At 40.4% G+C, this 144,179-nt stretch overlaps 2 protein-coding genes and 2 long non-coding RNA genes across 20 annotated transcripts; 2 read left to right on the top strand and 2 right to left on the bottom strand.

Moving 5' to 3' along the window:
- Nucleotides 1-12,425: 12,425 nt before the first annotated feature.
- LOC105484560 (DExH-box helicase 9) lies at nucleotides 12,426-61,379 on the bottom strand. 2 transcript variants are annotated; one of them, XM_011746300.3, is made up of 28 exons: nucleotides 61,243-61,379; nucleotides 57,985-58,117; nucleotides 57,285-57,425; nucleotides 47,874-47,985; nucleotides 46,294-46,406; nucleotides 45,543-45,691; nucleotides 43,136-43,182; nucleotides 41,509-41,645; nucleotides 41,109-41,198; nucleotides 40,862-41,023; nucleotides 40,642-40,719; nucleotides 39,588-39,779; nucleotides 32,406-32,547; nucleotides 31,954-32,036; nucleotides 26,712-26,868; nucleotides 24,270-24,370; nucleotides 22,950-23,163; nucleotides 22,672-22,766; nucleotides 22,329-22,402; nucleotides 21,042-21,194; nucleotides 19,804-19,964; nucleotides 18,610-18,721; nucleotides 17,793-17,954; nucleotides 17,571-17,698; nucleotides 16,420-16,649; nucleotides 16,153-16,268; nucleotides 14,974-15,174; nucleotides 12,426-13,332 (listed from the first exon to the last, which is right to left on the bottom strand). In XM_011746300.3, exons 2-28 carry the CDS (start codon nucleotides 58,093-58,095, stop codon nucleotides 12,966-12,968), a joined length of 3,828 nt encoding a protein of 1,275 aa, XP_011744602.1. In that variant the 5' UTR covers nucleotides 58,096-58,117; nucleotides 61,243-61,379; the 3' UTR covers nucleotides 12,426-12,965. The 2 variants fall into 2 exon arrangements, with proteins under 2 accessions (XP_011744602.1, XP_070932793.1); XM_071076692.1 differs by lacking the exons at nucleotides 45,543-45,691; nucleotides 46,294-46,406; nucleotides 47,874-47,985; ... (1 more) ...; nucleotides 57,985-58,117; nucleotides 61,243-61,379 and adding an exon at nucleotides 44,005-44,140.
- Nucleotides 61,380-63,467: 2,088 nt separating this feature from the next.
- On the bottom strand, nucleotides 63,468-109,140 carry LOC105484559 (N-acetylneuraminate pyruvate lyase). Of its 10 annotated transcripts, XM_071076713.1 has the most exons (14): nucleotides 108,714-108,767; nucleotides 107,282-107,376; nucleotides 106,349-106,403; nucleotides 104,205-104,288; nucleotides 94,913-94,986; nucleotides 92,450-92,537; nucleotides 86,840-86,897; nucleotides 84,224-84,299; nucleotides 82,254-82,346; nucleotides 80,367-80,515; nucleotides 80,193-80,239; nucleotides 76,524-76,608; nucleotides 74,129-74,168; nucleotides 63,468-71,259 (listed from the first exon to the last, which is right to left on the bottom strand). In XM_071076713.1, exons 4-14 carry the CDS (start codon nucleotides 104,270-104,272, stop codon nucleotides 71,075-71,077), a joined length of 963 nt encoding a protein of 320 aa, XP_070932814.1. In that variant the 5' UTR covers nucleotides 104,273-104,288; nucleotides 106,349-106,403; nucleotides 107,282-107,376; nucleotides 108,714-108,767; the 3' UTR covers nucleotides 63,468-71,074. The 10 variants fall into 10 exon arrangements, 9 of the variants coding, with proteins under 9 accessions (XP_070932814.1, XP_011744597.1, XP_011744600.1 ...); XM_011746295.3 differs by lacking the exon at nucleotides 107,282-107,376 and having other exon boundaries at nucleotides 108,714-108,802; XM_011746298.3 differs by lacking the exons at nucleotides 106,349-106,403; nucleotides 107,282-107,376; nucleotides 108,714-108,767 and adding an exon at nucleotides 109,017-109,140.
- Nucleotides 109,141-109,264: 124 nt separating this feature from the next.
- On the top strand, nucleotides 109,265-131,624 carry LOC139357865 (uncharacterized). 7 transcript variants are annotated; one of them, XR_011611792.1, is made up of 4 exons: nucleotides 109,265-109,400; nucleotides 112,684-112,774; nucleotides 118,390-118,530; nucleotides 118,795-128,811. It is a non-coding gene; the product is annotated as an uncharacterized lncRNA (long non-coding RNA). The 7 variants fall into 7 exon arrangements; XR_011611793.1 differs by lacking the exon at nucleotides 109,265-109,400 and adding an exon at nucleotides 128,819-131,624 and having other exon boundaries at nucleotides 109,479-112,774; nucleotides 118,795-119,887; XR_011611780.1 differs by lacking the exon at nucleotides 109,265-109,400 and adding an exon at nucleotides 128,819-131,624 and having other exon boundaries at nucleotides 109,479-112,774; nucleotides 118,795-126,441.
- Nucleotides 131,625-140,017: 8,393 nt separating this feature from the next.
- Nucleotides 140,018-143,842, top strand: LOC139357874 (uncharacterized). The gene is made up of 3 exons (XR_011611797.1): nucleotides 140,018-141,483; nucleotides 141,902-142,011; nucleotides 143,383-143,842. It is a non-coding gene; the product is annotated as an uncharacterized lncRNA (long non-coding RNA).
- The last annotated feature ends 337 nt before the right edge of the window (nucleotides 143,843-144,179 follow it).

Raw genomic sequence — 144,179 nt, 5'->3', positions numbered from 1 at the left:
AGATTCACACAATACAAAGTGTACAATTCAATGATATTAGTATATTTTTAGTATATGGTACAGTCATCACTATTTAATCCAGAAACAAATACGGTTTTAAATACTGTTTTCTAATACTCTTCCAATAAAAAGTATTAGGTGTTCTATATAGATAAAAGACAAAATTTAATTTATAGCTAATTCCCAGTAACCAGAATAAGATAATATGTCATACATTAAAATAGGATAGTTTCTTTAAACTCATTCTTGTAGGTATACATTTTAGAAGAAAAAAGTGAAAAAAAGAAAAAATAGGATAGATTCAACAGCAAAAAACAAGGAAATCCAAAATAAGAGAGGTAAACAATACAGAAATGTATTTCTCCCTCATAGTCAAGAAGCACAGAGGTACTCAGTATAGGGCTAAGAGATGTTCCTTGTGGGAACTCATCGTAGGGCTGGGAGGTAGGTATGTAGGTAGATAGGTGTTTTGCGTTGTCAGAAATTCAGGTTTCTTCTATATTGTTTCACGATTATAAGATTACCATGAAAAACCACCATACGATCCAAGACAGCAATTGGTAATCAAGCTTTCATGTCTGGTTTTCAGCCAAGCAGAAGGGAAAGAACCTTTCTTCAAAGTTGCACACATTATTTTGACTTTCATGCTTCTACCTAAAATGTAATTACATGGCTACACTTAGCTGCAAATGAGAAATATAATCTTTACATTGGTTGGTCATGTGGCCTCTAAAATAGAGAGTTGATTTTCTAAGAAACAATGAATGGTCTTTTTCCCAAAGCAGAGCTTATGTTGACTTAAGAATACAAAAAGAAATAAGCACTCAGGCTTAAATACTTAAACTTTCGACTTTTACTTCATGTTATCTGTAACCTAACAAAGGTTATGCTGAATTGCCGTACACAATCATCTTTTGAGGCTGAGAGTTGATCATTTGTGTGTGTGTGTGTGTGAGACGGAGTCTTGCTCTGTTGCCCAGGCTGGAGTGCAGTGGTGCGATCTCGGCTTCCTGCAAGCTCCCCGTCCCAGGTTCACACCATTCTCCAGCCTCAGCCTCCCGAGTAGCTGGGACTACAGGTGCCCGCCACCACCACTCCCGGCTAATTTTTTTGTATTTTTAGTAGAGACAGGGTCTCTCCGTGTTAGCCAGGATGGTCTCGATCTCCTGACTTCATGATTCACCCGCCTCGGCCTCCCAAAGTGCTGGGATTACAGGCGTGAGCCACCGCGCCCGGCTGATCATTTATTTTTAAAAGGGCATGATTGTTCTTCAGTGTTTCATTAAATAGCACTTTTTTAAAAGAGGAAAACCTATAGGCAGTTCCATAGATTTTGTTTATACATAGTCTGTGTACACAAAGACTTGTTAATATAATTCCAGGATTGTCCTTGGGGGCCTTAACAAGAAACATCTTTCTATAATGAATGTAGTGAGTGTTAATGGTGGAGATTTGCCTTTTCCATCCCCTTCCCCCACCTTTCTCAGTTTTTGGCTTCAGAAAGAGTAGGTGATGGGCAAAGTAATATCTTTGAAGGTGTACAATAAAAGCAGTAGCCTTGTGTGAACAAACTTCTTACTCTGGCCATCTACCTCCCTTCTGTTGCTGTCACTGGTTTCTAACCAATTTGTCTTTTCCCAGGCCAACTACAGAATATAGTGATGCTGTTTTTTTTTTTTTTCCTTTCATGATTCTAAAACATACATAAAGCATTTTTAAGATTTTCTAAGAATTTTGATGTTTCATAAAATTATTTTTTTTCCTCTTCTACCTTTCCTCCCGTACCTTTCCCCCCATACCTTATAAATGAAAGACTGAATTTATATATCGTATTAGTTTTCCACTGCAGTCATAATAAGTTACCATAAACTTAGTGGCTTAACACAGATTTATAATCTTACAGTTCTGTAGGTCAAAAATCTGGCATGGGTCTCACTTGGCCAAAATCAAGGTGTTGACAGGCCTGCATTCCTTTTTGGATGCTCTAGGGAAGGATCTGTTTCCTTGTTTGTTTGGGTTGTTGATAGAATTCAGTCCCTTGTAGTTGTAGGATTCAGATCCCTGTTTCCTTGATGGTTGACAGCTGAGTTTCTGGTGGCTGATTGCATTCCTTGGCTCACGGCCTCCACCCATTTTCAAAGCCAGCAACGGTGGATCAAGTGTCTCTCCTCTGAGTCTCTTCTCTATTCTTATGTCTCATCTCCCTGACTCCTTCTTCTGCCTCCCTCTTCCACTTTTAAGGACTCATGTGATTAGATTGACCCTGCCTCGATGATCCAGGATAATCTCACATCTCAAGATTCTTAACTTTATATATATAATTATATATATTTATATATGTTAAAAGTTAAGAATCATATATAAGAACTATATATGATTATATACTAGACAATATAATATATAAAATATATAATTAAATATATAAATAATATATAGTATAATATATACTTATTAAATATTTAAATATGTACCTATTCTTATTCTTATTTAAATATGTATATATTCTTATTATATATTACATATATTTAAATACATATATTTAAAAAATTAAGATTCTTGGCCTGGCACGGTGGCTCACACCTGTAATCCCAGCACTTTGGGAGCCCAGGCAGGTGGATCACCTGAGGTCAGGAGTTCAAGACCAGCCTGGCCAACATGGTGAAACCCCGTCTCTACTAAAAATACAAAAATTAACTGGGTATGGTGGCGTGTGCCTGTAGTCCCAGATACTTGGGAGGCTGAGGCAGGAGAATCGCTTGAACCTGGGAGATGGAGATTGCAGTGAGGCAAGATCGCACCATTGTACTCCAGCCTGGCAACAGAGCGAGACTCCGTCTCAAAAAAAAAAAAATCTTGAGATGTGAGATTATTTATTATATAATAGAGAGATATATTATAATGTACACATAATGTATTATATTAATACAAAAATGTAAAACTGTAAAATGATGTATTTAGTGGTTATTTTTTACATATCAGCATGAAAAATGTTTCACTGTTATGCCTGTTAAGATGAGAAACATTAAACATTTGATTATATAGCCAACTGCTTTGTTACCTTTATCTTAAATTTATTTCTAGGTATGAAAGAAATATGGAATTTCAAAGTGTGAAAATTCCTAAAAGTGCTTCCATTTAAGATAAATCCTAGGGTGACCAATTCATCCCAGTGTGCCCAGGACTTTCCCAGTTTTAGCGCTTCTTCTGTCTTAGAAAAATAGTCCTGGGCCAGTTGAGACATTTGGCAACTCTAGTCAGTTCCCAGGAAGAAAAGATTCTTTTTACATCTTTTTGTTATGTCTTAGATTTATTTTTTTACTCTTTAATTTTGTGTATACATAGTAGGTGTATATATTTATGAGGTACATGAGATAATTTGATACAGCATGTAATGAGTAATAACCACATCACAGTAAATGGGGCACCCATCACCTCAAGCATTTATTCTTGCTTTTTGTTACAAACAATCCAATTATACACTTTTAGTTATCTTTTTAAAAAATTTTATTTCAATCATTTTTGGGAAGCAGGTGGTGTTTGTTTACATGAATAAGTTCTTTAGTTGTGATTTCTGAGATTTTGGTGCACCCAACACCTGAGCAGTGTACATTGCACCCAATGTGTAGTCTTTTATCCCTCACCCCTTCCCATCCTTCCCCCGAGTCCCCAAAGTCCACTATATCATTCTTACACCTTTGTGTCCTCATAGCTTAGCTCCCATTCATAAGTGAGAACATACAATATTTGGTTTTTCCATTCCTGAGTTACTTTATAAGAATAATGGTCTTCAACTCCATCCAGATTGCTGCAAATGCAATTATTTCATTCCTTTTTATGACTGAGTAGTATTCCATAGTATATATATACTACATTTTCTTTATCCACTTGGTTGATGGGCATTTAGGCTGGTCCTGTATTTTTGCAGTTGTGAATTGTGCTGTGATAATCATGCATGTGCAAGTGTCTTTTACATTTAATGATTTCTTTTCCTCTGGGGAGCTACCCAGTAGTGGGATTGCTGAATCAAATGGTAGATCTACTTTTAGTTAAGGAATCTCTATACTGTTTTCCATAGTAGTTGTACTAGTTTACATTCCCACCAGCAGTGTAAAAGTGTTCCCTTTTCACCACATCCATGCAAACATCTATTGTGTTTTGAGTGTTAAATTATGGCCATTCATGCAGGCGTAAGGTGGTATCTCACTGTGGTCTTAATTTGCATTTCCCTGATAATTAGTGATGTTGAGCATTTTTCATATGTTTCTCGGCCATTTATATATCTTTTTAATTTTAAAACTTTTATTATTTTATTATTTTCTGTTTTTGAGATGGAGTCTTGCTCTATTGCCCAGGCTGGAGGGCAGTGGCACGATCTCGGCTCACTGCAACCTCCACCTCTCAGGTTCAAGCCATTCTCCTGCCTCAGCCCCCTGAGTAGCTGGGATTATAGGTGCGCAACCACCACACCCAGCTAGTTTTTGTATTTTTAGTAGAGATGGGGTTTCATCATGTTGGCCAGGCTGGTCTTGAACTCCTGACCTCAGGCGATCCACCCACCTCAGCCTCCCAAAGTGCTGGGATTACAGGCATGAGCCACTGCACCCAGCCTGTATAACTTCTTTTGAGAATTGTCTATTCATGTCCTTAGCCCACTTTTTGATGAGATTTTTTTCTTGCTGATTTGAGTTCCTTGTAGATTCTGGATATTAGACCTAGTTTGCAAATATTTTCTCCCCGTCTGTGGATTGTCTGTTTACTATGCTGATTATTTCTTTTGCTGTGCAGAAGTTTTTTAGTTTAATTAGGTCCCATCTGTTTTTGTTTTTGTTGCATTTGCTTTTGGGTTCTTGGTCATGAACTCTTTGCCTAAGCCAATGTCTAGAAGAGTTTTTCCGATGTTATCTTTTAGAATTTTTATGGTCTCAGGTCTTAGATTTAAGCCTTTGATCTGTCTCGAGTTGATTTTTATATAAGGTAAGAGATGAGGATCCAGTTTCATTCTTCTACATGTGGCTGCCGATTATCCCAGCACCATTTGTTGAATGCAGTGTCCTTTCCCCATTTTATGTTTTTGTTTGCTTTGTCAAAGATCAGTTAGTTGTAAATATTTGGCTTTATTTCTGGGTTCTCTATTCTGTTCCATTGATCTACATGCCTTTTTTTTTTTTTATAACAGTACCATGCTGTTTTGGTAACTGTAGCCTTGTTGTATAGTTTGAGTCAGGTAATATGATGCCTCTAGATTTGTTCTTTTCACTTAGTCTTGCTTTGGCTCTGTGGGCTCTTTTTTGGTTCCATATGAATTTTAGGATTGTTTTTTCTAGTTCTGTGAAGAATGATGATAGTATTTTGATGGGAATTGCATTAAATCTATAGATTGCTTTTGGCAGTATGGTCATTTTCACAATATTAATTCTACCCATCCATGAGCATGGGATATGTTTCTATTTGTTTCTGTCATCGATGATTTCTTTCAGCAGTGTTTGGTAGTCTTCCTTGCAGAGATTTTTCACCTCCTTGGTTAGGTATATTCCTAAGTATTTTATTTTTGCAGCTGTTGTAAAAGTGATTGAGTTCTTGATTTGAGTCTCAGCTGAGTTGTTCTTGGTTTATAGCAGTGCTACTGATTTGCATACATTGATTTTCTATCTTGAAACTTTACTGAGTTCATTTTTCAGATCTAGGAGCTTTTAGGATGAGTCTTACTGCATACCTAGGGTTTTCTAGGTATGTGATCATATCACTGACAGGGACAGTTTGACTTCCTCTCCACTGACTCAGATGCCCTTTCTCTTGTCTGATGCTCTGGCTAGGACACTTTTAGTTTTCTTTAAATGTACAGTAAATTATTGTTGCCTGTAGTTGCCCTGTTGTGCTACCAAATTCTAAATCTTATTCATTCAATCTAACAGTATTTGTGTACCCATTAACCATCCCCACTTTCCTAGCACCCACCACTACCTTTGCTGGCCTTTGGTAACAATTTTTTTTTTTTTTTTTTTGAGACGGAGTCTCGCTCTGCCGCCCAGGCTGGAGTGCAGTGGCCGGATCTCAGCTCACTGCAAGCTCCGCCTCCCGGGTTCACGCCATTCTCCTGCCTCAGCCTCCCGAGTAGTTGGGACTACAGGTGCCCGCCACCGCGCCCGGCTAGTTTTTTGTATTTTTTAGTAGAGACGGGGTTTCACCGTGTTAGCCAGGATGGTCTCGATCTCCTGACCTCGTGATCCGCCCGTCTCGGCCTCCCAAAGTGCTAGGATTACAGGCTTGAGCCACCGCGCCCGGCCTTGGTAACCATTACTTTATCTCCATGAGTTCAGCTGTTTTAATTTCTCTATTCTGATCCATGAGTCTATGTGCCTGTTTTTATGCAAGTATTGTTACAGTGGGTAGCTAGTTGGGTATGAGTGGGGCAGAAGAGAGCTTCGCCCCATTCCCCGCCCCCCCAACCCCCAGCGATACACCAGGAGTGTCAGGCAACCATCAGGTGATGGTCAAATGGTCAACTGTCTCTCTAAACTAATAATTGGTCATAGCCAGTGCCAAGAAAAGGCAGTCTCTTCTAATAAATAGAAAACACCTGAAACTGGTGATCAGCTGCTTCCTGATAAGAGCTCAGGAGTTTGGCAAGTGGGGAGAAGTAACATAAAACCCCAGAAGTATGCCAATGTATAAAACCCCAAGTCAAAAGGTCAAGCCACGCACTTGCCTCTTGAGTCACCTACTTGGCCCTCTTCCAAGTATACTTTCCTTCCCTTTATTCCTGTTATAAAACTTTATTTTTTGGGAGATGGAGTCTCACTCTTGTCACCCAGGCTGGAGTGCAATGGCATGATCTTGGCTCTCTGCAACCTCCACTTCCTGGGTTCAAGCGATTCTCCTGCCTCAGCCTCCTGAGTAGCTGGGACTACAAGTGCCCTCCACCACGTCTGGCCAAATTTTTCTTTTCTTTTCTTTTCTTTTTTTTTTTTTTTGAGACAGAGTTTCACTCTTGTTGCCCAGGCTGGAGTGCAATGGTGCAATCCTGGCTCACCGCAACCTCTGCCTCCTCGGTTCAAGTGATTCTCCTGCCTCAACGTTTCTGAGTAGCTGTAATTACAGGTGTGCACCACCACGCCCCACGAATTTTGTATTTTTAGTAGAGACGGGGTTTCTCCATGTTGGTCAGGCTGGTCTCGAACTCCCGACCTCAGGTGATCCACCCACCTTGGCCTCCCAAAGTGTTGGGATTTACAGGTGTGAGCCACTGCACCCAGCCTTAATTTTTGTATTTTTAGTAGAGACCGAGTTTCATCACATTGGCCAGGCTGGTCTCAAATTCCTGACCTCAGGTGATCCACCTGTTTGAGCCTCCCAAAGTGTTGGGATTATAGGCATGAGCCATCACACCCGGCCCTTGTTATAAGACTTCTTAATAAAACTTTCACTCTTGCTCTAAAACTTGCCTCAGTCTCTCCTTCTGCCTTATGCCCCTCAAATTTTTCCTCTGAGGAGGCAAGAAATGAGGTTGTTGCAGACTCATATGAATTCACTGCCAGTAACATACTTTGGTGTTGTGTGACTCAGATATGTTCTGCTGCTAACAGTACCATGTTGTTTTGGTTCCTGTAGTTCTGCAGTATAATTTGAAGTCAGGTAATGTGATTTCTCCAGTTTTGTTCTTTATGCTCATGATGGCTTTGGCTATTCTGGGTCTTTTGTGGTTCCATTTAAAGTTTAGAATTATTTTTGCTGTTTCTGTGAAGAATGTCATTGGTATTTTGATAGAGAACGCATTGAATCTGTAGATTGCTTTGGGTACTGTGGACGTTTTAACAATACCGATTCTTCCAATCAAAGAACAGGAATATTTTTCCATTTATTGGTGTCCTCTTCAATTTCTTGCATCGGCGTTTTATAGTTTTTATTGTAGAGATCATTCATGTCTTTGGTGAAATTTATTCGTATTTTATTTGTAGCTATTGTAAATTGACTTTCTTGATTTCTTTTTCAGATTGTTTGTTGCTGGCATAGAAATGCTATTAATTTTTGTATGTTGGTTTGTATCTTGCAACTTTACCGAATTTATCTGTTCCAGTAGTTTTTCTGCCGGATTCTTGAGGTTTTTCCAAACATAAGACCATATCATCTGCAAACAAGCATAATTTGACTTTTTCCTTTCCAATTTGGATGCCCTTTATTTCTTTCTTGTCTGATTGCTCTAGTTAGGACTTCCAGTTATGTTGAATAACAATGGTGAAAATGGCATCCTTGTCTTGTTCTAGATCTTAAAGGAAAGTCATTTCCCATTCAGTATGATACTCTAGCTGTGGGTCTGTCATATATGGATTTTATTGTATTGAGGTATGTCCTTCTATACCCAGTTTTTTGAGTGTTTTATTTAAATCATGAAGGGATGGTTGGATTTTAACAAATGTTTTTCAGCATCAATTGAAATTATGATTTTTATCCTTCATTCTGTTGATATGATGTGTCTCATTGGTTGATTTGCATATGTTGAACCATTTTTCAGATGAAGGAAGGAGTCTTTCTAGAAGCCGCAAGCTGTGCTTGGTTTTGGGGGAGGGGTGACGTAACACTCCGTTGGCTGCCCCAGCTGGTGTCTCACTAGTTTGTGTGTACCTCAAATGAACTGGCTGAGAGCCCAGCACACCACCACGACTTGTCCAGTAATTGCAGTCCTTGTGGCCTAGACTGCCTTTCATTTAGGAACCCAGAGCACTTAAGCCTACAGTGGCAGGGCGTGTCAGAAGTCAGGTTCCAACCTCTGGGAAGGACAATTCATCTCTGGCTATAAATATCTAGGTATCAATATACCTAGCCATCTCTGGCTAGGTATAAATGTTTCCTCCAAGGGCATGGGCTAAATTCTTCTTTGCACTGTGATAAAGTAGCACTCAGTTCCAACGCAACGTCTCACATTGTTCCCCCACTGCCAGGCACACAGATTCTGTCTGTGCCATGTGGCCGCTGCCAGGGCAGAGAAAGGGTGATGTAGGCAAGTCAAGACTGTCTTTCCTACCTTCTTCCGTGCCTCTTTCCTCAATATACCTCTTTCCAGGTACTGTGATCGCTCACCTGATTTTTGGTTCTTACAAAGGTGTTTTGTGTGGATCGTTTTCAGTTTGGTGTTCTTGCGGGGAGAAGGTCACTGGAGGTTTCTATTAAGCCATCTTGCTCCACCTCTCCTCATATCTTTTCTTAAAAGCTAAATTATCACTAAAATAGTCTCAGAAATTCAGGTAACCTCGGTTAACTTTGAGATTCAATATTACATTTTCCCCACATGGTCCAGAAATATTTTATACATGTGATAGGACAGTCTGCAAATATGAGTTATACAAATACAACTTTAAAAAACTTCCCTTTTTGTCTTCTAGACAGTAATTCAAGTCTAAGTCTTTCTGGCAAATACAGTAGAATTCAGGAGCTGTTTTCCCAGTCAAAACCAAAATTCGTATCAGTTCCAATAAAATTAGAAATTCCATTTTTGGTTTTCTTTACTATCCTCCTGTCCCAATTCTGTTTCCAGATTCAGAGAGAGGGAAATTGGAATTCAAATACATGCTTGGCTAAAGTTGATGTCTTCTTTCTTGTTGTTTGGGCTGACCCCTAAGTTGGCACAACTATTCATATTGTGATCTGTTCCTATGGCATAGGTGACGTTCAGAGGGTCTGGAGTGTAGCTCCACAGCATAGAAGATCCCATCAAATTGTAGCTGCTTGCTTGAGAACACTGTACCTACACCTTCTGTTAGCACAGAGAGGTCTGCAGCTTGGCTTCCTCAAACTGGCACATCAGCTTTTTCTTCCAGATAACTTTCAAGCTGCCAACCACGGACTAAACAGGTGCAATTCAGGCCACTCTCTTTCCTGTCTGAACTTCTGGAAGGGCAGACTCAGTTGTCACTGCCAGCTCTACTACCGCAAACTCCAGTAGATATGTGCTGTGAGAGAAGGGGTGGTAAGCAGAAACCTTTCTACAAATTTTTTCCTCGAACTCTCCCATCTCCTGAACGGGAACAGTGTGTATTCAAGCTCTCATTTTGGAAGAACTTTCAGTCATTGCACACCTGCTGTGACATTCTTTAACTATTTTGTTCTAAGCAGAATGTAGAGATGACTAAGAAAGGAAATGAAGGCTGGGTGTGGTGGCTAATGCCTGTAATCCCAGCACTTTGGGAGGCCAAGGCAGGTGAATTGTCTGAGGTCCAGAGTTCAAGACCAGCCTGGGCAGGTGAAAACCCGTTTCTACAAAACATAAAAAAAATTAGCTGGGTGTGGTGGTGGCAGGTGCCTGTGGTCCCAGTTACCCACTGCTTAGGAGGCTGAGGTGGGAAGATCGCTTGAGCCTGGGAGGTAGAGGTTGCAAGTGAGCTGAGATTGCGCCACTGCACTCCAGCCTGGGTGACCCTGCCTCAAAACAGAAATTCAACAGTAGTTGATGTCTGAAGGTATTAATATACCACAAAATACTCTATGTAGCCTTCTGCTCTTTTAAGTCTCATCTAAAAAAAGGCATGATTTCTGGACTTTATAATGGATTCTTTGACAAGTGAAGTGGATTCCCACTTACAGCTATGACAAGTACAAATGGCACTTAACCTCCCATGTAAGCAACTAGTGAAACAGCTGCTTTCAGACATTAGGCAACAGGCAATGCAGAACTGTGATCCCCCAATAAGGAAAACAATGAGACAAGTCCATGACTATGTGGAAGCACTTTCTGGGTCACCGCGGAGGGAGAAACTACCAAGCAGAGCACTGCAGTTATGAGACAAACGAGTTTGGGGAGGACAGCTGAAATGTGTGGGGCACACACAGCGGGGAGCTACATATGAAGCTCCTTAGGTCTTCAGCTGAATATGAAAAGATTAGAACTATGCCTTAGTGCTTTTTTTCAACCCTTAGAGAATGCACTGACAACTTTTGGCCATTTTTCAATTTCACATTTCTAATTGAATTTGTTGGAGGAATGAGTACCATTCAAATGAACCATTATTGATTTTATACTAAGGGAGGAGACCATTCCTCATATCATCTTATGCCCAATTTCTGCCTCCAAAGAAAGAAGTAAAAACTAAAAGGCAGAAATGAAATCCACAGGCAGACAGCCTGGCGCCACACCCTGGGCCTAGTAGTTAAAAGACTGACCCCTGACCTAATTGGTTATCTATAGATTACAGACATTGTATAGAAATGCACTGTGAAAATCCCTATCCTGTTTTCTTCTGATCTAATTACCAGTGCATGCAGCCCCCACCTGCTTGCTCAATCAATCATGACCCCCTCACACGCACCCCTAGAGTTGTGAGCCCTTAAAAGGGACAGGAATTGCTCACTCGGGGAGCTCAACTCTTGAGACAGGAGTCTTGCTGATGCCCCGGCTGAAAAAACCCCTTCCTTAAACCCCTTCTTTAACTTGGTGTCAGAGGAGTTTTGTCTGCGGCTCGTCCTGCTACTATACCTTTTATGGGAGTTTTCACAACGTGCACAGGGAGAGAAAGCATGATCCATCGATGGTGCTAGTTCAGTATGGCTAGCTACAGCTGTACAGCAGAAATGAAGGTAGAGCTGGAGTCAGGGGCTAAGAAGGGAGTTTAGCCTCTACCCTGCCGGCAGTAAGAACCATTGGTTTAAGTCAGGAGAGAGGGTATGAAATCAGATTCGTTTGGGAATGTTTACTCTAGCTGTAGTGGAGATTAGATTGAGGCAGGCCTGTAGGCAGGATCAGTTAAGTGGTTGCTGTGGCACTGTATGTCCAAACTAAGACTGAATAGAACAGAGGCAACTGATCTATAAAAGTATATTGAAAGATGTTTTGAGCTGACTAGAGGTGGTGGCTTAAGCAATTAAGCAGCTGAAAACTCCAAAGAAAACGGAGCAGAGAACACAGTACTGTCAGGACATAGGGTAGGTTGGGAGGGGAAGGAGGTCAGTTTGGAAAGCACTGAGATTTTTTTCTGTGGGATATTTAAGCAGAGATACATGTTCAGTATGCAGCTGCTTACATGGCTCAGAAAGGAAATCAAGGTTGGAGATAGACTTGTGTGTCTATAAATAGGTGCCATCAGCTTAACTGCTGAAGGTGATCTACAACATATATGCAGGATAAAGGACTTTGAAAAGGAAACCAAGACAAAAATATAACTTGCCCAAGATCATCCACATGGTGGAGAAAAGAATTAAGACAGACCCAGTTCTGTCTAATCCAATACCTTTGCCCTCTCCCATTGCTCAAATGAGAAATCTGCAAATTCACTGGAAACTCTAAAGTGTTATAAATGTATGAACATGTCTATTAAAGTGGCTTAAGAGTTCTACGGAGTGATTATATTGCTTTTAATTGTCACAGTAGAAACTCACTTAGAAAAGAAAATGCTGGCCTTGGTCTTATTCAAAGACAGAATATGGGAGGAAGCCAAATGTTCAGCCCTAGGTCAAAAGTTTTATTCAGGTTTATGTGGCTTGTACACTTGCCAGTATTTACTTCAAAAGGTAACAATTCCAAGGTGATTTTTCTATTACAAGTAGTATCACTTAGTATACTTTTGAAACATGGTACAACTTCTCTGACATTTAAAATGAACAGATGTAACTGGCATTATAAAATTTTCTAATATATAAGGTCAACAAACTACACGGCAAGTATTCGGTGTAATACTTTATTTTCTACTGTATTAAACGAAAGCCAGGAAAATACCAAGTTATTTAAAGGCAAATCTTTACTCCTTAAAGAAAAAATACAAACTGTGGTATTTTTAAGATAGATCGTTATATTTTACATAATATAAACAAAATCACTAATGCATCTATATGCTTGGTTTCCTTAAACTACAATGAACCACAGAATGGGTGAAAATGCATTTACTTTTTGGTGGCAAATAAACATATTGGAAAAAACACGTAACACATAGCATGCCTTTTTTTCCTTACTGTCTACACACAGGAACTGACATAACCAAGATTTAATAGCCACCACCTCCTCTCCCCTGTCCAAAGTAGCCACCTCCATAGGCCCCCCTACCACCTCCTCGCTGGAATCCCCCAGATCCTCTGTAGCCTCCACTAGGCCCTCTGTAGTCTCCTCCAGAGTTGCCTCTAAAGCCACCTCGGGAAACTCCTCTATAGCCTCCACCAACACCTGCACCATATCCTGCCCGAAAGGAGTTGGGGCTGCCACCATAGCCTCCGCTACCATAGCCTCCGCCACCATAGCCTCCACTGGTATAGCCACCGCCATAGCCTCCACCGCTGTAACTAGAACCTCCCCTTCTATATCCGCTTCCATTGTCGTATCGGGCCATCTTGGGAGGACGTGGACCATCTCCATACCTAGGAAAAGCACAAAACCATCACTTCAGCAAAGCATTCTTATTATTTCCCAACCACTCACCAAATGCACACAGTTAGTTATATTTGAAAATTTAATACATAAAGGGAATGAAGCCAAACGCACAAATCGAAATTGAAACAAAATTGATCTGCTATTCTAAACAGTCATCAATTATATCCATCTGTTTTTCTGAAGTTCTTTCTGGTTCAATCTCAAAGGTTTTGAATTTTGGCAGTATGTCATTACAACTTTAAGAAGTGCTCTTACTCAGGTCAACAACATAGTGTTCCAACAAGGCAAGCATTAGGAGAGGGTTCCTGGAGCTGGCAATAAACTATTTGGTCTTTATCACTAAAAGTTTTCCTGCAATAATTCTGAAATACGATTTTGAAAAATGTATACCTAATTTTGAAAAATTCTATCTACTACTGTAATTTAGGCCACCACATATTCATACATCCTAAACTCTCTTACGTATATCCCTTTCTTTCTAGTTTCTGGACTACTATCCCTCATAGAAACAGATTATATATACAAAGGTTCCTTGCTTACCAGCCCTCCTACCAAAAATAATCTCTCTTCTCCTAAACACCCATGAATACTTAATTTGTTATCTGCCTATGATGCTTACACTGAATTATCCTATACATTTAAGCACCTAGGAGGGCCACAGTAAAGCCTAGTAAGAACACTGTTTCAGGAGGCATGTTGCCTGGGTTTGAATCTGGTTCTATCAGTTATTAGTTGTATGACCTTGAGTCTTATCTGTGCCCGGTTTCCTTATTTATATTGAAGAGAATGAGGATAACCATCTACCCATTTTATAGACAGACCAAATGCAGTAAGTCATTTTTGATGAGGAATTAGAGGTCATTTTTGGATAACTGGAAGGATTTTAGTACAATAGCATATTATAGTATTACTAAAACACTTAAGGTTTTGGGGTGGTATTGTGACCATGTTCTTAAAAGATATGAAGTGTATTGATGTAAAATGTGGTAGTGCCTACTACTTCATCACAAATGATTAAGGAAATGTACAAAACGCTGAAAATTAGTGAATCTAAACAAAGACTATATGGCTAAACATTGTATCACTTTTCTGCCTTTTTGGCAAGTATCAAGTATTTGTAAATAAAAACTCATGGGCAAAGGAAAAAATTTTAAAACCTGAAGCAAATAAAAATTTTAAGAATTAAGATAAATTTCTCATTTCTTTGCTTTAAGATATCCATGCTCTTAGTTGTTTAAGATAAACAAAAACACATACACATTGGATAAAGAAGCAATTTAACATCTCATCAATATTTTTTCTTTAGAGATGCCAAAACAGTACCATGGAAAAAGGGCTATCTGGGCTGTGTCACTTCCCTGTCATGTGACCTACTCTGAACTACGTATGTGTATTTGTAAGATCCTTTTCCAACACTACCAATACGCACTGATGCGGTAGACCAATTACTAACAAAGGGACTAACAAAAGTAAATGACATTTTTGTTCTGAGTTTGTTAGACGGAACTAAACTATCTATATCTAGAATTTTACTTAATAAGGCTTCTATCACTAACTCTAGGAATTCTAGACCTATGAAAGATCTCTCCCCTCTACTTGGTTCAATGAGAAGTTAATATGGTACTCACCGTGTACTGCCAATCATAAGGTTGATACCAGCAGCTGAGGGTCTAGAGATTTGACGGATCATGTTCAGCATACGTTCATTTACAGGGTCCAACTGGCTGATGATAGCAGGTTGTTTGGTTACTTCAACAACAAGAGCCTCCATGGCTGCCCGGAGACCGGTGATACAGGCAGCAGCTTCATGAGATATTTGCAGTTTAATCCTAAAGTGGCAAAAAACATTAAAAGTAAGAGAGGGAGTATATGAAGAAAAAGACCATTATCTCTCAACCTCACACATGGCAAGTTAAAGAATAAATTTAACTTCTTAAGCATTAATATTTTTAAAAACTACTTATAATGGCCCCAAACTTAGGCAAACACAGATATGAAGAGTATTAATAATCAGCACTAACCTCTTAAAATTCACTGCTACTAGCAGGAATCTTAAGCCATAAAGTCTATCAAGCCAAATAAAATACAAAAATATATGTAATATATAATAAACAAAAAAAAGTCCGGCAATATGGATCATTCAGACTTATTATTTTTTGAGACAGAGTCTTGCTCTGTTGCCCAGGCTGGAGTGCAGTGGCATGATCTTGGCTCACTGCAACCTCTGCCTCCCAGGTTCAAGTGATTCTCCTGCCTCAGCCTCCAGAATAGCTGGGACTACAGGTGTGCACTACCACACTGGGCTAGATTTTTTGTATTTTTAGTAGAGACAGGTTTCACCATGTTGTCCAGGCTGATCTCGAACTTCCTGAGCCCAACTCATCTGCGGCACCCAGCCAGATCATCCAGACTTTAAAAGAATGAATTAAGAGACCCAGAATGCTGGCATTTTCTAGGTTTTCAAGAATATGATGGCTGAGCCTACTGGCTATCCATTAAGCTCTATTCCATTTTTGCCCAGTGCTTGCCACTAGTTTTGAATCAATATAGAGAGTATGTGAAAGTGTATTCAAGTTTCACTTAGATTGATTCCATAGTGGTGTGCATAGTGGTTAGACATGGCTCAAATTTCTAATGCATCTGCTTCTACTGGTATCCGTTTAAGTATATAGTATGCAATTAAGTTAGATATAATTAGTATATATTTAAGTTATAATTAGTATATAATTAAGTTAGATTAGCAGCTGAATTCCATCATATTATAATTCTAAGAATTCAGTTTGGAGTTCACAGCGGAAAATCCATACCAGTCATCTACAAGCACGATCTGCCCATCAGATTGGACTTTCTTGGAGGCAAACAGAAGCAACTGCAGGGGGGTGACTAAAGTCATGCCTTTAGCAGAGATGGCTCGAGTTCGAATCTGCAAATGGAGAAAGAGACAGTACAAAATGGTTGACATTCCAACTTCCAAATACCGCCACATACTGTGCTTTCAAAATCAAAATTCATATTCCTAATGATTGTGACGACAATTTCAACTTTCAATGTTAACTTTTGTAGTCTTTTCTTACCTTTTCACCAAATACAAAGAAGGGAGATGGGTACTTCATGTCTTGGCTACTAAAAGGACAATTAACAGATGATTTATGGATAAGTGCATTACGTCCTTCAGTGGTGAGAATCTTTCTCTTTTCCTTGTGATAGCATACATTGGGGTACACACCAAAGGCCAGGAGGGAGATAACAACATCCAAATTATTATCTGGTCCAGTGTTAGTAAACACTTGTGTCAACAAACAATCTGTTAAGAGGAGCAGAGTGAAAAGAAAAATAAGATAATTGGCTGATCTTCACATTACATGCAAACTATTCAAGAAAATTCAGAGAACTGACTCTTCCTCTCTTCACATAACCTGTCTGTAAAACTTTCTCATCTGCTACTCTTCAATAGTTGTTAGTTGTAGAGAAGATGGAATGATAATCTAAGAGGACACCTACTGGAATGAAGGCTGACGTTTTTACCCAGTCTACACTTTATGAGTACTTAGCTACTGACTGGAAAGCATGACAGTCAACCGCTGAAAGCACAGACATATTTTGTTCTAGACAAACGAGTTCTAGCCTTATAACCTCCTAATTGGATAAATTAAAGACAATTTATACCTTGGTGCCTGTTTCATTACTTATAAAATGCATCTCAAGACTCTAGCACATAAAAAGTTTTCCCTTTCTTATAATTCTGAGGAGAAACTAACATTTCAGCTGGCTTATGACAGAAGAGAACCACTCACTACTCTGTTAAGTTATTCCAATCACAGCCGTTAAAAATTTACCATCTTGCCCAACTACCTTCTGTCTCTCAACAGTCTTATCTCTGGTTATGCATTCCAGTTCTCAATGTTTTAGGAAATAATTCTATATTTTAACCTAGTTGGAAAAGAAAAGTACTACAGTTCATCTTTATATTAAAGCCATTTAAAATTTAATGTGGTAGAATTTACTTCAAGTCTAAATGCTAATCAATTACTTTGCAAACCACTATAAGGTTATCAGCAAAGTACTCATTCTGGGAGCTGGACCAGTATCCATGAGAACTAAGAAATAGTTGGGAATATAGAAAAATCATAGGGTCTAAAATTTGAAGCTAAAATACACTTTGCTGTCAATTTGCATGTACTATATAAATGTCACTTTAAAGGTATCTTAAGAATGGGAGTCTTACCTTCTGGAAACCCAGAATTAATCAAAATCTCTTTGAGTTGAACTTTGGCTTCCCAAGTCATTCTTAGTGTAGCCATATTAAGTCTTTTGTGCTCACAAAAACGTATCTCTGCTTCTTCTCCACCCATTCTAAAATAAATCGGTATGAGAAATCATTCTCTAAGACCCGAGAACTAAATACAAATGAGAAACTACAGACAGACCACCCAAATCTTACTCATACCTAGCATCATCCCAGGCTTGGAATACTGATAAAAGGGCTACGTGATCAGAAAATCTGTTTCCAGCAAAATTTCGATGGATATAGCCCAGCCGCTTTCCTTCATTGATGAAAGGCTCTGGAAAGCAGGTAGCAGCAGCAATGGTACAGATAGCATCTCCAACGCTGAAATACACAAAGACAGTTAAATTCAGACTAGATCACAATATTGTTGCCAGCAGCTCAGGTAGTACTGTCGACTGTGAGTTGCAGTCTTTATGGCTATGATTCTACTTTTATTTGCAATGAAATTGGCTTAACAAAGAACTTTACAGCTGCTCTCTTCAGAATCAGAGAGAAAAAAAAAAAAGGTGCGCTGACATTCCAATGGTCACGTACTTACCATAATTATGACCAAGTATATTTTTCCTTTAATATTCTCTCTCTCTTCCCCATCATACCAAATCTCTTTAATCTTCAACATTTTCTGATAAAATAAACCTCTTTTGCTGATGCTGCTCTTTCAAGACCAACTATTAATAACGAGGGACCCTCCCACCCCGGCCTCCCAAAGTGCTAGGATTAAAGGTGTGAGCCACATTGCCTGGCCTGCTTTTTACTTATGAGAAATCAGTGCCCGTTTCCCCGTGTTGGGCCCAGATATCCATCTACTGGAACTGTACATTTTTTTCGTGTTATACTTCTCTCAATATTTAAGTATGTCACTTCCCTTAAGAACATTCAGGATTTTTTTGTCTGAGCCAATACTGCTTTTACAGGGAGAAGAAGATTCAGAAATTATTCTACCACTTAATGAAGAGAAATAAAACAAAGCACTTACTAGAAAATACACCCCATTATCATCATTTTCCCAAAACGAGGCTCAATGGGGAGTTTAGCCAGGATTCGTCCCAAAGGAGTCAACTCATCATTGGCATCTAATGCATCAAGCTCTGTGGGGAGATAGTTTATTGTGAGTAGAAACAAATGAACACTAATTTTAGGCAGACAAAACATTACTTTCTAAATTAAGGTTAAGAGAGTTTAGACTTCCTCTTTTGTCAAGCCACTGCTAGTACCATGTCTATAGTCAACAATTCTCTTTACTCAAAAATAGAACAAAATCAAAATCTGGAGCACTCAACATAAGGAAGGTACAAAACTACATCCTGCAGGTTATAAAAACAAATACAATTCATATTAAGTCTATAAATACAGTATTAACTATAATAGCAGCATAAGTTTCTATATGCCATAAGAAGTCTGACACTCAACTGTTAATGTTTTAGAAAAAAAATAAAATCTGGAGAAAATTCTGAAGTTACATAGCAGATAAATGCTAGATTCAAAATTCAAATTCAGATCTAGCTCCAATGCCCTTAATTTTCACTGCACTATTTTCACTGCTTCTAATAAAACAACTTTAGCAAGAAAACATAAATGTTCCAGGCTGGACGTGGCTCACGCCTGTAATCCCAGTACTTTGGGAGGCTGAGGTGGGTGGATCACTTGAGGTAGGGAGTTTCAGACCAGCCTGGCCAACATGGTGAAACCCCATCCCTACTAAAAATACAAAAATTTGCCAGGTGTGGTGGTGTATGCCTGTAGTCTCAGCTACTCGGGAGGTTGAGGCAGAAGAATGGCCTGAACCTGGGAGGTGGAGGTTGCAGTGAGCTGAGATCACGCCACTGCACTCCAGCCTGGGCAATGGAGCGAGATTCTGTCTCAAAAAAGTTCTAAGAGATTCATATGAAATTCTGTGGGTATCCTAAATTATGTTCTGATCTTTAGTACATAGTTAAGAGATGCCTTTTTAAGTTTTCTTTTGTAAAGTAACACTCACTGTCCCTTTCTTCCCTCTCATTGCTCATTAGAACAGGGACTATATTAAGTACCTAAGGTAAGACTGGAGGCCTTGCTATTATTATCACGGCCCTGTTGACTACATCTTGATTCATTTGTTGTGTTATCTGCCAGGATAAGACAGATGGTATGATTACTATCTGTGTCAAGAAGGTTTGTATTTGTTAAGTACCTCTAAGAGTGTGTTCTGCTTCAATCACAGCATCCAAAGGGGGAGGTTCAATTGCTTTGGCCAGAAATTGGCCAATTCCTCCCAGACGCAGAAGTTTTATGCTAAGAGCAATTTCATGCAATGGTGTTCGGAACATCTCTGGTGTCATGTGGGTTTCAAGTCTGAGAGAAAACAAGCATAAAATAACCATCCTCCTTGTGTATACACAGATGTTAGTTTAATAAACTTTTTTCAGCAAGGTAATCAGGGATAGAGCTGCCCTTTCCTCATCCTTTTATTTTACAATTACCATCGAACCTTTTATCATTCACTATACACACTGTTGACAAAATTTAATCTGGCTGCATAGTGGTTTCTGACCTATCCTCACAGCTTGATGGCCTTTCCAGCTGAGAAGAAAAATGAAAAAATTATCCAAAATCTCGAATGCTATTAGCTCCACCCATGGTCTCTTCAGGCCTTGCCTGTTGACAAACATGGGTTAAAAACGACAACACCACTTTTTGTAGGATAACTCATACTGACATTTCTCTACAACCTCCCACCTTCCTAGTTCATGTAATTTTAGTGCCACTAGAAAGGCTCTTACAGATGTAACTCTTTAAAATCCAAAACTTTTTGACTTCTGACATGACACTTAAAGGAAATGCTCACTAGAGCATTTTGGATTTCATGTTTTCAGATTAGGGATGCCAAACTGGTAAATACAATGCAAATATTACAAATAAATCAAAATCCACTTCTGGTCCCAAGTATTTCAGTTTTAAAAGAGATATCTGACCTGTATAAATTAACAATAGCAAACACTTATTGGGAGATCATGATGTGCCAGACACTGTTCAAAGTATTTTACATTATTAACTCATTTAATTTCTTATACTAATCCTATGGGTTAGTCATTATTTACCATATTCTTTTTACAACTGAGGAAACAAGAGAGATTAAGTAACTTAGTATTGTATAGAATGAGGAAAACTCAGGCTTAAGGAGTAACCACTTAGTGTTATACAACATATTAGACACAAATAATATTAAAATCTAGGTCTCCATATTTCTAATTCTGGCTTATTCTCTATAAATGATTCATGATGAAGATTCTTAAGAAACATTTACACCTGATTCCAACATGGCTGGCAAAACTTAGATCAGCTTAAATTTGCAGGTTTACATAACTGCATGTCTGTCCCTACAGAGAACAGAACAAAAATCCCTTACTAAAGGTCAAGAATTGGTCTTACCTCTCAAAACGAGCTCGGCTGCACAGGTGAAAGCAGAATCCAGGCCGTACTCGGCCAGCTCGCCCTTTCCGCTGCTCAAGGTTTGTTTTTGATGCCCATACTGTAGCATAGTTGGTCATATTGTTGTGAGCAGTGAAGAGTTTCACTTTCTGCCTACATAGGAAAGACTGGTTAATTCTAAGACTCATGTGTATTATCAATAACTATTACATATCCACTAAGTAGTGAATCCTTTCCACTATGTAGTTAAAGTCATGCCTACTTGTGATGTCTATTCATGAATGGCACAAGTAAAAATTATCAATTTGACTGCACACTCCTAGTTGTCAACCTACTGAAACGCAATGTAACATCCACCTGCCACTTACCAGCTGAACTGCCTTGGCCAAACTTTCTACGCCATTACCTACCTTATAAAAGTTTTTTTGTTTTTGTTTTTTGTAAACGTTAAGTAAATTAACAAATGCAAAGCATTTAAATGGAATATGGCACATACACAAAATAAAATAATTATTTAAGTCATCTCTATTCCAAAGTTTAGTGTAACTTTTAGGATATCTATATGTAGTGATGACTGTGTGGTCCTTCTGAACCCCCAAGCAACCTCAGATTCCTTCAATGTTACATACAGAGACAGCTGCCACTAAACTACTGGGACTGGCACAGAATGCTATTTAACATTTCCTAAAACGGATGTTGGCAGCAAATTGTTTTCATTGTCAGGACACACTAAGGAATTATACAGAGAAGTCATGGGGCACAAGTTGGCCAGATATAACCAAGTTTCAACGTTTTTGTCCTTTCAATTGATCAATTACCATGTAATTCCTGTATCTACACAGAATGCCTCCTGGCATATTTTCCAGGTTCATCTCATACCAAAATGAAGACCTTTAATCCATAAAGGAGGGTCCTTCAAGGTAGGATATTTGTCATGTGCTAAACACTGGTTATCTTTATTGATCAAATAGCATGCTATAGTATGTCAGAGATCAATGGAAATACCCAATGGGAAATTAGCGAAACACCAGCAGCCAAGAGCAATGAGAAGTAATCATCAGTTACAGTTTCAAGCTTTGTCACTTTCTACCATAACTGATTTGCAGTAATCAACACAAGTAACTACTCTTAATTATCAATAACCTATAATGCTATATAGATGCACAATAATTTTGGAGATATGAGAACACAGGAGTTTAAAAATAAGGTGTTTTTGATTCTGTTAACTGGTAAGAAGTTTCCAGTTGGTAATACTGGAACAGGCAAATAGGTTTCCCAGTAACTTACTTGCAGGAGTCAATGACATAAACAACATCGTTTATGGTAATGCTTGTTTCAGCAATATTTGTGGACAAAATAACCTGTGAAGAAAGAAAAATTACATTCTTATTACATACTTGAAAGGACTGATTTCCTTATGTAACAAATGACAAGAAAATTACAGAAGTCCTAAAAAGATCACCCAATAACTGATTAATGAACCATCTACTAAGCTCAGAAAGAGAAGACTCCTTTTTTCTTCCTCAATTTAGATGGGTTACAATTTTTTGGTTAGCTCTTTGAAGGCCTGTAACATTTGTTTAGTCTCTACCTCACTTCCAGTCCCATCACTGTAATGTTTAATATTTACCTTGGTTACTCCAACTGGTACTGGATCAAACACTTTGCGCTGTTCCTCTCGAGGAATCTGAGAATGCAGAGGTAGAATCTGATACCGATGGCTTCCTATATAACAATACAGAACAATCAGGGACTAAAAACAGGAGCTGGTTTCAAACAGCTCTCCATTATACATACTTTTATTCAAAGGTAGAGACAACACAAAATTTTGTTTTCACATACTGGCTAAGGCACTAGCAAAACCACTCATTTTCACTCTCAAATACGTGAGAATTCAAAGATTCATACCAAAATGTGGATTCATTTCCAAATGCTTCTGCATAGTATAAATCAAATTCCAGCCAGGCAAAAAAACCAACACAGCTCCAGGAACATTAAGGGTTTCAATGTACTTAAGTAGAGCTTCGATGAGTTCAAAAGGAGTTTCCTTTTCGTTCAATTGAGACATGCTCAACCTTGTTTCTGGACCATATTCATCACCACAGATCAAGTTGCAATTTGCCTGTAAAAAATGGGGAGACATATTTTGGACTGTCTCAGTTACTACAGCTTATGAGATAAGTCTTCTAGATTTCTTCCACTGACTCTAATGACTTATAATGTCATTATTTATTCTAGTTGACTAGTCACACACTATAGAATACAGAAATTTAATTTCCAAAAACACAGAGCTTACATCAATATACCGAACTTTTCTACTAACTAGTACTTCTCACAGGATAGGACTAAAACTGAAGCACAAACTTTTAAATTTGACTCAAACCTCTCATGGAGCCTTCTACCGAGTATATTTCTTTTTTACTATTACTGAAATAATGTGGTATTCTCCAAAAAGTTTACATTAGAATCAATGATAAAACAAGTTGAGAAAGTTGTTACAATTGTTTTTTTCCTGCTAAATTTTCTAATCTGCTGTTCATTTACATCTTCAGATCTTTTGATTAAAAAGATATAATCTTAGGTTTTCTAGCAAATTCTGTATTGCTGGCTGGCTCAGTCTATATTTCCAGATAATTCATTTTTATACTATCATTTGTCCAACTCTCAAACACTACAAAGTAAGTCTTTCCTGTTTCTCCTAGGAAATCCCTCATCGCTCCCTGATTTAATACTCCATCCACCTGATAATGTCATCTCCAGTCTCCTGTAGCTAAAGCTATAGCTGCTGTCTCTTAAACTTTATTGTATATACAGATCACTTGGGGATCTTGTTAAACTGTAGATTCTGATTCAGTAGATCTAGGGTGGGGCACAGGATTCTGCCTTTCTACCAGTTTCCCAGGTGCTGGAGCCTACTGAAAACACTTTGAGTAGCAAAACCTTACACAATAGTGTTGTCTCTAACCATGCCTGGCCTTTTAAACATCGTATTCTTTCTTCTCTTTCTTTTGACCTTTACGCCAGAAATAATTAAACTCGCGATAGAAAATAGCTTGTCACTGAACCGGGAATTTTTTGCAGTAAAATACATCAATTAATCCAAAGGCAGACATTAGAGTTTTTAAAAAAGTTTTCTGTAATGCTAATACACTGCATGTTATATTAACTCATTTTTTCTCTGCATTGACAACTTGCCCATAATGGAAATTCTTCATGAAATTCACTTACATCATCATCCTCACCACCATCATCATCCTTATCCTTCTTCTTCTTGTCTTTTGGTGGAGGAACAAAGTGGGTCATCTGAATGCAGTCTTCCAGAAAATATTCTGCCAGGGACAATCCAGTCAGGTTAAGTACTATCAACTTTCACAATGGGGCAGACTCAAATTCATTTGCTAATTTACAGTTCAAAACTACTTTAATACCCCTCCAGTCTGATTCTTCACAAATGCCAAAAAATTCCAGTAGCAATAACCTTATTTTCCTAATCAAATTCAGTGTTTCCCTCTCTTAGACATTGAAGGAGGGTGAGGTATCTTTTATACATGTTCCCACAGAGTCAGTTGGGGATTCCTCTGTGTATAACATTCAACCAAACGTTTATCTATACACTTCCATTGTGTGGAAGTTATACATGAAATAAGTAACTTCAATACAATATACCATAGTCCATCCTTCCTCTATCAGTAGGCACACACAAAACGGCTTCTAGTTAATCTGAAGAAGGATCTCAATGCAAGAACTGGAAGATCTGTTGATCAATTATGCCCGAGATTCTCAGATGGCCCCAGAATGTCTTTATAATCGAAACATCCTCTATATCCAAGACTCCCAAAGTGCCATTCTCATCACATCATATTTAAGGGCACATCTTATCAATATGACTTACTCCTCATGATGTTAAAACCTGATCACCTGTGGTAGTGCCTGCCAAGTTTCTCCGCCGTAAAGTTACTCATTTTCCCTTCTTCCCACACTGTACTCTTTAGAAGTTATTAAACGCAGCCCGCTCAAGGCTTAGGTAGTTTAGGCCCACTTGTTTGAAAAGTGGGGAGACCATTTACATAAATAATTTAAAATTCTTTTATAAGAGACACTTGTCGCTACTCTTTTTATTAAACCACTTATTTAAATAGCAGTATAGACACATACGTATTTTATATTTTGGTAATCTAATACCATGCTATTTTTTTTCCTCAAACTGTTCCAGCTTTGGCCATTGGGAGCTCTTTCAAGTTGGCTCCTGTGTCTCCTTATCCCCATCATTATGGGCTTTTAGGCACTTCCTTATTTTAAGGGACAAGATGTTCCAGGCTCATTTTTGTATATACTGTTTCATCCTAGCAGCAGCCATTTCTCTGGTTCCTTTAACTGGAGAAGGGCATTAAAAACAAAATCTGGATGTGGGGCATATCCCTATCTATTGGGTGTCACCGCTTCTACTCCCACTCAGCACACAGAGCTAGGAAAAAATGTGTATGTATACTAACACATGTATCCACATCTACCTGTAATTATTTCTGTATCTATCCACTTGTATCTCCATTTAGCTAAACACAGTTCATACCGATCTCTTTGAGTATAATCCAGTACCATATGGTTTGTTCTGGCAATCCCACTTATTCTTCTCTTTCTAGTAGTAAGAAACTGAGCTCCCACCACTTGCCATTCATTTACTTATATGTCAATTCCAGTACACATATTCAGCAGCTTTAGAATTAACCTGCACCCCAGTGAATTACACTGGCTTAGCCATAACATCACTTCATATCTATCTACACTGTTTCTCTCTTATTTTCATGCCCTCAATTAGAATGTGCCATAATTCTTTTTATTCCCCCACAACTACCAGATGACTATCCTAGAAAACTGTGATAACAACTCCTAAAGATAGTAAAGAAGGCTGGGCGCAGTGGCTCTAGACTGTAATCCCAGCACTTTGGGAGGCTGAGGCAGGCTGACCGCCTGAACGCCTGAGTTCATAACTTTGAGACCAGCTTGGGCAACACAGTGAGACCTTGTCTCTACAAAATACACAGAAATTAGCCAGGCGCGGCGGTGTGCACCGGTAGTCCCAGGTACTCAGGAAGCTGAGATGGGAGGACTGGTTGAGTCTGGGAGTCAGAGGTTGCAGTGAGCCACAGCATCACTACACTCCAGTCTGGGCGACAGAGTGAGACCCTGTCTCAGAAAAACAAAAAGATACTAAATAACTCTCACTTATCAGAAATATATAATCTTGATGTAAGTCCCTTAATCTTAATTCAAAATCTAGTTGCTGAGGCTCTAAAAAGGATTCTTAATTTGATCCTGGCTGCGCAAACTTTTAATAGTAATTCCCATAATTACCTATACACCACAGTGATTTCCCTTTGATCATACATTTTAATTTTTAAAAGTTTGGCTTCATAAGTAAAGGCCTGGAAACTTAGTGGATATGCAAACTACTCAAGTAGCAAATGAAACCTGGTCTCATTTCTCAGACTGTACTCACTACTGTATAAAAATTACAGGTAAGAAACTCCTCAAATATGCTATGATACATTTGATACTATAATTTGGTCTGTATTTTAAGTATTCTTTAAATCATACCTCCAATCTCCAGGATTAAGAAAATACAAACCCTACTGTACAAAAGCTGTTCCTATACCGCCCCCACAATATTACCTTGAACTGGGTAAGTCCTCCCATAAACTTCAATGATGGGGCAATTGAAGAAATATTCACAGAACATGCTGGTATCAATAGTAGCGGACATAAGAACAATGCGAACTTCAGGATAAGCCTGAACCACATCACGCAGTACTACCAGAAGGAAGTCAGTCTATTAAAACACAAACAAAATGTTTGAAATTACATTAAGTTTATACAACAAGCTACGCCTGAAAGAGTTATACAGCCACAAGACATCAATTAAATTCAGTTTCTTAGATGGCTCATAGAAGTGCAAGATAAAGGACCACAGTGGGTCCTTTATCAATTTTTAAGATATCGGTAACAATTTTTTTTTTTTTTTTGAGACGGAGTCTCGCTCTGTCGCCCAGGCTGGAGTGCAGTGGCGCCATCTCCACTCACTGCAAGCTCCGCCTCCCAGGTTCAAGCCATTCTCCTGCCTCAGCCTCCCGTATAGCTGAGACTATAGGCGTCCGCCACCGCACCTGGCTAATTTTTGTATTTTAGAAGAGACGGGGTTTCACCGTGTTAGCCAAGATGGTCTCGATCTCCTGACCTCGTGATCCGCCCGTCTCGGCCTCCCAAGGTGCTGGGATTACAGGCGTGAGCCACCGCGCCCAGCCAGCAATTTTTAAGAACAGTTGTAAGCCTAACAGTTGTGGAGATTAGAAATGAGTGCTACTGGCCGGGCTCGGTGGCTCACACCTGTAATCCCAGCATTTTGGGAGGTCAAGGTGGGTGGATCATCTGAGGTCAGGAGTTTGAGACCAGCCTGACCAACATGGAGAAACCCTGTTTCTACTAAAAATACAAAACTAGCCCAGTGTGGTGGCACATGCCTGTAATCCCAGGTACTTGGGAGGTTGAGGCAGGATAATCACTTGAACCCGGGAGGGAGAGGCTGCGGTGAGCCAAGCCATATTGGCCAGGCTGGTCTCAAACTCCTGGCCTCAAGTGATCCATCTGCCTCGGCCAACTGTATTTTTAAATTTTACTTACTTTATGGGAATGCATATTTTATGCTGTGTTGGGATTTCCTTTTTTACATACAACAGCATTGCTAAGAACTTAAGGAGACAATGCTTAACTATTTGTTGTGATCTAGACCTACACTTTCCTATTAGTCCCAACAAGATTATCTCCATGTTTATTAGCCAAATGTTTCCTCTTCTATAAATTGCCTGTATTTTTGCTCATTTTTCTACTAAGTTGTTTAAACTTTTCTTATTGATTTGTAAAAGTTGCTTATATATTCCTATACTAACATATTGGAATCTTCGAGCTTGTGGTTTTCCTTAAAGTATCTTCTAATTAAACAAATGACCTTAATTTTAATATAGAAGAAAACACTGATCTTTTATTTCAAAGTTAGTGCATTTCATGTTTTCAGCAATCCTTTCCGAAGGTTTAAGACTATGCTGCCCAATACAGTGGCATTAATCTGAATTGAGATGTACTCTAAATGTAAAACACATACCAAATTTTGAAGACATCGTATGAAAAAAAGAATGCAAAATATCTCAAATGTAACTTTTAAAATTAACTACGTGTTGTAAATATTTTAGATATTCTGGGTTAAATATGTTTAATTTCACCTTTTTAAACATATTAGAAAAATTTAAATTATGTGGCTTACATATTTCTTTTGGACAGTACTGTCCAGAAGACGCTTATTTATATTTTTGTATTTTCTACTTCAGTGTTTGAAAAACTCACGTCAACATATTTAAAGTTCTCAATCTATATGGAGTTGATTTTTGTACTTAGTTATGAGGTAGGAAACCGATTTCAACTACTTTGAAATAAACATTAGTTTCCAGTTCCATTTACTTAATTGCTTATTCCCTCTCTCACTGATCTGACATGCCACCACCATCTCCTATGTAACATACAACACACAATGTGGTTTTGTGCCCTGCCTTATCCCATTTGTCAACTCATGTACCTCACTGTCTCGATTACTTTAGCTTCAAAACAAGTCTTGTTATCTGGAAGGAAAGATTCTCCATTCTGCTCTTCTTTAGAAGTACTGGCTATTTGGGGCCATAAATCTATCTTTTTAAGTATTTATAATCACCTCATCAAGTTATATGGAAAACCCTGCTGGGATTTTAATTAGAATTGCATTCAAAATGTGAATCAACTTGAAAATAACTGATATGCTATTAAATCCTTCTATATATAAACACGGTCTTTTCTTTTTCAGTGTTCTGTAATAAAACTTATTTTTCTTGTAGAGATCTTGCATGTTTTTGTTGTTTATTCTTAGATACTGAAAACTTTGACTACTGCACTGATATTTTTCTTTAAGTTTTATTCTAGCTATTCGTGTAAGTATAAAAAATACAACTGCCTTTGGTATATTAACCTTTTATCCAGCCATATTGTTAAATTCTATTATTTGTAGTAATTGGCATGTAAGTGCACTTGGGTGTTCTATGTCAGGTGACAGAACTAGGTAAGATCCTTGAAAGAGACTGTGAAAAGCTTCTGCAGGTGGGGCACGGTGGCTCACACCTGTAAATCCCAGCACTTTGGGAGGCCGAGGTAGGCAGATCACCTGAGGTCAGTTCAAGTCCAGCTTGGACATGGTGAAACCCCGTCTCTACTAAAAATACAAAAATTAGCCAGGTGTGGTGGTGGGCGCCTACAATCCAGCTACTCGTAGGCTGAGGCAGAACTGCTTGAACTCGGGGGTGGAGGTTGCAGTGAGCTGAGATGCAGCAACTTTACTCTAGCCTGTGCAGAAGAGGGAAACTCCAAGACAAGACCGGACCAAACCAGGTAAGACTGGTCAGGACTGGACTGAACCAGACCGGACTGGAAATGACCAGACAAGACTGGTCAAGACCAGACCAAACTGGACAGGACTGGACCGGACAAGGTTTCACTGTGAATAGTACACAGACCTCGAGAGACCCATTCACCTCAGCCTCCCAAAGTGCTAGGATTACAGGCGTGAGTCACCGTGCCTGGCCCAGACTGACTTACATCCTAAGTCTTTTAAGCTGACCAAAACCACTTACTGTTTTACAAAAATACCAAGGATAATCCATGACATTATTCCAGTGTTTGGAATAATTTAAACCCTAAGAACACAGCTACATTAACCTATCTATTTGCTTTAGCTTAGTTTTGCCAAAACTCAAGATGTTTAACAACAACAGATAAAAAAGTGAGAGGAGAAATTTTTTTTTTTTTTTGAGACGGAGTCTCGCTCTGTCGCCCAGGCTGGAGTGCAGTGGCCGGATCTCAGCTCACTGCAAGCTCCGCCTCCCGGGTTTACGCCATTCTCCTGCCTCAGCCTCCCGAGTAGCTGGGACTACAGGCGCCCGCCACCTCGCCCGGCTAGTTTTTTGTATTTTTAGTAGAGACGGGGTTTCACCACGTTAGCCAGGATGGTCTCGATCTCCTGACCTCGTGATCCACCCGTCTCGGCCTCCCAAAGTGCCGGGATTACAGGCTTGAGCCACCGAGCCCGGCTGAGAAATTTTTAAGAAATGCTTTGAGGCCAGGAGGGTGGATCACCTGAGGTTAGGAGTTTGAGACCAGCCTGGCCAACATGGTGAAATCCTATCTCTACTAAAAATACAAAAAATTCGCCAGGCCTGGTGGCAGGCACCTGTAATCCCAGCTACTTCAGAGGCTGAGGCAAGGAGAATCGCTTAAACCTGGGAGGCAGAGGTTGCAGCGAGCCGAGATCGCACCATTGCACTCTAGCCTGGGTAATAAGGGTGAGACTCCGCCTCAAAAAAAAAAAAAAAAAAAAAAAAAATTATGTGTTACAGATTATCTATCATAAGATCTAAAATCCAAATCCTTTTATTAACCTTATTTTAAATTTTATTAAATAAAAAGTACATCAAATAATGTCACATTTCAAGCATAACAGTTAAATTTTTTTGACTGTTATGCTTGAAATTGGGAAATTCCCAATCCCTGGACACTACTGATTTGTCACCACAGACCAGATTTGCTTTTTTCTAAAATTTCATATGCATAAAATTATATGGTAAGTATTCTTGTCTCTAGCTTATTTCTTTTAGAATGTTTTAAAATTTATCTATACTGATGGATGATGAATCAGTACTTTATTTCTTTTTATTGCTGAGTACTATTCAATTTTATGACTTGTGATATTATGAAATATATATTTGGTCTTTGACCCCCTTTCCTGGTATATAACTCCCAAAATACTTAGAAACTCTGAGTATTCACAAGTTATGTCTTGTGTTTGCTAATGATTGACTGAACTTACGGCTGATAGCCCCTGGGTAACTTCAGGATGGGGGATGGGAGAAGAAAAAAAAAAAAAAAGAAGAAATGCTTTGAGTCACAGTTGACAGTTTATATAAGCATGCTGCCCATGCACTGAAATCTTTGAAAGACACTATACTACTTGGCTTGGATATTGTTTCATATCACTTAATTGCATAGCAAGTTGATTTTACACAGGTTTTGCCAAGGACCAAAAGAGGGGTTGGAAATAAATTCTAGTTTCTTCCTAATTTTGGCATGATTCTCATTAACATCTGAAAAGATCAGAGCTGAAAGCATCTAAAAAGACTCTTAATTATAGGCTAGGCACAATGGCTCATGCCTGTAATCCCAGCATTTTGGGAGGCTAAGGCAGGTGGATCACCTGAGGTCAGGAGTTCGATACCAGCCTGACCATCATGATGAAACCCTGTCTCTACTGAAAATACAAAAATCGATCAGGCATGGTGTCCCAGCTACTCAGGAGGCTGAGGCAGAATTGCCTGAATGCAGGAGGTGGAGGTTGCTGTGAGCCGAGATCGTGCCACTGCACTGCAGCCTGGGTGACAGAGTGAGAATCTGTCTCAAAAAACAAACAAACAAACAAAAAAAACCATTATAAAATCTGTCATAAACTTCCAATTCAAGGAAAAATGAATCATAAAAATTCCATCAGCTATTTAGTCATAAATCATTAGTTCAATTGCTGAATTATGCCAGCTATTACTGCAGTTATACTTTACGATATAGGTCTTCACCTCCAGAATGCTTTGTGTAAAGTTTAATACGAGGAAAAAAACAAACAAAAAAAAGATTGAAGAATCTCGCTAAAAAAGGATTTTCAACATCTTAGTGATTGAAGTTCATGGTTTTGATAATGATAAAAACGGGGAAAATGGAAAACAAAGCAAAGACATTCTACTGATTTCTGTTAGAAATAGCAGAATTAGTACCTTATTGTACCTCTCAAGTTACTTACATTAATGTCTCTTTCATGTATTTCATCTACAATTACATGACTGATTCCTCGAATGCCTGCTTCTAATTTTCTTAGGAGTACACCTTGAAAAGAAAAACAAGCAACAAACTATAGAAAAGTTCAAAGAAGCAAATCTCTGAACAATTATATTTCAACTAGGATACCACAGCATCATTTTAGAAAACAATCACATTTACACTTAAACTATTAAAAAGTGATAATGTACTATGAAATATAGTTTTCAATGATTTTATGATTTCATTTTCTCTAAGCTACAAGATCTAATGGGTATATCATACTTTCCACGAAGGAAAAAACTGCCAAGTTTCATTTAAACGAGAAATCTGAGACTGGCTCATTACTTCTTTCCAGTCATTCTGTTCTGCTATCAAGTTTTCTTCACTAACACCACAATATGGACCTCAAATGAAAGATCAAAATACATTACTGACCTACAGTACAAAACATTATACTGGCATGAGGACGAGGAAGTATAGACTCAAATCGAACACTGTAGCCACAGCTTTTTCCAGGCTCTTCTCCTCTTTCAAATGCAACTCGCTCTGCCACAGAAACTGCACTGATTCTTCTGGGCTGAGACAGAAAAAAAGTAAAGCGACTTAACAACTACAAAGTTAGATACACTTATTAGCATTTTTGGATTATTGTAGTAATCCAGCTGAATAATTAACAGAAACAATAAATGTACAAAAAATACTATTTGATTCTATGGCAGACTAACTTAAATGTTGTTTTTCATTTTGTATATAAAATGATTCTACAATTTGTCATTGTCTCCAACTCTTAAATAGTATTCAAAGTGATTTTCCAGTAACAGGGCACAGCATACGTAGGGGGGTTTGTTTTTGTAACTGATTGCCACACTAAAAACACAGTTTTAGAAAATTATTTAACTGAGACCTATGGGAATCAGGAAGGTGAACAATTGCCTTCTTGGCCATACGTACTGTGACAACCTTCTGCTCAGTTATTAACTCAGCAAACAAACATTCAATGCACTTTTGCATCAGGTGCCAGAGAAGGTGCTAGAGATAGGAAACTGAAATCACTGTTTTTGATGAGCTCACACAGCAGGAAAAACTGACTGTGTATTGCTATTTCCAACAATCAATCTGCAAGACTCTAAGCGGAATGCTATAGATTAAGTGTTGGACCTTTTTATGAAAACTCTTCTGAAGTGTTCCATGTCTTCTAAGTACAAAAACAATCTTTACTTGGTGGATACTATGAGGACATGCCTAATGTACAGCTACAGAGGTACACGAAGATTTATATACTGCATGCTTTTAAGTTGCCTTGGGTTTGATTCTGTCTAAAAGTTCCTGATGACAGGCTAGATTTCAGTTCCTTGTTTGAGAAAACTTTTTCTGAGTTTCATACTTACTTAAGTACCTATTTGATATCTCATGTTAGGACATGACTAGGAAACCAGAGGCTGATGTAATATTTAATATAAAACATGATTTTAATTTCTATTCTCCTAATACAAGAGTTAATTAGGGTATGAGGCTAGTAACATGTAAAAGTATACTATCACTGGGCTCATATTTATCCTGCCCATAAAGATAGAAGAATGAAAGCTACTTTGTTGAACACACCGTGTAGAATTTTGGTAGCTTTTACCGATCACTATCTTCTTTGTACTAAACAATCCTTTCAATAATCTTATTTAGCAATGGGTAAGGATTTTTCCAGCTATTTCACCATTTTCTTGAATTTCTCTATATTTCATAGAAATTACCAAAGTTCTGAAGGTTCAACTCCTGTAAGTCAGATCAGCTGTTTAAATATCAACACATCAAATATACGCACTTTCATCCAGAGATTTAGTGAGAACAAAATGAGATACACAGTGCTCTGCACCTCAGTTACCCTGAAAAATAGTGTTACATGAAAGTATGGGCTCTGTATCTTTCCATCAAGAGAGTCCTACATACTTGAGTCAAGGAATGTGAAAATGATATTTCACTAAAGGTATAAAATGTAACCACCAAGTTTTCTGTGTACTTTCAAAAAGTTGCTTGCATTCTACAACCTATCATCCCCCTTTTCTACTACTGTCTTTCCTATAGTTTTTCTTCTTTTTTTCTTTTCTAACACTTCCACTAACAGCTGGCTTCCAGAAAGACTTAAAATATTAGGATATTTGACTCTTCTGAGGTGTTGTGTTCACAGGCTACTGGTTCTCAGAGATGGCTTTGCCACCTTGGGGTTATTTTCAAGTCTACGATCCTTGTGGTTTCCAGATTACTCCTAAACTGAATATGCGCAGGAGATGGCCCGTTTCTCAAGCAGTTATCTATTTTAGTTCTTAACTACCCACAAAACACAAACATCTTAAGGCCGGGCGCGGTGGCTCAAGCCTGTAATCCCAGCACTTTGGGAGGCCGAGACGGGCGGATCACGAGGTCAGGAGATCGAGACCATCCTGGCTAACACGGTGAAACCCCGTCTCTACTAAAACATACAAAAAACTAGCCGGGCGAGGTGGCGGGCGCCTGTAGTCCCAGCTACTTGGGAGGCTGAGGCAGGAGAATGGCATAAACCCGGGAGGCGGAGCTTGCAGTGAGCTGAGATCCGGCCACTGCACTCCAGCCTGGGCGACAGAGCGAGACTCCGTCTCAAAAAAAAAAACAAAAAACAAAAAACACAAACATCTTAAATCCCAAGGAAGCCACGATAGAGGTTTTAAATACTAGTACAGGAGGTGCCTGTATTATCACATATTACTAATTACAAGAAGTGCCTGTAAACCATGATCAGAAGCACTTTTTGCTAAATTTGTAAGTATGACTAGAACATTAATTTCAAGACAACTATTCCAACACCAAAGAAATAAATGACCCCGCAATCTTTTTCCCGTATTTTGTATGCTTCTCTGATTTACCAACTTCCAGTTTCCTCAACAGCCCTTGACTTAAACAAAAAACATTTAAAACACATATTAAAAAGAGAAATTTTTCATCTCTTGTTGATTTGACTAGAAATCTGTAATTTTTCTTGAGGGGAGTGTGGCAAAATGCTTAAAAGTTAAAATATGCATACCCTCTGACCCAACAATTCTATGTCTAGGAATTTAATCCAATTAATCAAAGAGTATACACGTATGTCCATCCCAGCATACATATGAAAATATCAGAAACCATCTTTAAGCCTGGTGCAGTAGCTAGCCAGTGAATTCCAACATTTTGGGAGGCCAAGGCAGGAGGAATGCTGGAGGCAATGAGTTCAAGACCAGCCTGGGCAACACGGTGAGACATCATCTTTACAAAAATAAACATCAGCTAGGTCTGGTGACAGAGGCCTCTAGTCCCAGCTACTCCAGAGTCTGAGGCTGGCGGGTTGCTACACCCAGGAGTTTGAGGTTGCAGTAAGCAATGATGGTGTGTCCCTGCAATCCCAACAGAGTAAGACCCTGTCTCTCAAGAAACAAAAAATTACTCCCAGGTTCAAGCAATCCTCCCACCTCAGCCTCCAAAGTACTTGGGACTACACTGGGGAGCCATCACGCCTAATTAATTTTTGTATTTTTTTTTTTTTTTTTTTTTGAGACGGAGTCTCGCTCTGCTGCCCAGGCTGGAGTGCAGTGGCCGGATCTCAGCTCACTGCAAGCTCCGCCTCCCAGGTTCACACCATTCTCCTGCCTCAGCCTCCTGAGTAGTTGGGACTACAGGCGCCTGCCACCGCGCCCGGCTAGTTTTTTGTATTTTTTTAGTAGAGACGGGGTTTCACCGTGTTAGCCAGGATGGTCTCGATCTCCTGGCCTCGTGATCCGCCCGTCTCGGCCTCCCAAAGTGCTGGGATTACAGGCTTGAGCCACCGCACCCGGCTAATTTTTGTATTTTTTGTAGAGATGGAATTTCGCCATGTTGCCCAGGCTGGTCTTAAACTCCTGCACTCAAATAATCCAACTGTCTTGAACTCTCAAAAGTGCTGTAATTACAGGTGTGAGTCACCAAGCCTGGCCTGGGTTTTGGAGTTTTAAAAAATTATTCTATTCTTAAAATTTCCCCAAGGTGTATGTATTACTCTTGTAGTACACAAAAAGCAATAAAAAAATTCTAATTATTAATTCTTAGCTCATTAGAAATATTCACAGGACAGGCATTTTTTGTGGGATGACAATGCTTAACCTGAGAGTATCAATGAATATTTAAACACTTCTCAGACTGCATGCCACCTTACAGCATATGAAGATGCTCTCCTTATCCCTTAAATAATCTATTGCTTTTCCCATGATCTTCTGTGCTTCAATTATTATTTTATATATTCTGCCAATGAATAAATACAAGGCACGGCTCATAGGTAAAACAAGTTCTATCTATACCTGCAGGGCCACTTCTATTATAAGAATATACACATATTCTATATTCCTCAAATATAAATAAGAATCAAGAACATAAAGACATCTAGAAATCATATTTGTGTAATATAACAGTAAAAACCAGGGCGGCATATGCCTTATTTATGCTTCAGAATACTAGTAAAATCTTTTCCTGCTGCACTCTAGTAGATTAAAAACACAAGCTCAGAGGTGATTTTTGCCTAAGGACACATAAATGACTTAAGACTTCAAATTTTCTTTACTCCCAATATAATCCTTTTTCCAGTTACTTTACCTTTTATTATTTTAACTATGTTATACTTGGATTACTAAATATGCTAAAAACAAAACAGGAACTGACAAAAGTGAGACTAGTTAGACAGTACCACTGATGAAAGCAAAAGGTATTTTTCCAACAGAAAGTTGGAAGAATAATTCCAACTGTCCTCCAGATATGTGCTTTTCTTTTAATTTTCATTCCATGTATCTGCTTATCTCATTTTCTCTTTAGAATTTTACTACTCTTGCCTGGAGTCCAGCCATAGTAGTAGGTAATTCCAAGTGCTAACCTCTTCCTCACACTTCTGACTGGTTTAACTGAAGTAGTGCTAATAATACGTACTAAGCACTCACTGAAATTTCTATGTACCAGGTACTGGGTAACACTTTCTATACCACAAGAGGTTGGAGGTATCTCCCAAATTGTTATTTTGTAGTATTCTAGAATCCATACCTTTGATGTACACCTCTTGCCATTTACCCACAACTGCAGCAATTTCTTCCATCTTTCAGAACTGAAGTTCTAAAAGGTCCCAACTGTGCTCTTTTTCACATCTGAGCGTTAAATACACAGTAATGTGACTAAGCTGCCACAAAATGTCAAGATTCCTAATGCACTAGATACTACAAAATGTATCAGGCTTCATCACCTCCATCTTCTAAGGTTCTGAGTTTATTTTGTAAAAAGAACAGCTCACATCCTGAAATGATGGTACTATGGAGTAAGTACAGGATCGATAAAACCACATTAATATGCTTGATTTATATCCTACAATTAAAATTTGTCTCTTTCAAACAACTTTAAAGGTAGAAGATAACTATTTCCTACTTAAAATTTTCTGCATAGAGCCCACAGGTTTTAAGTGGCTTGAGCATGGATAGCCTGAAGGAGAGAATTCAGTGAGTTTGGTTGAGAATTTACACTAAGGCTGATGTCATGGTTTGAGCTACTCATTCTGTTATACTCCAGTCCATAACTCAACTTGTGCTCTGTGAACTGAGATAATACACTTAAAATCAGGAACATAAAAAAACTTTCTAATACTTAACTGATGACTTCATGTGGTTTCCTATAGATGGCCACAAGTGTAAGATAAGGGAAAAATGATTCAACAGCGGTATTACTGCAAAAATAACTACTGCTATCTCAGACTGTGCCAACAGTACAGTATATTAAAAACAAAAATAAAAAACTGTATTCTGTAATAACCAATCAGCACGCCCAGGCCTACTTTTCATATTATAGGTAGGTGCTGATGAATCTGAATGCGTTTAACTAAATCTTAGACCTACCGGACCTTCATGGCTGAACTATAAATGTTTAGTTGAGACTTTCGAACTACGTACATATTAGGACACAATATAGGTTTTTAAAATTTTCAAGACTTGTTACAGTTCAGAGGTATGAGACTGACTTTGGGACAAACACTAGGACAAAAACATAAGTCACAGAATGTAGATGCAATATGACAGTAATTCACCCCAAATCAGAAGACACAGGTTTGCTAATACATTTCCATGCCACTGAACATTTTAAAAGACAGTGAGACAAAGCACTTCTCACTTGGGCAGGAATTTTTACTCTATTTATGACATGCAGACAACTTGAGACGCCTGTCTTCAGCTCGCCTGTTAAATTCTGCACTTCTTTCTGCTATATGCTGGAACTGCTTTTGAGATTAGAAATGGATAGTGGTAAGAGAGGGGACAGGCGGGTAAGAGCAGAGCAGAGCTGAGCTCAAGGCTTCCCTTCTGTAAAATTGCACACTCTTGAACAATGTTCTTCTTGAAAGATGAATTAAGAATTAAGAATAAGAATTTTTATTGGAGTGTGATGATATCTGGGGCTAGGGCCTTCACTGTAAGTCAAAAAATCCATAGCCAGTTTTAGGGGTGAGTCGGGAAATCAAAGAAAATTTTGTGAACAAGAAAGCTAGGAATCCTTTCCCAGAAAAACGTGAATTTATCATATTTTTTTCAAGGCTAAGATATCATAAGCCTTAGGATGCAACGTGATTCCTTCAGCAATTTTTTTCAGGTGAAAACCCAATTCTCATATAAAACATACATTATAAAAATGCATCTCAATTTCAGAAATGTTAAAAAGCTTCAGATATATGCTTTATACATGCAAATGTAAATGAACATGCACACTTTTTGTTATTTCAAAGTTCGTAACTCTCCTCTGAAAATTGATTATGTTTCCCAGATTAAGCAACATTAACCCACTGGGGAAAAAAAAAATTTCTAAGTCAAGATGTAAGCCTACCTGAGAGGTAGTACCTGGCTATTTGCAATGCTCTCCCATCAAGTGCCTGAAGTACAGGGTAGAGCCAACGGAACTGCTTTAACCTGAGAACAGCTAATCAGTTCTTCCCTAAGTACTGGGACAAACTCGCAGGCACTGCTCATTGCTGGTAAGGTAATACAGTGTTAGTTAAAAGGAAGAATCCTAAAAGGCAGATTGCTTGGTTTTTTAATCCTAGTTCTACCTCTTTCTGTATAACCGTGGGCATTTTACCTTCTTTGTGAGTTAATTTACTGAAAGACAAATACTATGTGAAATAGTACTTACATCTTAGGGTCATTACGAACTTTGATTGAGTTTTTTCTTAAAAGCTACTGCTTAAAATAGAACATGGCATAAGTTAACCATTACCTGTTTTACTGGTTTTTATTCAATATCAAGGTGGTAAGACAGAGATGATAAAGATTTGGATGAACATTAGGACAAAGAATTCTTAATCTTGACAGTCTGATTCTAGGCCCAGAGACTCCCTTTAAGCCCAGATAAAAAGAATCCCTCATAGTCCAGTTCTGCTTACTAGTGTAGCATACTAGAGATTAGAAAAAGACTTAAGTTCTTTTTATTGTTTGTTTTTTTTTTTTAAATTTAATTTCAAGGGCACAACACTAACTCTCACAACCTTATATAATCACAAAAAGTAGTTAAAGAAAGAATTAGAAATAGTCTGGTCTCCAGGTATTTCATGGTTGGTCTACTACTTACCTGAGTTACTACAATGTTACACTCTGCTGCTCGGTCATTCTGGATAAAGTCATCTAGAATGAACTGGGGAACCTGTGTGGTTTTCCCACACCCAGTAGCACCTCTAATAATGACAACTGAATTTTGACTGATTGCTTCCAGAATCTCACTTTCAAATTTCTTCACAGGCAGTAACTCTCTCTCCTGCAAGATCTGCATTAGAAAAGTCACACTTTAGTCAAATTTCTACCAACACATTAGAAGCAACTGTCTTGATCCTTCAAAAAACTTCCATCTCTAGATGTCGGGAGCAGTGGCTCACGCCTGTAATCCCAGCACTTTGGGAGGCTGAGGATCATGAGGTCAGGAGTTCGAGACCAGTCTTGCCAACATGGTGAAACCCCATCTCTACTAAAAATACAAAAATTAGCCAGCTGTGGTGGCATGCGCCTGTAATCCTACCTACTCAGGAGGCTGAGGCAGAACGGCTTGAACCCAGGAGGCGGAGGGTACAGTGAGTCGAGATCATGCCACTGTACTCCAGCCTGGGCAACTCAGTGAGACTTTGTCTCAAGAAAACAAACAAAAAAAACCAAACTTCCATCTCTTTTTTAGATTTCCATTGGCTTAGTGATAAAGTGTTTTTTTTTTTTTTCCAAAAAAATTTCTCTAATAGAACTGCTTCTTTCCACTAAACTTCTGAAGAATGTATCTTTTGGTGTTGTCCAAAAACTAAATTTTCTCATTGTCCCTGAACATCGCACATGCACTCCTTCTAACATTTTAATTTTTTATTTGGAAAACACAAAGACAAACAACAAAAAACCCAACAACAAAAGGAGTTACTGCCCTGAATCTCTCCACTTTTATTAAATTACATTAAGAAGTGAAATTATCTCCCAGGCCCTCAACTCACAGCAACTAACTTCTGGGGTAACTAGGATTAAGCAGTTTGATACATATCTTTTGATGTGCCCTCCTAAAAAGGGCAAAATGTATTATTCTTTGACTTTTTACCCAAACCTAGAATGTTCTGAAGCTCTGGGCACTACATGTCTAAATAATTCAGACTTACTGCTTGCAAATCATGATCCTGTTCCAACTGGTACATCAATTCATTCTTGAGGTCCATGCTTATTTGCTCTGGAGTAGCCTGTAAAACAAAAAGCCAACATGGTCAAACAAAGCATGTAATTCTGCTTCAAAATAAATCCATTTTTTACCTAGACATACTAATGAAGTATAGTCAAGAGTAAAACACAAGAGTCTCATCTCAAAAACAATATTGCACTCACAAAAGCCAGAGGCCCCTCATCAATGTTGCTACTAGTCCAAGGATTCCAGTTGGATTGTGGAGGTGACCAAGGAACCACACCCACTTGGTTTTGTCGCTGAGATGGTTCAAATTGAGCCAATTTGCCAATGTTGAGTGCAACTGGCACAGAAGGATCTTCAGGCTATTAAAAAATAAGAAAAAAAAATATGACTTGCTTGTCTACTGAGTGTTTTACACAAATGTGAACTAAATAGCTTTATGCTTACCGGGGGCAAAATCTCAAGGTTTAGCTCTTGAATGATGTTTTGCAGTTGATGCTCTAAATCTTGAGAGAGGTTTACTTTGTAAGGCTCCACCTACGGAAAAAGGATCACACATAACAACACTACTCAAATCTACTACAATGGGGCTAAGACTATACAGTCAATACTAAGTCTACAATATTCCTAAACCAACAGTCAGTTCCCTTTAGTGCAAGAACTACTTCAATGGTTATTTACTCACTGCCTATTATGAACATTATGCCAGACACAGAGATGATTAGCAGGACCATTTTCATTCCCTGAGGTAAGATTCCTTGAAATTAAACTTCTTTAGCCAAATACTAAACAAGAGCTAAATTGAATCCTACACTATCTCACAAGTCTATTAAATCTAAAGACTCACTGTCTCTCCTTCCTTCTTCTTTGTAAGTCCAGAGTAAGCTTCAACCACTCCAAGATGGTAGAGTTGTCTGACAAGTGACAGGGCACAGGACTGTGCTGCCAGTTTCTTATTTGATCCATGTTCTCGTGCAAAAATCCCTGTAATGTAAGGTCAGGATTACCAGAAAGAAATCACCTAAGTGAAGAAACATCACAAGAAACTATGGGTTTACATACACAAGAAGCTCTCAAATACAGTGTATGCCATGGGTTCTAGCTAAACAAAAGAAATTGCCCAACAGCTTAGCAACTAAATAACCAACTGTTTTGGTTACGGGCTGATACTAGGACTCATACAAATCAATATTATGAAAGCAAATAATCTATTTCAACAAAGTTGTCACTGTTAAGATCATCGGGCATTAAAAAAGGGGAAGAAAACATAGTTTGAAAAGACAAAGAGTAAAAAATAAACCAGTAAAAGTAATTGGGTCCAGAGTGGTTAACTAGACCAGGATTTGGGAAACTTTTTCCATAAAGGGTCAAATAATAAATATTTTAGGCTTTGCAGGCCATAGAGTCTCTTGTCACAACTACTCAACTCTGCCTTTAATGTGTGAAAGCACTTACTGACAATAGAGTTTGACAAACCACAGGCCTGGGAATGGCTTTACGTTTTTCAGGATTTGTAAAAATAAAACAAAAATAACAACGTGTGACCTGTGAAGTCTAAAATATGAGTGTAGCTATGTTACACAATAAAACAGTTCTTATAAAAACAGGCAGTAAGTTGGATTTGGCCAGAGGGATATAGTTTGCTGACTTCAGCATTAAACTAAAGCTAAGTTACTCATATCCTTAAAGAAAATATTAATAGAAAGTTTCCTCTCCTCCAGTATCATTCAGCTTTAGGAGAGATGAATATAAAGCAAAGGGGTACAAAGATATCTTTCTGCCTAACTAGCCAAATTAACCTTGATAAGTGAGCTGACATAAGTTAGCCTGCCTTTATCCTCTCTCCCTTAGTATTACCCATCCACTCAAAATAACTCATTTTATATATAAAAATGAAAAAATGTTTTAAGGCCAGGCGCAGTGGCTCACCCCTGTAATCCCAGCACTTTGGGAGGCTGAGGCGGGCGGATCACAAGGTCAGGAGATCGAGACCATCTGGCTAACATGACGAAACCCTGTCCCTACTAAAAAATACAAAATAATTAGCTGGGCGTGGTGACTGGCGCCTGTAGTACCAGCTACTGGGGAGGCTGAGGCAGGAGAATGGGGTGAACCCGGGAGGCGGAGCTTGCAGTGAACCGAGATCACACCACTGCACTCTAGCCTGGGCGACAGAGCAAGACTCCATTTAAAAAAAAAAAAAAGTTTAAAATTCTTTGACGCTGGCAGATTCCTAATCATCTCACTGTGTCTTACCTTTGAAATACTACACTAACACGGTCTGTTTTCACATGCAAACTGGGAGACTTTGCCTCTACTTTATAATTACTAATATTCTAATATATACCCTAGATGCTATCTTATATCATGTGCTCTTTCAATAATACAGCTTCTGTATATGTGGCTCAAGACTTAAATGTGAAGATTCCTTCTCTATACAAAGACTTGGAATATTGGGTAACAGTAACACTTACTTCTGCCCAGCTGCTTGATATAAATGGTCATTTCTGCAATAAAGCTCCTGTAACAACATATACAAGCAAGGTTAGAAATTTCACTGTTAGAAACTGGCAAATCCAGGTCTCCCAAGTCAGGCAGGCTTTCCAACTGCTTAGGCAAATCACAGAAAAAAAAAAAAAATTACCAACATTTATTTCTGCCCAACCCTAGAACAAATGAAGTATATAAACTTCATATAATATACAACATGGCATAACACAACTATAATCAAAGTTGATGAGCCAATTGTTCATGAAAGGAAAACGTTAGGGTATTAGATTTTATATTTACTTACTCTTATTCCAAAGGCTGGAGTCTCAAGAGCTACAACACATTCCATGAAAAGGAATTTTCCACTTAGCTTGGAGCCAAGAAATAAAGCAGGCCCCAAATGTTTTACATTACAGTTATAATTATTGTAAGATTCCTTTGCATAGGCCACTCAGTAATGACTGCGATCTATTAAGCTAATATACGCAAACACACATGCACATACACTTTGTGCATAATCAATGGCTCCTGAGGCAGAGTTCTCACATCTGCCTGCAGTTGGAAGCAGCCCTGGATGACAAAAAACTTAGCCTATTTTTATCACATTTATTTAAATCAGGTCCTGGAGAATAAAACACATGTTGTAACATTACATCTAAAACTGCTAGCAGAGTCTAAAAAATGAATTTAGGTTTTAGTAAGGGAAAAACTGCCCTTTGAAAACTATGCATTCTGGTCCCTTCACTGCTCAGATACATTCTAACCTAGACTTGGTGGTGTGAATAAAAGGCTGGGTGAGGCTTAAGAAAAAAATAAATGTTAAGACTCCTTCCTATACCTCGTGTGAACTGACCTTCAGGCACAGCGGCTTCAGGGGTCAAAGGCCACTGGCTTTCAGGGGAACAACATCCACCCTTTCATTAATGACATCGATGCCAGTATGTTTCTCAGCCAGGCTTAAAGTCAGCACTCAATCTCATTCTCCTCCACCTAGGGGGAACAGCGACACCAGAAATCAGTTTACAATAGTTTCCCATGTGATTGCTTAGTTCAGCCTAAGCAGCAGCACATGTGTGTATGAACACAGACCTCTGGTGTTGCTGTCTGTTATGCCTTTAAATAAAAGGACATACAAAGAGCAATGCTGTCCTGGCTCCCCCAATTTCTGTGCCTCCCACATTGTCTTTTCCTGAATTCGTCACTGCTTTGTATCAGAAATCTATGGTAAGATACTGATAACAAAAAATGTCTGCAACGATGAGCTTCAGGCACACTTAGGTATCTTATTGTTCTTAAAGTCACCAAGTGCTACCAAGCCCAATCCGTTCAGAAAGACAAAATATGAAAGAAAACAAATCATCAACAAATGTATCACTCCTTTGCAACCTGAGGGTTTTAAAAGGCTGACACCAGAAATATTTGAGAATTCAGGATTGAACAAAACAGTGGGAGGAAGGGGGAACCATGCTCTAAATATCATTTTGATCAGTGACAAAATTTTGTATTAATAATAATTATTTCAGGGTCGCTAGATGCATCCAAGGGAGAACACTTTGATTTTTGATAAAAATATTTTTTAATATATTTGGATAATTTATTTCATAAGTATGGACAGCAAACTGAATCATTCAAAAAGGTTTCCATTACAACCTCCCCTCCCTTCTAATAAAAATACATCGCTCCCCAGAAAAGTCTAATCCATATGAGCCTTCCTGGGAGTAATAATTACTACACCCTGGAATGCTCTCAGGAAGAACAGCAAGCAGGCTGAGAAACATACTGTTAAAACGACCTCCCTTTATATTCAGTTTTATACATTTAACAGTATAAAAGTATACCCCACATACAAAGACCAAGGCTGTTCCTTTTCGACCTTACTTAGATAAGCCCTTAAATTTCAAAAGGACTCCTAAGAAAGCTGGCAGTTTTCAAGGCTTAAGTGAAATGTGGATGTAGATGCAATACGATGTACTTCTGGGACTCAAAACTTAAGTATCTAACCTGACCCATTAAAGAAATTGTAACGGCCTCTAACAATACCAAGGTGAAAAAAATCACCACCTTTGGCTGGTTTTTAAATCAACTAGGGACAAACTAGCACTTGTGGTTATGACTTTTGCCTCTCAGATTCAAATGAGCATCTCAAATGTCTAGCATGACAAAAAGCAGATTTACGCTGAACTTCTAACACAGCTAAAATTCACACTCGTGAAAACCATGGAAACTGCACAATACATATCAGTAATTATTCTTGGGCAAATCAACGTATCTTTTAATAACTCACTTCTAATCCACACAATTAACCAATGTACAAAAATAGATTATATTCAACAGTGAATATCCAAAACCACCTTAACTTACTACAGAAGGAAAAGAACGAAACAAGCAAACCTGTTGTGATCAGGACCCACTTGGGTGTACTTATATTCTCCTTGGATCTTTTCTTTCTGAAAATACTGGTTTAGACGAGCTTTAGCATTTTCCAAGGTCCAGTTTCCATGAAGCCCAGCATTTAAATCCACTTCTTCTGATTCTAGAGTCTGCAGAATCAATGATAAATTTGGCTGCATTAAGTTTAGTTATACACACTTAAGACCCAGAAATTTTTAATACCGTCTTTGTACTATCCTTTATAATGCAAAAGCTGTTTTGATAGTTTATAATCCTAGTCAAAAACTGAACCAGAATTAGTTTCTACTGCATCTAAAGGCCCTATTATATAAACAAGCTATTGGTTAATACATTGCGTTTAAATTCTTCCTAAAAAAAAAAAATGACAACTTCTTTGTGCTTGTTTGAACACTCTGAATACATTTAGTGGAAAAATTAGCTATACTATTAAAGACATTTTTTACTCTAAGTGCTCATAAAATAAGGTCCCCTGACATAATTACATTTCCTATAAAGTTGAAGAGGAAACCTTTTTATTATTGCCAAGAAAAAATACTTTTTCCTCCATAGGCAATGTGAATAACAAGAGTAAATGGGTAGTTTAGCTTTATGATGACTTGTCCTAATAAGTAGTCTCGAATAACCTCTTAAAAAATGCACCCAATTACTAACTTGTTAATATCCTAAGCCTTGCTGTTAACTAAGTCCCAAATCACATTCTCAGAGATGTAACCTAGGGTGCTGGCCTTACCGCTTGCACTTCTTGTTCTTCCTTTCTTGAGTAGTAATCCTTCAAGTTGGCTCCTCGGTCCCATGTGGGCCCAGGAACACCATAGCCAGAGGCCCCTACCTCAGAATTATTTTCTGTTAAAAGAAAAAAAATTGTTCTCTTAATGAGTCATAACTGTAGAAAAATCCTAAATACATTAACTAATTATCCTAATTTATGGCTGGGCATGGTGGCTCACATCTGTAATCCCAGTACTTCTGGAGGCTGAGGAGAGTGGATCACTTGTGGTCAGGAGTTTGAGACCAGCCTGGCCAAAATAGTGAAACCTCGTCTCTACTAAAAACACAAAAATTAGCCGGGCATGGTGGCATGTGGCTGTAATCACAGCTACTAGAGAGGCTGAGGTGAGAGAATCACTTGAACAGGGAGGCAGAGGTTGCAGTGAGCCAAGACTGCACCACTGCACTCCGTTCTGGGTGACAGAGCGACACTCTGCCTCAAAAAAAAAAAAAAAGATTATCCTAATTTATATTTTGACCCTCCATGTTTAGAAATTCATGGTTTCAATTTGGAAAGGAGCCTGAAATGTCCATGGCTTACTTGAAAAGTGTTACATCAATCCCTGAAGTACACGTTCCGACTACAAATTCTGAGGCTAACATGCAGGGGGAAGCTATCCTAGTAGTGAATGACAGAAGTGGTTGTAACAGGAAATGGCTAATTTAGCATATATTATCAATATAGCTTTGTTTTAAACTTGTTACATATGTAACAACAGATTGAACGATAAAACCATTTCTTTGATAAATGTGACTCTGAAAAGATAGCTACCTGCTAGGACTAGTGACGGAAATAAGGTAACTATTGATGAAAACGCCAAATAAGTAAAAACAGCAGCTAGCACTATTAACTCTAAGTTTATTACATGCATTTAAAAAAGTTTATCCCTCAAAGCAATCATATGAAGCAAATACTACTGTTATTTAATAAATAACAGATATGAGACTTAAGCAATCTGACCAAAATCCTAGTTAATCTACCATATGGTAGACATCCCAATACAAGCTGTGACTATACACTTTACACTTAAGTCCTCACTTAACATCATTGCTTGATTCTTGGAAACGAAGACTTTAAACAATGTTGTAAGAGAATAACATTGAAGGAAACAAAGTTATTCTAGGACCTGCTGTAAGTCATTCCGCAGTTTCCAAGAACCTACTGAGGATTTACTGCATATAGAATTCGGCAATGGCCAGGATCCACAGGGTAAACAAGTCAACAATATATTTAGTAAGAATAAGGAACAAGAAAAGGCAATTCCTAAGATTCTTTCACCAAATATTCTAGCCTATGCAAAATCTATTTACTCAGAGAAAAATTTAGTAAAAGTTAATGACAGCAAACAACTATGCTGTACCACACGTTCTAAGAAAAAAATAAATGATCTGGTAGTATGTGCAAATTTATGAAGGCCTTGGGTTGTCTCTTAACATCAAGAGTTTACTGCAGTTCTTTCTACCCAAAATGAGAAACAGAGATGGTGATCAAGATTGTATGTATCTTATTCTCCATCATGTGCACGCATTCAAGTCCCTTACCTGCTTTGAGAGCCAGATGAGGAGGAAGAGGTCCTCCCATGGTTGCTGGTAAATCTCCTTCAGCATTTGCTGTAGTGTCAGGAGTATCAGTAAGTGGGGGAGGAGATGCTACCTGCAAGAGAAAAAGTCAAGGCAGTTGTCAGTGCTTTCGTCTTCACAGACACTAGTAAATTCTTTTAATATTTAAGAGACCCATGTGTCACACCTCCTTTCTTTGTAATATTACCATCTTTGTTTAGAGGTTAAGTCTGTGGAGCAGTGCATCTCAAACTGTCTGCAATGAAGAACTGGCTGAATGTTTCCCCTAATCCACTGGGAACAACCTGTCACAATACTGTATTTCTAAATGTCTACTTATTTCTGTACTTACCTCCTCACAAACTGTAACATTTCGAGTAACACTGCTCTGGGGCCCATTTTTAGTGCAGTGTTTACTACTGATTTTAGATAATACCCTTTAAAGCAGTCAAGAAAGTATTTTTCTACTCCATTTCTTAAGTATTTTATTGGTCATTAGTGTTTAATTTTATCAAATGCCTTTTCCAAAGCCTTTATTAAAATGATCACTGAGTAGATATTTTTCTTATAAACTCATTAATATGCTGTATTAGGAAAGTTTAATTACAGGGTTTTGTCTCAGATGTGCTGTTACATAAAATGTATTAGTTTTCTAAACTAAGGAAAATCCTGAATTCTCAAACCCATCTAACCACATGGGTTCTAGGATAAAGAACTGAGATCTATGTAACCTTTTCCTTAACTAGATGGGATGGACTATTTCTGTTTGCAAAGAACATTTAAAAATTTTACTTATTTTTACTTTGTAATTCAGCAATTTCTGATTTTATCGCTATTAATTTCTTCCTGTTTTATTCTGAGATGAAAGCTTACTAATTCATTCAAAAGGCTGTTTTTTGTGCAATAGTGTAACCAATGTTCTTTTGAATAAATGACTGTTCCTCTTATTCCAGAGTTTTGACAGACACTGTTATCTAAATAGTCTATGATCATAATTTAAAATTTTCACTTAGATCTAAATTCAAATTTCCAATTGTCTATTAGAGTTTTTGGGCCGCTTTGTTACTTTTTCACATTACCACTTTGCTTCTGCCAATATGTATATCAGCATTTCTAAAGCTAGGTGTTATTAGTACATTGTGAATTTTTTTCTTTTCTGCTTTCCTCTAGAGAGCTTATACCTTGAAGGATAACCTCCAAGGTTGGGGTTATGGAGACAAAGTAGAACCTACTCAAGGGTCAGCCCTAATAACCAAGGCCCAGAAAAATTCAGTGGGCAGTACTGGCACCAAAATGCTAACTTGTCCTCCTCTACCACCTTGCCACTCCAGGGCCTCAAATTCCTCTCTATCCCACTCTCTATCTACACCAACCTAAAAGAAAATTCCTAACCTATGAGAATTGAGGTGTTTGAGTGATGCAACTTCTATTTTCCAGTGATGGGGAGGATTTCCTAACATTTCAAAATAAATTAAAACAGGTGAGGTATAAAGAGTATTCAAAGTGTCACAGTACATAATCTTGGCTCTGCCTTAGAGTCAGCAATATGAGAAAATACTTTAGGTTATAAAAATAGCATACACAACATATATTTATCACATTAAAATATACATTTAAATATCTAAACAAAAATACACAGATTTTAGCAACATTGGCAGTGCTATAGTCCATTTATTTCTTTTTCTATTCTCATAATCTGTTCCCATTTAAAAACTTTTTTTTTTTTTTTTGAGACAGGGTCTTATACCATCACCCAGACTGCAGTGCAGTGGTGCAATGACAGATCACTGCAGCCCCAACCTGCTGGGCTCAAGTGATCCTCCCACCTCAGCCTCTGGAGTAGATGGGACTACAGGCAGCCACCACCATTCCCAGCTAATATTTCTATTTTATTTTTGTAGAGATGGGGTCTAGGTTGCTGAGGTTACACTTGAACTCTTGGACTCAAGTGATTCTTCTGCCTCTATCTCCCGGTGTTGGTATTACAGGTGTGAGCCGCCACGCCATTTTTCTTTTTTTGAGACAGGGTCTGGCTCTGTCACCGAAGCTGGATGATTTAGCCTAGGTAAGAGTCAAGTCCTGATATGTTCATTACAAAAGGACACAAGTATCTGACAGAATACCCAAGCTTGTAGTAGTATTATGTATGAATACTTAAGGATATGGTTCCACATTCTACCAAGAGGAAGATTAAAAAAAAATAAGGCGCAGTCAGAGACAGAAAGATAATTAGAGAATCCAGTGCCACAGATAACAGAAAAATGTGTTGGGTTGGAGGATGTGATCAATAAAGCTGAACGATGATTAAATAAAAAAAGGGGGGGTATGTGCGTATATTTTACATTGAAAAAAATTTTTTGATATGGCAAAAAACACAAGTAAAGTTATAATGGGCAAACTGAGAAAAAATATTTGTGACACATCGCAGATAAGGAGTTAATATTGCTAATATATAAACAAACGCAGAGGAAAAGACCAAGAATCCAATGAAAAAAAGGGGAGATACACGTACAGGCAGTACACAGAAATATGTATGTAAATGATCCTTAAAGGTCAAAAATATGTTTGACTTCACTCATAATTTTAAAAAGCAAATTAAAAGTATAAGTTATCTAAAACTAGTGATGAGATTACAGACCAAGGTTTCTCAACATTAGCACCACTGACATTTCAACCAGATAATTTGTTGCAGAAAGTTGTTCTGAATACCAGCGTTTTTAACTCCTTGGCTTCTACCCACTAGACGCCATCAGCACACCTCCTTCAAATTCAAACATCTCCAGACATTACCAAATCTCCCATGAGGGGTAAAGTTTATAAAACAATCAGAAAAATCTCAACATTAATTGGATATCTGATTATATTAAGACACTATTCTTAAATTTTTCTTTTAGGTTTGATTATAACACATTTTTTTACAAAAGGATTATTTTAATTAAAAACATATTAACAGATGAATAAGATGTCAGGATGCTCCAAAATAATCTAAGAAAGGGGAGCAGTTAGAAATGAATAAAATTGAAAGTGCTGCAGCCAGATGATTGAAACACGGGGTTTCAATATTCTACAACTGTCCACAGCAAAAAATTTTTAAAATATCCTCTACACGCTCACTTTTGGCAAATGCAATGTATTGCATGAAAGGGCAAGTTTCAGATGAAATAAGTGATATGAAAAAGGATTTGCCTAGAATGAGGAGGTAAGATGAAGATGGTAGCTGGTAACAGCTTGGTTACATATCCCTGCCCAAATCTCTCGTCCAATTTTAATCCTCAATGTTGGAGGTACGGCCTGAAGAGTAGTAACTGGATCACGAGGTGGTTTTCTCACGCATGGTTTAGTGCCACTATCCTTGGTACTGCTATCCTAGCAACATCGAGTGCGTTCTCTTGACATCTGGTCATCTAAAAGTGTGTGGCATCTTCCCCTTTACTTTCTCTTGCTCCTGGACATCCCTGCTTCCCCCCTTCACCTTCTGCCATCATTCTAAGTTTCCTGAGGTGTCTTCAGAATCCAAGCAGACTCCAGTACCATGCCTCCTGCAAAGCCTGCAGAATTGTGAGCCAATTAAATCGCTGCTCTTTATAAAGTATGCAGTCTCAGGTGTTTCTTTATAGCAATGCAAGAATGGACTACGGGGTTAAAAGTAGAAATGGGTTGTTATAATTTCTTCCCCCAAATTCATCCATTCATTTATTGAGCCAACCAAAAAACATTCAAGGGTTTGCTATAGACCAGGAACCATTCTAAATGTTGGGGACAGAGCAACGAACAAAAACAAAAAAAAAACCTGCCCTCATGAACTTATTCTCATACAATCAAACAAAAATAAATTACGTTGGAACAAGGTTTCTCATCTTGGTGACATTTTAGGCTGGTTAATTCTTTGTTCTAGGAGGCTGTCAAGTGCACTGTTGCTTATTAGCAGCATCTCTGGCCTTTGCCTTCTAGATGTCAGCGGCCCCCTCCAGTTACAACAACAAAAATACCTCCAAACATTGCCAAACGTTCCTTGGGGGGACAAAAATGTCTTCAGTTGAGAAACACTGAGTTAAAAAAGTAAGTGTTATGGAGAAAAATGAAGCACTGAAGGAGTTTAGGAAGTAATCTGAGGATGACAGTGAATTTATAATATAAAATAGGACAGCTGGGGAAGAGTACTTCAGGTAGAAGAAACAGGTATAAAAGTTTTGAGGCAGAAAGATGAGGGCATATTTGAAGACCTATTAAGAAGCACAGTGTAACTGGAACAGAGGAAGTAAGGAAGAAAAGTAGGAAATCCACGGAGCATTTAATAGAAAACATCTGAGCCATGTTAAAACACTAATAAAAAAATGACATATGAGATTACTTCTGGTTGAGGCCAAATAAGTTCCTGTAAGACTGACCCTCCTGCAAATAACATAAACTTTAGGGGGAAAAAATACAAACACACATACAACACACCAGAACTATGTGCAGGCAATAAAAAAATAACCAAAAAATAGTAGGTAGATTCTTGAGGGAAGTTAAAATGGGGAAGCACGGAGTATCAAAGGTCTACTTCCAGCTTATTTGTAGCTTTTAGCCTGAGGGAAGCCATCCCAGGCAGCTAAAACTCCAATGAAACCATCTTTTTGGCCTGAAGAATCAGAATTAAGAGTTCAGGAAAAGCAAAGCTGCTAGAAAGTGAGGGAATGCTGGAAAGGAAACAGCCAGAGAGGAGGAGCCCCAAATTCTGTATGTGAAATCTCTGGCTAGCCCTTGAAAACCACACATGTACAGGGCAGATTCCAAAGGAGACCTGAAAGACTCTTCCATGGCTGTCCTATTTAAATAATCAGAAAACTGAGATGAGATTTGAGTTAACACCCAAAAGACAGCACTTGTAGTTTGAGTTCGATCAAATTAAATGCCTGATTAAGAAGAAAACACAACCACCACATCAATGCTCTCTGGAGGAGTATAACACTATTCAGAGTCTCCACAGCATAATATTCCAATGCCCAGGATACAGTCCAAAATTATTTGATACACAAAAAGGAAATGTGATCCAACCTCAAGAAAATATACCTATCAATAGAATCTAACCCTGAGATGACTTAGATGTTAATAGTAGTAGGCAAGGATTTTAAGGCAGCTATTAGAATTAAGCTTCATGACATAAAAGAAATCCATATTTATATTACAAACATACACTTATAATGAATGAAAAAATAAGCCACCAGAGAAATAAAACATATAAAAAAAGAACAAGCTGGAGATTTTTAAAAGTGAAAATGGTAGTGTCTGAAATACATTGGATGGGCTTAGCAAAATGGAAGGGACAGAAAAAAAACAATCACAGAATCTGAAGATAATCAATAAAAATTATTCAATTTGAAGAAGAGTGGAAAAAATGATACGAAAGAAAAAAGAAAGAGAGCCTCAGGGAGCTGTGGGGGATATCAAAAGTCTTAAATATAAACCCCAAAAGGAAAGAAGAAAAAATAAAACAAAAAATATCTTAAATAATAGCCAAGTCTCTCAAATTTGGTGGAATACATATATCTATGGATTCAAGAATCTCAACAAACCTTGAACAAGTTAAGCGCGCACATACAAAAAAAACTCATGCCCAGTCACAACATAAGTCAAACTACTAAAAACCAAAAATAACAGGAAAAGATACTAAAAACAGAGACCACCACATTACATATAGGAGAGAATGATTCGATTTTAGCTGACTTCTTACAGAAAACAGGAAGTAGACAATGTCATATTATCTTTAAAGCATATCTGGTCTCTGGCCAGGCGCAGTGGCTCACGCCTGTAATCCCAGCATTCTGGGAGGCTGAGGCAGGCAGATAACCTGAGATTGGGAGTTGGAGACCAGCCTGACCAAGACGGAGAAACCCCATCACTATTAAAAATACAAAATTAGCCGGGCATGGTGGCGCATGCCTGTAATCCCAGATACTCCTGCCTGAGGTAGGAGAATTGCTTGAACTCAGAGGCAAAGGTGGCGGTGAGCCAAAATCATGCCATTGCACTCCAGCCTGGGCAGCAAGAGCGAAACTCCATCTCAAAAAAAAAAAAAAAAAAAAAAAAAAAAAAAAAAAAAAAAAAAAGGTATTTGGTCTTCAATCCCCTTTCCCTGGCATAGAACTCCTAAATCCTTATAATCTCCTAAGTGGAGACTTTTTGTATGCTAATGAGTTGACTGCCAGCAGGCAGGCCCTAGGTAGCTTCGGTGTGAGAGATGGTCACTGGAAAGACCAAGAAAAGATTAGAGGGCTAGAACTTTCAGTTCCACCTACCAACCTCTGGTGAGGGGAGAAGGGCTGAAGGTCAAGTCACCACTGGCAAACGATTTAATCAATACTGAATAATGAAGTTTCCATAAAAACCAAAGGACAGGATTTGGAGGGCTTCCAAATAGCAGAATACATGGAGGTTCCTGAAGAATGGTGTTCGAGGCAGGGCATGGGAGCTCCCTGTCACCTCCTCCATATCTTGCCCTATGTATCTCTTCAACTGTATTTTGTAGTATCCTTTATAATAAACTGGTTTATTTATAATTTATAAATGCAGGTTTTCCTGAGTTCTGTAAGCCACACTAGCAAATTAACTGACCCCAAAGAGGCAGTCATGAAAACCATAACTTGAAGCTAGTTAGGCAGAAGTTCTAGAGGCCCAGACTTGCAGGTGGTGTCTGAAGGGACTGGAGTCTTGTGGGACTGAGCCTTCACCCTGTGGGATCTGACGCTATCTCCAGGTAGTGTCAGAGGTGAACTGGAGGATACCCAGCTACTGTCTGCTGCAGAACTGATTGCTGGCTTGGTGTGTGTGGAAAAAGCCTCCCACCCCTGCCCCTCATTTAGTCACAGAAATCTTCTGTGTTGATTATTGGGGTATGAGAGAAGAAGAAAAACTTTTTTTTTTCCACTTACATACTAAAAGGGGGAAAAAGTCTGGCACCCTAGAATTCTATATCCGGTGAAAGTATTCTTAAAGAAGGTAAAATAACAGTATTTTCAGAAAAGAAAATAAAGAGAATTTGTCACCAGCAGATCTACAAGACTATAGAGAAGAGCCTAAAAGATAAAGAATGAATAGAGACTTCAAGGACTTCAAACATGTAAAACTGTTTTCTCAACCAGAAGGCATTTTCAAGATCATCTTGCCCAATCCCTTCATTTTACAGAGAGGCAAACCAATGAAATTAAAGACTGTAAGATATTATAATTATCCAGCAGTTAATCTACCAAAAAGTAAGTCTATCGTTAGGCAAAGGAATGGAAGAAAATAAGATTTCTTTTTCTTTTTTATTTTGAGACGGAGTCTCGCTCTGTCGCCCAGGCTGGAGTGCAGTGGCGCGATCTGGGCTCACTGCAAGCACCGTCTCCCAGGTTCACGCCATTCTCCTGCTTCCGTCTCCCGAGTAGCTGGGACTACAGGTGCCCGCCACCTCGCCCGGCTAGTTTTTTGTATTTTTTTTAGTAGAGACGGGGCTTCACCGTGTTAGCCAGGATGGTCATGATCTCCTGACCTCGTGATCCGCCCTTGGCCTCCCAAAGTGCTGGAATTACAGGCTTGAGCCACCACGCCCGGCCAAGATTTCTTTTATAACAAGTCAGTATACAAAAATTCAGTAACAGGACCCTGTTAAAACTGGCATAGACAGGCCGGGTGTGGTGGCTCACGCCTGTAATCCCAGCACTTTGGGAGGCTGAAGGGGGCAGATTACTTAAGGTCAGGAGTTCAAGACAAGCCTGGCCAGCATGGTGAAAATCTATCTCTACTAAAAATACAAAAATTAGCTGGGCGTAGGAAGGGCGTGGTGGTTCACGCCTATAATCCCAGCACTTTGGGAGGCCAAGGTCAGGAGTTTGAGACCAGCCTGGCCAAAATGGTAAAACCCCGACTCTACTAAAAATATAAAATTAGCTGGGCATGTTGGCAGGTATCTGTTATCCCAGCGACTTGGGAGGCTGAGGCAGGAGAATCGCTTGAACCCGGGAGGCAGAGATTGCAGTGAGCCGAGATTCCACCACTGCACTCCAGCTTAGGGAACAAGAGCAAGACTTTGTCTCAAAAAAAAATAAATAAATAAAATAATAATAATAATAATAATAAGCTGGGTGTGGTGACTCACACCTGTTAATCCCAGCTACTCAGGAGACTGAGGCAGAATAACTGCTTGAACACGGAAGGCGGAGGTTGCGGTGAGCCCAGATTGTGCCACTGCATTCCACCCTAGGTAACAGAGCGAGACTCCATCTTAAAAAAATAAAAGAAAAAGAAATAAAGCTTATTTCTCAAAAACTAGTAAAGCCTAGTGTAGCGGCACATACGCACAGTCCCAGCTACTGGGGTAGAGCTGAGGTGGGAGGATGGCTTGAGGCCAAGAGTTTGACGGAGCCTATGAATAGTCACTGCACTCCAGCCTCAAAAACAAAAAAGGCAGAAAAACAAAACAAAATCCCCAAAAAACAACCTACTAGACAGAGGTATCTCTTGCATACTTACATACTTAAAATAATCATGATATAAAAAACACAAAAATACTCTATTGCATAAAATACTATTTTGTTATATAAGGATATGTCAGCCAGGTGCAGTGGCTCATGCCTGTGATCCCAGCACTTTGGAAGACCAAAGCGGGTGGATGGATCACTGGAGGTCAGGAGTTCAAGACCAGTCTGGCCAACATGGTGAGACCCCATCTCTACTAAAAATACAAAAAATAGGGGGGCACCATGGAGCATGCCTGTAATCCCAGCTACTTGGAGGCTGAGGCAGGAGAGAATCGCTTGAACCCAGAAGGTGGAGGTTGCAGTGAGCCAAGATCACTCCAGCCTGGGCAACAGAGCAAGACTGCCTCAAAAAACAAACAACTTGCCAGAAGTGATGGCATGAACCTGTAGTCCAGCTACTAAGAGGGGTAAGGATGAAGGATTGCTTGAGCCCAAGAATTTGAGGCTGCAGTGAGCTATGGTTGTCACTGCATTCTAGCCTGGGTGACAGAGCAAGGACTCATTGCTTACCTGGGGTGGGGGGTGGAGGGAGTGTCAATGGGAGCAAACACGTCTAAAATATTACTGATTTTTCTATTTAAAGTATTATCACTGGAAATGAATGGAACATAACAGACTCTGAAATTTCTGGTGTATGAATACATGAAACAAATAAAACCATAAGACACAAAGATTAATGGAATTTCTCAAGCCCCTAAGACAGGTACATAATAAGGATGCAATCCACATCTTCAGAAATTTTGTCCAGTCCTGAGAGAAAACAAGATACCAAATTTCGTTAAGAAACACGATATAAACGTAAACAGTGAAAAATTATTATCCTGAGTCTCTTACGCATATTGACTTTGTACAACTTTACAACACGCATCTCAACTGCTTGGTCATAGGTACTTACCCCAAAAGCTGGAACTTCTTCACTCTTTATTTCATTTATTCGAACCAAATAGTTAACAAAGTCTCTGGCAGCATTGCTTTGTGCATCTTTTTTATTGGTGGAATTTCCCATGCCAGTGTAATTATAGCCTTCCACCTGAACCTTAAAAAAAAAGAAACAAAAAACAAAACAGCTAACTTTAGGAAATATACTCTAGAAATACACTGAAAATAATACACCTAAGAGAATTCATGAGCTACTGAAAGAAAAAGCTTGAATTGTGTTGTATAGTGATAACACAAAAACAATGTTAAGAGGTTCAGCTATTTTTTTCTCATATAACAGAAGGTTCACATTACAATCTGATTCTGTAATATGCACGAACAAGCTCTTCAGTTGTATTTAAGCACTTTGATTTGAAGCAATCAAGAATTGCTCTGCTTTCTAAAGGTGCTTGTAAAACTGCCAACAGTTGATCCAACTTTTCCCATCCCGACTACTGGTGCTGAGGAAGATATAGGCTCTAATTAGAATAATTTACCTGTCAGATTGCTTTAAAAGCAATGCTGACTTGAAAATGATTTAGAATAGGAGTCAAGTCACAATAATAAACTGTTGTTTCCTAATGTGCAACACATTAACATCTCCAAACAGAAAACATTCTTTTAACCCCAAAATGAACCTCATAAATCACATAAATGCAAACTGTATTCTTTAGTACCTCACACATGAATTTCTGCCTGTTTTTGTTCCCCACCGCTCTAATTTCATAGGACGGGGTCATCTTCCTTTTGCCACACCAGGCATACAGAAAATTTTTAACGTCACCCATGATTCAAGTGTCTTCTTCAGATCTAAGAAAACAAAAGTCAGTTAAAAACACAATTTATAATAGCAAAAACTGGGAGGAACCAATTATCTGGATCACTGAATCTAGGTTAAACATAGGATATTCTATCATGTTGCTAAGACTTCCCACATATAAATTTTAATGACATAATTGAAACTTTTACATGTTGTAAGAAAAAGGATACAAAACGGTATGATTTGAACTACATGAAAAATACATACACATGAGCAAGACTGGAAAGAAATACCCCCTAAAATGGTTATCTTTGGGGACTAAGAGTGATTTTTATCTTTTGTTACAAAGTATTTTATATAAGGCCCTACATTCTACAACGGGCACCTTATTATTTAACTCAGTTCATCCTCACAACAACGGCACACAGATATGGTGGGTACTATCATTGTCTTTTCAGGAAGCTTCCCTCCTAAACTTCCTTCCTTCCTAAACTAAGACTTAGAAAGTTAAGTAACTTCCAAGTCACCCACAGTGGAGGCCTAAATTCAAATTCAAACAACTATATATTAAGAAACAGCTATCATTTGCATATAAACTCAATGTTTTATTCTCATTCTGATTATGACCATTAGCACACTGTTTCCAAAGTTGTGGTCATGTATTAATAATATAATAAAGTTCAAATACATTAAGCACTCAGTACTGAAGACAGTGACCTATTATTAACTTAAATGTTCTATACCAAATCTCTCCTTTAGGCTTTATTATTTATTAAAATTTGAGGATACTAAAGTTTTCTTGAAATGCAGCAATCAGTCTTGGCACTCCCTCTCTGTCTCAGTCTATAAAATACCAGAAGATATGGAGCCTATCAGTCTAAATGCTGAGTCTAAACTGTAAGGAAGATATCTGAGACCACATTTATAACCAGAGAAAATAAAATGTGCTATGAATTTAGTTTGCTGTGAAACGAATCCTATTACCAGCATTAAACCGTCTGCTTCACGTTTCACGTTTGATGCATTTTGTTAGCACCTACGTCTAATGCATCAAACTGTACCCTGGCATAAATTTGTTACGTTTGAGTGGTCACAGTCTAACTCTGGTCATCCATGTGGCGAAGGGAATGTCCTATTAACAAAAAAGCCGTGGAAAGCTGAAGATGTTTATCTGGAAATTCCACCTCGTGAATAATTAAACAACAAGCCCTCATGGTGAATGAGTAATATGAAGGACTATACTATCAAACTCCTGTCTCTCTAGTCTCATACAACCCCATAATTTTCAATACCAACTACATGCTATCGATGCTCAAATATATATATTGAAGGTTTAGTCTTTTCTCTCTTTTTTTTCTTTTTTTGAGACAGAGTCTCATTCAGTCGCAGACTGTAGCGGCGAGATCTCGGCTCACTGCAACCTCCGCCTCCAGGGTTCAAGCGATTCTCCTGCCTCAGCCTCCCCAGTAGCCGGGACTACAGGCGCCCGCCACCACGACCAGCTAATTTTTTATATTTTTAGTATACACGGGGTTTCACCGTGTTAGCCGGGGTTGTCTGGATCTCCTAACCTCTTGATCCGCCCGCCTCAGCCTCCCAAAGAGCTGGGATTACAGGCGTGAGCCACAGCTCCCGGCCCGTCGTTTCTCTTTAAAGTCCAAAATCAAGTGCATCCAACTGTGGCACTAACTCACCCATCTGCATGCTATCTTGGCATCTCAGTCAAAACAGAATTTTAAATTTCCCCTCAAATCTGTTCCAACACCCTACCCTACATTTCGGTTTCCATAAACGGCACAACATCCACCAAGTTACTCCTGGCACAAGTTGAGAGTCGTCCACTCCCTGAAGATTCTCCATAGTTATCCTTTGTAGAACCCTTACTGTGTGTCAAACAATATCCATAATAGATCATCTAAATGGAACTATTTTACTTAATCCTTAGTAATCTTGTATAGGTAAGACCACTATCCCTTTAGAGAAGGAAACTGAGACAAAGAATATCTTGCCTCAGAAAGACAGAGCTACTAATTAGAAGAACAATAATTCGGGCAGGCGCTGTGGCTCACGCCTGGAATCCTAACACTTTGGGAGGCCAAGGCAGTCGGATCACGAGGTCAAGATACCGAGATCATCCTGGCCAACATGATGAAACCCCGTTTCTACTAAAAATACAAAAATTAGCTGGGCGTGGTGGCGCGCGCCTGTAGTCCCAGCTACTGAGGGAGGCTGAGGCAGGAGAATCACTTGAACCCGGGAGACGGAGGTTGCAGTGGGCCGCGATCGCGCCACTGCACTCCAGCCTGGCGACAGAGAGAGACTCCGTCCAAAAAAAAAAAAAAAAAAAAAAAAATCAAGAATTTCAGAAAACGTAGCCTGACTCCAGCACCACTGCGCATTTCTCCTTCAAAATACGTCCCCTATCCATTCGTTTCTCCCCATCTCTCCTGCCACCACTACTGCACACCCGGCTAAATACTGTCCTATACGGTTTCTGTTTCCATTCTTGCCACCCTAAAACCCATTCTCCTTTGAAGGCCTTCTCGCCACACTCCAGTCACATGGCCTGCTTTCAGCTCCCGCGCAGTCTCTGCCGTTAGGCGCTAACTAATCCCTTCCGCTTCTGCAGGCTCTGCTTTTCCTTCGCGTCGGCCGAGGTGATCAGCTCAAAGCCTCCCTCCTTCGAGACGCCTCACCTCGCTATACTAGCCAAAGGCGCTCTCCCTTTACATTCTTTAATTTCTTTTTGCTCTAGCCACAAGGCCTGCACGACGGCGCCAGTTATTTGTGGCTTGAATGAATGACTGAAAGGCCCTAGGTGAGTGGCGCCCCGGCGGCAACCACCACAGGCGATGCACCCTCTTCCCTCAGCCGCCGCGGTGCTCCGGCGTACGCAGGCCAGAGGAGGAAGCGGGCCTTGGCTGCTAGAGGCAGCAGCGGGAACCGCTGGGCGAAGGGGAGGGGGCCACAGGCGGCCTGGGCAGCGCAAGCGCACCTCGGCGAGGCGCGCACGCAACCCGCAATCCGGGGACCCGCGGGCGGCTCGTCCCTTCCCCCACCCCCAGCCGCCGCCGCCGCCCGCGCTTCGCAACAAAGCCGGCTGCGGAGCCACGGTCCACGCAGCCCGCCCGCGACCCCGCCGCCCCGCATGATGGTCGCAACGTCTCTCCCTTACCAGCCTTCGCTTCCTGGTGCCCAGCTCTTAGGACCGTGTGTGACTCTGGCCTTCCACGGAGACAACAGAGAAACGCACTGCAACTCGCATGGAGGAATCGGCGAAATGGCTCCGACCGCGGCGCGAGGGGGCGGGACTAGCGAGCGTACGCATGCGCAGAACGCGCGCCGGGGGCGGGGGATGGTGAGGGCGCGCCAATAGAGGGGGCGGGGCTCAGCCACCTCGCGGCGCGGAAGGGTTTCGTTGCTAGGGAGATGCGCTGCGCCAGGCAGGCAGCGGGCCAGGCCTGCTACTCTGGATAATCCGCTACCCGCGATAATCCGCTACCCGCTTTTGCGCATGTTAGGGATTTGACGACCTGTAGCATTCTGATGCAGCAAAATGTTTCGTAGGGTCTGTCATAGGGATGTCTGGTGAGAGGAGGTTCCCTTCGAAGGCAGAACTGGAAACCTTGCTGCTAACTGGGTAGGGTTGTTGAGATAATTACATGAAATGGCATATGAAGGGGGACTTAGTTCAATACCTGGCACGTGGTAGGTGTTCAGTAGGCGTAGTTACTGTATTGATTCAGATAGTCTCAACGCCAATGTCTCTTGAAAGAAACTGGCCGGGCGCGGTGCCTGCAATCCCAGCACTTTGGGAGGCCGAGGTGGGCGAATCACTTGAGATCAGGAGTTCGAGACCAGCCTGGCCAACGTGGTGAAACCCCGTCTCTACTAAAAAAATACAAAAATTAGCCGGGCATGGGGGCGGGCACCTGCAATCCCAGCTACTTGGGTGGCTGGGCGGGCTCCTGCAATCCCAGCTACTCAGGAGGCTGAAGCAGGAGAATCGCTTGAACCCTGGGGTGGGGGCTGGGGGGGCGGCGGAGGTTGCAGTGGACCGAGATCACACCATTGCCTGGGCGAGAGAGCGAGGCTCCGTCTCAAAAACAAAAAACCATGAAAGAAATAAGCTTAGTGAAAGCGGGCGTTCTGCCTGGCTAACGCAGGTCGCTCTCTGCTGTGCCTGGAACATTGTAAGTGCTCAGCAAACTAGTTTAAGGTAGGAATAAAATCTGCAAGGTTGCTTTTGTTTAAATTGGATGAACTTTTGTGTTCCAAGTCTTTGGAATAATTGTATCCTTAATTATTATACTAGTCATTGTTAAATTTTGAACTCCAGTGCTTCCTATGAAGGTAATGATACACAACATTTCCAGCTGGGATTGTTCCAGGGCATCCAGATGAATCAATTATCTGGGCTCATTATATCTATGGATATAATTCACCCGTTTCCGTATGTTTTTCTTAATCCTTCTAGCTCACAGTGATCACTCCCTTTAAAACTGTCATTCTTAAAATCAGCACAACATAGTTTAGCATTTACTCATTTTCTTCATGTGATTGTTCTCTTTAATTAAGAATAAAATCACTGAAGGAAAGACCTTAATTTTTTTTTTTTGTACCCTTCAGGGTGTTGAAAGCAGCAGGGGCCTAGAAGACATTAAACCGATACCACAGAAATACAAAGGATCATTAGAGACTGTTATGAACAACTATATGCCAACAAATTGGAAACCAAATGGAAATGGGTAAATTCCTGAACAGATACAACTTATCAAAATTGAACCAAGAAGAAATAGAAAACCTGAAAAGACCAACTATGAGTAATGAGATTGAATCAGTAATATAAAGTCTCCCATCAAATAAAAGCCCAGGCCCTGATTGCTTCACTGCTGAATTCTACCAAACAGTTAAAGAAGAACTAATACCAATTCTTCTCAAACTCATCCTGTGAGGCCAGCATTACCCTGATACCAAAACTAGATATGGACACAAGAAAAAAAAAATCTATAGGCCAGTATCCCTGATGAAGATAGATGCAAGAACCCTCAACAAAGACAGGTGCGGTGGTTCACGCCTGTAATCCCAGCACTTTGGGAGGGCAAGGCATGTGGATCACCTGAGGTCAGGAATTCGAGACCAGCCTGGCCAACATGGCGAAACCCCGTCTCTACTAAAAATACAAAAATTAGCCGGGCAAGGTGGTGGGTGCCTGTAATCCCAGCTACTCGGGAGGCTGAGGCAAGATAATTGCTTGAACCTGGAGGGGGCGGAGGTTGCAGCCAGCTCAGATCGTCCCACTGCACTCCAGCCTGGGTGACAGAGTGAGACTCCATCTCAAAATAAGTAAATAAAGAGACTCAACTAGCATAAATGAATTGCAAGTCTTTTATAGTATATAATGAGCACAACAAAAGTATCAATATATTATATGGAAATACATTTTTCAAAAGTGGATCTTTAGCTTCCAAGGATTAAGAATTTTGTTATTGAGTTGGTTCTTAATTCAGGCTCTGCACCTGAGACCTAGAGTCCCCTGGGATTTGGGTCCGAGGACTGGCATTACCTTTGTAGGTGGCCCTTGGCAACTAGCACTGTCTAAAATCTTAACATTTGCACCCATTTGCAGATGAAGCCTTACAACATGTCCCAAAAGTATGGAAAGTGGGCCGATTTCAACATAACCATTACCTGTTCCCAGTAGCTGACCAATTAGGGAGATTTCAGAGGTTAAGCAGGACAGAGCAGGGTAGGGAATATTTTTTAAGCTTTATTATAAAACAGGTAACTTTGTCCCTATTAAGAATTTGGAACTGAGGCTATAGGTCACTCATGATCAAATAATGAAAGGTCTGCTTCAATTGGACTACATAACATTTCACATTTACCTTTTTGACTAGAAATAACAGATGAAAGTTCACTTAGTTTGGTGGGAAACAAGAGATACAAAGATATCTTCTCCTCCAGGATGAAACTCCTAAAGGCAAATGTTCTCTGAGTACCACTGTCGCTCAAATTTAAGACATTTGGAGTTCCTTTGAGGATAGTCCTGCTCTCACATTTCTGATCACTTCATCTAGACTCCTCCTCAACTTCTCTTCCTCTGTGTGCACTCCATTTGCAAGTCATGCCCAGGTTCTGTTCTTAGCACTCTATATACCCTCTACCTGGAGAGTCTTATTCTTCCTATATTCCAACCACCATCCATATGCTGATATGGACTGAATATTTGTATCTCCCTCAAATTTGTATGCTGAAGCCCTAATCCTCAATGTGATGGTATTTGGAGATGGGGCTTTTAGGATATAACTGGGTTTAGATGAGGTCATGACAGTAGAGCCCCCATGATGGGATTAGTGCCCTTATAAGAGGATGAGACCAGAACCTTCTCTCCTCTGATATAATTACCCACATAAACCTTCACATATTGAAGAGCTGGTTGATCTCTTAACGAAGGGGTCTCCAATTCCTGGGCTGCAGACCAGTACTGGTCCATGGCCTGTCAGGAACGGGGCCGTACAGAAGGAAGTGAGCGAAGGGTGAGCGAGCATTACCACCTGTCACATCAGCAGCAGCATTAGATTCTTATAGGAATGTGAACCTTACTGTGAACTGCAGATGCAAGGGATCTAGGTTGTGTGCTCCTTATGAGAAAATGCCTAATGATCTGAGGTGGAATGGCTTCATCCTGACACCATCCCTCCCAGGCCCCTGGTGCGTGGAAAAATTGTCTTCCATGAAACCTGTCCCTGGTGCCAAATAGGTTGGGGACTGCTGGTTTAAAGGACTGATGACGCTTTTAATGCAATGAGTGACACAGATGAAGTATATAATGTGAATTCCAGCAAAAATGGTAGTCTAGCTTTTGAGAATGAAGAACAGAACCTATCTGATTCTTTTTAAAATTATTTTCTTGTTATATAATTATGGTCATTCAACAGCCAATTTCTATTAGACTTCTTTTTTATTGCTTGTACATATGTATAAGTGACTATTTGTCTTTTCTATAAGCAATCATAACATTGGAAATCATTTTTCTGTCTCCATTGTACCAGTTTTTCTTGAACCATTTGTTAATCTACAAGTTCTATGGCTACATAGAAATCTATTCACATTCACAGGATTTTGCAACATGCTTTGCTCCATTTTTACAGTTATATTTGCTTTCTCCATATTTATTCTACAGGAATTAATTTATAGTTTGGCTTGCTTCTTAGTTACGTAGTCTTGAAATGCCATATTCACATTTGCTTTTATGGTTCCCATATTAAGTTAGTTCAGGGCTTTATTTACCCATGCATTTATATATTTGAGCATTTTTGTTGCTTGCTTTATACAAGCTTTAACTGAGACTAATACATGTCTTTCTTTTCTTTTTGTAGAGACAGGGTCTTGTTATGTTGCTCAGGCTAGTCTCAAACACCTGGCCTCAACTGATCCTCCCACCTCAGCTTCTGAAAGTGCTGGGATTACAGGCATGAGCCACCACAAGAACACATTTCTATAAGGTTATGGGGTTTTACTTTTTTCCAGTGTTAATTAGTTTCACATATCTAGAATTTATAATTTCTTACTGGATACTAGTATAGAATTACTGTATTTATTTACCTGAACAAATTAATGTTTCCCTCTACAAACTACTTTAGAAAGATTTTCAATAAAGGTAAATGGGACATAATAATCTATTAAGAGAAAATGACTCAGAGTGGAACCTGTAGCAAAATATAAATTTGCTGTCTTTAAAAGACGAATTGAAAGCAAAAGATTCCAAAAGCTTGAAAAAAATGGAGATGCCCTAAATAAACTTACCATTGAAAACAGAAAATGTTGAATACAATAAAAAAATGCCTTGTTGTGCTGCCAAGAAAGAAAATGCTTTAGAGGTAAACATTAATGAAGTGAATGAATGAATCCAGAGAGGCAAAAGAACCCTGACGTAAGCACCTACTCTGAAAGGGTCTGCTGATTTTTAATGAACTTGAGCTTCCTTTTAATAAAAGCTGCATTGGAGCTTAGGAGAAAGGAGACAAAAAAGACTGCCCAACATGCAGAGGCTAAGAGGAGACCTATACATAAGCCAGAATGCCTTATATCTTCAGTGAAAAGTGAACAACAATAGCAACAATGAAAAACCAAACCAACCAGAAGAGGGGAATAAGGAAACTTGTCTATCAAAAACTAGATGCTAGGTAGGAAAAAAAAAAAAAAAAAAAAAGACTCATTTCCTATGATATCCAAAAAACCCTCAAGTCAATTATTTAAAGTGCTTATTAATCAGCGGAAATAAATCACTTAGAAGGATTAAAATTATATTCTCTTTGGTGGAATAGTCTTCTATCCAGACCTCAAATAATTCCTATAAAATTCCACTGAATATAAGCTCAAGTTCAAAAAATCATAAAACAGGTGAGGATCTTTACCTCTGATGAGTGGCAGGGTATAAGTGGCTCATGTGGGTGATCCCAACACTTTGGGAGGTTGAGGTGTGGGATCACCTGAAGCCAGGAGTTCAAAACCAGCCTGGCCAACATAGTGAGACCCTGTCTCTGTTTTTAAAAAACAAAGTCCAATGAGTTGAGTGCCAGCAGAAAAAGAAAACTGACAGAATTATATCTATAAATGTTTTAGATACTAGAATTATCTGTTGCTGAATAGAAATATACCTTTTCCTCGTTATTACGTTTAATTCACTCCTGAAAACCCTACTGCTAAGTGAAAAGCCACTAAATGAAAATAATATTTTCACTGGAAAATCATGATGCATTCTGTGTAAACCCAAGAAAACTAAACAAATTCAGACCAAAAAAATCAATTTTACCAGAGATAAGCTTATATAAACAAGTTGAAATAATAAAGACAGTTTATTTACAAACTATAATGTAATGAAGGCTTGTTGTAAACTTTCTTCCTTCTTTACCAATTTTTTAGTCTTCGGGGGGGCCTAGAGTTATTTTACACTCTAAATTTATAGCACTTAAAGTTACAGCACAGAAAAACACGGTGAGTTTAATGTTCCTGTGGTTTACAACACCTTACAGGAGCTGGCTCCTTTGCAGTCGCTTTACATTAATCACTTCCTACTCTTTCTCATTGGTGTCTGAGCTCTGATTCATTGGCTTCTGTTCAGTTCTTCACACTCCAGACTCTCCCATGGCTCAGAACTGTCAAATATGTTGGTCCTACCACCTGGAATGCATCCTCTGCTACTCTTCACCTGACTGGTTTCTTTCCAACATTCTAATTTCATATTAAGTGTAATGGACCCAGAGAAGCCCCCTCTTGCCACCTTGTGGAAATTGGTCCCTCTTCTGCACCTCCATCCCCCACCACTTTCCTCTGGCCATATTGCAGGATCTTGAGAGATATACAGATAGGTACAGTTCTATATAGACAAATGAAAGAGCTAAAGGCAGAATATATTTAGTGTTTTAATTGAATGATTCTGGAGTTCTGCTCAAATTGGGAAGTCAAACCTGATTGAGGTTATTACCTTAGGAAAAGGACAATACTAATTGGTTAATGTTCAGGGGAGTTCAGATAGTAACTGCAACCTGAAGACCAGCTAGGCCTGTGATATGGTTTGGCTGTGTCCCCACCCAAATCTCATCTTGAATTGTAGTTTCCATAATCCCCATCTGCTGTGGGAGGGACCTGATGGGAGTTAACTGAATCATGAGGGTGGTTACTCCCATCCTGCTGTTTTCATGAGAGTGAGTTCTCACGATATCTGATGGTTTTACAAGGGGCTTTTCCCCCTTTTGCTCGGCACTTCTCCTTGCTGCCGCCATGTGAAGAAGGATGTGTTTGCTCCCCCTTCTCCCCAGCCATGCTGAACTGTAAACATCTTTCCTTTATAAATTACCCAGTCTCAGATATATCTTTATTAGCAGCATGAGAATGAACTAAAACAGCCTGTGAATATTATTTGCCACTCTCACTAACATGCATTAAATGTGCCCACTCATTCAAGCTCTGAGGGTGGATCACTTTGTTTCACCCTAATCTGAGGATTCTCAAGAATGTAGTATGTGGTCATTATCCCACCTCCTTCTACCTGAGGTAGGATAACTTTAAAATGGTGCAAACTGGACTTGGACTGTAGACCATACTGAGATGCTGATGTACTTGCCCACTTGTGGGAACCCACTTCCCCATGACCTCAAAGATAACCTTGTTTTGTGTGCTTGCTGATAGATGAGAAGGCTTGTGTCTCACACCAAAGGCTGGCATTTGTGACAATTTCCATGCCTATAGGGCCTAACCCAACATCTGGCTCAAACATGGGACGCTGATATTCATGAAGGGCATTCTAGCAGAATATATCAGAGAAAACATATCAGAGGTGAACGTGTGATTGATGTATAATCTCCTTTGGTGGTCCCTCTGGAATAAAACTTCAACACTCTCTGTAACTGGTCTACAGATAAAGGTAACACATCCTGTTGGATATAGTTCTCTATGTATTTTGTTGAATCCATTCCATTATATTTATTAATTGTGTGATTAAGACTTAAGAAAATGCTTTAGGGTTCTCCTTCTGGTTGTGTAACTTAAAATGCTAAAATGTATTATATATCAAATAATTTCCTAAGAGTCACCAAGGGGTTCACAGAGAAACTACGATTTGGGTTTTCTTGTTCACCCAGATAGCCATTTCTCAGCCCCAGAAACCCAAAGTGTGAGGTAGTGCTCTGCCTCTACCTGGGGCTTAGCTCTGCTATTTGCATAATTTTGGTTCCAAGTTTCCCTCTTACTTTCACTGGAGGAAATTGAGGGTTGAGTCAGCATGTGATAAGGGAATGGTTAAATGGCTTGGATGTGTTGTTTCCTCTACTTGATTTGATGGGTTTGTAGATCCAACTCCATTTCCCCTGTATGAAAAGCCTTGGTGAGCTCAGGTGGGTACCTAAGCTTGGGTTGCAGTCACTACGCAAAGTCCCTCAACCCAGCCTTAGACATCAGCCTCCTAAGAGTTTGGATTTTCTGTGCCCTTCAGGTGATCAGAAAGAAGAAATTTATCTCAAGTTGTGGCAAATAACCCTTCTAGGAAAAAATATACATTACTCCCACTGCCCCCCACCCTACTGCCACCTCACCCCCATGGCATTTTCCTACGTCTTTGAATAAACCCAAGAGAGATCCTAAGTAAAACCAATTCCTAAAATCACTCCTGTCCCTCCAACCATCCCCAATGGACTGATCTCAGATTTCTATCTTGAAACAAAGAGGTTGGAAATCAGCTTTTAGTACTGTGTTGAATGAAATATTTCACATGCCATTACTGTAGTTTTAATGTTAAAAACAATTTAGGAATATATTATAAACAAAACAATAAGTTCATAGTATTCCAAAATTTTACTTGTTAAGTGCACTATTAATAGCCTACTGCTATATGATATTCATTTCTAAGCTACTGGATGTTAACAGAGCTAAACTCAGACCTGGCCATTTTAAAATCATATCTCTCTTTATGTTCACAAAAGCTCATTAACCATCTTAAAAATCCTCTAAGCACTGACTTCACAAAAGCAAAAATAGAAAAATAGTTCTTTGTTTATTGGATACCCAAGAATTAATTTTAAAATTTAAATTTGGCTTTAGTATCATTAAGTAAGGGTATCACATCCTCAGAACCAAAAACTAACAAAAACTCATTTTCTTCTTTCAGGAAATTAACAGCTAAAAAGGCAAAAAGAGAGTTGAGGATATATAAATATAACAACTTTTAACTAGCTAATTAAAGAGAGGATTAGCAAAGATAATTGAAGTCTACTTATAATTTCAAATTTGCATTTTGAAAAAGTGTTATTTTTAATTCAAAGAGATTAAAATAAGGAGCAAAACTGATATGAATTTCAAATACTCTTTCTCTGCCAATGATCAAAACAATTTGAGATGAAATGAAAACAAAATCTTAGGTAATTAACAGACTGGATAGTCAAGTTTAAAATCAGTAAGGGTTAACTGTCAATATACTTTGATATCAGAAAGCTTACATCAAGGTTTGTTAGAAGGGAGATTAAACAGTTGTTGATATGTTACACAGAAAGAAAAGAGTAAAAGGAGGTATGGAGAGAAAGCTGTGAGTCCTTTGGGTCATCCCCAAATCTTCTATCACTAAAGAAAAGTAACTGGTTTCAAGTGTGACAGGATAGTAACAGTAGCCTCCAGGCTCACTGCAGAAAGGAAGTCGGCCTTTGATTTCAATAATTCAGGGTCCTGTGGGAGAGACAGTCTTCTCAGTGGAGAAAGGGGAAGATTGTGGTGCCTAGAGGAAGAGCCCTTTGGTTCTTAGAAACTTTGAGTTTTCTGTATAGCAAAAAGTAGAGACTTAAATTCATCTTTGGGGAAGACCTTTTCCTTTGTTATGAGAAAGCTGACCTGTACTGAGTTATAGGAACTGAAACAAGTCATCACCTGACCCAACGTTTCTGAAGAGAGGAAAGTGGTGACATCGAAATGAATTCAGAAGCATCCATTCTAGAGTTAGACTGAGCAACCAGATGAGCTGGTGTATTTCGAGTTGTATATAGTTGAGACGTGTTATAGTTTGGTATTAAAGTGCCTGTCTAAATGCAGTAGCTCAGAGTTTTCCTAGATTCCAAATGAATATTTATTAAAATGAAGACATATTATAGTGGTTTAAAATTAGACAACTTTAAAATAGGATTAGGAACCAGAAATTGAGATGAGAGTTCCTAAAGACAGATGGAATTAATCAATTACAATTTTCCTCTTGATTCCACTTCATCCATATAAACAGAAATTTCTCCACAAAAAAATCTGTGAAATGAATGACTTAGAGTTGTGACTCCTAGAGTTTTTGCCCCTTCACAAAGTAAGACATTTTAAGGCTCACAATAGGTACCTCAATGCTTGTCGATTGATGTGAGAGTTCATTTGCTAGGAGAGTTTATTCAAGTTCATCTAAAATTCCCTGAGAAAAGAATGCACTATTTAAGGTAGATTATGTCTCAAGGTACAAAACCTGATTTGATAGAGAGGCACTAGCTACTAGCTTCCAAGCTTCCATCCTTTAAATCAGTGAAAGAAAGGAAATCCAGGCTCTTCAGTTTAGCTTCAGCACTATCAGTAAACTCCCTGGAGGCTTTCTGCAGTGGAAGCCGGGGTGGGCCCATTGGAATCCCAGAGACCAGAGTCATGATGGCTTTGGTCTGTGACACTCCAAAACCTAGACAGGAAAAATAAATTAGGAAACATGACTGGTACTGTCTGTCTCTCCACAAACATCCCAAAGAAGGAGATCATATGCTAACAGCAACTACTACAACAAGGTAAGATTAAAACAAAAGTTGGGAACATTTCTAGTCAATATGACAGATGAGCAATCATTTGAAATCCCTCTTCCTGCTTCAAACACATAGAAACGCTGGAAAATTTTAAAAGTTGATCACAGTAAAAGAAAATGAAAACTCAGGGTTAATCTTAAACCCAAGAAGGAGAAGCCAAAGGTGTCAGGAATAAAGAGGTCGGAAAGGTGAGGAGAAGCTGATGCCAAACAACCCTTGAGGATAATCTGATTTAGGAATATACTACTGTTGATCAAAGGAGGTAGGACTTTATTGCCAGGATGAAATTTAGTTTAAGCTTATTTAGGAAGTCCCTGAGAAATGCAGTACTTAAGGTAGCTTATGACTCAACGCTGCTGTTTTCATGCTGGTGTTATACGGCTGGGATGGGAATGGAAAATGAAGCCTTAGATCTGTGCATGGTGAGAAGCTGGAATTAAACTCCCTATGTAAAACCGGTAGTCAGCCTTCTATGAAAAGCAATAGAAAAAACCCAGCCCACTGGTCTGGGGATAGTGAAGAAAGCTTGACTTCTACTAGGCTTGTGGATGGAAATGATCTCATGAAAGAAATCTCAAGCCTGAGCCAATGTACGTTACACACTTAGTATAGGTACTATACTAAGAAATTAACCCAAAGACTGGTTAGAACTGGTGGAACTACAGTGTCCTAGCAAAAGCAAATGTAAACCCACTTGATAGGGTACCTTACAACCTAATGTTCAGTGGGTTACCCAGAAAACAATGGTCTCTGAAGATGAGCTGAAAAGCTAAAAATTACAAAGTGCATGAGGATAAGCAGCAGCATGAGAACTAGCACATTCAAAAATGACAAAACTTACATCCTAAGAGTAGATGACAGAAAATTCTGAAAGAGACTTCTCGGAGATAAAAGGAGGAATAGAAGTCATAGGCTATGAGAAGAATGGTAGAGTATAAAACAATCAACAAGAAATATTGAAAAAAATATATATTTAGGGAAATCAAACAGTAAAAACATAGCTAATGAATTAGCAATTTTCAAGGTGGAGCTAAGGAAATAATCCAGAATACAGCATAGAAAGATATGTTAAATCTTTTTTTTAAAATTGAGATACAGATTGAGAAAATCCAAAATACAACTAATAGACTTTCAGAATGACAGATTTGAGTAAATGCAGTCAAAACATTCTTTACGGATAACAGAGAAGTTTTTCAGAACTAAAGAAAGACAAAGCCTTCAGACTGGAGAGGCAGATGGAAGAGCAGGTACACTGTTAATATGTAAAAAGCATAATTAATAATTATCCATCATAATCCCCAATCCCCATCTTCTAAAATGTCTGTAATTTGTTTTCTTAGCTGGCTATTGCTTTCAGATTCAAGATATAAGAACTAACTTTCTTTTGCTAAGTTAACTTAGTTACAGTAAAAACTGAGCATTGGGAAGGAAAATATTAGCATGATTGAATATACAGTAGGCCTCCCTTGTCTGCAGTTTCACTTTCCATGGTTTCAGTTACCTGTGGTCAACTGCAGTCCAAAAATAATAAGATATTTTGAGAGACAGAGAGACTGACCACAGTCATATAACTTTTATTGCAGTATATTGTTATAATTGTTCTATTTTATTATTAGTTACTGTTTATCTCTTACTATGCCTAATTTATAAATTAAACTTCACCATAGGTATGTATGTACAGGAAAAAACATAGTATATGTAGGGTTTCGTACTATCTGCAATTTCAGGCATCCACTGGTCATCTTGGAACATACCCCCTGAGATAAGTGGGGACTACTGCACACATCAATCTTTTAGTTTGTCTAAAATTTTAATAGTTCAATACCTATTTTAATGTACTTTAGGAACATAATAATTATCACACCAAACCCACAATTTTGTGAAAACATTGCTTAGAACAAGGGAACAACAGGTAGTTCATAGCACTGGAGGCACACAAATGTGCAAAAATCATGAAAGTGGAAAAACAAACAGAACGCCCTTGAGGGAGTAAGAGAGCGGGTTGAGAACCCTACAAGAATGAGGGGCATAACACACAAGAGGTGCTTGGGGGTGAGGGAGGAGTTGCCAGGATTATGCAGAACTCTGACACAGAGCAGGGAGGCCTGCCAAAAATAAACTTAAAAATTTTCCTGCATTAACGCAGATTCAATTGGCCCAAGGGCCAATCTCTTGCAGAAGAAGAGTGGATGGTGGCATTTGTCATTTGTTATGGGAGATTTAAGACACTCTGGAGAGGTTTCTCTACTCAAATTCACTGTATTTCTCCCCACCACTGCTCCCCAATTTTGTCATATTATCCAAACCTCTATCCATTTAAGCTTACTTGTGTTAATAAACTCTGTTTAAATTGTAAATACTCTTGGGAGAGCTGTCAATCATTCACAATTTAGTAAGATCTGTATTTAGACTGCCTTCCTCCAAGCACTTAGGCTGAAATCAACCTCAATGCAGTAGTAGAATTTTAATAAGCAGAGGCAAGTAAAGGGAGGGAGTGCTGACGCTTTAGGAGAGAAAGAATGGAAAATGGGGTAAGTATGTGCTAAAATGGAGAAGGCTGCCAAAGATTTTCCAACTAGGTTTACTTCACAGTTTTATATGGTTGGCCCCGAGGGTTAATAAGGGAAACAGAACTCTGCTTACAGCAGACCATTAAAAGGTGTTCTTGTTGAACCCTCAGAGAAAGTGATGGTATTCCATTTTCTTTACAGTCTCCAGCAGCAAACAAAGCAGGAGACATGTGGCACTTACCTAGTTTGACCACAAAGTTGATAAATCTCTGGATACAAAACTAGAAAAGAACAAACATATCTATAGTTAGTATTATTGAACTGTGTAAACAATGTAAATAATGTAGAAGTCAAATTACAGAAACCCTAAAAAGTCTGCACACCTTCATTTACTAAAGGTCTGTCAGAGTGGAGAAAAATAGCCAAGTGAAGATGACTGGGATCCATCCAGGCTAAGGTAAGATCTTTTCATACATGTAGGCTTTACAGAATGGGCCCGTGCAGAAAAGAAGCTTCAATGATGGAATTCTACAAGAGAGTAAAGATGGGAATCACACCCCTTATCCATCTGGCTTACATAGGTAAACTTATCAGTTAGTGCAGTGGTTTTTAAACTCGGGTACATATAGCTCTGGGGTACCTTCCAGGATGCCTAAGGAGCACGTGGCCAAGGCTAAGATTTATGGGAATCAATTTCTAGATCCTCAACTTCCATAAATGCTGTTTTCTAAAATTGATGAGCATAAGAATTGGCGTGAAATGGAGGTGCAGGTTGTTGTAATTTCACTCATGTAAATAGAACAGAGGGCACTTAAGTACATTAAAGTGAATGAGATCAATTTAGCCCTAACTTTTCGTCTGCTTCTTCACTTGACTAAAAGCTCTTTAAGAGCAGAAACCACCTTCACTGAAATTATGTACTGAGTAAATAAGACTCACTCACATGTGCCTTCTTAAGAAGAAACAGAGAATGTGATAAACTAAGTTCCTTACCAACATCGTTTACAATGGGATGTTTTATTTAGAGTGGGACTAAGAGGGAAAAAAAGATGGAGACTGGATCAACCAGTAAGAGAAGCCATTGAATGGAAGGGTCAACATTATAGCTGCTTCAGTCTCCTCTATCTGTGATTTCCCTGTTCTGCTCAGAACAGGTTAGAATTTTCAGAAATAACTTTTCTAGGAAACTGGGCAGGGTGGCGGGAACCATCAGTGCAAGGAGACGGCAGAGTATGCACAATTCATTCTTCTTACCCTTATCTAAACCAAAGTCTTGTCAATGTTTAGTTGATTTGGCATAGCTTCCTAGATCCCTACCTTGTTCCTGTTCTTAGTTTCAGCTGGTCTGAGGATAGACAAAGGCGAATATTACATATAGTATTTAAACTTTAAGGAAGAAGTAGATTTATGATGGCTCAACTTTGAGGCCTATGGGTAGGGAATAATTAACCACTCTGGATTCTGCTTCTTCATGTTCTCTCTGGGTTGGGGCTGCAGGTCACTCCCTTTAACCCCCAGGATGCTTTGTTCTTCTGATCTGTAATCTCTGAATACCCTGATGGCAGCCTGTCCTGTTCAGAAAGATCCCACAGCCAAGCTTTATTAGGACCAACCACTTGCTTCAGTCACGTCTTTCCATTCCCACTTTTTTTCTTGGGATACACCTCTCAACCACTTATACTATCCTGAAAATCCTCATGCCTCTCAGACCCCAAAAGTCTTGCTCTCATGTCAACCCTACTTTCTGCCACTTCATTCCATTTACACTTTAGAACCATGTGTTAGAACCAGATGTTAGCTGGGCATGGTGGCGCATGCCTGTAGTCCCAGCTACTCAGGAGGCTGAGGCGGGAAGACTGCTTGAGCCCAGGAGGATTCAAGGCTGCAGTGAGCTATGATCACATCACTGAGCTCCAGCCTGGGCAACAGAGCAAAACCCTATCTCTAAATAAAAAAGAACCAGTTGTTGAGACTGTTCCACCCTTCAACTGAGGCTCTTCTTTCCCTGGATGGCTAGGCTGTCCTCCATGGAACATTCACAGCAGCCACTATGTCCTCTGGAGTCTTCCCAGCAACATATCAGCTTCTGCTGGTTTTTTCTTCCTGTTTCAAATCCTGTATCTACTTTGGATCACCCACTAGGCTCTTATTTCTTTCCTGGTGGATGTTTCTAGTTCTCAGCACATTTCCAGGGTGAACAAGACTGACCTGCCCTGACTTTGAATGAAGCCTTCCCCATTTTAGGTTACCATCTTCATAGCTTCCTCATATTCTGTGATAACTCTGGTGTGATGTCCTCAAGGGGACAGCCTGTGGTCATTTTCCCAGAAATCTATGGCCATTATATTATAGTCACAAAAGTACTTTGAAGATAGAGTAAAAATAAGATCCTTTCTAGGAGGAAGAGAGGAGTCATCCCTGTATGGGTCCTGTCCTGATTAGACATGTCGGGAACACAGAAAATGGGGACAGCTTTCTTTGGTTTTAGACAAGAAAAAGTACAAAACAGAAGAAAGGTAAAGAAAGAGGCAGCTGGGCAATTTGAATGAGGGCAGGCATGGTAGAGAGAAGAAAAAGAATCCTCAAGTGGGGAAGAAAAAAGGCTGTGATTTATGGGAAGGGAAGAAAACGTTTACCTGATAGTTCAGGGCTAAAGAGAGGTCCTTTCGTTCAAAAGCCTCCAACATCTGGTTTGTCTTTTTTCCCAGGTAGTTATAGGTACTGGCAAGACAATAACAAATACTGCAGGTTCAATAACTCAACAGGAAAGGTCCAGATCTTCAAATCCCTCTGCTGTTTAAAAGGGAAAAAATACACCTAGTCCTCCTAAAGTCTGTTTTTGGGTCCTAATCTATTAGGGGATCAGACTGTCTTCAGTTCTGAGTTTTCCAGCAATACTAAGCAGTACTGCAGAGAAGGGATTGAGACAAAAGGGGATAAAGGAAGAAAAGCGGAAAAAAGATAAAGGAAAAAAATGGAAGTATATTTGCTAGCAAGCGACTGAGGCCAGCTCTTGCCCTGGGGTACACACAGGTGCAATGCTAGACAAGAACTGTGGATAAAATGTAGCATCTGAGGTGAGTCCTAAAAGCCTTATGCTGAAACACTGGGTGGATGGAGCACCATGAAAACAGGGGCAAATCCTAACAAATTACCCATATTCCTTGCTAATGTGTATATTACTTAAAAACTAGTTTCTAGATAGTAATATTAATAATAATGATAATAAAATGAGGGATCATTTCCTAAATGCCTATTATATTATAGGCTTGACATAAATCATGTCTAATCCTTGTAAAACCCTGCAAGGTAGGCCTGGTTTTTATTTTGATTAAAGAATGGCTTCAGAGTTTCCACGAAAACTTTCCATTGCTTCGTGTTGTCTTCTATAACAATTCAACAAAAATGAAGGTGAGAATAGTTATTTGATCTGACAAAATATTTTTGTGGACTTATAAAACTCTCCAACTCTACCTATAAATATCTTAAATAAATTGCTGAATTCTTAGAGAAACCGGCAAGGTAAAAGGTTATAGAAACTCATAATAAGGACATTTCCCCAAGTTCTTTAAATTCAAATGGCTTCTCCCATAGTAAGTTGGTATCAGGAAATGTATTTATCTTGATGTACCAATAACAGAAATGTTGTTGAACTTATATATATAGAACCGGGGTCAACAGCAAGGAATTCCAGGAATGTGAAGCTCAGGTTATCTTCTGGTAATACAGTAAGGAAGAACAATGTCTGAGGAGCTTCAGAATACTAAAATTTGAATCCCAGTGGTCTTAGGTTTATCCTTGGTTAGACAGAAAGGTGATTATAGCTAGGGAGAAATGAAGTTTAACCAAATGTACTTGCCTTATAGATTATGTTGACAGAATTAAAATGCTTAGTATGAAGGCCAAAAAGCAGGAGCCAAAAAAGTAAGAATTTCCAGGCGGAAAAAGGTTTAATGGTAATATGGTTTGGATCTGTGTCCCTGCCCAAATCTCAGGTTGAAATGTAATCCCCAGTGCTAGAGGTGGGGCCTGGTGGGAGGTGACTGGATCACAGGGGCAGTTTCTCATGGTTTAACATATCCCCCTTTGTGCCATTGTCGCGATAGTGAGTTCTCGTGAGATCCAGTTATTTAAAAGTGTGTGCACCTCACTTCCTGCTCTGGCCACGTAAGATGTGCCTGCTTAGCCTTCCGCCATGATTGAAAGTTTCCTTCAGAAACCAAGGACACGTTACCATGCTTCCTGCACAGCCTGCAGAACTGTGAGCCAATTAAACCTCTTTTCTTACGCATTTCTCAGTTATTTCTTTATAGCAATGTGAGAATGAATTAACATACGTGGTCAGCAAATACAACATTCAAATTTCCTCAGTAGAAATAGCCCTGTAGTTACAATGGCTGTCATAGGCCATCTTGGCTTGGTGAACAATCCATTTATATTATTCAACTCAGTCACTCTTCCTCACAGCCAGGCTCACCAAGACATGTTATAAATGTTATTTTGCTCCCCTGGTATCTTTCAGTTAATGCAAACATTTAGTTCAATCTGCTTGGAAGCATATTCTAATGAATTAAGTTAACATGTGCAGTGGACGTGCTAATTGAATTGCCTGTCTTTTGCTAAGTAGGCATTGGGCCACATGATTCTGGTTGGACCTGACATGGACACTTGCCTAGGCAGTGCTATCTAATGATGTCCCAAAATGCCACGCTTGGGCAGCCATGATTGGCTATGTGCATGCTGAAGCAGAGAAAGCCCATTTGGATACAGAGAGAGAGAAGAGAAATAAAGAGATGTGCACAAAGATGTAGTGGTGAGTCTCTCCAAAAAACCACATATGGAAGATAATCTGCCTTGGTGGTTGAGATTCTGTAGTTCTTGGCTTTCATCTTCTCTGAGGCCTGGTTTTACATCCTCCTCTTGGGCTCTATGTGGTTTCCCAGAATTTTATAATAACGTGTCTTCTTGTACATAAGGTAGTTTAAATGGGTTTCTGTTACTTGCAACCAAATAATTTCTGACAAAGATAGAACTCACAAAGTGTGAGTCCATCCTTGAGATCCTGGTCACCAGGGTCTATAGCACTAAGCGTCAGTTCCCGCTAAGGTCTAGGCCCTGTGCATGTGCTCAATTCATGTGTTCATGTGTCTCACCTCTAACTGCAACAGATGCTTCTAAACAATGACTGAATTTCTTTTTTATCCTTTTTCTTTTTTTTGAGATGGAGTCTTGCTCTGTCACCCAGGCTGGAGTGCAGTGGCTCAATCTCAGCTCACTGCAACCTCTGTCTCCTGGGTTCAAGTGATTCTCATGCCTCAGCTCCCAAGTAGCTGGGATCACAGGTGCCTGCCACCACGTCTGGCTTCTTTTTTTTTTTTTTTAAGACAGAGTTTCACTCTTGTTGCCCAGGCTAGAGTGCAGTGGTGCGATCTCGGCTCACTGCAACCTCCGCCTTCCAGTTTCAAGCAATTCTCCCGCCTCAGTCTCCCAAGTAGCTGGGATTACAGGCAGCTAATTTTTGTATTTTTACTAGAGACAGGGTTTCACCAGGCTGGTCTCAAACTGATGACCTCGTGATCCACCTGCCTCAGCCTCCCAAAGTGTTGGGATTACAGGCATGAGTCACTGCATCCGGCCCATTTTTTAAAATTTTTAGTAGAGGGGGGGTTTCACCATGTTGGCCAGGCTGGTTTCAAACTCCTGACCTCAAGTGATCCGCCTACCTTGGCCTCCCAAAGTGCTGGGATTACAGGTGTGAGTCACCATGCCCAGCCCAATGACTGAATTTCTAACAAACAACTAAGCACTATTTCATTCCCTTTCACTGGAAGAATGTGGAAAAGAAAGGAAACTTCTATTAGAAAGGATACACATGTAAGAAATACAGCTACTTGGGCCGGGTGCGGTGGCTCATGCCTGTAACCCCAGCACTTTGGGAGGCCGAGGTGGGTGGATCACAAGGTCAGGAGATCGAGACCATCCTGGCTAACGCGGTGAAACCCAGTCTCTACTAAAAAAATACAAAAAATTAGCCGGGCATGGTGGTGGGCGCCTGTAGTCCCAGCAACTGGGGAGGCTGAGGCAGAAGAATGGCATGAACTCGGGAGGTGGAGCTTGCAGTGAGCCAAGATTGCACCACTGCACTCCAGCCTGAGCAGCAGAGCAAGATTCTGTCTCAATAACAATAAAAAAAAAAAAAAAAAAAAAAAAGAAAAAAAAAAAGAAAAAAAGAAATACAGCTACTTTGGTGATGAATGCCTTTATGGGGGACTTTATAATCATTGGGAAAAATGAGTCATGCTTACCTGCCCACTGCTCCAGTTGCTCCCATCACCAGAGCACTCAGCAGTTGCTAATCAGAAACAAAGAATATTCACTTTTATAAAAAAGAGAAAGAAAAGAGATGCTACTATATAAATAGCTACACAAATTGTTTTGGAGGGAACTGACCTGCTGCAACATGCTAGGGGGTGACTTACCTCATCTACCCCAAAAAGGAAAGCAAATTGTTGCTGACGATTCTGATCAACACACTGCCCGAAGTCTAAGAGATCTGTATCACTGAATTTCAGCCCTTGGAAGGTGGGGATCTTATCCTGAATCCCATCCAACAACTCCTCAGCACGAACTGCTCAAAATAATAAGCACCTCATCAATCTGCACATCTCCAGGAAATAACATCCCATATAGTGCCACGCATCTGCAGTGAGCTGCCACAAGCTGCTGTCAGCCAGAACTGACTGCAGACTAGGCCTAATCACTTCTCCCTGACTAGCAGCTCCTATGTACTTGTCCAATTATAATCCTAAACTTCCCATTCCTTGAAGGCAGTAGATGGATATTTGTGAAGTGTAAATATATATTTGGTCTTAGTCCCTGGTTCCTGAGACAAAGTACCTAAAACCCTTGTAGACAGGGGTGCTAGGAGAGTATTTTATTCTAACACTTGGTCTTTGACCCTTATTCCTGACACAGAGCTCCCAAGACCTTTGTAATTTCCTGAGAGATAGGAACATCTGACACAAATCTCCTAAACCCCTTGGAATCTCCAAAGTGATATGTATATTTCTGTATGCTACAAAGTTTACTGATGACTAGATCTCTTAGATAGCCTCAGGATGAGGGCTGGTTGCCAGGGAAACCAACCATGTACTTAAGAGGGTTGGAACTTTCAGTCATATGCTTGGCCTCTGGGGAGGAGAGAGGGGCTAAAGATTGAGTCAATCACCCATGGCCAATGATGTACTCAATCATGCCTACATAATGAAGCCCCCATAAAAACTCAAAAGGACAGGGACTCTGTGTTGCTGAACACATGAAGGTGCCTGGAGGATGGCTTGTTCAGAGAGGGCATGAAACTCCATGCCCCTTCACACATATCTTACCCTATGCATCTCTTCTTCTGGTTGTTTTATCTGTTTCCTTTGTAATAAATGGGCAATAGTAAGTAAAGTGTTTCTTTGAGTTCTGCGAACTGCTATAGCACATTAATTGAACCCAAGGAGGAGGTAATTGGAACCCTGATTTATAGCCAGCTGGTAGGAAGTACAGGCCACAACCTGGGACTTGAGACTGGCATTGAAGTAGGGGCAGTCCTGTGGGACTAAGCCCTTAACCTGTGGGATTCAATGCTGACTCCAGTAGCCAGTGTCAGAACTGAATCCAATTAGAGGACACCCAGTTCGTCTCTGATGAAGAATTGGTTGTTGGTGGGGAGAAATGCCCACACACATTTTGGTGGCCAGAGGTAAAATGTTTTGTGTTGAGTGCTAAGTATGAGAGTAGAGAATAGGAAAAGCAGTTTTTTTTCTTTTTTTTCCCTTCAGAATGTTTATAAAGTACAGCCTCCATTTTTCCTCTAATGGAATTTAGAAAAGAGTGGGATTTTAAAAATAATCTAAGAAATTTCAGCTAATTATAAAACTCTTCTTTCTGGAGAAATACAGTAATAACAAAAGAAAAGCTAGAAGAGAAGTCAGAAGAGATCAGAGGACTTTCCTATGTGCTATAGGCACTAAGAATACAATAGGTTCAAGGTAGACACACTCCTCTCCTAGTGAGGCTTACAGACTCACGTCTTCTCAATAAGAAGAAGGAGTGTGTGTGGTAAAGACGAAAGGTATGTGCTACAAGTGCCCAGAGATCAGATTGCCTTTCATACCTAACAACTTCCATTATACAGCAGTGTGAATGATTGATAAGGGCTGGGACTTCAGAGGGACATTTAGATGCAACTGGTACTGCCCAGTCAGTGGTGGTGTGCTTTTGTGGCATGGGGTAGGGTGGGATGGAGTGGAGTTTCTTAGCATAATAGGGTAAAATGTGAGAGTTGGAAGGAAAGAAATATCAAAAGAAGCAGTACTTACTCTTTACCCCTGTCAAGGCAGGAATGTGATAGTAATAAAATGGCAGGGCAGGGGCGGCAGCAGCCACTTCCTTTAGGAAATTAATCAGGATATCTGAAAGAACAGCAGGAACAGTCATAGTGAGAACAGGTGTAAACAGTGGCTTTCCCTGGTAAAAAAAAACAAATCATCTGATGAAACACAACCATGTTTCTCAGAAGCCTCAAATTCTCAACCACTCTTACCATCCCTGCTACTGCTACTGCAATGTTTTTGCAACTCACTTCCTTCAAGTTTTATTTTCCTTCTGTAGAAAGCCCAAAATAAGATGATTATTCTCCTACCATACTAAACTCTATTACAAAATTGATGAAAACCTTCCCATATATTAAGAGATGATGATGACAAACATAAGTCCATCACATGAGACTCTTGTCTTCTTACCCCAAAAAGGCTAAGTGTGGACAGTAAACAACAGAGACTACTATAGGACAATAATAAGATTTTAATTGAGAAAACCCTGTAACAAAAAGATAAACAATATCTGCTTCAAGAGGGAAGTTATAGGAGTAGTGGCACATTTTGCAAGAATAGTGGCACATTTTGCAAGAATTCCAGCAAAATTTGGTATTTTTCCCTTTGGGGAGAAATCCAGATACATCAAAAGAGAGCACACTCTGGTTTGCTGAGGAAGTGGCATTTCCTGCATCATCTCATGTGAGCTTTGCCTGCAACGCTACTGCAGATGATAAGTCCAGCAGCACTCCTCATGCTTTGGATGCCACTGGGTAACAGGAGAATTTTATATAGGTCATCTGAATACTGTTATGATGTGTATTCAGTCTATGATAATATTTCTGACAAATTATTATGTATACATTATTTTTCCTTTTAGGAAATATATTCATGTAAAAATTTGTAAAGCCATGTGAAAAAATTTTTAAATGTTGGGCTGGACACAGTGGCTCATGCCTGTAATCCCAGCACTTTGGGAGGCTGAGGCAGGAGGATCAAGGCCAAGAATTCAAGGTCATCTTAGGCAACATACCAACATCTCGTCCCTACAAAAATTATTTTTAAAATTAGCTTGGCATGGTGGTACGTGCCTGTAAGTTCCAGCTACTTGGGAGGCCAATGGAGGAGGGTTGCTTGAGCCCAGGAGTTCGAGGCTGCAGTGAGCTATGATCATGCCACTGTACTCCAGCCTGGGCAATAGAGCAAGACCTCATCTCTAAAGAACAATTTAAAAAATTTTAAAAACTTTAAAAATGTTCATTTTAAACTAGCAATTTATAAATATTAAATTGCTTACTTACATGAATTATTTTCTATGTATCAATAATAGGTGATATTTCATGACGATTTAGACCTATTATGCATTTAATTATGGATTTATTTAATCATGTAGGCGAATAGTGTTTTTATCCTTCTAAAATTTATACTTCTTTTTTTGCTAATCAAAAAGGATTAAAAAGACTTGGTATACTTAGACACCATAAATAGTTTCCACAGAGAAGACAGTAGAGAAAGAGAAAGCAATACTTTTGTATTTTGGAAGGCAATGAATATTTCTGTGAAATCTCTTAAAATTCATCATTCACTCGACCTTGAATAGGATGTGTAGTCTCAAAATTCCCATCACTTATATTCTTCTAAGAAAAATGGTCCCATGCTTTGCCATGTGACTGACACCCTATACAACTCACTGGTCCAGGAGCAGACACTTGACCCAAACATAGGCATCTACCCATCAACAGAGGCTCAGCAGATGACCCAATCAGATCAATTACTGGGCAAAAGAACTGAAGTACTTTAATGCAGTCCCTTTTATGGATCCAGGGAGAGCAAATATTTCAGAGAACCACTGTACCTTTGCACCTTTAAGCCTCCAATCTATAGTGCTTTACTCTCACAAACTAAATATAACCATTTTGAATGGAGGTAAGAAGTGGACCATGTGAGGTGCCATGCATTCAGGCCTATCTACTTACCTTTGGTCCATGGCTTGAGGAAGAACGGTGCAATGACAGCGATGCCATCAGCTCCTATTTCTGCTGCATGTTGGGCCTTTAAAGGAAGAAAGAAGACCATATTGGAACAAGTGATTTACTACAGTCATCTATAGCTTAGATACTAAGATCAGTAACAAGCTCTTCAAATTTGCCAACTGATGTACCACTGGAGAGTGGGAAAATTAACCAAATTTAATGAATGTCATTGCCAGGAAAATCCCAGGTCGCAAAGTAGAGCTCCTTGATGACGGTGAGCTGTGCACTTAATCTTATACTTCATATTTTGTCAGCACAAAAAAACCTTGCTAAGGAGACATAAGTAGGTCGTTTTGATAAGTTGTAACTGTTACTCGAGATATCTGCTGATGTAATTTCTCTTCTGTTTAGCCCATTGCTGATACTGTCTTTTCTGTCCAATTTAAAAATGTATATTAGATTGGGAATGCAGTTGAGACATGCTGAAAAGGAAAAGATTATATATATCACAGAAGATACTTTGCCCCATATTTCTGATATTTTCTCAAATTCCTCCAGAAAAAAGTAACATTTCCTCTTGCTGGACCCTTATAACACTATGTATCTATTTCAAGTAAAATACCTAAACCTACCAGGTTGTAAGGCAGTTGTGTATGGTGACTGTCCTCCAACTAGAGTGTAAGTCCCTCAGGGCAGGGCTCAGATCTTGCTTACCCTTGAGTCCAGGTCAATCATGGTGCCTGGCACATAGCAAGGAACCAGCAGACGCTTGTTGATTGTTTCGGAACATGCCCTACTCTCTAAAAAGGGAAAAGGGCTTCCTTCTGAGACTTTGACTTGTAATATCTATATCTAATAGATGTGATTATCTTTCTGCAGAAGTAAACTAGAATAGTTAAAAGGAGAAGACTGGGATATAGCCAAATTAAGGCACTGGGAATAATTTCATTAACACAGGATCAGAATGTGATATATTTAAATCATTTGATTAGTAGTCTGTTTAGAAAAAGAGCAGAAGAGTAACCTTAGCTGAAAGCAAGGAAAGAGGAAACACCTAAGAGAGTTGATGGCAGTGTCCATTCAAGCATCATCCAATAAAGAGTTATGGCTAAGAAGATGCCAATGTTACTGTCTCTTTGGCAAGACTACCCCTGTACCAGCAGATTATCCCTATTCCAGAGGATTATTAATTCCAAGATTACTTCTATACTATTTGGGTGTTCAGCCCAATGGATGATACTGTCATTCATATCATTACATGATAATATTTTAAAATTTGTATTATACATTGGAAAAGAAGCAATTGAAAAGAGAAAAAAAAAAGGAAAAATATACCCTACACCATACTGCCTTAGTTGAAAAACCTTTTGTAAGAGAAACAAATAAAATGTAAGAGGAATAATTCAAGTCTCTAAATTCTGATTCCACACTTATTATGGCTAATGATAGATCTTCCTTTGCATCTTGCCTAAAGCACTAAATTGCAATTTTTTGCAAATACATTATACATCCCATTTTTAAATCCAAATAGCCAAAACAAGCAAAACCCATTAAGAAGAAGCTGGGCCAGAAAAAGTCATATATCTAAGTTCTGGAAACTTGGTCAATTTGTAGCAGTCCAGGTACAGGGCCTTCTGATAAACAATTTTGAACATCTTTGTGTTTTTGTTTTTTTTTTTTTTTGAGATGGAGTCTCGCTCTGTTGCCCAGACTGGAGTACAGTGGCACGATCTCAGCTCACTGCAACCTCCGCCTCCTGGGTTCAAGCAATTCTCCTGCCTCAGCCTCCTGAGTAGCTGGGATTATAGGTGCCCACCACCATGCCCGGCTACTTTTTGTATTTTTAGTAGAGACAAGGTTTCACCATGTTGGTCAGGCTTGTCTCAAACTCCTGACCTCGTGATCTGCCTGCCTCGGCCTCCCAAAGTGTGTGCCTTCTTTTCTTAACCAATTCACCCAGGCCTCAGAATCACCATACCACCTGCTTTTCTGCCAGGAAATTTAACCCCTTCCTGTCTTGCTTCTGCTCCACCTAACCTGCTAATCCCTAAAGCTGGAGCAATCCAATTGTCTGTGTTCTTGTTCCTATATTCTGGCTAAAGAGTGTACCCAGAAAAAAAAATTCCACAACTGTGCTGAAGGGTGGTATGACAAATTTATAACTTACAACCTAAGTTGGTCTTCAGTACCACCAAGCAATCCTTTTGTGTTTTAGCTCCCTCCCCCTTTCTCCAAGGCAGAATTCACATTTGCCATTCTTCAAGTCTTTATACTTTGTCCATCTGTGCCCTGCAGATGGCACTGCCTTCTACTTCACAGAGAAAACTGAAATTGGCTCAGTTCTGCTCCTTACCTGCAAACTCAGCTACAGCTGCATCCATCCTTACTCTCCTTGGAGGAAGGTGCCTCCATCTCCTATTCTATAGTCATCATCACCTAGAGCTACAATCCTTTCTTCAAGGCTCAATGCCTGCTTCTAGGCAGTGAGCCCCTGAGATCCCACACCTTATCTTTTCAGGCACACCATCCACTGCATAGCAAATATAGTACTGATTTTAACTGCAGCATAAAAATTGAGGCCCCTTGAGTGGTCTCTCCCAGATGGAGCTGCATACATACCAGTTCCTGTGACTCCTTCAAGCTCAGTGCTCCTACGTGAATTACCACCTGATCCAGCCTGCAAAAGAAAAAAACACTGCTGCATCGCTTAGAGTTTAGAGGCATGCAGAAGGGCTGCACTATCCTGGTTTGTGCTGGTTTTAGCAGTTAACTGACACCTTATTAATCTCACTTATTAAGTTCTATAGCAATATATTTAATCTACCTAAAGGGACTTATGGTGATCTTTTTAACATAGGTCATTGATATCAAAGTCTTGTCATGTTACTGAGAGGTTGGTTGTGATTTGACCGTGTCTAGGATGATTCTGATTTCATAGCAGAGAATATTCAGCCCCAGAGGAGGTATTTAAAGGCAAGGTTAAAAGGCTATTCCATTTCTTCCTTTCTGTAGGAATACAGCCATTTCTGCAATGACTTCATTTCGAGCCAGTGGGAAGGTGGTATGTTCATTCAGTATCATGGAGGTTTCATATCACTAACAGCAGAAATATATGCTTAAAACTGTTAAACGTGTACGTAAATGGGATTCATCTCTCATTAAGTTAGAGGCAGAGGATCACAGAGATAATTTAGTCCATGCCCATTATCTTAAATTGGAGTCTGTAGAAATTAATCTTATATACATGCTTACATAAAACATTTCTAAGTTGTGATAAAAGACACAAAATTTAAAAATCAATTCTAGGTTGGGTGCAGTGTCTCATACTTATAATCCCAGCACTTTGGGAGGCTGAGGTGGGTGGACTACTCGAGCTCAGGAGTTCAAGACCAGCCTGGGCAACATGGCAAAACCCCATCTCTACCCAAAATACAAAAAATTAGCCAAGTGTGGTGGTGTGTGCCTGTAGTCCTGGCTACTTGGGGGCTGAGGTGGGAGAATCACTTGAGCCCAGGAGGTGGAGGCTGCAGTAAGCCAAGATCATGCCACTGCACCCAAGGGTGGGCAACAGAGCAAGACCATGTCTCAAAAAATAATTAAAAATAAAAATAAAATAAATAACAAATAAATTCTAATGGAAGTAAATGATCTAGTTTAATCATGTTTAGAATCACTTTATGTGTTAGATATTACATATGATTTTTATACGTAAATGATATTGCATATATTCATATAAAAGTGCTTTGCATATATCTGGCATTGGCTAATATTTGTTGACTTAGATCAAATGTAAATTTAAAAAAATCAAGATGCCAATGGTGAATCAAGCACTAGAGAAGAAATCTAATTGGGAGGTGGTGCAGCATAGCTGTTAAGAACTTATATCCCAGAGTTAGAGTCTTGAGCTTGAATCCTGACTGTTACGAACCAGCTGTGAACTCCTCAGAAAGGCACTTAACACCTTTACACTTCAATTCCTGTAATAACTCAGATAATAACATTACCTGTCTCACAGGGCTATTGTAAGGATTATGTGAGTTCATGCAAGTAAAACACAGCATGGTACATGACATAGTAAATGCTTTATAAATATTAGCAGTTATTACTGTTAAGCCTTAAGAATAGAGACTTAAAGAAAAAAAACAAGTTTGGGAGAACAAAAAAGAAAAAAAAAAGAATAGAGCCTTTTAATGCTGCAAAAATATAGAAAACAGTAAAGAATCATTAGGGATTTTAAAAAATGTTCAGGGAATAGAATTTAAGGTTCAACCAAACAGAACTTGAAAAGCAATAACTGATTAAACAATACATGAGTACTTATTTTGGTTAAGCATTGTTTTAGATGCTGTATTTGGTGGTATACGTGCATGAAGATAGGTATGATACTGAGATATTTTTGGTTGGAGATAAGAATAAAGAGTTTCCTCAAAGAATACAGCCAGGAACTAGTCCTGTGAGAAGTGAATTCACTATAAAAAGCAATTTCCTACTTTGCAAATCTCCTCAGAATTTGGCCAAAAGGGGATATTTGCTCTGACACCCTGATGTTCATTTTTGGGGGTACTCCATGTTCCCAACTGGGGAGAGGCCACAGTGAGAATGGTCTTCTCAAAGTGGGATTAATAATGTTCAGCTGTGAATGCAGTCATCCCAGTGAGTCTTCTGAAGGACCTTGAATAAACACATGCCCTCATGAGACAGAGACACCACATTCCTGTTTAGGCCCAATCACCGAGTCCTCCAGGAGTTCTTGGCTAGCTATGTCTTAGGTAAAACAGGACCTAGCTGGGAAGTGACATGATCAGCTTTGTATTTTTAAAGGATAACAGAAGACTGCTGAATGGAAAAAGGGGGGCTGACTGACCTGTTGAACTCTCACCAGCAGTTTTATTGTAAGACCCCTTCCTTCACTACCCCTTTCTCTTGGCTTAGGTGAAGCCAATCATCCATTTGTTCTTCCTCGTTCTCCTGGGCTGCTAGGCACAGCTACCACTGTTGGAAATTTAAAATACAAATTTCCTAGTAATCTCTCAATCCAGGAGGAGGTTCCAACAAGCCTTCTGGCTGTCATGACTCATTTATCTGGAGTGGCTACTCCAAATCTTGACTATTCCTGTCAAGCTCTAAATTCTACCCAACTCCTTGTTCTGAGCAGATGTCCTAGAGTCCCAGACACCAAAGATGAAGCTTTCACAAACTCCCTTACCCTTCCTCCTCTCCACCTGTGCACGGGGGTATATCACCATTTGCTTTCCTCCTTGCTGCTGCTGCCTTTTTTTTTAGACGTCGGCCCGCTCTGTCGCCCAGGCTAGAGTGCAGTGGTGCGATCTCAGCTCACTGCAACCTCCACCTCCAGGGTACAAGCGATTCTCCTGCCTCAGCCTCCTGATTAGTTGGGATTACAGGTGCCTGCCACCACACCCAGCTAATTTTTGTATTTTTAGTAGAGATGGGGTTTCGCCATGTTGGCCAGGTTGGTCTCAATCTCCTGACCTCAGGTGATCTGCCTACCTCAGCCTCACAAAGTGCTGAGATTACAGATATGAGCCACTGTGCCAGGCCTTCAGCTGTCTTCTAAAGCTATTCTGTCTACTTTGGGTTATGTGGATGGTCCCCAGCTTATGACCGTTTGACCTTACGATGGTGTGAAAGTATCATTACACTCCCTGACTTATGACAGGGTTATGTCTTTAAAACTCAATGTAAATTGTAAGTTGAATCAATTTCTGATCAATTCATCAGGACGTAATTCTATCACCAGTGAAGGAGCATCTGCATTTCAAATCCCTAGCCAAAACCCCCTATCCAAGACCTTCCATCAAAGGTATCAATTCACCACTTTTTTTTTTTTTTAAAAAAAAGGGTTTTGCTCTGTCACCCAGGCTGGAGTGCAGTAGTGTGATTTCGGCTCACAGTGACCTCTGTCCCCCGGGGCTCAAGTGATCCTCCTGCCTCAGCCTCCCAAGTGGCTGGGACCACAGGGGCATACCACTATGCCCGGCTAATTATTTTTTTTATTTTTTGTAGAGACAGGGTCTCCATATGTTGCCCAGGCTGGTCCTGATCTCCTGGGCTTAAGCAATCCGTCTGCCTTGGTCTCCCAAAGTGCTGGGATTACAGGCATGAGCCACTGTACCCAGCCAAGGTTTACCAGTCTTTTCTGTATCTTTAATCTCTTCTCCCATGGCAGTGTCCTTTCAGCATAGAAACACGCTCAACATTTTTCCACTTAACAAAACTATGCTTCTTTCAAGCTTGCATATTCCTTCCTTCCTAATGTACTACTCCATCTCTCCTTCCCTTTGCCAGAAAACTTTTTGTGAGGATCAGCTGCACTCACTGCCCCCACTTGCAGATATCTGTTGCACTCTGTAACTTACTGCAGTCTGGCTTCTCTGCAATAACCTGACTGGCCCTGCTCTTTCAGAGGTCATCAGTGACTTCCTATAATGTGTCAAACCTAGTGGTCTTCTCAGTCTTTCCTGTGCTGACTTTCATGGCGTCTGTTATTATAACAAATGTTATAATGAACATAGCATCTACTGCAAATAGTTACAATGAATTCTTACATTAGTGTGAATGTGTTTAGTGAACTGTGCCTGCCAGGCATTGTTCTAATCCTCACTACAACCTCATAAGTGAGGTACTATTATTACTTCTATCTTAGGGATGAAGCACACAGAAGTTAGGTGATATGCCTGAGTTCCCAGCGCTAATAAAAAGCAGAGCTGGGCCTCAAATTCAGGCAGTTGGGCTCTATGGCCCCTGCTCCACTGACAGTCTCTGAAATCATTCTTCTTCCTGGTTGCAGTGACAGGACTCACTCCTGACTGGCCTCCTACCTTCTGAGGGCTTTCTGTCTCTGCCTACCTTCCCTGTCCCTCATTTTTGGTACTGCTCTTAATATGTGCCCTTAGCCCTCCTGTTTTCATACTCTGCCCATTGTCCTTAATCTTTTTGGACCCTAGATCTGACAAAATTAACTGAAAGCTGATGGCTCACCAGAAAATGGTTCCGTGGATATGCACTCAAATTTGGCACATAATTTTAGGTACTGGAGGTGCCCTGAAGCCATTAAAGATCCCCAGGGACACTATGGGCTTCATACTGACCACCTCTGCTCACTTGGAACTTACCTCTAATCTTTTACTTCCACCTAAGACAACATCAATCACTCCCTTTTTGTTTATACATTCATCAGAAGGGTTGGGGTATTAGTTTTCATGATCTAACATCCCTACCAGATGGTCAGCAACCTGAAGGCAGAGCCCTTACTTTATACTGCTGGTGCCTAGCACAGTACATAACATATAACAACATAACAGAAAATCAGTAAAACTTAGTTGGCCAGGCACGGTGGCTCACGCCTGTAATCATAGCACTTTGGGAGGCTGAGAGGGGTAGATCACGAGGTCAGGAGATGGAGACCATCCTGGCTAACACAGTGAAATCCCATTTCTACTAAAAATACAAAAAAATTAGCCAGGCACGGTGGCATGTGCCTATAGTCCCAAGTACTCAGGAGGCTGAGGCAGGAGAATTGCTTGAAGCCAGGAGGTAGAGGTTGCGGTGAGCCAAGATCACACCACTGCACTCCAGCCTGGGTAACAGAGTGAGCTCCATCTCAAAAAAACAAACTTAGTTAACTGGAAGTGCTTTTGGAACTGATACTATCCTGTTTGTTCAACCATGGCATGAATTGGGTGTTACAAAAATATATCACTGCACGGAAGTTTATGGACTACAGAAAGTCCTCCAAGAGCACAAGAGGAAGCACCATAAAAGAGCATGTTGAGTCGGATGCATAGAGACCTGTAAGGAGAAGTGGGCCAATACAAGCATCAGGCACTCATCCCGAGAAGGGAAGGGGTGTGAGTTGCTCAGTGGAAGAGCCAGGTGACCAGCAGAGTCCATTACCACCCTCCCCTCTTATCCTTCAGCCCAAGGACAGGTAACTGTGAGGGGATTGGCCCTGTAGACAGGTAAGCAGTTTCCCAACGGAACCTCTGGATGGCAGGTGTGTCTAGCACTCTGGCTGCCCTTCTGCACACAAAGGGAGGGTGCTCTTCTCCAAGAAGCCAGGATCCCTGGGGTCCTGCTCATCTTCCCACCAGCTGACCTCAAGCCCCAGCTCTGACCAGAAAGCAGGGAGGGCGTATCCTCTGGGGAAGAGGCTCACTTAATACAGCTGTGGCCAAAGGGCATTTTTATCCTCATGCAGCCACTTACTTGTCCTTCCCTTTTGTCACCCACTCCTCTGCGACCTGGCAACGCTCTGAGATGCTCAGGGACAGGCCTTCTCCTGTTGTACCATTCACTGTTCAAACAAAGAGTAAGTCAGTGGGACGACGGAGCACCTCTGCTCCTCCAACCCCAAGTCCGAAAGTGCAGGGTCAAAAACCGCTGCACTGAGGATGGTCAGGAGGGGAAAATGCCGTGTTTCCATTTTCACTTCAGGCTCCATCTTTTTTCCACTTTCACCTTGTCAAAGGCAGTGGGAAGGTTAATTGTGACTTGTAATTATAAATCTGACCTTGATATTAGGGACAGTCAGCAAATACTTTAAATAAAGACAGAGATGACTGCCTACATTTTATGTCAATCTCCAAACACACTACCCAGTTTTATATCTGGGCTTGAATGGCAGAGAAATCAACACCATCCAGTACCAGAATGTCAAATAAGTGGGAGTTACTCATGCGGGTACTTTTGTATACTACAGATCTCAAACTATCTCCATTTATAGTTTGACATGACGGTAGTGCTCTAGGACAACTCGTTTTTTAAGTATTTTATTAAAAAGCACAAAGGATATTAATATTTCTTATACCAAGTGCTCTTACATATCCACTTACTCTAACAACCCAGCAAAGTAGAAATTATTTTTCTCATTTACAGATGAAAAGATAAAGTCTGAAACAGTAAATAATTTAAGTTTGAATCCAGAGTTGTGTGATTCCAAAACTCATCCTCTTTCCTCTTTTCCTTCTACTACCATCATTTCTTTTTTATTTTATTTTTTTGAGACAGAGTTTTGTTCTTGTCACCCAGGCTGGAGTACAGTGGCGTGATCTTGGCTGACTGCAATCTCTGCCTCCCAGGTTCAAGTGGTTCTCCTGCCTCAGCCTCCTAAGTAGCTGGGATTACAGGCACCCACCACCATGCCCAGCTAGTTTTTTGTATTTTTAGTAGAGATGGGGTTTTGCCATGTTGGGCAGGCTGGTCTTGAACTCCTGACCACAGGTGATCCGCCCGCCTCGGTCTCCCAAAGTGCTAGGACTACTGGCGTGAGCCACTGCACCCAGCCTACTACAGTCATTTCTTAATGGATCACAGAAAGATGCCTATGGCAGTAGGATACATTACTGAGGTCTCATGCACATGGTGGCACTCTGAATCTCTAAGCACTCAGCACTGGGCTGGAAGAGGAGAGGTTCGGGAGGCAGGGGAGGGGAGTCGGAAAGTATTTTTAACCACTCCTTTGGGGTCTTGACTTCAAGTGTGCTCTGGTCATAGGGATGTTCCTGCTTTTTCCTCATACCCAGGGGAGATCTGCTGCCCTTTGTGGAGTAAGAATCTGCCTTCTCCACTATGACTTAGTGCTGTAGAGGGACATTGAGTGGTTTTGTAATCAGGTCTCGGTTTTGACATGTGGCCCAGGACACTTTTTCACACAAGTTTTAATCTGCTCTGATTATTATTACCAGGTACCTCTAGCTCTGGAGGGGCTCCTGTTGGTAGAGCAATAGGTCAGGGCCAACGTGTAGTCTTCTCAGAATAAAAATGCATTCAAGGGTCCAAAAGCCCAGAACACCACGTAAGGGTAAGGGACAGCTCAATTGCAGGTAAATATAGTTGTCAGGCTTAAAATGTTCAAGATCTAATTTTTTTAAACTTTCACTTTCTATGAAATAAAAGGCGATAACTGCTAGTCCTGTGATTTCTTTGTGTACTACCTTTACAGTATTCCTTCCATTCACAATTTGAAAGGCCAGGGGAAGACAGAATAAAGCCCATTCTTAAGAGAGAGAAGAGGCTGGGCGCGGTGGCTCACGCCTGTAATCCTAGCACTTTGGGAGGCCAAGGCAGGCGGATCACCTGAGGTCAGGAGTTTGAGACCAGCCTGGCCAACATGGTGAAACCCTGTCTCTACTAAAAATACAAAAATTAGCCAGGTGAGGTGGTGTGCACCTATAGTCCGGCTACTCAGGAGGCTGAGGCAGGAGAATCGCTTGAACCTGGGAGGCGGAAATTGCTGAGATCGTGAGTGAGCTGAGATCGTACCACTGCATTCCAGCCTTGGGGGGAGACAGAGCAAGACTCCATCTCAAAAATAAATAAATAAATAAATAAATAAAAGAGAAAAGAGGGTTTATTTGTTACTTAAGAAGGTTTAGTTATTATTCTACCACTTCTTGGCTGAAAGGCCTGGGGCAACTTAGAGTATATCTGAGTCACATATTTTCATCTCTAAATGGGGATAAAAAGTAATACCTTAAGTGTTGGCACACTATCAAATAGGTAATCTCTTAAGGTGCTTTGTAGGTCTAACATTGGTGGGTCTACAAATTCACAAATTTTAGTTAGCTTAACCAGGCTCCATCATAACTCGTGACACCATGACTCTATGTGAGATATACCTTCTAAAGACTGAGCTGGAGACATGCAGAAACATCCCCAAAGTTGACTTACCAAAAATGTTCTTCACTCCCTGTTCTTTTACAAGATAATCCACATACTGACCAATTACTGAAAAGTTGATTTCTCTAGAAGACATGCGAAAAATGGAAAAAAATGGCATATTTAGTCTTTTTCAGATTATTATTCAACAAATCCTCAGGTATATAAACTGCTCCCTCTTGCTAATAGTTATTAAAAATCCACTCCATTTGTGAAATTCTTAGCCTGCTGTAAATAATGCCTGGGTTTTTTTCCCCCCTGAATCTGGTGATTTCTCCACTCAGCCATGTATGCCTCACTTCTATGAGCAAAACACGATTAGTTATCAACACAGGCTTTATCCTTACACCTCATCACAAGCAGTATTTAAAAAGTAGTTATGGAACTATCTTTTGCCCAGCGCTCTCTCTTTAAAGCCCATATGGCCAGCACTTTTGCCCTTTTGGGGGAAGAATGATGGTTGGAGACCTAGTTAAATAAGAACTTAACATTTGCCATTTGATTCCAAGTGCTGGGATTACAAGTAGGAGCCATCATGCCTGGCCTGTTCCTTCTTGTGTTTTCCCACCCTACTCTTAGGTTACTTAGGTCTATCTTCATCACTGGAGGCCATTATCCATGATCAATTATTAGGAAGTCATTACAGAGGAGGGAAACATTCATTTCTTAGGCTCACAAGATAGGAAAAGTCAACCTTAATATTATAAGAATTTTAGCACTTACTATTTGGGACAACACATGGAGTCTTAAACTCATCTGTATTTGCTGGTTTTATATTGAACAAGGTTAGCAGTTAGAAAGGAACTTTGTCATCACTTTGCCTCTCAAAGGCGGAATAGCAGTATCAGCATCCAGGGGACTTTATTATACACGCAGAATCCTAAGCCCCACACAGTCCTGCCCAGTTAGAATCTGAATTTTAACAAGATCCCCGTGTGATCTGCATGCACTTGGAAATTTGAGGCACACTAACCTTGTAAGGATCTGATGCTTAAGATTAATGTCTCTTAAAATCATACTGATTTCAAAATCTAGGACCTGACTCACAAATTGTATTAGGCAACCTGTCCTTAATCAAAATGTAGGAGGGGAATGATGGGCAATGAAGAGTGAAATCCAAAGGAAAATGGTGCAGCAAGCCTGGGTTAAATGGTTACACTGTGCCCGTGGTTACCCTGCCAAGAACACAGAGTGCTAGCTGGCTGCCACTGCACTTTTGTCCACAGGACCAGAGAATCCTAATTGAAGTTTGGCCTTATTAACATTCTTTTCACCTTTACCTACTGTAATTCCTTAAACAACAAAAATAAAACAAACAAACAAAATCTGATGCATCTAGGAAACAAAGACATCAAATTGTACATGTCAAAAGGAATAAGAACAAAAAGAGGAAAGCTAGAGAACAACTGACTCTGAGGTTAAAAGGAAAGCTACTAAATGCAAAGAATGCACAGGCAATCATGCCTATAACAAGCTCAGAGTAAAGATAGCAGGCCTGAGCCTGCCGCTTGGGAAAAAGTGTGTTAATGCAATTATAAAGCCTATAAGGGAAGCGAACTCCCTCATTATGGCACATGCCCCATATCCTAACACTGCTCCCTCCTGGCCTCAGTCTGTACCTGGAACAGCCCAGGTGTTCAGCAAAGGCTAGGCAAAGGAGTGGTGATGTGGGAACTTACAATGATAAAATCACCATGAGCTCTGCCTTTACAAGCTTCTTAGCACCACACTTGCATAATATTTTGAAATTTCATTATTACATTAATTGAGTAAAGAAGATAGTATACGTGATTAAAATAGCAAAATATAATGAAGGTTATGACTTAGGCAAAAATTAATTGTACGGGGGCTCAGAAGAGGGACTGATAAATGACAGCTAGGGAGGCTGGAAAGAAGGCATCAAAGAGCTGAATCTGGATAAATAGGACAAAACCCTATGATCCTCCTTCCCTCCTCCAACACCTTTTTTTTTTTTGAGACAAGATTTAACTCTGTCACCCAGGCTGGAGTGCAGTGGTATGACTGTGGCTCACTGCAAGCCTTGACCTCCTGGGCTCAAGTGATTCTCTTGCCTCAGCCTCCCAAGTAGCTGGGACCACAGGTGCAGCTAACTTTAAAATTTTGGGTAGAGATGAGGCCTCACTATGTTGCCCAGACTGGTCTCGAACTCCTGGGGTCAAGCAATCCTCCTGCCTCAGCCTCCCAAAGTGTTGGGATTACAAGTGCGAGCCACCGCGCCCGACCCTTCCAACATTCTTGAGAGGTACTGTTTGCTTGGCCCTATTCTAGTATCATCCTCTTTTAAGGAGTTGGCTGCACACTTAGGCAGGTCTAGGCCAGCATGTGAAACTGGAGGCTCTTTTTTCCTCCATGAACTTCACAGTTTGATGGCCTCATTGGATAGTGCTTCCACCTACACTCACCTCTCTCCTTCAGGCCTTGCTGGGAGACAGGCTATTCAGCTGACAATTTCACTCAGGGTTAGAGGTCTAATGGGTTATGCATTATCTGCCCCTTCAAGAAAGGAGAAAGTCATTTGCTGCTTCTTATAAAATGCCCCTAACCTACAAGAATGACACTAATGGCAGAATTTTGGGGGCGGCGGCCATCATCCAGAAAATGTTCTTGGACTTAAGTCCTTTTGGAACTCCCAGACCTCTTCAGAGAGATCTAGGTTGAAAAGGGGCTAACTCTAAATGTGTTTGACTTTGACATTACATTTTTTAACAAATAAGTATTTGAAAAGCCAGAAAAATCTAACAATGTCAGGGCTGCTGGGTATGGTGGCTCATGCCCATAACCCCAGCACTTTGGGAGGCTGAGATGGGTGGGTCACTTGAGGTCAAGAATTTGAGACCAGGCTGATCAACGTGGTGAAACCTCGTCTCTACCAAAAATGCAAAAATGAGTCAGGTGTATTGGTGGGCACTTGTAATCTCAGCCTGTAATACGGATGCTGAGGCAGGACTGCTTGAACCCGGGAGGTGGAGGTTGCAGTGAGCCAAGATGACACCACTGCACTCCAGCCTGGGTGACAGAGTGAGACTCGGTCTCAAAAAACAAAACAAAACAAAAACAAAAAACCCCAGGGCTACACTTCCATACAGTTGGAAATTAGAGCAGCAGCAGGCCCACTTTAGAGGACTGGATGCCCCCAGGTCCCTCAGGCATTTCAGATCCCTGCCTGACTCTGCAGGTGCAAGTTTGCAGCCTTGGGCTGGGATGCTCAGCAGCTCTAGGCACAAGTGGGGGTGAAATCATCCAGGGCTGCTACCCCATTTGTTACACAGGCACCCAAAAGGCAGGGTGAGGGTGAAAATAATTCTCTTTGAGGACTCTGTCCGTTTTTGTTTTTTCTTTTGAGACAGGGTCTTGCTCTGTCACCCAGGCTGCAGTACAGTGGCACGATCACGGCTCACTATAGCCTCAATCTCCCAGGCTCAAGTGATCCTCTGGCCTCCCCAGTAGCTAGGACTACAGGTGCGTGACACAACGCCCAGCTAATTTCTGTATTTTTTATAGAGACAGGGTTTTATCAGGTTGCCCAGGCTGGTCTCGAACTCTTGGGCTCAAGCAATCGGCCCACCTCGGCCTCCCAAAGTGCTGGAATTACAGGTGTGAGCCATCATGCCCAGCCTGTCCCTTCACTTGTTTTCCAACCCTACTCTCATGGTACCTAGGTCTATTTTCATCACCGGAGGCCATTATCCATGATCAGTTACCAGGAAGTCACGAGAGAGACTAGAAACAATGAGATTGGATTATTCTTCTGCCCACCCACTGGGCATTTGGAGCTCAGTGCTCACAGAAGTGAGTTGACAGAAGCAATTCACTTGAATAGGCTGCACTGCATCCTCTCTTTTTTCACAAGCCCCAAGAACACATCTAACAACTGGGCACATCAGGGGAGAGTGGCCCAGACCCAAATTCCATGCTTGCTGTAGTCATTTTTATATTTAAACCCAGTTTAATGTCTTAATTCCTGGGGATTCAGATTCTTTGCATTGGGTTTAGATTCATGTCTTGGGGCTTTTTTTTTTTTTTTGAGACAGGGTCTTGCTATGTTGTCTAGGCTGGCCTCAAACTCCTGAATTCAAGTAATCCTCCCACTTCAGCCTCCCAAGTAGCTGGGACTACGGATATGTGCCACTGTGCCCCATTAATTTTATTTAACTTTTTTTTTTAAATTACAGGAGCTATATAGTTTACTTAAGTACATACAATAAAAAAAGAAAACCCACTCAGGATATCTCTGGAGATGATTCCTCTTAGTTTGATATTCTTCTATTCACAAATACACATTACATTATTTTCTTGTATAAATATGGCCATATTAGACAGTTTTATATTTTTCACGCAGCATTCTAATTTTAACATCTTCCCACATTTTTAGATGGTCCATACTATACCGGCTAAACAACATTCTGTTTTATGGATTAATATAATTCCTTTTTCTAATTGTCTGTTCTTAGACATTTGGTTTGCCCAAACTATATAAGCAGAAGAAAGTCTTGTTCTTTTTGCCACAAATTGAGGTCCAGAGTGGGTGGATTGTGAAACTGCAGGTAGACTCTACAACTCTTCTCTTAGGGTAAAAGCGTAATATAATTTTTCTGAAGTGGCTTTTCAGGGAGAAATCCCTATTGCTTTTTGTTTCCTCTCCTGGTGCACGAACCACCATGAAAGACTTTCACTTCATCTGGGAAGACAGAATCCACAGGACAGGCTATTTTCATACCTGACATGATGTGGCATGCATATTAGAAAACCTGACTTTCCATTTTCTTTTGCCTTTTATACGTATCTCTCAGCATTCAATCAGATAGGAGTTATACGTACTCTTGGCAAAATAGCCACCTGGTTATTTTAAAATTCTTTCAGCAGGGAGGCAGGCAGGGACTAACCTGCCCACTCTGTTGGAGGTGGAAAATATTCTGTTCTGGGAGTCTGGGTCCCCGCGTCCCAAACACTGTTAAAAAGACAATAATCTATGCCAGTCTGGCTCTAGCAGGCTGGGCCTTTTCTCACTGGGGTTAACAGGTTTGTTTTTACCAGAGGGTGTTGTGAAGATTCCCAGGGTGATGCCAAGAGCATTTGAGGGAAAAAATACAACTTTTGCTCTTGACATTTTAGATCTGAAATGGACTTTCTGTTCTAGTGACTGTGAGCCTGCCCAAAGAAAAAGTGACTTCTTAGAACAAATAAGGAAAGCAAGTCTTGGCTGGTGCGGTGGCTCACGCCTGTAATCCCAGCACCTTGGGAGGCCGAGACGGGCGGATCACTTGAGGTCAGGAGTTTGAGACCAGCCTGGCCAACATGATGAAACCCTGTCTCAACTAAAAACACAAAAATTAGCCGGGCAGGGTGGTGCACGCCTCTAATCCCAGCTACCCAGGAGGCTGAGGCAGGATAATCGCCTGAGCTTGGGACGGGGAGGTTGCAGTGAGCTGAGATTGTGCCCCTGCACTCCAGCCTGTGAGACTTTGTCTCAAAAAAAAAAAAAAAAAAAAAAAAAAAAAAAAAAAAAAGGCAAGTATTTCATTAGACTTGCTAGTGTACAAAAAGGCAAGGGTTGGATAGGTAGAGAAATCCTCCCTTTCTAGCTGTGTGGCTTGGGGCAGCTGGGCTGGCCTTTAGGATCTGTTTCTTCAACTGCCAGGACAGAGATACCTATGGCTCCCTCACAGGGCTGTTGCCAAGATTAAGTGGGAACATGTAAATGAAATGCCCGCATGATGACTGACATAGCATCAATCAGTGTTCGCTTCCTTCCCTTTTTCTTGACTCTCAGCACTAGTAATTCCCGCAGTATACTAATCCATAAAATAACAAAAGCTACACAACTATGTCACATGCTTAAGATACAAAGATAAATAAGATAGTTTCTCAGTCCTTGTGTACTATCTGGTATTCAATATCTATTGAATAGGGCTAAGCAGCTCAAAGCCTGCTGCAAGACACATGCAAGTAACAAAAAGTTATTGTAATAATTATAAACATAATTTTGATGCAATGAAAAAAATGTGCTATGGGATCACAGGGGAAGAATATGGACAGGGTGCTATAAAAGGGTCATCTAACTCCTTTTAAGAGAATTGGGGAAGAATTTCTAAGGATGGTTTTGATGGATGAGTAGAAGTGTTCAAGTGGAGCAAGAAAGAAGATGGTGGTAGCAAAAGGCAGAGGAAACAGAATGAGCAAAGGCATGAAGGGCAGAAGAGGTATGGTGACAAAGAAATGAAGCAGGAAAGGTAAACTGTGAAGGACTTCCTATGCTATCCCAAGGAGTCTGGGCTTTAATCTTTAGACCAGCTCATCTCAGACTTTAATGTGCTAAAGAATCATCTGCGACACTGTTAAAATGCAGGACGGATCTGTGGTATGATAGGGCCTGAGATTGTGCATTTCTACCAAGTTCCCATGGTGGTGGAGCAACTGGTCCATGGGCCATATGATGGGTAGCAAGGCTCAGACAAAAGAGAGTCAAAAGATCCCTAAAGAGGAGAGTGACATGATCAGATTTATTTGCTAGGATAAGCTCACTAAGCTACAGTGTGGATGATGGACTGGAATTACAGGTACTTTCTACATTCTTATTTAATGGTGATTCCCACAATATCTCCAATGACATAACACAAGAGGACTGCAGACTCTTAAGAGCTGGAAAGGGTCATAGAGATAATGTGGTTGAACTTTCTTTGGAGAATATGAAAGAGAGCCTTTTTTTTTTTTTTTTTTTTTTTTTTTTTTTGAGACAGAGTCTCGCTCTGTTGCCCAGGCTGGAATGCAGTGGTGTGATCTTGGCTCATAGCAACCTCCGCCTCCCAGGTTTAAGCAATTCTCCTGCCTCAGCCTCCTGAGTAGCTGGAACTACAGGTGCGCGCCACCACACCCAGCTAACTTTTGTATTTTTAGTAGAGACAGGGTTTCACCATGTTGGCCAGGATGGTCTCGATCTCTTGACCTTGTGATCTGCCCGCCTCGGCCTACCAAAGTACTAGGATCACAGGCGTGAGCCACCGTGCCTGGCCAAGAGAGCTCTTAAAAGGTGACAAGATCTCCCCAGGGTCAGAGAGCTACCTGATGGCAAAGCTTGGATCGTTTCACTAAGATCTACTTATCCATGTTCTTTCTGCCAGCTGCCCTACTCCAGGACATCAACTTATATGCAGAAAGCTGAATTGTTACTGAGCATTCATTGGAATTGAGAAGAAATAAAGGATGTAGGGAAATAGTCCTTGTTCAGCCACTCAGAATTATGGAGGATATGTATACTGTACATGCCAGGTTAGGAGAACTCCCACAATGGCAGGTCACCTGGCAGTATTTCCAGGTATTAGATTCCATGTGCCCCTTCCATCTCGTGTCTTAGAAACATGCCAGAAGTGCAGATTCCCTTGTGGGTAAGTACATTAATGCCTACATGTTCTTGGTGGGTGTTCCAAAACTACTTTGTATCTACAGGAATGTTTGATGAAGCAGGTGGTGGGAGAAAAGGGGAACTAACACGGCTCACATGCCTACTCTGTGCTATACACTGACCTACACTATTTAATTTGTTTCTTAAAGAGCCTACACATAATGCATTCTTTTGATTTCACACCTCAGGAACAGTAAGGTTCCTAGAAGAAAAACACAGAACTGATGAGAAAATAGTAAAATGGAAGCAGCAGGACCACAGGTTTTTGGGAAACGGAAAAAGATCCAGAAAAACAGTCATTTTAGTTATCTCTAATCATAGGATGTGGCCTTCCAGGAAAACAGCAAAACAGGGAGGAAGAACACACTGACGTTCTCCATGGGTCCCTGATGAACAAACAAAACTGTTTTAAGAAGGCACTTCCAGGATAAGAGGGGTCTTATTAAAAGGTTAAAGTAGCATGGACCAGATGCAGTGTTAGGAGATTACAGGCAGGATCTCACTCTGTAACAGGAAGTAAATCCTGCCGATTCATGCAATCACATGTCTTCTGTTTTGATCTGCGAACAAGTGACTGATGCATTGAGAAACAGCTGATGCCAGTCTTTCTTAAAACTTGTGGAAAGGGGAAGTAACAGAAAAAAGTTATTAACCAGCTGAGTAATCTAAATGCCATACCAGCAAGAATCTTATTTAGACCTAGTAAGGATGTGATTTTTCACGGATCTTAGAAGCCAGAAATCTTGGACTCATTGGAGTCTCTAAGGCAGAACTGCAAAATGGCCTGCTTTAAAGGAGAATACTAAAAGACATAAGAAATTTCATCTCCTTTAAAGGGGTAAGATGAAGGTTTATAAATTCAGCAAGACCAAAAAGAAAGTCCCTTGTAAAAGGTGTATTAAATACATCTTCCTTTTGCCTCTGTCTTATGCCATAAAGGCAGTTCAAACTTTTTGACCTAAGTGCATATTGACCCTGTGCTAAGCACTGTTGTATGAATTATCTCATTTAATGCTTATAATTCATTATGTAGGTATGATTATTATACTACACAGAAAGAAAGGAGAAGATTAAGCCAGCATTCTAACTGTTGTGGCAGCCTGACTCTTCTGACGAGTCAAAAACATACAGATCCAGGAGGTGGATGAACTCTCTTTTGTCGGGGTGATGTTCAAGGAAGAGTTATACACAGTGCATGGCTCCCTAAGTCACAGGGCCTTTTTATTATCTGATTTTTGAGCAGAAGGACTGCCACTATATTCATCTGGAGGTCAAAATACTTGCTTGGGGTAATGATTAGTCAACAATGAACTGTTGTTACTTCCCTTCCCCCGCTGCTCAACATCTAGTCAATGTTGAAATGAGGCTGTAAACATGAGTAAGGAGTCCATCTTGCAGATAACTTCCCACTTTCCTTAGGGTAGGACATTTTTATCAAGTCTATGAACAGCCTGAAGTGGAATCATGCTGATGTCTAGAGATAGGATCCTGAGAGGGGCTAGATCAGTGTTTGATATCCAATTATGCTAAAATGGGATTTTTATCCAATGCTACTGGTGCTGTTTAGAAAGGCCAGAGCTGTCGTGAAATCCAAGGAGAATTTGCTCTGTGGCTCTACAGACACTGAGAGAAAGGCAAGCTGCCATTTCTCACCTTCTCCCTTTCTGCAAGGTGATATAGTGCTTCTTTAACTTTGGGGTCAGAGATATAATGCCTCCTCAGACTTGGGGATCAGAGGTAGTGCAGAGGGATGACAGACAGAAGCTGCCTTTTGGCAACAGTTCCACAGAGATGCAGGGTCTTAAGTGACTGTTGTTACAAAGAACTTTTCTCCTTTTTGGTTGAATGAGAACTGATCCCCTCAAGGCCCCAAATGATAGTTACCCATTCTCAGTCATTGGCGTGATGGTTGCAGCCACAAGACCCTGAAGTTTCTTCTTTGGGAAGGCCATTGAGCTGCTGGTAGGTCTGGAAAACATACAATGTAATTTCTCTCTTTCTTCAAGGAATGTCAATGATAAAACTCCCAGGCAAAGTTCGTTTCTAGTTTAGAACTGTAAAATGTGCTTACAAGTACACAAACACACAGAGCAAGTACAAGATGGTAAAATTTTAGAGCTTAATTCTATTGAGGAGGAAACTTTAAGACAGGAGAGGGTAGACCTGAGAAAATACTATGTGGACAGCCTCCCATTTTATCTACACAGATGATGGAAGCAATCTAAATCCTCAAAGGATAGAGGTAAACAGGAGCAGACCCAAGAAAGAGCTTGAACCTAACTCAGGTAAGTAAAACATACAGTGAATTATAGTCATGCCTCAGTATACACAGAAAATTGGTTCCAGGACCCCCATGTATACCAAAATCCATGCCTACTCAAGTCACGCAGTCAGCCCTAGCCTGGCATATGAGAATTCTGCATCCTGCAAATACTGATTTTCTATCTGCATTTGGTTGAAAAAAATCTGTGTAAATGGACCTGCACACTTCAAACCCATGTAATTCAAGGGTCAACTGTACTATTACTTAAACTATGGTCATAAAAGGGGACATTTTCTCTTTCCACTGTCTTCATTCTTAGAATCTCACCTAAAACAAACCTGACTGTCTTAAGGTTTCATCTTGATTTACATAACTACCTTCAGATTTACCTAACTTTTCATATCCTAATTTTGCCCAGTTTTGTCCAGTTTTCCTAGTTCTAGTTAACCATGTAGACTGCATATTAACACGTTCCTCTTCCCTACTAGAGCAGGCTCCCAGGACAGGGATGTTTCATTTGCCTTTGCTCTCTGCAGTGAGCCCTCTGCTTGACACCAGGTGTTCAAGAGAGAAGAGTATGTGGGTGACTGAACGAGGTGTTCAGACTGTGGCTGGACGATGGCTTCCGCAGATGGGGAGCTCACTGCTGAATCAACCTCACACCACTCATTTGGGGCCAAAGGATCTCTCACCATCTGGCAGAGAGTGTACCTGCCCATAATCAGTGTAAAAGACTTTGGATGGGCCACAAGAAGCAACAGAGCAGACTGGTTAACAGCCTGGGTTCCATAGGCAGACCACCTGGTTCAACTCACAGCTCTGACATTTGCTAGTTATAGAAGCATTATTGTTTTCTGAGCCGTAAGACATAAAAAGCCACAAATGCAATTCCAAACCACAAATTTAATGTCTAACAATTGAAAATGAAAATAAAATATAATCAGATAGTATTTGATGACAATTCTACAAAAGACAGTGGCCTTGTAGCAAATAAAGAGATGTCTATAGGTGACCAACAAGAAGGGTTATGCTATAGTTCTGACATTACTGGCACATTCAAAAACCCAATGCCCACTATACTTAAATCTAATCCACACAATGTAGTACTTAGTTATGAGCTATCTTATTTTGTTTGCTCTTCTAATTGTTCATCTTATCTTCCCAAATAGGAGAACAAACTTCTGAAGTACAGCGACCATACCTTCTATTTTTCTTCCCCAAGTCTTGGCTCAGGTAAGCCCTTGAGTAACACTGACTACTTTCAGTAGAAAGACAACATGATACTTTCCTTGCAAACAGACATGTTCCCAGCAATAGTTGCTGTTGCTCCTAAAATCAAGTCCTGCATGTAGCTTTGCTCTGTATTTCCTAGTTCAAACATGAGACTAAAATCAGATTGGAAGTTCAGAAAGATAAATCCAATAACCTGGCCCATGGGAAAACACAAGATAAGAAATCATAAGATGTGGCTCTAATCGCTCTTTGAGCTTCATGTGACCACCCTCGGTCCAAAAGCATGCCACTTAGCCTCTGAGCCTTAAGGCCCATAACCTAGGCCATCTCCCCGCCGGGAGGGATGTTTAAGCATCAAAGAAGACTGATGCTATGTATGCCTGCTGTCTATTCACCTAACACTCCTACAAGCATCTCGACTTAACATGCCAAAAGGGAACCTGCCATCTCCTTTGTTCCTTATTGTAGAGGGGCGAGAGGGCCAGCTCTGGAGTCAGACCTCATGGATCTGCATCCTGGCTCTACCACTTACCAGGTAGGTGACCTTGAGCCCATTAAGTAACCTCTTTCTGCTTCAGTTTCCCCTTCTGTAAATGAGGATAATACTAATTATATTTCATAGGGTTGAGAGAATTAAATGAACTAATTCATGTAAAGTAATTAACAATGCTAGACACATAGTGAGTACATGTTCAGTGCCCTCCATGAAGTCTTGCCTGATGTGTATAGGACAGTAGGAAATACTATCATGACCTTACCAGCATCATCTTCCCAGTTATCTTTGCTCTGCTGGTGCCTCCTTTCCAACCCTCACTACTCTTGTCTATTTAGGGACTAAGTCATTTCAATTCTGTTATCTTCTTCCTCTGCTATTCCTCCTTTCCGCCTTATGACTTTATAATTTGCCTCTTTGTTACCTCTTATCTAGACAAATAGGCAAAACCCCAGGTCCACGGAGCCCAAGAAGGTTCAAGTGATAAGAGTCCTGAGAGCTTGAGTCAGCATTAAACATCTCCTAAATCCAACACTACTAGGCTGTTCGGGCTAAATAAAACTCCATAGTCTTGTGCTTTTGCCTGCATTTATTTCACACTAAGGACAGTAACACTGATGTTCTTAGATTCATGAGAAGCTCAAATTGGCAGTTTTATGTGTGTCTTTGATGGAAAGAAATAAAACTAATTACCACAAATGTAGTTTGATTAGTTCAAAAATTCAAAACACAGGGTCCGTGGGAGTGTAGGATAGGGGTTAGGAATCACTGTCCTAATCCCTCGTCTCTTCAATCCACACCAGCTGTCAGGTTAATCTTCCACTAAAACCAGCATTCCTGGTCTTGTCTTTGTCCTGTTTAGAAAATGCTAGTAGGCTAAAGACCCAGCTCCCTGGGGTCTGGGTCTCTGTTCAAATCTTCATGCCTGCACTGCACTTGCCCAGCGTTCTGTTTGCTGTTCCTCCTACCTACCTTTCACTGTCTGTCTGCTTGCCTTTGTTCCTCACTTCAATCTTTTCAGTCTGACCAGCTTTTAAAGCTCACTTTATCCATTCCAGCAGCTATAGCTTAAAAACAAAAACAAACAAACAAAACCAAACCAAAACAAAAAACCTCATTTTAAAAGCCAGGGGACTCCCTGGTACCCGAGCCGAAAATAATTTCTTAAACCTCAGAATTCCCCCAAACGCTGGCTTTTCATTAAAAACCTTACATCAGAGTTATTAAGCAGGGTGGTTTCGGCTCCTCTCCTAGACTGTCTGCCATCTGGGGGCAATGACAGCTTCGAAAATTTCTTTGCACAGAGCAAATACACTAAACAAGTAAAAGTTTGCTGCCTTTACAAACTGTGAAATGCCTACAAGAAGAAATGGGACAAAAACGACTTTAGCCGGTGTGAGGGCTCACTCCTGTAATCCCAGCAATTTGGGAGGCCGGGGCAGGCAGACCACCTGAGGTCAGGAGTTCCAGACCAGCCTGGCCAACATGGCCAAACCCCGTCTCCACTAAAAATACAAAATTAGCTGGGCGCGGTGGTGCGCGCCTGTAGTCCCAGTTACTCAGGAGGCTGAGGCAGGAAAATCGCATGAACCCGGGAGGTGGCGGTTGCAGTGAGTCGAGATCGTACCACTGCACTCCAGCCTGGGCGACAAGAGTGAGACTCTGTCTTTAAACAACAAAAGCAAAAACAAAAAAAAAAGTCTTTACCAGAGAATGGTATTTTTAAGATTCAAGTTTTTAATAAACTTGGGAATGTTATACTTTGAAGCGTAACACAGAATTACCAATATTTTTAAGATTCAAGTTTTAGATAAACTTGGGAATGTTATGCTTTGAAGTTTTCAGAGCTAGTAGCTAAAGAGAATGGTTCAAATGTTCTCCAGCCTAAGGCTTAACGTGAATTTAGAATATTATTATTGAAACATTGGGAGGGGGTATTACTCTTGAAATCTTATACCTCCATCCACAGATAAGAACACTTAGTGCAAAGAATTAAAGCTGCCTAAGTCAAATTATTTTTCAAATGGCAAAGTTTTTTCAAGAGACAGAAAGTGGGGGTAGAATATACCTCCCGGCAGAGAATATCTTAAGCGACAGGTACTCAGAGAAGAGGAAATACAAATAGGGATTTTTTTTAAAAGCAGAAAACCATTAATTTCTCCTAAAGTGAAGGGGGGATGTATCAGATTTAACTTTAAGCTCCCTTCCGCTCAATTGCTAACTCTATTTTTGAGGAAAGGACCTTCGGATACCCGGCAGATATGCTGTCTGCAAACAATCCGGGGAGGTGGGTCCTTCTGCCCTGGTCTATCCCGACACTTCTCGCATTCACACCTTTCCCAGCTCTGTTTCCTAGCGTATCTGCCTTCCCCCTTTCCTCCGAGTCCGCCACCGTCTCACCCACCCGCGAGTCAGGCCCCGGCGCCCCTCCACCGAAACGCCCAGGTTGTCTGGCCGTCTGCGTCCGTCGGTCCTCGCGCCCCCCACCAGGCCTCCGCTCCGTCCGTGCCGCCGCTCCGCCCCGCAGGGGCCGCCGCGCTTTATATCCGCTGCCTCCCGTCCCGGGCCCACGTGCCGCCACGCCGGGGAGCCTGGGGGTTGTAGTTCTGCGCCGCCGCCCGCGAGGCGCGCCCGGAACCGCCGGCCCCGAAGCCCCGAAACCCCGAAACGTTTTGCACACCCGGAGTCTGCTCTTCCCCGGTGTCACCTGAACAACGTAGGCTGAAGTGACTCTGGCGCAGCTCCCCGGCTCTCCGAGGATCGCGAGCATCCGAACTGGCAGCCGGGTGCCCGAGAGCACGCCGCTCACCCGCGCCACGCTGAGTGCAAACCTCTCCCTGCCTCGTCTGCAGGCCAGTCCTTCCCGCGTGCGGACACCTCCTGGGCTCCGCTGCGTCTTAATTTTCCTTCTTTTGCGCAGGGCTCTGCAATCCCCGCTATCTCGTAGTTCTGCGTTGTGAGGTTTGGGCTGCTGTTTCCGAGGCGTGCGGAGACACCCCAACTGCCCATCGGCGTTCAGCTCTCTTCCGGCTGACGCCGCTGCACCAGCCCTGCAGACTCTCGTGTTAAGGATTGATGAGCGAATTTTAAAGTGAATTATCTACTCATACAGGAGCTTTTCTGGCTTCTTTTGGAGAATATTTGAAAGAGTTTTGAAAGGGAAAAGTATTTTTAACCCAACCGCCTCTACTTTCAGGAATATCAGGAGTCTGTTATTCTAGGATCATGTACTGTGTTAATAAATCAGGAACAGAGCCAGAGACAAGTCCTCAGTCTTCTCTTGCTGATGTGATTCCACCTCAATTTTCCGTAAAAGGAGATGGCTGATGCTTATTATTACATTTAGAGAAACTAAATTGTTAAAAGGGCTTTCCAGTTTGCAAAATGCTTTTAAATGTATTCTAATAGTTCTTGCATGGCACAGAGCACCAGAGATAATAGCTAATAAGTACTGTGTTCAGTGCTTACTCAGCCTGCACCATTCTAGCCGTTTTAAAATTTAATTCCTAAAATAACCCCATTGGTGGGTCCTGTTTTATAAATGTATATGTTACAGATGAGCAAGGATCATTCCATGTTACAGATCAGAAACAGGTTTAAAGAGTTGAAGTAATTTGCCAAAGGCCATAGAGCTGATTAAGCTGTGGTTTGATTTCAAGTAGTCCAGAAGCTTGTGCTTTTAACACTATGTTATCCTGCAGGAAAAAAATAAATAAATACAAAAAGGAAAGAAAAAGAAAAACCCTTAGATACATGAAGCAAGTTCTCCTAAGGCTACAGCATGGTTTTTGGTTTTGGTTTTTTTTTTTTTTTTGTAATGTTAACAAGTCTTATACCATATCCTAATGATACAATGAAAGTTTTTTTGTTTTGTTTTTGGAAAGTCACACTTTAATAAGTGCAAAATTAAGTGTGTCAGTACCCAAAAGGTATAGGTCATTAGGCTTAACATTGTCAACCAACAAACCAATATTCTAAATGCATGAACAAACTGCTTTTTTGTATAAATATGGTAGTGCAAGGTAATTCCTTATAATAATTTGTTAGTGTTTGCCAAGAAGCAGATGCTAAGATGGGATTAGATGTGTGAGAGACTTATTGGGGGAGGGAGTTGGAGCAGACAGGAACATCCTGCAGACTGATGTAGGACTGACATCCGTGAACGAAAGATGGAAGAAAGGAGCATGGAGTAGGGAGAACCTCACTGCATTCTTAGAGTATCCACTCTGTGCCCTTATGAAACTCAGAGCCTATACTGTGAAGTGTCGGGGAGATATCGTTCTCTTAAAATATGGTAAATGCAGTGATAGACCCGTACAGAGATATTACAGGAACTCTGAGCTCTAATCTGGGCTGAAAGGGGTGGGGTGTGTGTGTGTGTGTGTGTGTGTGTGTGTGTGTGTGATGAGGCAGGAGGGTGTTCCAGAAACGTCTTACTGGGGAAGGTCACAGCCAAGGTAAATATCAGACAATGAGTAGGGCTTAGAAGAGAGGCATCAAAAGGCTCAGTGCTGAGCTGCAGGCCTCTAACCCTCTTCTGATAAGTGGCAGGCTCTGTGAGATTTCTTCTATTATTATATAGTATTATTTAATCATCATTACTTTTCGTGCTTTTATTTCTTGCCCCCAACTCCACTGCAAGGTGTTCGAGGCAGGCATCATGTCCTATTCCTTGTTTTTCCCACAGTGTAGGACATAGTGTCTATCCATGTGCAGGCCAAGAGGGTGAGATTTGGAAATATTACTACCATCAACTCTCCTTTATTTAAAACAAATGTATGTCAGGTTTTGCATCAACTTTTGTTTGCTACAATTCAAATTTGAAATCCACCAGTGCAGGGGAAAGTGTTTGGGAGATAGGGTGCAATGAAATTCGTCAGAACAGTCATTTGTTCTATCCTTGGAGCTGGAGGTGATGCCCCCATCACAGGCTCCTGAACTGACTGAGGGTGAGGGGTGGGACCCAGAAAGTTTCCCCTTATCTTCTGGTAAGGATATACTTACCAGAAAAGAGAAAACGGATTTTCAACAGCTGAAACACTGCTAAATTGGGGAACACTTATGAAGGAAGGAGACCTAATTTGGATCTTGAAGTGTTGTTACCTATTGTGGTCCAGTAAAAGGTCTGTCCACAGGTGAGCAAGAGTCTGTTCCATTCGCTGTGAAGAACACATAACCAGGTATGAGAGTCACTTCTGGAAATTCTGGCTTGTATGGGTGTGTCAATGGGGCTGATGGAAAAGGTAGGGTTTATTTTTTCATCAGAGTTCAGAGGTCTTCAGAGAAGGGAACAGGCCATGAATAGAAGTTGAACTGATTGCTGGCCCTGGGACAAAAACCCTTGACCTTTAGGGTTTATCTTCTAAGTGTGAGTGCTAACTAGGAGAGGGACATCTCTTGAGAAGGGAAAAGTCCTGTGCATAAGCTTGGTTTTAGAGGACCTTTGGGAACCCAGGAGGGGGCAGCATAGTGAGGCCATGCTCAGCTATCTTTTGGCTTAGCCCTTTAGTGAATGCCTACTGGGTTCTTAAGGAGAAAGAGCTAGAAGGAAAAAAAAAATGTGTTATATTTGGTGTTCTTAACCTAAGATCTGTGACTCCAGATTTTTAAGTAACAGCTTTATTGAGATATAGTTCACTATGATACAATTCATCTATTTTAAGTGTATAATAGTTCAGTAGTTTTTAGTATATTCACAGAATTGTGCAACCTGTGTCACAACTTTAGAACATTTTCATCACTCCCTCCAAGAAAACCCTAGCCATTAGTAGTCACTCATTTTTCTCTTTCCCCTCCCCACCCCCAGCTGTAAGCAGCCACTAATCTATTTCTTTCCTTCTTTTCACTTTTTTTTTTTGGTTGCCCAGGCTGGAGTGCAATGGTGCCATCTTGGCTCACTGCAACCTCTGGCTCCCAGGTTCAAGCGATTCTCCTGCCTCAGCCTCCCGAGTAGCTGGGATTACAGGCATGTGCTACCATGCCCAGCTAATTTTGTATTTTTAGTAGAGGTGGGGTTTCTCCATGTTGGTCAGGCTGGTCTCAAACTCCCAACCTCAGGTAATCTGCCCACCTCAGCCTCCCAAAGTGTTGGGATTACAGGCGTTGAGCCACTGCGCCTGGCTGCCACTAATCTGTTTCTATAGATTTGCCTGTCCTGGACATTTCGTACAAATGGAATTATATGGTGTGTGTGTGTGTGTGTGTGTGTTTTGAGACAGGTTCTCGCTCTGTTACCTAGGCTAGAGTGCAGTGGCATGACCACAGCTCACTGTACCTTTGACCTCCCAAGCTCAAGCGATCCTCCCACCTCAACTAAGTAGCTGGGACTACAGGTGTTTGCTGCACCTGGCTAATTTTTTGTTTATTTTTTGTAGATACAAGGTCTCACTATGTTACCCAGGCTGGTCTCAGACCCCTGAGCCCAAGCGATTGCCTGCCTTGACCTCCCAAAGTGTGGGATTACAGGTATGAGCCACCTCACCCAGCCGTGCTATGTGGTCTTTTGCGTCTGGCTTCTTTCATTTAGCATACATAACATTTTCAAGATTCATTCATATTGTGGAATGAGTCAGGATTTCATTCCTTTTTATGTCCATTGTATGGCTATACCACATTTTATTTATCTTTTCTATTAAAAAACTATACTACATTTTATTTACCCATCAGTTGATGGACATTTGAATTGTTTCTACTCTTTGGCTGTTATGAATAATGCTGCTATTGTGACTACAGATTTTAAGCCTCCTGGAATTTTGTGGTGTTCTTTATTTCTGTGAAGTTAGTTTATAGCATCTGGCCTCTGTTCAGTTCCTCAGAAGCCCCAAGTCCTTACCAAGATCAGGGCTTTGACATGTGACAAGGATGCTTTTCATCTGACTGACTTCTACTCAGATGCAACCTTCCTAAGAGGGACCTCACTCAGATCTTCCCAATGTAGGTGACAACCTCTCCTCATAACACCCAGTGCTTTCCCTTCTGATCACAACTTCTTGGTGCGGATGTGGTCTGTCTGTTCTGTTTCATGTGACACATACAGTGCCTATACTGCATAAATGGTTGAAATAGTATGGTATACAGAATGGATGTTGATAACTGAGAGCTATGTGCTGGCTCTGTGGCCTAAACATAGACTTTATCACTGATGGGAGCCGGGTGCCTCCCTGTTGACTAGGGTTAAGGCAACAGTGGGAACCCTCTTGGCCAAGAGGTCTGGTGTCACGCAGATAGTAAGGACTGGACAAAGAGGACCGTAATGCCTCTTTGTGACCAAGCAGGATGGATTCCTGGCGTATATTTGGGGAACATTGTCTTGTTTTGTGTCTTGCTGAGTTTGTGACTTCCTTGTCCTGAATCATCTCTAGGCCAATGTGGCCAGTGGGTTACATACACTCTTTTGTCACCACCTAAAAATGGAGAAAACTTTTGAAAATATGGGCCTAGTTTGGCCATTAGCAAGGAGAACACTGAGGGTGCTATGAGTTGTAAACAGAAGAGAAAGTTAACGAATATTAATTTTGCCTACAGGGCTTCTTTGACAATATTCAAATAATTACAGAGGCAAAACTTCCTTTTGAAGGATGTGCAACCTGTTTTAGCTATTGCCTACAAGGACATTAGACCTTTGGGAAGCACAAAAGTGAGTTACATTCTGCTTGTGACAGTATTGTAAAAGGTTCCCTGGAGATCTTAAAGAGTAATGAGCATGTTTTCTAAAAACATTCCAAAGCTCAGCAGCTACTTATATTATGAATAAGGTAAAAACCCACCACTAGGTGACAGTCTATCAGCAGAAATTGCTCCTTTAAGACTCTTCATCTAGACTGAAAATTTCTGGGGACGTCAGGGAATAACAAAAGTATTCGATAATAGTTTTCTGCTCCCATTCTGTGTCCTCCTCCTATGCAGTTTACACCCTCAATTTTAAATGTTCTCCTTCAATGTCTGCCTCTCTCTCATTTATATTAAAATAATGAAAATATGTTGTATAGAAACATAGAAATGAGACATGGAAAATTAACACTCCTGCCTCCTGTCCCATACTGGTTTTGTTTTTGTGTTTGTTTTTGACATGGTCTCGCTGTGTCGCCAGGCTGGAGTGCAGTGGCGTGATCTCGGCTCACTGCAACCTCCGCCTCCTGGATTCAAGCTATTCCTCTGCCTCAGCCTCCCAAGTAACTGGGACTACAGGAGTGCACCACCGCCATGCCCGGCTAATTTTTTTTTTTTTTTTTGTATTTTAGTAGAGATGGGATTTCACCATGTTGGTCAAGATGGTCTCGATCTCCTGACCTCGTGATCCATCCACCTCAGCCTCCCAAGGTGCTGGGATTATAGGCGTGAGCCACTGCGCCCGCCTGGTTCTTTGGGTCTTTAAAATAAACATACCTGTAAGAAGAGTACATCTAGTGCTCTTGGCTTTCCAATATGTAGAATACACTTTAAAATCTGGTTCAAGTTTAGTTTATAAGTATTTTCTCTCTCGTGAATAAAACTCTATGTTTCCTTCGGCATTTGAGGTAAAAATGGGACAATTAGGAGAAACAAATTTTAGGTGTTTAGTCTCTTTTGAATGAAGGAAAAACTCGCTAGAAAAAGTTCAGAGTGTGAAATTTGAAATGTAACTTGGTGCCACCCGAGGCTGGTTTGATTCTCGGTAACTGCTGTATTTAGGTACTAAGAGTCAGGGCTCTAGGAAGCTTAGATCCCTCCTGGGCAAATGTGACTGATCTCGTCCCTCCTTTTTCCTTCTGCCTAAGCCTGCAGGGTGCTGTTAGCCTGGACTAGCACACTTAGATTCCATCTTTCAGAGTGGTTTCCGCAGTCGCCTGGGTCACTGGCGCCTAATGAAAAGCTCCCAGAGGTTATTCCAAAGTCTCTTGTGTTACTCCTGTGCTCCATTTCTCAGTTTTAGGTATTCTGTTATCTCTGTAACCTAAATTCTGTTATTTCTGAAAGAAAAATATACAATGTATATTCATGCATTTAAAGATGGACCAAGTAGGCACAAAAAAAGGCAAAATGTGGAATGCTATTTACTCAGTTCTTCCATTTGTATGAAAATGGAAACAGAGGTGTATGTAGGGATATACTTGTATATGTGCACATATTTCTACAAGGATAGCAGTGATGTTCAAAATATTTAACAACTGGTTCAGCACTGACACAGAAGTGGGTGCTGGTTTTAGAGCTCAAGGGATTCTGGAGGTCCCCTAACATCTATGTAATAATGGATCTAGACTCTGGGGGGCAGCACTCCAAGGCCATGCCAGGCAGCCACCAACTGCTTCTCTGGGGAAGGGGGCTGAGGGCAGGAGGGACTTATTTTTCAATATGCCCTTTAGTGCTGTTTGAAAGGTTATTTTTTGTTTGAATCCTATTTATGTGCACGTAGGTAGATTTTCATTTTGTTTAGCTTAGGAGATAAGTCTTACTTTTAGAATTTGTTTGTGGACGTTTCTGTCTAGTTATTTGCCTCCAACCTGTCTCTAGCCTCAAGGCCATTTCCTTTAGTTCCATTTTGCTGAATCCTCCACGGAGAGCTCTCCTTAAGCTTCTTAAGCCCCTCTGTTTGAGGGGAAGGGAAGACCTGGCTGAACTCCCTCTCATAATCTCTCAGTTCTCCCCAACCCCAACACTGGTGTCTGAGTCTCCTTTCATTGCTTATCTTGAGCCTCTTGTCTCTCCACCTACCAGACCTCAATTCCAATTCCATTATTAACCAGTATAGGCATCACGGCATCACACTGCCTAATCTTATGATCAGAAAATAAGTGCTTTTTTTTTTTTTTTTTTTTTTTTTGCGTTCCCACAACTTTTGTGCATATGGAGAATTAGGTGTCCTATACACACCAGCCCTAATGAGAATAGTTCTTATATTAGTGGTAACACTTACATGGCTTGAGCCTCCACCTGCCTAATGCGGACACACTGCTCCCTTCCACCTTCCCATTATTATTGGGAGGCAGGATATGGTGATCCCTGCTATGTGCTTCCTCTCTTGCCTGTTCTTCCACTTTGAGCTTCTTGTTGACCCCCTCCTGCCACGAGGCCACTGGGGGGCAGTGTCTCGTCTCAGTCAAAGTTGCTTTCTCCCTGGGCCCCAAAGGCCATCAACCGCACTGTTCCTAAGTTGTGGAACGAAGCCTCTTCTCTTCCACTTTGCCTCACATTTTTTCACTTGGGACCCCAAAGAGCATGACATGTATTCATTGTCTCACTTGAGCCCCTTCCCTCTCTACCTGCAGGTTCTCTCTCTGTAGAGGTCAGGCATGAGTCTATGGAGCAAGTACAGGGAACCAAAGTCACCCCACCCCCATCCCAAGGCTGTCCTTTCCCACTCTCCTTTCTCCACTCTAAGATACCACGAGACCATTTTCCGGCAGTCACCTTCGCTTCAGGCTAATCAGCACCTACAGCCAGGTCAACTGCTCCCTTAGATTTATCAGACCAAGTTGACTGTTTGTGGTGGGCACTACTGGGCTCAAGCTGATAGCCTGGCCATGCGTATTCTGTTAATGCCTATCTTACTGTGTGGCACTTGTCTGCAGACATGTCTGCTTCCCCCGTTAGACTGTGGCTTCCTTGAAAGTGAGCTCCTAACTGTGTGGTGCTCATTTTTGTATCTCCAGCATGCAGTCCCCTGCCTGTTACACAGCTGACCTTGGTAAATATTTTTGAAAGAATAAATGAACACAGCCCAATTAGCGGAGATATGCCAAAAGAAACAGCCCATCTTTGCCAACACATGCAGAGGGAGAGAAGCTCTTCTTGAAGAGGACCCACTTCCTTCTAGAGCAGCCACTCACAGCTCTCTCGACTCCTTGGACCCTCAGGGTTGGAGAAGACCCAGGGTTAGGATAGCACTTTTGGGGGAGGTTTCATTGACCTTGTTTTGAAAGAATAACATGTTGAAGAGCCAGGTGACTAGTTACATTTTATTGTGTACCTGCCAGTTGAAAAAAACAAGGTCAAAAACACAAAAGGATAGAACATGGCAAAACATATTGATTAGACAGGGGAAAGCAGATGACACACAGGGACAGGACATTTTATTTTTATCATTCCAAATTCAGAGAAATATAATTAACTCCATGCTCGGTTCACCTAAGTTTTTGTAGCAGAGGTGAACGTGACAGATTGAGGCACAAATTTGTTAATGCTGAATATTGGGCATTTCTTCTGTTATTATTTACTGGACATAATCTGATGTCATGTGATAGACCATGATATGTAAATGACTTCAATCAGGAAAAAAGATAACTTATGTAACTTTATCTGGCTTTATTCTCTACACATACTGAGAAGCAAACCCATTAATCACAGTCTAGGCAGAAACTCTTCAAGTAGTGTGTGAGACAAACAGAGGTATTAATTATATTTATTATGGTAATAATATACTTAACACTTCCTTCAAGTCATGATAGTTGCAGAAATTGGGAAAAATAAGAATACTCTAGCAGACTTACAGATACTCAGTGGCAGTATCACAAATAATCATAATCACAATAATTTCAGAGATGAGGAAGCAGAGAGAGAGGGAGAGAGGTGTTAAACATCACACAGCTGGTAAGGAGTCTCTCTAATTCCAAAGCATGGCTTCTTTCCTCTACACAGCAGTGCCTCCCCAATTAGAGAATGTTATAGTGTAAAATCATCAGAGGAATAATGTGATTTCCAGTAATTTTTAAAACGATATTGTCTGGTCACTTGTTCTGGTTTCTCTGTTCTACATAACAGTAATGCACCCCATAAGGACGTTTTGGTCAATAATGGGCTGCATATATGGTGGTGGTCCTGTAAGATTATAATGGACCTGAAAAATCCCCATTGCCTAATAACATAGCTTTTGTCACATAGCACAGACTCGTGGGTGTGGTGATGCTGGTGTAAACAAACCTACCACACTGCCAGCCTTATGAAAGTATAGCACATGCATTATGTACAGTACATAATACTTTATAATGGTAATAAGTGTTCCTTATGTGTTTACTATACTTTTAATTGTTATTTTAGAGGGTACTGCTTCTACTTATATTTTTAAAACTTAACTGTGAAAGCACCTCAGGCAGGTCCTTTGGCAGGTATTCCAGAAGAAGCATTGTCATCATAGGAGATGACAGCTCCGTGTGTGTTATTGCTGCTGAAGACCTTCCAGTGGGACAAGATGTGGAAGTGGAAGACAGTGATATTGATGATCCTGACCTGTGCAGGTCTAGGCTAAGGTGTGTTTTGGTGACTTTGTTTTTAACAAAAATGTTCAAAAAGTAAAATAAATAAATAAAATACGAAAATGCTTATAAAGAAAATATTTTTGTACGACTACACAATGTTTGTGTTTTAAGTGAAGTGTTATTTCAAAAGAGTCAAAAAGTTTTTAAAAATTTAAAAGTTTATAAAGTAAAAAAGTTACAGTTCACTAAGTTTATCATTGAAGAAATATTTTTCTAAAATAATGAAGTACATCCTATGTGTACAATGTTTATAAGGTCTGCAGTGGCGTGCGGTATTGTTGTAGGCCTTCACGTTCACTCACCACTCACTCACTGACTCACCCAGAGCAACTTCCAGTCCTACAAGCTTCAGTCATTGTAAGTGCCATATGCAAGTGTACTATTTTAAGTCTTTTGTATTGTCTTTTTACTCTACCTTTTCTATGTTTAGATAAACAAATACCATTGTGTTATAATCACCCACAGTATTCAGTATAGTAGCATGCTGTACAGGTTTGTAGCCCAGGAGCAACAGGCTATACTCCATAGAGCCCAGATTTGCAGTAGGCTATAGTGTCTACATTTGTGTAGGCACACTCTATGATGGTCACACAACAATGAAACTGCCTAATGACGTGTTTTTCATAATGTATCCCTGTTGTAAGTTATGCATGACTATATACAGAAAAATTTAAGTGGAGAGAACCAAATGACTTACTAGGCAACAAAGCAGGTTGGACAGATGGACAGTAGGTGGAATGACCATGGTGCCTGAATTTTCTATTACTCAGTACCTTATCAATTAATATTTCCTACTCTACCTTCCAGATAACTCAGCCTACTTAAAGCCCACCAGAAAGTCAGCCAACAAATCTCCCAACTCACTCACCCACCATCAACCCATAAACTCGCCAGCGTGTATTGAAGGCCTACCTTGTTGGGCTTGACACGGTGTTTGGTGCCATGTGGAATGACAAAGCAGGACCAGACAGCGTCCCTGCCACCCTGGTGCTTGTAATCTAGTTGGAGAGATACGATAAAAATAAATGACACAATTACAGAATCTGACAGAATGTAATAAAGTGCTAAATTGTGTGGTACAGACAATTAGAGAACAAGACAGTATATAATAAAGTGCTAATTGTGTGGTACAGACAATAAGTATAATAGGAGTTCAGTGAAGGGATAGATGAGTGTGGGCTGCAGTCTTCAGGGAAGGCTTCTCATCATGTCAGTGCTGCCGTGTTTATCCAGTGCATGACGGGAAATGGAATATGAAATAGAAGATGGATTATGAACAGAATAATGGTGCTGAACTGTGGTATCTCTTCTCAGGCTGGATGAACACAGAAAGAGAGTCCTTTGAAAGGTAGCATTCTCCATTAAAAAAAATCAAATAGAGAAATACCTTATTTTCTTTATTAGTTGTGTTACAGATAATTTCTACAGAAACTTAAAATCATATTTTAAATTGAATAATGTTTTCAATGTACCAGGAAGCTCACTATTTAAAGGAGCCATGTTGTAAATCCTTTTCATAAATGAAAAATACTTTTGCATTATTGATGATCACTTGTTTATAAAAAATTCCTCAAAGCTAATAGTAAATAGGTACTCTCATACACTACTGGTGGGATTATGAACCTTTTACAAGGTAACTTGGCAATGTGTACCTAAAATTTTGACAATGTGCATATTGTTCAACCAATCAGTTTCACTTCTGGGAATTTATCCTAAGGACGTAATAATCATAGCTGACTGCAAGAATAACTTTACTACAATGATAATTATCACAGCGTTAGGATAAACTGGGAACAATCTAAATGCCCCCAAGGAGAGGACTGATGAAATAAACACATATTAATAAAATGGAATGTATAGTCACTAAAGTGTTACTGTAAAAATAGGTAATGCTGTGGGAAATGTTCACCATACATAGATAAGTGAAAAAAGCAAATTTGAAAACTTGAAGAGTATGATTCCATTTTGTTAAAATGTGTTTTATGCATAAAAACATGTTTTATTCACAGAAACACATTTGAGTGGTGAGGTGATACATGATTTCCACTTCTTTATGCTTTTTTGAAATTTCCAAATGTTTTCCAAGTTACATGGTTTATTTTGTAATAAGACATATATTAAAATTCTACAGTTCTCTGATTTAATTTGCTTTGAAAGTTGTGATTGTCATAAATTAGATTGCCATCTCTAGAGCCAAAGGTCTTGTGGGACAAGTAACTTCTGGGACCAGAGACAAACACGAGAAGTATTATTCCTTTTTCTTTTGAATTATAAATGATTTATATTAGCAAAATGTATACCTTCTTTCCTTAAACTCATATTCATGTGGGAGCTGTTTGGGAGGGACACATACTCTTTAAGGCTTATACAACGTGAATTTTTAGCAGCAGAGCCTGCCAGAGTGGGTGGAAAGCCCAGGGCATGGATTAATTTTTAAGACGTCTGGAATACTAAAAATAAAAATAAGAAAAATGTAGAAGTAAGTGTAGATGTGCTGAAACAGAGTTTCAAAAATTGTGATGATTTTAAATGTTTATCTTGAACAAACTGATGCCTTTAACACAGTATACAGGAACAGAAAGTAAAACTTCATGGTGAAATTATGTCAAAGGCTGGAATTGGAGATCTTTGGTGCATGCAGGATCAAGGCCAAATTAGGCTCTGCCTGGAAACCATGCAGAGGATGTGGAATTATTGAAAAAAATCAGAAAATATGTAGAGAGGATTTTGGAATTTCTGGTCCAAGGGATTTTCCATGTCTAAAGTGAAAACAAAATAGTTTTATTCTGTTCCAAGAACTTTATTTAGAACTGTTTTGAAAGGGGCCTTTCTCTGAAACATTTCAATACAAAACCACATTATTTTCTCATCCTATGACTCTGTGTCTTCCATTCCCTAGGTTTTGACTAATTTAAGGTTTTAAAATAGACGTTTCAACCCTTTCTAGTTAATAATTTTCTATTTTAACCTCATCATCTAGCCTTTCATCTATGACTTGGCCCGGTAAAACATAGGAAGTCAGAATTTTACTTCCTTCCTGTGCCCAAAAAATATAAAGAAAATCCTTGAATACCCAGGTTTTTGGGAAGTCCAACCTTAGCCAAAACTGGGAACTGTTTGCCTTTCTTTGGCGAACCCGTCCTGTAGAAAGAATGAGCTGGGCGGCATCCCTGAAGTACAAGTCAGGAGAACTTGTTCCTGGACATTCCCTTGTCTCCAACTAATTTGGATGAATTCACCACTCTGTGCTTCAGTTTTTTTCATGGCATAGTACAGTGCTCACGTGGAGGATGATGGCAGGTGTGAAGTAATTAAAATATTTCTGACAACATGGCAGACTAGCTGACATGGAGAAGCCTTCTCTCCCACTACTGTCACATAGAAAATCTAGATGATATGTGGCAGCAATTTAAAATATACAACCATGATTTTTGTTGTTGTTGTTGTTGTTTGTTTGTTTTTTGAGATGAGGTCTCACTGTGTCACTCAGGCTGGAGTGCAGTGGTGAAATCTCAGCTCACCACAACCTCCGCCTCCTGGGCTCAAGCAATCTTCCCACCTCAGCCTCCAAAATAGCTGGGGCCACAGGTGCATGCCACCGTGCCTGGCTAATTTTTTGTATTTTTGGTAGAGATTGGGTTTCATCATGTTGCCCAGGCTGGTCTCAAACTCCTGAGCTCAAGAGATCCACCCACCTTGCTTCCCAAATTGCAGGGATTACAGGCATGAGCCACCACACCCGTCCATTACAACCAGTATTGAAAAAAGTAAGGGAAATCTTCTATTTCTCAATGTGAAAAGAAAACTCAGAGCCAGAGTAATAACTGTGGCTGATGTTGCTAGAAAGGCACATAGGTCCCAGGATCCGGAGTCTTGGGTGTGGAGGCCCATCTGGAGATAGGACATGGGGCCTCAGGCGAAGTTTAGGCAGGACACCATGACTAGAATTGTCAGATTTAGCAAATTAAAATACAAGGTGGCTGGTTAAATTAGAATTTCAAATAAATGATGAATCATTTTTTAGGGTAAGTATGTCCTACAAGTTGAAAGGAACATATTTATGGTTAAAAAAAAAAAAGTTGTTTATCTGGAATTCAAATTTAACTGGACTTCCTGTATTTTATGTGGTAATTCTGTGACACAGGCTTGTCAATAATACCTGGAGCCTAGGAGAAGGGGTGCCTCATCCGTTAGGAAGGGACTATGGAAAATACTGACAATTGTTATGAAGAGGAGGAAGGAAATTTGTAGTTGGTCTATGGCTGTGGGTGGGAAAAATGTGTTTCCCAGGCATTTACCATGAGTAGATGTAGGATCTGGGAGATATAGAAATCTCATTCTAAGAAATTACCATGAAATCTGGTCCAGGACAATGGAATCCTTAGAATTTCACCGGAAACAAAGTGCCATGTTGGGCTGTTTCTACGATTTAGGTACACAGGTGTGTGGTCAGATAACCAGCCCTGCTAAAGATGAACTCTTAATACAAAACTAAGAACTGAATGAATTACCCTGAAGGGAAACCTGAAGATAAAATAAATGGGGAAATCAGCAATCCAAGAACTGGGTTAATTTAAAAACTCTGAATGAGGCTATGAAATAAGTATTGTCTTGGTGTGTTTGGGCTGCTATGACACAATACCATAGACTGGGTGGCTTACAAACAACAGACATTTATTTCTCACAGTTCTGGAGGCTGGAAGTCCAAGATCAAGTGGCCCACTGATTTGGTTTCTGATGAGGGCGCTCTTTCTGGTTCATAGAGGACAGTCTTCTTGCTATGTACTCTCATGACGATAAGGGTGAGGGAGCTCTCTGGGCTCTTTTATAAAGACGTGAATCTACCAAATGCCATCATGTTGGGGATTAGGATTTCAACATATGAATTTTTTTTTGTGGTGGGGGAATATAAACATTTGGCCTAATGCAAGTATCTCTTAAATGTCAGAGACATAAAGGAAGGAATAAAACAGAAGAATATTTTGTCATTAAAAAAGACCAGGTTTATTTGTAAAAGAACCAGAACGAAAGTGTAGAGATTAAGAATATATTTGTTGACATTAACAACTCAAAGGGACATGTTAAATAGCAGATTAGACTTCTGAAGAGAGCAAGTGAACTGGAAGAAAGAACTAAGGCAATCACCCAAACAGAAGCACAGAGAAATAACGGGATAGAAAAATATGACATAAAGAGGAGAAATTGAAGTAAGAGGAGGTCATGTGCATTCATGTATTCACACATTTATTGTTTTGTCTTACTCAACTGGTGACTGGAGTCACCCCAAAAGCAGTACCGGGGAGTTCTCACAAGTGAGTGCCCCAAACCATCCTGAGATGGGGCTGGTTGGGATTCCAAAGAAAGGAGCACTAAATGCCAGGGTGACCAGTCCAAAGCATTTATTGGGAATTTGTGTACAGAGTGGGCTACAGCAATCCTTCCCATGGACAGCGAGAGGAAAGGGGTGTTCTACCTAGGTGTGTCAGCAGTAAGGGGGTCAGGGTGTGGAGTTTATATGAAGGTTTAAGGAATTTGGCTCAGGTTCAGGGCCAGTTTCTCTCTAGTAAGCCTAGATACCTGTATCAGTACCTGGGGATGTTCAAGGCCCTGGTTAGGGTTCAAATTCGCTGGGAAAAAAACTGCAGCTGGCCAGGTCACATAGCAGTCAAGGCACTCTGTGGTTTTGGTTAAGACCCAGAAATAAAAGTGAAGGTGGGGGTTGGGAGTGTGTACCAGGGGACCGTACACATCTATATTGAGGAAGGCATAAGGAAAGAAGAGAGCAGAGCAAACAGGCATACAACTGTTAAGACATAGTAGACATTGTTTTCTCTTAAAAAGGACAGACCCCAAAATACAGAGGCTTAAAAGAGATAGAAATTTATTTCTTTCCCAAGTGACAGTCCAGATGTCAAGAGCTGGTAGAGTGGCTCTGTTATTCTCCATTTGTGGCTTCTATTTTAGGATCCCATATGGCTACTTTAGCTCTGTCTCTCATGTCTGTATCGCAGGCAGGCGCAGGGGCAGGAGAGTTTGCAAGGAAGGCAGAAGGGGCATACATGCCCATCTTTTAAAGATACTATCCAGAAAACACGCATCATTCAAGAATGAGGCAAAAATAAAGGCATTTTTTTTTCTGATAAATAATTCAAAAATAGACCCTGGCTGAAAGAATTATTAAAAGATATACTTCAGTAAGAGATGGAAATTGAATACAGAGAGGTGTTGGATGCAAGAAATAATGGTAATCTCTTCTCTGTATAATATTCTTGAACACAAATGCACTTAAAAATTAGTCTCAAAATACGTAAAGCAAAATGTGATAGGATTTTGATGATGTGAAGCATCACAGAAAGCACATTTGATTACATAGCAGAAGATTTGGGTTGTGGACTCCACTTGATATTTTATTATGCAGAGCTTTAGGTTAGACTAGATCCTTCTATAATTTATACTAACTTTAAAGCAAAAAACTCAAGCACAACTCATTAGTTTTATGACCTTATGGTATACTCTTTTTGCATCAGAATATGGGCTTGAGATTATGACAGTCCAGGTACAAATCTTTGCCCTGTCATTGACTGACTTTGTCATCTTCAGCAATTTAACCTTTCAAAACATAAGTTTCCACATCTGAGAGATAGGAAATATAACTGTATTAATCAAAGTTCTTGGCTCCAAACAACAGATGCTGATTCTTGTTGAATCAGTAGAAAAGCGTTTTATTTCAAAATATTGTGTGGATCACAGGACTGTTGAGTGAACTAGAAAACTGGGCTTCAGAATAAGCCTTGAGGAACAATATCCCAAACTAAACAACAAATTTAATGGAAAAATGCTGCTGTTCCACAGTTATTGCTTTTGTGTCCAAAATACCCTATTGTAATCCCTGGGAAAGAGCCACCACAAAAAAACCAGATACCTCTGCCTCCCCTTCACCAGCAAATTTGCAAAGATACAAGGTCCCTTTTCTGCAGAGCCTTTTTCTTCTTATTGCTTCCTTCTGAATCAAAAACATTTTTAAAAATAAATTAGTGTCATTTTATTTTTTATTTATTTTATTTTTTATTTTTATTTTTGAGTCTCACTCTGTTGCCAGTGCTGAAGTGCAGTGGCACAATCTCAGCTCACTGCAACCTCTACCTCCCAGGTTCAAGCAATTCTCTTGCCTCAGCCTAGTAGCTGGGATTACAGGCGCCTGCCACTATCCCTGGTTAACTTTTGCATTTTTAGTGGAAACAGGGTTTCACCATGTTGGCCAGGCTGGCCTCAAACACCTGACCTCAAGTCTTCTGCCTGCCTCGGCCTCCCAAAGTGCTGGGATTACAGGCATGAGCCACTGCAGCTGGCCTTGAATCAAAATCTTATAATGATATGGTGTCCTTGATTCACACCAACTAATTCATGTGCCTGAATCCTAGCTGCAAGGGCAGCTGGAAATTTGCACTGTGACTCCTATATAGCAACTCATAATTTGGATATGTCTTCAAATATAGAGAAAAGACTCAAAAGATGATAGGCTCCCATGGGTAGAATAGATGCTCACTATAATGGTAATAATAAAATCTGCTCTTCTGAATTTAAACTTCCTCCTGTGTTTGGAGAATGTACCATGTTGTGTCTTGTTAGATGAAGGATTTTCATTTCACAGCAGAAGCCCAAAAAAGACAAGGTGCTGGTTCACTTGAAATCTTGCCGGTTAGTGCATGTACATGAGACCTAAGCTCGGTTAAGCAGACGTTCTTGTCTTGAATTTTATGACTGTAAGAATGATGCAAAGAAGTAGAGATAATTTGACCATCATTCTAGTGGCAGCATTATCGATGGCTATAACAGTCAGCATCTAATGTCCAGAAGCAATAATGACAGCAGGGTCCAGATTCCAGTAGCTCTTCTTACCATGTGAGCATCTTTTTCCTTGTCTAAAAATGGGTATGCCTTGCTTTGGAGGGTGTGTATAAAGATTAAATGAGGATTGCATATAAGAAAGGCCTCTGAGAAACATCAAGCACCTTACACACACAGGCATTATTCTCTTCCCCTATCACAAGCACCAGCCTTGAAAACCTAGCATAATGTTTAGAGTTCCGGAAGAAAAGGAACAATTCATTTAAGCTATAAAAAGAACAAATAAAACATGCATGAGGAAACAATATGACCATAATGTATTGAAAAGTTATAAATGCAATATTACTTTAGCTCATTGGGATAGAAGACAACCAAGAATGCATTTTTATTCCATCCTGATCACCTATTTGACAAACTAGTTGTTCCACCATTATATTATCCTCAATATGCAATCAAGATATTTGAATTTCTGCTATAATGTGACTTTTGAATATATTCATTTGAGACTACAGATAAGGCTGATTCAAAATTCTCTGGCATATTACAGTTATTCTTAGTTTAAAAAACAAACCAAAAAAACCCCCAAAATCCTCAAGACACTTCATTGCCAGATCTCCATGTGGTAGGAATGTGCAGTTGATACACTAAGATTTTTTGGCTTTTGGTTTTTTCTCCCTCCTCATGGTGTATCTCTTCAGTGTTTCCCATCTAGTACTTATGTGTCTGTGTGGTCAAACTTTCATTTTTGTGGCATTTGTAGTGGAGAGTGGTGGCTGGAGGAATCTTGAGTCCTGTGGACCTCAGTCAGAGGTGTGCTCATAAGCAAGCTCCTGGAGACAGAGAAGAAAAGACACCCTGATTTGTAGCATTTGTCAATTACCATGAGGTAAACACTTGTACCAGGGCCGATTTCAAGGAGTTGGGAAGAGATGTGCACAGTCTGTTCTTGCTAGGTGGGGACAGCAGCTCCAGCATCGCACCACAGGCAGTTTGCATCTTTAATGTTTGAGCCTAACGTAAGAAAGTTCCTCATAGGCTCTAAGTCACACTGTGTGGGTTTACATAGTGCCTCCCAAAAGCAGGTTCCTAAGGAAATTCCTAGTCAATTTTGTCTCATGAAAGCCTCCAATCCTGTTGTCCCCCCTCATTTCTTAAGAACCTGCTAATTTTAATGAAAAGGAGGCAGAGACATCCCTTTCAGCCCTCCAGTGGAGAAGATGGAAAGACCTCTGTTCAGGGTGGGAACCCTTTCTGTGAATTCCTGTGTGTAGGGGCCTTTCTAACAACACAGGATAAATTCTTACATTCATATTGTGCTTCACAGTTTTCTTTGTTTCAGTCTCCATTTTATTTTATTTTATTTTATTTTATTTTATTTTATTTTATTTTATTTTATTTTATTTTATTTTATTTTTTGAGATGGAGTTTCGCTCCTGTTGCCCATGCTGGAGTGCAATGGCGCAATCTTGGCTCACTGCAACCTCTGCCTCCCGGGTTCAAGTGATTCTCCTGCCTCAGCCTCCCTAGTAGCTGGGATTACAGGCATGCGCCACCATGCCTGGCTAATTTTGTATTTTTAGTAGAGACAGGTTTTCTCTATATTGGTCAGGCTGGTCTTGAACTCCTGACCTCAGGTGATCCACCCAGCTCAGCCTCCCAAAGTGCTGGGATTACAGGCATGAGCCACTGCACCAGGCTGAGTCTCCATTTTAAAGAGGAGAAAGTGCGCTCATCAAATGGAATAACTGAGACTTGACCATTCGGATTCCAAATCTGGTGGCTTCCCTGCTGCTCCACGCTGCCTTTCCAAGGTGGCTGGAGCCTTCCCTGACTCCCCTGTTGCAATTCAACTCAGACAGGATGTTTTCTTTTCACTGCCAGTAAACTTTTTATTTCATCATCCTTTCTTACTTTCACAAGGGGAAGTTCCCTTGGCCTTCAGTGAACTTGCTATTTTCAGTGTCTCCTTGGATCACTTTCTTGCCAAAACCCTTCTCTGTTTGCAGATTGACTGTGACTAGCCACTGGGAGATCTCTTCTGGGAGCTGTGACATGTCCCATATCCCAGCAATGCTGGAGGGATGCACTGCTGGAGAGCTGCCTGAGGAAACTCTAAGAGTCCACTCTATAGATGACACTTACTGGGCCAAGACACTGCTGTCCCAGCAAGGATATTTATCCACTCTGTTAACAGGGCTAATAATGAATTTTTATGATACCAATGATTATCGTACTGTACAGTCTCTGAGTTAGCTCAAAACGTTTCCTCATTTGGCTTTAGAAGCAGCTACAGAAATAGCCATTACTCAACAGTTTCATACAAGGAGAGGAAAATACTGACTTAATGAGAAGCTTGAAAAGCTTAAATAGCATTTAATTAATGCTTTCATACATTAACTAAATATTTATTGTGCATCTGCCATGTTCACAGGTCTGTTGTAAGACTTGAAGACTCTAAAGGTTAAATGGGCTGGGCATGGTGGCTCATGGTCCCAGCACTGTGGGAGGCCGAGGCGGGCAGATCATCTGAGGTCAGGAGTTTGAGACCAGCCTGACCAACATGGTGAAACCCCATCTCTACTAAAAATATAAAAATTAGCCAGGCATGATGGTGTGCGCCTGTAGTCTCTGCTACTCAGCAGGCTGAGACAGGAGAATTGCTTGAACCTAGGAGGCAGAGATTGCAGTGAGCCGACATCACACAACTACACTCCAGCCTGGGCAACAGAGTGAGACCCTATCTCCAAAAAAAAAAAAAAAAAAAGGTAAAATGACTGCCTTTGTACTCCTTATACTTTGGCATAGTGGCAAAGGAGACGTATACACTAACCTTTGTAATTGAATGTGCTACATATTACAGTAGAGACAAGTACAAGCATGGAGAAGGAGGTGCATAACCCTGCCCAGAGGAATGAACAAACCTTCAGGTTTCTGTGAAACTGGTGCTAGGACTTGAAGGACAATAATGACACAACTTATATAATGCTCACTATGTGCCAGAACTGCCCTATTCTATGCATTTTCCAAATATTAAGCTATTTAATTTTTCCAAAGCCCACAAGGTTGGTGTAATCTTCATCCCTAGAGGAAGCTGATTAACAGGGAAGTTAAATAACTTTGCCCGATGTCATTCAGTCTGGGAATATGGAGCTGGGATTTGAATTCAACTACTAATCTCTGCACTCTATAGCTGTGACTCGCTGGGATTACGGGGCTGGGTGAAATGGGAGGTGTGGAGGACATTCCATGCTCAGGGCACTGTGCAGAGATCTGAGAAAATACGGCATGTTTGTGACTTTTGTTCTGAATTTTAGTGGGAAGGCAACATAGAGGGACTGATGATAAATACATGCTTCATTTTTCTTTCATCATAGGAATTTTTCTAGAGAATATTTGGAAAGTGATTTATCAACACAATTTCTTGAAATTGGAGCATTTTCAAATGGCTGCTGTCCAGCTGGTCATTCTGTTGAGTTGTTGGCTGAGGGTTATTTTAAATACATCCCCAGAAGAAAGACAACACATTTATTGATTTCCCATGATTCCCAGAATTGACTTATTCTAATACTACCTGAGTCCAAAAGTGAAAGATTGAGTGCCACAGAAAACACCATTTCCAGAATAATTTTTTTTGGTATAACCATAACCAATATTCCTCATCATGGTTAAAGTTTTTGCTAATGTTGACTATTGGTCACCAAGTGGGACAGCAGGCATGACTCCATGTAGCACCTTGCTAATGCCTCAGTGTATGTGAGAAGTACCTGAATGTATGTGTCTTGTTTTTCTTTTTTGAGATGGAGTCTCGCCCTGTTGCCCAGGCTGGAGTGCAGTGGCACGCGATCTTTGCTCACTGCAACCTCCACTTTCCAGGTTCAAGCGATTCTCCGGCCTCAACTTTCTGAGTAGCTGGAATTACAGATGTGCACCACCACGCCCAGATAATTTTTGTATTTTTTAGTAGAGACGGGGTTTTGCCACATTGGCCAGGCTGGTCTCGAACTCTTGACCTCAGGTAGTCTGCCTGCCTTGGCCTCCCAAAGTGTTGGGATTACAGGTGTGAGCCACTGTGCCTGGCCTGAATATAATATATGTGTCTTAATAGCAAAAATAAGGTGTGGCAGAATTTGGTCTGGAACAGCACCTAAGTAGAGAATAATCCGGTCAATTTCTTGTATAATTTTCTGCTCTTGAGGGACCAGAGGGTAAGACATTCATTCATTCATTCGTTCATTCAGCATTTTCTAAGTGCCTACTATAATAAAATCTAGTAGTAACAGTTAACATTTAATAGAAACCCACAATGTGACAGGCACTGTGCTAAGCACCTTAAAATGAACACAATTACTCCTCACCAACCCCCTCAAGTAAGAATGATCCCCAGATAAGAAAACAGGGGGATTAGGAAACTTGCTCCATATCACATAACTGGCAGAACTTAGTTTCCATCCCAGTTTTAGCTAAGAACCTGTGCTCTCAACCACTGTGCCATGTCATTTCCCTATGTCCAAGTTTCTGAAGTAGGCCTGGTTAGGACTGCAAATAACAAACTGTTATTACAAACTGTAGTTAAGTCAGAATGGAACAGACATAGAGAACTGGTTCTTAGGCGTTTGCCCACTGAAATGTGTACTAGCTGATAAGCTTGGATGAGATGCATTCGCTGGGACAACACCGGCACTGTCATTGCTCCACCCTTTGCCCTCCACTTTTTGCCCTAGGAAAGCATACTGGAATGCATGTAATACATATGAGTAAGAGTGACAATATTACAGGAATGACATTGAATCAGTACTCATTTATGAAAGTGGTGTATCCTTTGCATATTTTTGTGTAAGATGATAGTGGGTTTAAGTCTTAAGACACAAAGGAAGGCATTCAAGAAATATAACTTTTTTTGTTTTTATAAATCAACTTCATTTTGGCTCTGGACACCCAGCCTTTTGAGCTGGCAGGAAATTTAGTCTCTGCCATTCTGGGCTGATCTCCCTCATGCCCTGTGAACTTGTGCCAAGATCTGAGTCTTATGCAGGGCCAACATATTGTATTGGACAATTATCTACATTGGTTCCACTGAGACTGCTGTGGTCTTTCACTTTCCCTTTGGCTCTTGGAACCCTGAAACCTATAAAACTGGGAGCCCTGGGCCCAGAATCTAGGTGCCCAGCTTCCCAAGGCTGCACATGGCCTTTCTTCCAAGGCACCTTAGATCTCTCTTCCCCCTAACCTAAGGCCTTTTTTTTTTTCTAGAAGGAAATCCCTTGCTCACCTTCCATCTGAGGCACTTTCCTGTCAGCATGCCCTATTTTCCTCAATGGGTTTTGCTCTTTGAAAAAAAGAAAGCCATGTGGTAAAAAGTATCTTTTTTTGTTCTCTTTCTTGCTACCAACCTTTTGCAAGACAAGTAAGTGAAAATCTGCTTGAATTAGGAGAGGAAAACAGTACAAAAATAATAATAACTGGTCTTTAGAGTAGAGTTTACCTGGAAACAGATGTCCTTCTTTTCTTATTAGCCTTCTCTCCCTCTCCTTCTTTACAAAATGTAAATAATTTTTTTCTTAGTTATAAAAGTTGCCATTGAACGAGTTAACAGTAAACATAACTGCAGTTTGGTATTCAGTTTTTCAGACGTTTCCCCCTCTGTGTATATATTTAACAATATTCAAGAAACATTTGTAGAATGTTTACTGTGCCTTGTAAGCTTCAATAAGGAGGCTGATTGTATCTGAGGTATCAGCCCATTGGAGAGTTTGCAGGCCAATAACCTGATCATCTTTACATGTTTGAAAGATCACAATGGCGGTCCCATGAAGAACGGATTGTAAGGACGGGAGGCTCTTACAGTGTCCAGAGAAAAGATGCTGGTGCCGGGGGTAGGGTGAGAGTCATGATGGTGGAGAGATAAGCAGGGATTCTGGATCTGGTTGGGAGGGCAAGCAGGCAGGACTGGCTGGAAACTGGATATGGAGGTAATGGGCAGTGAGGAACTGAAGATGATTTCCAGGTTTGGGGCTTGAGCAACTTTGTGGATCTGGGTGCCATCTACAAGAACGGGGGAAAGGCTAGCGGGAGGGCAATATCTTTTACTTCTTAAAATGCTTCCCTAGAAGGGCACTTCTTAATTTCCAGGACCTCCCGGAGTCTAGAGTAGTGAATCTAGGGGGTGAATCCTGACCATGGGAGGCACAGGTGATCCAGTGGGCTGCAGGAAAAACAAAACTTCTATTTAATCTTGTTTTTCTCATCCTTTATAATTTATATTTCTGTATATGCCTTACAATATGCCTATTAGTACACAGTTTTATATATATACACACATACATATGTACACCATTTATGAATAAATAAGAATGACTGAATAAAGGAATGAATAAACTGAGAATATGGCAGACAAATAGCTGTTCACCAAAATCTGTTCTTCATTTCAGAATATACAGTTTCAGCTGGCAAGCTGCTGCCCAGCCCAAGGCAACTTTTTCCAGATTCCTTGCATGTGGGTGTGACCAGTTCTCTAGTTATTCCCAATGGGAGGTGAGTGGAAGTGATAAATGTCAGTTTTGGACGAAGGCTTTTGAGAAGCAGGCATGCTTCTTTTGTACTGTGTCCCCTTCTGCTGGCTTACATGCAGAAAATGAACAGGCCCTGGGAATGTCGGAGGCCTGAGATAGAAGGAGACTTCATCCCTGAAACATTGCTGGGAGGGGGCTGCCAACTTACCAGGAGCGTTCACTTAATGCAATTTTATGAGCAAGAGATAAACTTCTGGGTATTTTAGTCATTATACACATTTGGGTCTCTTCGTTACAATAGCCTAGCATATAGGGAGCATGCTTAACATTTTTCTGTTGACTTGGGGTATGTGCAAAATATATGGAGGCCACTGGTCTAATCACTTGCCAAATGCAAATGAAATAGGATTGTCTTGTTTTGTCAGATCCAGGGGACAGAAGCTCATCATTTCAAAGCCATCCTCTCATGTAATCAAAAGCTATAAGGATCATAGATGGTGTTTAAGACAGCTGAGTTTTATATTTGCAAAACTGAAAAATAGTGAAATTTTTAGGAAGATTCACAAATTTAGATTACCATTAATTAGTAAAAATGACAAGCCTTAGTGGTGACCCAAGGGTTGTCTTAGAAAATGTGGAAATATTTGATGAATGTTATTGAAGAACAGTGAAATCCAGCAATTGTTTGGCACAGAGTTTGCTCAAATTTGCAACTACTTTAATGTCCCCAGACTTTAGCTTAAATTGTCTTTTTTCAAGGCTCAAGGTCTTTTAAGACCCGAGTGTTTTCCAGTTACCTTTGCAAATGAATTAAGAGTTCACTGCATTCCTCTGACCCTCTTCCCTGGGGTTTAGATGGTGAAACTCAAAAAGCCTTCCTTCATGCATTCAGCTTAGAGAAGGAATAGAATGATACATCAAGGCAATATCTCTGAAAGCTGAGATCAACAGACTATGATTAAAGTCAGCTTGCAGTTATATTGGCTGAGACTGTCACGCCAGCTGCTCGTAAACCCCACAAGATGATGGATGTCTTACTGTTATCCTTACTGCTCTCCAGAATTTATTAGCAGAAAAGAAAAATAGGGAAAGGTTATAACTCTCAGAAGTCCAAAATTCTCTTTGCAACAGTGAAGAGTGAAGGCTTGGATGTCAGTTATAAATGAATCACTGGGCATTTGTGGGGCACAGGGAGGAGTGTCAGAACCTCAGCACTCTAATCAAGAGCGGCAGGAGCACCTGCACAGAGGGTCAAGTGAGTGTTAAGAGGGCTTGTTTTGCAGGTGCATTCATCATTCTATCCTGAGAAATTTAGCTAGTTGCTGTTGAGAAAAAACTCTTCGTTAACATTAGGGAAATGAAATTCCATGGCCCTCACTCACTGTAGGGGAATTAAGGGTTATAGGGAAGGGAAATCCTGCTTGGGTTCAGGAGTGAGGTGCGGGAGTTCTAGCATCATGGAACTGGTGAAGGACTATGTCGCTGGGGATCTGGGAGCAGCTGCTTTGGGAGGCAGAAAGATAGATTTGGATCCCTCATCTTGGGTCTTGATGCTAATTTCCTTCCTTTCTCCTGCCCTCTCCTTTCTCCTAGTGAGCTAAGAATAAAAACTCTGGAACCTGCTGTTTTATTTTTTTCACTCAAGAAACTGATTAATGAAGGCTGCTGGGTTTAATAAATGGCTGTCTATTTCAGCTTAGAAAACACTATTTTGGGGAGTGGAAAAATATTGGCAATCATTCACCTTGTGGAGAGCTGCATTAGTTTGCAAGTTGTTAAAGGAATAGACTTTGATATTAAAGAAGCTTTGGTTAGGATACGTGTTCCTCCACCTGGCATAGGATATTTAATAGCCGTGTGACCTTGAGTGGTTACTTCACATTGTATGAGCCTTAGTCCTCTAGCCCAGGAAATGGTGATTAATGGTACATGCCTCTGAAGTTTGCCGTGGAAATTGAGGAAGAGACTTGTAATAGTAAATGTTGGATAAATGTGAACACTCTACATGACCTATTTATTTTCTACTTTCATATTTTCAAAAGGAAGATAGAGAACGTATTTGCTTATGGGTACATTGGTTTTGAGCTCTTGCTCATGGTTAAATTTCCTGCTGAGTATTTTCTGGACTCCAACTCATTATTGAGTCTGGACAGTTAACATCACCCCTATTCATTTCTGTCTGGAGCACTCCCCTCTCTTTCTTGCCTTAGGAAGTTAAAAATGAACTGATGTGGCTAGAAAGATTCCAAAGGGGGAAAAATGAACTGATATTGCAGGGAAGTTTGCTTTAATTTCCTGAAGAGAAGCTGTGGAATAATACTTTGAATACTTATTATTTGTTGAACCTGGTCAATGTTAGCAATCCCATGCAGATTGTCTAAAGGTGCCATCTTTGTCTTAGGACTATGTAATCAAAATGAGAAGGGTAATCCCAGATGCACAAGTCAGCTTTGTGTTCATAGATGAGGTGCACTAATAGCCTAGATATTGTATTCGATTGCATGAGTACCTCATTCAAGCACTGTTCCACTTTAGCCTCTTGCAGCCTGACTACTGTCTGTATCTGGAAAATGGAAAAACCAGCCAGAGTTTAATCCAGAAAACAAACTACTCTAGGTATTTTAGATAGAAGGGAGAATTATCTGGAGATTAGGTTCTCAGGAAATTGTTGGAAGGGTTAAAAGGAGTAGGCTCTAGACTGGCTAGAGCTAAGAATGGCTCCTGGAATATGACAGAACTGAATTACAAGGGAAATGACTAACCAAACCCCAATTAGGGAGGGCAAAGGCTGAAACCATTGACTTTAAGGACACAAAGACATAGCTGTAATCAAGAGATCAGAAAAACAGCATCTGATCTGTTTGGGGGACCAAACCATGTGGACAGTGGAATCTGGAGTCTGGTGATCTTCATAGCCCAACTACCCCTCAACACTCACAAAGGCAGAGACTAAGTACTGATACACAAAAATCTTCCCTGCCAGCAGAAAACAGCAAACAGCGGAAAGACAGCTTCTGCCCATTTCCACCTTTTACATTTCTGATGAGTGCATCTAATTGACAGAACCTAAGTCATATCCAGTCTCCTAACTAGATTCCAGAAAATGTAGTGCGTGTTTGTTTATTTATTTATTTATTTTACTTCCAGCCTCTGCAACATTGGAAAGCACCCTGGAAATGTAACCGTAGGACCAGCTCAAACTGATTAACCATTGCTTAAGTTGTTACAGGTGACAAAGAGCCAAAATTGCCCGGGTTTGCACAATAGGAAGGGCTTTGACCTTCTAATTTAATACCACCAGCCTGGCAGACGAGCTGCATTGGCATCACCTGGGACTAGTTAGAAAGGCCGTAAAAGCTGGAGCTACTCCCAGATTGGAGAGATAGTTATGAGTGTTGCCTCCTATCTCCTTGCCAGTTGACTTGAAATAAAGTGTTTTCTTTTCTCCAAAGCTGGTGCCTTAGTATTGTTTTCTATCTGCATTGGGCAGTGAGCCCATTGCTTGGTAACAATAGGTGAGAATGGATGTTGAGCCACAGTCAACCAATTCCTGCACACTGTCCTGCCTGAGTTCCATTATTGTGTGTTCATCTGTCTCTAATTCAACCACATGAATTCAGCAGAACCAAACCAGTTCACTAAGGTAGACAGAGAGAGAGAGATTTAAATAAGGGAGCAATTTTGTTGAACATTTAACTCAAGGAATGAGCATCAGATCTGAAGTGAGTATGAGACGGAAGACATGAACTTCTTGTTTCCTCAGGTGATGTCAGTACTGAGGTACCTCTCACAATAGGAGTCTATATACTCTGAATAAGTGAATAGAGTGATTAAAAAGCCATATTTAGGGTCTCCACTCCTGAGGTGGGTAATGAGAGAGGAGAAAGGAAGAAACCAGACAGGCAGGCAGTTAGGGTGGGTCCTTGGTTGAATTATTTCAAACAAAAGAACAGTCTGCAGGCATAGATAAGGGAACTTGCACAGGGGAACTTGCCTAAGACATGCTCCCAGCCACACAGATAAGAAAGGCTACACAGGTGACTTGTCCAGACATGCCCACAATGGAAAATTACATCCCCTAACACATGTACAGTAAGGGGAACAAAGCAATATGGAGTAACTCAAGCTAAGGGCCTGCATATGCACTAGGAGGACAGGGTGGAGCTACCAGAAATTCACACTTTATGCAAATGAGATGCTCAGTCCTCCTCGGTTTCTTATTAAAGCCGTTGCATTCAACTGTAAAAATGGCATCCCTCTTCCTGGTCTTCTCTCTGTAGCAGAGAGCTTTCTTCTTTCACTTACTAAACCTTTGCTCCAACCTCAAAGAATAAAAAGAGAAACAGCCATATCTTAGTCAAAATCTGGCCCCTAACAGAAGGCCAAATCCCTTTGTGTTTATAACATAAAATGATAAATACAAATAATACTCTAGGGAAGTAATTTTTTTAAAAAACCTGTTTATAAATTTTTGCCTTCCTGGCTGAAATTTGAGGCCCTTCCTCCTCACTCTCCCATAAGACCTAGCTTTATTGTATTTCACTGAGAATTCAGTGATAATCAACTCAAATGAGCAGTCATGTGAAAGGATGTTGCCAACTGTAAAGTCCTACGTATATCAGGTGTTATTATCACACCTAGTGCTTTACATGTAATGAGTACTTTCAACATTTTGCCAAATTTTCTTTATTATTTTCACCCTCTCTTCAGGCAATATATACATATGTATTTTATAAATATATATATACATACACATATACATATATATATTTTTTTCTTCTGAACTATTTGACAAGTTTTAGAAATCATGTCCCTTTGTCCTTGAATACTTCTGTATAAGGCTGGGTGCGGTGGCTCACGCCTGTAGTCCCAGCACTTTGGGAGGCCGAGGCAGGCGGATTACGAGGTCAGGAGATTGAGACCATCCTGGCTAACACGGTGAAACCCCGTCTTTACTAAAAATACAAAAAATTAGCCGAGCGTGGTGGCGGGCGCCTGTAGTCCCAGCTACTCGGGAGGCTGAGGCAGGAGAATGGTGTAAACCCGGGAGGCGGAGCTTGCAGTGACCTGAGATCGTGCCACTGCACTCCAGCCTGGGCGACAGAGCAAGACTCCGTTTCAAAAAAAAAACTTCTGTATAAATTTTCTAAGAAGACTATTCACTCAGAATATTGACCATTGATATACCACTATTTAATCTACAGACCTTATTCACATTTTGCTAATTTTCTCCATAAGTTTTTTTTTTTTATACCAATGCTTTTTTTCCATCCAGGATTCAATCCAGAATTATGCATATCGTTGGGTTTTCTGCACTTTCTTTGATTTTCAGGACCTTGACATTTTTGAAGAAATCAGGCCAATTCTTTTTTATAGAGTCACTGAAATTGGGTTTTGTCTGATGTTTCCTCATAATTACATAATTAGAGTCAGGTTATGTGATTTTGGCAGGAATAGTAAATAAATAGTTAACATTTCTTGAGCTAAGTAAGCAACTCAAGGTGGATTCACTAAGCAGTAGTTTGAAGGTCACTGGACAGAATCAGTCAATGTGGAAGCTGAAAGACTAGACCAAGTTCTGCCATTAACCAGGCGATACTGAGTAACAATAATAAAAAGGATGGTGATGATCGTCATAATAATAATGACTTTATTTAGCAGCATGAAAAGTGCTTTCATATGCATTATCTTATATAATCTTTCAATTGTCTCATGAGGTAGAAATGATTCTTTCTTTATGGATGAGGAAATTGAGGCTGGGGGAGATCGAGTGGCTTGCACAAGATCACATAGGTGGAAAGTGGCAGAGCCAGAGGCCAAATCTAGGTCTCGAAATCAGACTCTGAAGCTTTTCTTTCTAAACCAACATGCTGGAACAGAAGTCACAGCACGTTCTTGGGAATTCATTTCTAAAAGGAGAGGAGTGAATAAAACAAACATGTAACGCAGCCCTTCTCAGTATTTTGGACTTCACGAAGCAATAAAAATAATTTTTAAAATTGGAAAACAGACACAGGACTTATAATACTTTATATTTCCAAGTAAGGATATTAAAATACAAAAATAAAATTTTTATCTAGCATCAGGACTGTTTCATAAAAGAAAGGATATTTTAATATAAAAAATAGGAAAGTAATAATCTCTAAAAAAGAACATTCTTTGAAATGGGATGTATTAGTTTTGTAACATACTTGGTACCTTGTCATTAATTTTCCCACTTCACTGGGGCCTCGTGAAAGATCTGACCTGAGCAGCCCTGATCTGTGGCCTGGCATTGGGGGAACACTGTTTTATGGTGTCTTCCTGCTCTAGTGTCCAGTGGCTTTATTCTAAATGACAAAAGTATGTGAGCAGGGAGAGGAGCGGAGACCGGGTTTCACCATGTTGGCTAGGCTGGTCTTGAACTCCTGACCTCAGGTAAACACAACATAATGATTTGGGTAGAGTAGGAATGGAATAGCACCTGTTCGTGGCTGAGAGCCTAGGGTAGAAAGTTCCAGGAAGCAGCTGCTGTCAGTTAAGTTAGGCACCCATTCTGGCACAGTGTTTTGTTTTGTTTTGTCTTTAATTTTTTTTTGGTGACTATTTCTATTTATTTATTTATTTGTTTATTTATTTGAGACAGAGTCTGGCTCTGTGGCCCAAGCTGGAGTGCAGTGGTGCGATCTCAGCTCACTGCAACCTCTGCCTCCTGGGTTCAAGTGATTCTTCTGCCTCAGCCTCCCCAGTAGCTGGGACTACAGGTGCATGCCACCATGCCCAGTTGATTTTTGTACTTTTAGTAGAGATAGGGTTTCACTGTGTTGGCCAGGCTAGTCTCAAACTCCTGACCTCAAGTGATCCACCTGCCTTGGCCTCCCAGACTGCTGGGACTATAGGTGTGAGCGACTGCACCCAGCTGGGTGATTTCTATTAATGCGTTAAATAACTAGGTCTTGAAGTGGTTCTAATTACTCCCATAATTTCAAAGTAATAATAATTATAAACAATATTTTGCAATATTAACTGTATTGTGATGCTAAAATACCTGTGATTATTATAGGTAACAAAGTCGCAGGTACTATTACCACTACTGAAGTGTGAAGCCTACAGTCATAATTGAAGGAAAGGCACATTTTCAGTTAGAGGTCAGTGAAATCAAGATGTGATTTTTTTCCCATCTGAGTTCATAGATTCCCTGACTTCTTTTTGTTTTTTTTTGAGATAGAGTCTCGCTCTGTCACCAGGCTGGAGTTCAGTGGCGTGATCTCGGCTCACTGCAACCTCCGACTCCCTGGTTCAAGCGATTCTCCTGCCTCAGCCTCCTGAGTAGCTGGGATTGCAGGCATGCACCACCACATCTAGCTAATTTTTGTATTTTTAGTAGAGATAAAGTTTCATCACGTTGGCCAGGATGGTCTCGAACTCCTGGCCTTGTGATCTGCCCACCTCGGCCTCCTAAAGTGTTGGGATTACAGGCATGAGCCACCATGCCCGGCCAATTCCCTGACTTCTATCCCTCGGTCCCTTGGAGGGGAATGGAGGGTGGTGTGTAGGAGGAATCTGAGGACCCCAGATCAAAACCCCTATTTTAAAAAATGTATTTTTATAAATAAAGGGTACAAGTGCAGCTTTGTTACATGGTATATTGCATAGTGGTAAAATCTGGCCTTTTAGTGTACCCATCCCCTGAATAGTTTACATTGTACACAATATGTAATTTTTTACTTCTCACCCTCCTCCCAGCCTTCTCATCTTTTGGAGTCTTCATGTCTGTTATTCCACTCTGTGTGTCCACATGTACCCCTGTTTAAGTCTATATTCCCTACCTACTTTTTAATCTTCCATTCGTGTCTCCATTTTATGATCCCTCAAATATCTAACTGTGTATAAGGGTAAGCAATCTTTGTAGTATGGTTTTTACCCTCATGACCCAAGGTGACTATTCTCACGAAAGTCACCCATGTTCCCCCAGGTTCGAAGGACCTTTTCCCATCTCTACATTACTCCATCTCTCTGCAGCCTCAGACACCAAACCATTCCCTCCTTGGAACTTTCTCCTTCCTGGGCTTCTGCAATATCCTTCTCCACGCCATGACACAGTGGTTTTAAGCCCTCATAATGGTGGGAGTTTTTTCAAAACACAGTGCTGGGGCTCTGTTCTCTGAGTATTCTGGAGGGAAGGTTTGGGGTGGGGCCCAGGCATCTGTTCAATGCTACCTAAGGAGTTCCAGTTTGTACCAATTAAGAATCACTGCCTTTGTTATTTATGAGTGCTGGATGTATGTTTTCCACTGATAACTATAATAAGAATCATCATAGCCATAGACTTAGGTATGTTTTTCTCTCCTGCCGGGGTTTTTTTTGTTTTTTTTTTTTTTTTTTTGAGATAAAGTCTCACTTTGTTGCTCAGGCTGGAGTGCTGTGGTGCCATCTCAGCTCACTGCAACCTCTGTCTCCCAGGTTCAAGCAATTCTCCTGCCTCAGCCTCCTGAGTAGCTGGGATTACAGATGTCTGCCACCACGCTCGGCTAATTTTTATATTTTTAATAGAGACCAGGTTTCACCATGTTGGCCAGACCTCCTGACCTCGAACTCCTGACCTCAGGTAATCTGCCCACCTCAGCCTCCCAGAGTACTGGGATTACAGGTGTGAGCCACCGTGCCTGGCCTCTCCCACTGAGTTTTAAAGCACAGCTCTCATTTAATCTTTTCTTGGCTTTATTTCCGACCCTAAAAATAAAAATAAAACAAAAATTCCACTTCCTTCAATAAGGAGATGTATATATTAATGAGGAAATGTCTGCAAAATGCTTGCAATATCTGGAATCAAATGTATTTTGTAAGAATAAAAACAATAATTTTCTTTCTTTCTTTCTTTCTTTCTTTCTTTCTTTCTTTCTTTCTTTCTTTCTTTCTTTCTTTCTTTCTTTCTTTCTTTCCCTTTCTTTCTTTCTTTCTTTCTTTCTTTCTTTCTTTCTTTCTTTCTTTCTTTCTTTCTTTTTCTTTCTTTTTAAATGAGGCAGAGTCTCACTCTGTCACTCAGGCTGGAGTGCAGTGGTGTGATCACAGTTCACTGTAGCCTTGACCTCCCAGGCTCAAGCGATCCTCCTACCTCAGCCTCCTAGGACTACAGGTGCGTACAACCACATCTGGCTACTTTCCGTGCTTTTTGTACAAAAATTTTTGCAATGTTGCCCAGGCTGGTCCTGAACTCCTGGACTGAAGCAGTCCACCGTCCTTGGCCTCCCAAAGTGCTGGGACTACAGGCCTGAGCCACTGTGCCCTGCCAATAATAACTTCTCTATTTTGGAAGCAAACAGGGAGAAGGCAGAGGTAGATTATACATTCTAGGGATGGTTTGTAAACTGCTGATTTATGGCCAGTGATAAGCAATGTTAGTCTATGTATGAGGATGTGAGACAAGCAGAAAGTGAGTGTTTGCAGGTGTGAGTTTATAGTTAGGGGATATAGATAGCAGAGCATTGTCATAGAATCTTAAAGAAACATTGACTCAAAGCTGCAAGGAATCTTAGAGTTTTCCATCTTCATTCTTTATCCCCGTGATCGCATCCAGTTAGGGTCACATTATGACTTTCTTGGACCCCTGGCACTTTTGCTTTTGCTCCATAGGCCGAGATGAGCAGATCACAAGGTCAGGAGATCGAGACCATCCTGGCTAACACAGTGAAACCCGGTCTCTACCACCTGTAATTCCAGCTACTTGGGAGGCTGAGGGCAGGAGAATTGCTTGAACTCAGGAGGCGGAGCTTGCAGTGTACTGAGATTGCGCCACTGCACTCCAACATGGGCTACAGAGTGAGACTCTGTCTCAAAAAAAAAAAAAAAAAGTATCTAAAATTATATTTTATGACAGCATTGGCATAAAATCACCTGTAATCCAGGCTGGCTTTATGATTACTTATTCATTATTATATTTGTGTTTCCTTTGGTTTAAAAAAATTAAAAGTAAAACATTTTTATGGGCCCCTAGAAGCATCATGGGCCCCAGACACTTGCCTCCTATGTCTAATGGAGGAGTCAGCCCTGCCTGAGAGAGGGAATGCACTATCTTATGAAACAGCCCATATATTTCCATTTAAAAACCATTTGAATTGATAGAAAATTTGTAATATGCATACACACTTCTGTCATGTTTTTCTAGTTCTTTTCCCTAGAGACAGTCTCTTCCCTCTGTCCCATGTCCTATGTACTAGATCCTGGCTATTCAAAGTGTGGGCCATGGACCAGAAATATTGATATCACTTGGAGGCTGGTTAGACATGCAGAATCTCAGGTCTCATCCTGTACCTACAGAATCAGAATCTGCATTTTAACAAACTCCCTACGTAATTCATATTCACACAAAATTTGGAGAAGCACTGTATTGGAGAGAATAATAATAGCAAACGTTTATTGAACACTACTCTACTGGACATCATTTTAAGTGCTTTTTGTGGATTGTCTAATTAATCCTTTCAATAACTTTATTTTTCCTGTCTTACAGATGAGTAAACTGAAACACAGAGAAGCCAAGTGACTGTCTTTATCCAGTGAAGAAGTGGTGTGCAGGAATTCAGACCAGATGGTGTGACTCCAGGATCTATGCTCTTTATCTCCATGCCAGTCTGCCCATTCTCCTGTGCCCTTCTCATTTGAGAAGTTGCTGCTTGCTGCCCAGCTTACAGTTCAGGTTGCCAGGGTGGGAGCAATATTTTTCATAGCGCTTAGTCCAACCCTCTTGTTACAGCTGATTGATGACAGGTAGATAGATCCCTGATCAATGATAGTCTATGGCTATTCTGCAATCTGTCACTCAGGTGGACTCTCACTCCGTGGTATTTAAATGAAGCAACTTGGAAATAATTTGCTAGTTGTTAAGGAACAGGAAAAAGTGGATGGGTGGCCTGTAGATGAGTCATATTTAAAGTGACTTATCTATAATAAAGGTATTAGTGCTTCTGCTACTTGAGTGTCTACAGCACCTTCAATTCAGATCCAGTCTCCCACTCATTTCTCTGGGATTCCCAAGCCTATTATGGCTCCATCTTTTGAATTTCCCTGGGAGTCCTTTCATTGTGCCACAAGAAGCCCTGCAACAATCTTGCTTTGCTTGAGCTAGCTCAAGTGGGTTTCTGTTTGTTATCCTACAAGAACACACATTCACACATTTAGAAGCACTTGTGCATCTCCCTGAGCTACCCCTTCTCCGAGGGAAGCACCCCAGGTTCTTTCCATCAATCCTCATGCCATGTGTTCACTCCTTCTCTTGCTCCTTTCCCTCTGGACCGTGCAGTTGTAGCA

This window comes from Macaca nemestrina, chromosome 1 (genome assembly GCF_043159975.1).
Source record: "Macaca nemestrina isolate mMacNem1 chromosome 1, mMacNem.hap1, whole genome shotgun sequence".
In the NCBI taxonomy this organism is placed as follows: domain Eukaryota; kingdom Metazoa; phylum Chordata; class Mammalia; order Primates; family Cercopithecidae; genus Macaca; species Macaca nemestrina.
This window is presented reverse-complemented; position numbering and strand designations above follow the sequence as displayed.

What these genes read in the sequence shown, in the direction of transcription:
- LOC105484559 (XM_024793685.2), bottom strand. Translation starts at nt 104,299, where the DNA reads ATGTTTTCCAGACCTACCAGCAGCTCAATGGCCTTCCCAAAGAAGAAA. An exon ending in TGCCTTGACAGGGGTAAAGA is followed by an intron (nt 80,516 to 82,253) that starts GTAAGTACTGCT and finishes TATTTTGAGCAG; the next exon opens with TTCGTGCTGAGGAGTTGTTG. An exon ending in CAACTTTGTGGTCAAACTAG is followed by an intron (nt 71,260 to 74,128) that starts GTAAGTGCCACA and finishes TTTCCTGTCTAG; the next exon opens with GTTTTGGAGTGTCACAGACC.
- LOC105484560 (XM_011746300.3), bottom strand. Translation starts at nt 58,095, where the DNA reads ATGGGTGACGTTAAAAATTTTCTGTATGCCTGGTGTGGCAAAAGGAAG. An exon ending in TATCAAGCAGCTGGGCAGAA is followed by an intron (nt 41,646 to 43,135) that starts GTAAGTGTTACT and finishes CTTACATTACAG; the next exon opens with GGATTTTTGCACGAGAACAT. An exon ending in CAAGCCTGGGATGATGCTAG is followed by an intron (nt 17,699 to 17,792) that starts GTATGAGTAAGA and finishes GATTTATTTTAG; the next exon opens with AATGGGTGGAGAAGAAGCAG.